Source organism: Onychomys torridus, chromosome 7 (genome assembly GCF_903995425.1).
Source record: "Onychomys torridus chromosome 7, mOncTor1.1, whole genome shotgun sequence".
Taxonomy (NCBI): Eukaryota; Metazoa; Chordata; class Mammalia; order Rodentia; family Cricetidae; genus Onychomys; species Onychomys torridus.
Window position 1 is genome coordinate 31,549,340 of NC_050449.1, and position 117,804 is coordinate 31,667,143.

The 117,804-nt window shown below is 44.6% G+C and overlaps 4 protein-coding genes across 13 annotated transcripts; 3 read left to right on the forward strand and 1 right to left on the reverse strand.

Annotated features, from left to right (window-relative positions):
* Positions 1–27,270: 27,270 nt before the first annotated feature.
* Msantd2 (Myb/SANT DNA binding domain containing 2) lies at positions 27,271–61,774 on the forward strand. Of its 10 annotated transcripts, XM_036192261.1 has the most exons (5): positions 27,439–27,995; positions 51,042–51,131; positions 54,676–54,931; positions 56,139–56,199; positions 60,282–61,774. In XM_036192261.1, exons 3-5 carry the CDS (start codon positions 54,856–54,858, stop codon positions 61,132–61,134), a joined length of 990 nt encoding a protein of 329 aa, XP_036048154.1. In that variant the 5' UTR covers positions 27,439–27,995; positions 51,042–51,131; positions 54,676–54,855; the 3' UTR covers positions 61,135–61,774. The 10 variants fall into 10 exon arrangements, 9 of the variants coding, with proteins under 9 accessions (XP_036048162.1, XP_036048160.1, XP_036048161.1 ...); XM_036192260.1 differs by lacking the exon at positions 51,042–51,131 and having other exon boundaries at positions 27,318–27,995; positions 54,832–54,931; XM_036192259.1 differs by lacking the exon at positions 51,042–51,131 and having other exon boundaries at positions 27,318–27,995; positions 60,282–61,744.
* A 4,448-nt stretch (positions 61,775–66,222) lies between these two features.
* Positions 66,223–76,362, forward strand: Esam (endothelial cell adhesion molecule). Its single transcript, XM_036193464.1, has 7 exons — positions 66,223–67,092; positions 70,430–70,617; positions 72,708–72,909; positions 73,093–73,248; positions 74,697–74,819; positions 75,107–75,233; positions 75,475–76,362. The coding sequence occupies exons 1-7, from the start codon at positions 67,023–67,025 to the stop codon at positions 75,791–75,793; spliced, it is 1,185 nt and encodes a 394-aa protein (XP_036049357.1). The 5' UTR covers positions 66,223–67,022; the 3' UTR covers positions 75,794–76,362.
* Positions 76,363–76,407: 45 nt separating this feature from the next.
* On the forward strand, positions 76,408–82,469 carry Vsig2 (V-set and immunoglobulin domain containing 2). The gene is made up of 7 exons (XM_036193465.1): positions 76,408–77,427; positions 77,871–78,034; positions 78,350–78,557; positions 79,498–79,656; positions 80,478–80,597; positions 80,712–80,856; positions 82,285–82,469. The coding sequence occupies exons 1-7, from the start codon at positions 77,364–77,366 to the stop codon at positions 82,412–82,414; spliced, it is 990 nt and encodes a 329-aa protein (XP_036049358.1). The 5' UTR covers positions 76,408–77,363; the 3' UTR covers positions 82,415–82,469.
* A 264-nt stretch (positions 82,470–82,733) lies between these two features.
* On the reverse strand, positions 82,734–90,842 carry Nrgn (neurogranin). The gene is made up of 4 exons (XM_036193998.1): positions 90,607–90,842; positions 84,243–84,469; positions 83,984–84,002; positions 82,734–83,584 (listed from the first exon to the last, which is right to left on the reverse strand). The coding sequence occupies exons 1-2, from the start codon at positions 90,619–90,621 to the stop codon at positions 84,248–84,250; spliced, it is 237 nt and encodes a 78-aa protein (XP_036049891.1). The 5' UTR covers positions 90,622–90,842; the 3' UTR covers positions 82,734–83,584; positions 83,984–84,002; positions 84,243–84,247.
* Between the last annotated feature and the right edge of the window lie 26,962 nt (positions 90,843–117,804).

Sequence of the window (117,804 nt, forward strand, 5' to 3'; positions counted from 1 at the left end):
GTACACATGTGCGGCCCACTCTTTAAAATGCCGGCGCCATTTTGCACAGGTCTCTCTCTCCTCTTTTCACTCACGTGTGTTTCACACAGGCCTGTCATGTCTGTCTCTTCCTATCCTATATTAATAAACAGCTCTTCTGTGGATTTATCATGTTCGGGACGTGTTCCTCGTGGGGTAAGAGTGCCGCTAAATAACTAACAGATGCAGCTGCTAGTTTTTGTACAAACTGATCAGGCACCAGTAAACACTTGCACTTGGACAAGAAGAAGGCTTTGCCAACGTCCAGCCTGGCATACATGGGAGAAAGGCTTTAAAGCCAATATCCCCTGGGCTGTGCCCATGTCAATAATACACACTTACTCAGGACTTTACTCACTCAGGGCTGCTTTTGCTCCTACAAATAGGCCAGTGGCTCAAGGGGGGAAACCCTCATCTTTGTGAGACATTACTTGTAACACTAATCTTAAAAGGTCTTTTAATAAAACATGCAGAGCCAGATATTGGAATGAAAGCTGAAAGATCAGAGAAGCAGAGCAGCCAGGTACTAGCTTACCTCTATGAAATCCTCAGCCTCAAGAGAGCAAGTTCCTGTTTCCTCACACCTTATACACCTTTCTGTTTCCTGTCATACACATCCTGGGATTAAAGACGTGTGTCACCACTGCCTGATTCTGTTTCTCTCATGTAGTCCAGTGTGGCCTTGAACTCATAGAGATCCAGACAGATCTCTGCCTCCTGAATAATAGGATTAAAGGTGTGTGCCACCACAGCTCATAGCTATGTCTAATTTAGTGGTTGCCTCTGTCTGCTGATCCCCAGGTAAACTTTATTAGGGTTCACAATATATCACCACATTAATAATGTAAGATGGTGTGTTTTCCAGGCCCAACAGTACAAGACATTGTCATAGACAGTGCTATTCTTCCCAGAATTCTGAGCTCCTGTCATTCAGAGAGGCTCTATTCACCATGGTTGTGCAATTGGAACATTGTAGAGACCATTACTGACCTTTCTTAGGAAGTGGACACTGTCTATGGGCTAAGGCAAACAGAAATTATTTTAAAACTGTTGATTCTGTCTGTTCAACTCAGCCCTGTGTGAGAGGACACTGCTGTCATGTTAAACAGGATACATCTAAGAACAATCGCTTTAGAGACCGTGACGTAGGCTTTCTATGAGACCATGTGAGGTCTGTGGCAAGAACTAACTTTCCTCAGCATTTGTGTCCCGTATCTTGTGTTCATTAAGTCACTCAGGAACAGCACAGATGTGTATACGTTTTCAATTAAGATCTGTATTCCCTGTGTGGATTCAAAGAGACACAATGATGAGTGAATGAAAACACCCAGTGCTGTTATGTGAAAGGGACAATGTGGGACTCCAATGTGTGGATCCAGATTCAGAGGCTCCTCACTGCTGTCATTAGCCAGATAAGAGGTTCTGTCATCTGTGTACATTTCTGGATTTCCAAAGGCTATGTGAATGCATATGATAAGGTAGAGTTTAAGGTAACATAGGCCAGGGTAGGCATTGCTGCTCCACAAAATACTTGCCCTCATTGCTGGTCGGTCTCCATGTTGGCTGGTAAGGGAGAACATGGGGAACACAAGTACTCAGTGGGTCCACACAGCCAGCACTGACAAGTCCTCATTTCTAAGATGCCTTTTTTCCTTGAGGCTTGTCTATGTGATTAGGCATTAGGTAAAGGAGGGCTGTGGTTAAGGAAATGTGGGACTATCTTGCTCATGGGTACAGTATGAACAGAAAAATTTGTAGAGTAGAAACTGGACTCTGAGAAAGGAGCAAGCACGGTTAAGGACATACTTTGAGCTAGAAAAGCCATTGCCTTGTCTTAGGCATGCTTAGTCCAGGCCGTACAGATAGTGCTGAGGGCAGTGGTTACAAAGTGGTGTGTATAGATGCAGTCCATTAACTCAGCAAAGCACCCAGATTCTTGGCCTGTCAGTTCAGATTGGCGGCTTGTGCAGGGTTTGTTGACTGAAGGGAAGAATCTTTTCTCTCAGTCATCACGTGACAAGAGCTTCAGGGTGACTCCTAGTGAGGGCCTTCTGCTAGTGTGGTTGTCTGATCATTAGAACTTGGCACTGAGAGGCCTAACATAGTAGTGAGAAATTACTAGTCATTTGAACTAACCTGGTTCCTCATGTTGCTTCTTCTAAAGGAAATGGTCTTTTTTTTTTTTTTCTTTGAGTCAGGATTGGAAAAGTAGAATAGCTATCCTTGTTTCAGTTTCTTTGTTCTGTCAGATAATTCGGTCTGTAATCTTAAGTTGACTATTACAGTGCCATCAGACAATAATAGGAGGTAGAGATGGTCCCTTACCAGTGCCTCCCCTTGTTGGTGATCTTATATATTTTACTGCAAAACATCATGTTATGTGAGGAATAAAAAGGAAATTTAATATTTCAAAAAAAGGAAGAAAGAGAGAAAGAAAAGGAAGAAAGAAAAGGAAGGAAGAAAGGAAGAAAGAGAAAGAAGCAACCATTTCCCCCTGACCTGGCAGTGTACATACACTATCTCTGAATCTGACCGTGGCCTTTTGCTGATTTTTCTGGCCTTTGGCAAATCCCGCAGAGCTCCCTTTTTAGAGTTAGTGCTTTTCTTTTGGGCTTGACATTCATTTACTTTTTTAGATTCGTTAGGCTTAATGGGAGTCCTTAGGAAGTTGTACTGTCATAGTTTGGAGAACAGAGAAGTGAGGAATTGCACAAATTTCACTGTGTTTACATAGCTCTTAAGATAATTTGGATGTTGGCTATCCTGCACACTCAGTCAAATGCTCTTCTGTCAATACTGTCTCATCCACCTGTATTGAGATCTTACATACACTGACCATGTTAGATGTGCTTTAAATGTTCACTGATGTCCTTGATCTTCCAGAAGTGACATTCTGAATCAAAATAATGTGCTTGCAAATCAGTAATGAGATCAAATGTTTATCACAGAACAAAGAGCAATTTTCCTTTTATTTTATGATTCAGCTAACCTGTTTTTGCTGTGATGCATTCTAGTTTCTGCTATACAGAAAAAAACGGGTTTCAGAAGTACCAAGGTTCCTGAGCAGAGTGACATACCTCAGAAAAAGACCTTGCAAACAGTCGAAAAATCCTGCAACACTTGTGACGGTACTGTGGAAATTCAATAGTGTGTGTTTTAAATTTAAGCAATTTGAATGTATTTGACCTGCCAGGTTTGTTGGTACACCACATGTTGCCTAGTACCAGTGGAGGCCAGAGAGGGCATTGGATCACCAAGAACTGGAGTTACACATAGTTGTGAACCACTGTGTTGGTACTGAGAATCAAACTCTAGTCCTCTGGAAGAGCAGTGGTCTTAACCACTGAGCCATCTCTCAAGTCCCTAGTTTGTTATTAACAGTAGCTGCAAATAAAATGGTATCTCCTCTGTAAAAAGAATGAAGATCTTTTGCAGTATTTTTAATATGTGAAGTGTTACTTTATCTCATGAGTAGAATGTGTATTGTGGTTCTCAGTGAATGACATGAACCAAGGAAAAGCTGAGTTTGTTCTTGTGTAAGGTAGTAAGGCTTCACCTACTTCAGTCACCGAGATATGAATCATTCACTCACGCTCTCCACTTTCTTCCTTCCAGACATTGATGATAAGGAGGAGGACAACAATGGAGATGACTTTGGTAAGGAGAACAACCTTCAAAGTGATGCTCTTGGTAGTAGTAGGTAATGGTATTCCTGGCCACATCCAACTCTCCACTGACTTCCATATATTGATGATAGTGATGAGGATGACACTGAGGATGACTTGGGTAAGGAGAACAGCCTTCAAAGCAATGATGTTGGTGGTGGTAGGTCAATCCTGGTCAGATCCATCTCTCTACCTGGCTTTCATCCAGATTTCAATGGAATGCATGAGGACAACATTGATAATGACTTGGGTAGAAAGACCAACCTGCAAAATGCTGAACTTGTTAGTGGTAGGTAAAGGCATTCCTGGTCAGATCCAATGAACAATCTAGCAGCAATGAAATTATTCCTTCTGCTTGTAAGGCAGGGGAAGAAAGTGCATTCAAGGGTCCTTCAATGGACAGAAGTGTCACCCAGGGTCTATTCCCGAATCACTGTGTTTCAGATCCCTTTCTCATTGCTATGATGGAATAAGCGACATGAAACAGTTTGATGGAGGAAGGGTTTATTGTGGCTTATTGTTAAAGTGGATCACTGAAGCGTGTTGGTGGAGACATGGAAGCTGGCAGGGAAGGGATGGTTGTAGGTACCAGGGACAATAGTAACATCTTGTAGAATATCATTTTAGGGTGTGTTACTTTTGTTTATGCTCTGGAACATTTGTTTAATGATGCAAAGCTGTTTTGCATTCTTTTATGTTGCATTTGTTTAAGTCTGTGAGGTTGTGTTACTTTGTCTAAAACACCTGATGGTCTAATAAAGAGCTGAAGAGGTAGGCAGGAGAGAGAAATGGATGGGGCTGGCAGACAGAGAGCATAAATAGAAGAAGAAATCTGGAAGAAAAAGAAGAAAGAGCAAGAGAACAAGGAGAGAAGGATGCAAGGGGCCAGCCACTCAACTGCACAACTTAACAGAGTAAGAAAGAAAGAAAGACATACAGAAATAGAAAAACATAAAAGCCCAGAGGCAAAAGATAGGCTGTGGTGGATATATTGTGCACCCCAATAAACTTAACTGGGGGTCAGAGAACAGAATAGCCACTATATTAAACATAGGTTTAGGCAGTGGTAGCACATGCTGTTAATCCTAGCATTCTGGAGGCAGAGATCCGTCTGGATCTCAGTGGGTTCAAAGCCACACTGGAAACAGCCAGGCATGGTGACACATGCCTTTAATCCTAGGAAGTGATGGCAGGAAGTAGAAAGGTATATAAGGCATGAGGATCAGGAACTAGAGCCTTTTTAAGCTTTTAGCTTTTAGTAGCAGTTCAGCTGAGATCCATTTGGATGAGGACTCAGAGGCTTTCAATCTGAGGAAATAAGGTCAGCTGAAGGAATTGGCAAGGTGAGGTTGGATGTGGCTTGTTCTGCTTCTCTGATCTTTTCAGCATTCACCCCAATATCTGGCTCCTGGGTTTCTTTTTATTAATAAGATTCACGCTACAATAGACAGGTTAATTTAAGTTAAGAAAAGCTGGTTATAAACAAGCCAAACTAAGGTCAGGCATTTATAATTAAGAATACGCCCCTGTGTGTGATTTATTTGGGAACTGGGTGGTGGACCCCTCAAAAGAGCAAAAACAAACAACAACATTAACATTGCATTCACATCCATAATCAGAAGGCAGAGAGTTAACTGAGGTGGGAATGGGGTCTTCCCAGAGCCCCACTTCATCCAAAGGTGGACCCCTCAAAAGAGCAAAAACAAACAACAACATTAACATTGCATTCACATCCATAATCAGAAGGCAGAGAGTTAACTGAGGTGGGAATGGGGTCTTCCCAGAGCCCCACTTCATCCAAAGATGCTCCACTTGTAAAGGATCCAAACCCTTCCCAAATAGCACTACTAGCTCCATACTACATGTTTAAACACACAAAGCTATGGAGGATGTTTTACATTCAAACTAGAACACATACTCATCAGTCTGTGGTCTTGTATGAATTATCCACATCATGTCATGAATGTGAATTATAAAAAAGAAGACTTACTTCCTCATTTATTCCTCCTATTTCATCTTCCTCGAAAGCATCTGAGTACAAAGACATTGTTGTGTTTCTGTTTATCCTTATTTAGTTCCTCAGACTGAATCCCATTTTCTCCTGTGTTCTTGATGTGACAGTTTTCAGTATTATATATTTTAGTTATTTTCATGTGCCACTTCTTACTGAAACTGAAGGAACATGTATCACCTATGGTATAGGGGATGCAGAGGGGAGGAACATATATTACATTAACAAACTCTGGAGATTTAGTTGTGCATGTCTAATGACTTAGAAACTGAATGTAAAAACTTCGTTTGGTAAAACTGTCAGACTATGTCCTTTATGCCCCTTTTGAGGGCTGTGTTGGTAGCTCAGGAGATGCAGTGCTTGCTTTGATAAACTGGCCTTTCCTATGAGTTGGCCAGTGGCTAAATATAGTAGCCCTCATATTTGTGAGGCATTAATAATGTATGAAGGTCAATTTTCTGGGTGTAGCCATAGTAGACCTTCAGTAGAAATTTAATCTACTCATTGTTTCTGAGTTCTCATTCAAACAGAATATAATAACCATAGTTAGGAATCTGCAACATTCTGGAGAATAATGGTGACCTATGTTAGAAGTAGATTCTGAGGATGCACTCAGGCCAAATTAGGAACTATTTTAAAATGTTTCTATAACTTTGTCCAACCCAAGTCCATGTGAAATTAAAAACAAACACTTTCATAAAAGCATGGTTATGTCCCAGAAGAACAATTACTTGAGAATGTGTTATCTGTGGGTTTATATGTCTATGAACCAACTAAGTTGTGAGGTCTGTGGCAGCACATTCTGGCAATAACTAACCTTCCTCAGCATTTACACCACATGCCTTGTGTTCACTGAGTCACTCAGGAACAATATGTCTTTAGTTATTCACATCCCCTGGGTGGAATCAAGGAGACACAATGATGAATGGACCCAAACCTGTGATGCTCTTAGGTGAGAGGGCCAAGATGGGAATCCCACACAGAGTTCCAAATTCTGTGGCTCTAAATCTTGCTATCTGGGCTCAGAATTAGGATCTGAGATCATTAACCATCATACAAGAGGTTCTGTAGTCTGTGTACATTTTTACATTTCCAAAGCCTATATGAATGTATACAATAAGGTAGAGATTGAGGTAACATAGGCCAGGGTAGTCATTGCTGAAAGAATCCTGATCTCATCACTGTGGTGATGTCCAAAGTACATAGAAAGAATCAATGGTGATACAGTGTTGAGGTTCACGATTTGGGAGAACCACACCCTGTGAGCTCACCCTTCACCCTGTCCTAGTGCATTTAGAAATGGGAAGATCCTTTAGTGATAGGTCAAGGCAGTGTAAGTGTCATCTATAAGTTATGAGGCTGTGTGAGCTACACACCCTGGGACAGAAATAGATAACTACTCAGAGTAACACTCAGTATTTACATAATACCTCACTCTTGTGAAAATTCTCATTTGGAACTTTGTTTCCAAGCCACAGTGTTGAACAGGGTCTAAATCACCATTATTGCTTACTTAATGTCAGTTTGCTGGTCTGAACCTGGACAAATACTTTATGCAATGAATATAAACAATTTCATTGTAAAGGAAAACCAGGAGAAATAAATGATATGTAGTGGTTGTTTTTTAAATGTAATAATGTAAGTATTACCCATTCTCCGATAAGCTATCACTGTATCACAAAGAGTGAATACTTCAGTATGATTACATCATATGCTTGGTGGTATGTTCCTTTTTCTTTTTAGAATGTATACTCTATCAAGATTTAAACTGTCTATACTAGGTCTGGTGAGATGGCTCCCTTAGTCAATGTGCTGCCTTTTATAACTGGTGACATGAGTTAGGTTCCTGGAACCTCCATAAAGGTGAAAAGAGAGAACCATCTGCTCCAAGTTGTCTTCCTGAACCCCACACATGTGCCATGGCATGCACACTAACACATACTTCATGTACCTACACAGGTATAATGATAATTGTATTAATAATAATAATATAAAAGCAATTTTAAAAATAAAGACATATTTGGTTAACAAATGCAATATATATGATTTGATCTGTAGTGGAGGAAAGCAGTTTGACTGATATTTAAAATAGTGTCAATATTCCTGGTTTGAAAATGGCCTGAAGAAGTGATAGAAATTTCTTTTAATTAAAAAACTTATTTCAGTATTTCCCTGATCTAAGGGAGATTGTTTCTTTAATTACTTTGAGTTATTTAGAGTAGTCATGTATTATTTTGCACTTTGTAAGTATATGATGTTTTTACAATATTTTTTACTCTGTTAAGTGTACATTATGTAGTCATCAGTACAACTACAACTACAGGATTTACAAATGTATTTTAACTCCCATTTTAATTCTATTGAATGATATGAATCAAAGGAAAGCTGAGGTTGTCCTTTAGTGAAGCAGTGTGGCTTCCCCTGCTAGAGGCAATAATGTATGTGTAAGTTATTTTCTGTACTTTCTTTATTCCTTACACTACAGACTCAAAGAATGACGTGGTAAGCTTGAGAAATACAGAATACAGGAGTGGTAAATAATGCATCCCTGATCAGATTCAATGGGAAAGGACCCAGGAGTGGAGAGGTTACACCTCTGTTAGGGGTGGCAAGGGGCTGGAAGAGTCAGGTCAATGGGCTTGGAGGTGTGCAGAAGCAATGCTGCGCCTGCATCATCACTGAAGCTTTTAAATTCTCTCTCTCTCTCTCTCTCTCTCTCTCTCTCTCTCTCTCTCTCTCTCTCTCTCTCTCTCTGTGTGTGTGTGTGTGTGTGTGCGCGCGCATTCCTGTGAGTGCATGCCACATGTGTGTGGTGCCTGTGGAGGTCAGAACTGTGTGTTGGATCCCATCCCTGGAGCTGAAATTACAGGTGGTCATGAAACGCCTGAAATGGGTGCTGAGACCTCAGCTCAGGTCTAAACTGCTGAGCCATCTCTCTAGCCTCATAAATGGTTTTCTGAATTGTTGTATGTTGGTATTTAGAAAACTCCATTGATAGTCTACGAACCAGAGGAAACCTGAAGTGGATCTTGTGAGAGGCAGTATGGCTTCACCTGGCACAGGCAGGAATGTAGGAGCCAGCATCTATTCTTCTTGACAAATACAGCAGTTATGAGACATTGGGATCTAAGGACCCTGAAGAGGGAGGAGGAAAATGGGGTAAAGTCAACACATCCTTGTGGGATGTGGTGAGGGACCTGGAGCAGCCAGGTCACCTTGTGCTTCAGAGGCTGAGGGACAGAGAAGAGGTTGAGACGTGTGTGGGTCGGCATGCTTTTCCTTTCTATGCATCAGGATGAGCAGTGCTGGCTGCGGCCTTTGCCATGCGTGCTGGAGTCTCCGCCATTCAGATGGGATCTTTGCCAGCACATCGACTCCTTCCTGTCTCCTTTGTTGTGTTCACTCTAGTCAACTCTGTCCATCAGAGTTTGCTTTGGGATGCTGACCTGTGATAGAGGGATCTACTTGGTGGGCACAACTCTCTCATGGGCCCTTGGCACAAACCTGGAGAGACGAGTCTTAGAGATTGGGCCCATCAGTGCTAGAGAAGAACATTTCTTTCTGGTCTGTGCATACATGTGCAACTACGTGCAGGTTTCTATTCACATGGGGGCTGGGAGGTGACACAGAACTTACTTTCACCTCATTTGCAGCCTGTGTTCCTCACACGTGAGGGGCTCTCAGGGGTACCAGCATAGGAGGTTAGAGCACTGCCTGTCCATCTGGGAGCCCCAGACCTAGTGAGTGATGAAAGATATGGGCTTGTGATCCGGTTTTGGCCTGCATTTCAAATATTCTTCCATGAGTACTCACGATGCAGAGGGTGGGCCTTGCAGTCCTCCCTATGACTATGGGAGACATTTGTAGGGCTAAAAGGCCCGGAATGTTGGACATCACCTCTGCTTAGAACTCATACATGTGCAACCCTCACTTTCCTGTTCCCATCTTGTACTATCACATTGTCATTGCTTCCTGCCACCTCTGATTGCCCCCTGAGATCTGGGGGACTCCTGTGTGTTCCAGTCAATGAGTTCTGAGCTCTTCCTCGTCTTCTGTAGGCATTAGTTTGTAAACTAAATATTTTTTCCTCCAGTTGTCTTCCCAGGAACCTTTGCTCATCACCAGATGTGATGAACACATTCTCTCATTGTTCATGCATTGGGATTGTCCTGTGTGTCCTGCCTAGAGCATCAAGAGCCCACCTGCCTGGCTACTTTCTTCAATCACACTTTCTCTGATTACCTCTTCTTACCCAGAGCCCACTCCCCGCCCCCTCCTCCGGTTGCCCCAGGCCATTTTGGCACTGAGTTCTGTACCTGGCAGTCCATGGAGGCTTTGGGATCTTTTTCATCCTCTGCTTGCTCCTGACCTGTGTCCCTGGCCTCATTGCCCACATGACCTGACCTAAACCTCTTACATTTCCCCAGCCTCAGAACTGAGTGTTTTATTAATAGCTCTTCATTTATCTGCTATGTCTCTGTCCCAGTACCTTGTCCCTTTCTCATAAGTCCCTCACCAAGTTGCTCCCACAGACTTAAGCCCAGTGGTGAGAAGAAATAACTGAGCACATCTTAGGAATATTATTAGAAAGACAGTCATATGAGACTTAGTACATCATCTGCTTTGGTCCTTTTACTGGGGAGCAGATGGGAAGGTTGCTGGTGACCAGCTGTTCAAGCAGGAGAACTGCCCCAAGAGGGAAGAGCTCAGTGCCCTAAGAAGTGTTGTTCCCAGCTTGAGACAAGATACAGAAAAAGAATCAAAACCAGCAGAAACTTTCCCCCAAACACAGGGTAGCAGGGACGGGACCTAGGGTGGTCACCTGGGATCTGTCTGGGGGAATATCAAACATTGTTAAAAAACAAACAAAATAAAAAACCAAACAAACAAAAAACCCAAAACTTGGTCAAAACCTCATCCATGTCTCCTGATGAAACTTATTCTGTTTCCAGATCCAGTTGAGCTGGAAGCAGCCTCTGTTGGACCTCCAAGGGCTGCATGGGAGTAATGAGCCATGAAAAGTCATGCATACGCACATGCACAGCAAGATCTGGAGACTCTCTTCCCTAGGCTCTGAGGAGGAAGAGAAAACATGGTCCTGCCCAGCTTCACAACGAACTGATGGGGCAAAGACACAAACACACACACACACACACACACACACACACACACACACACACACACACACGACCAGGCAGCGTACCCCGGGCACTGAGGAGTCAGTATGGTCCAGCGCATCAGTAGACAGCTGGGTGAAGGTATACACACATATAAGCCCGGCGCAGAGTACCCCAGGCACTGAGGAGTCTGTATGGTGCTGCCCAGCTCATGGACAGACAGCTGGGTGAAGATATACATGCACACAGGCCCGGGGCAGAGTACCCCGGGCACTGAGGAGTCAGTATGGCTCTGGCCTGTGCTGAGAAATAAACCTGTATCTGTGGGAATATATGTGGCTATGATTGGTTTAAGAAACAAACTGACTGACCAATATCTGTACAGGAAAGCCAAACTGAGAATAAGGGGTGAAGGAGGGTGGAGTCACAGAGAGCCGCTGCTAGATACAGAGAAAGCAGGGCATGTAAAAAATAAGGTAACAAGACACTAGGCAAAGCATAGATAAGAAATATTGGTTCATTTAAGAGTAAGAGTTAGCTATTATCAAGCCTGAACTAGTGGCCGAGTATTTGTAATTGATAATTAAGTTTCTGTGTTGAACATAATGGGAAAATGTACAGAGACAGCCAGCCAAACTAGTGGAAACTCATGAACTGTGGACCAATAGCTGTGGAGCCCCCATGGGAGTGGACTAGGCCCTGTGGATATAGGCAAGACAGTTGTTTGGCTTGAACTGTTTGGGGGGCTCCCAGGCAGTGAGATCGGAACTGTCCCTGGTGCATGAGCCAGGTTTTGGGGGCCCAGTGCCTTTGGTGCAGGGGTCAGGGGGAGGGATGGTTGGACTTGCCACAACTGAATATACAAGGCTCTGCTGACTCCCCATGGGAGACCTTGCCTTGGAGGAGGTGGGGATGGGGGGGGGTTGGGGAGGAAGGCAAGGGCCAGGAGGAAGGAGGAGAGGGAGATCTGTGGTTGGTATGTAAAATGAATAGGACATTTCTTAATAATAAAAATAAAAAATTAAATTAAAAAAAGTTTCTGTGTTGATTATTTGGGAACGTGGCGGGGGGGGGGGGGGGATTTTCTGCCTACAAATGGTGCCCAATGTGGAGCCTGAATTTCCTTGAGAAAACTGAGAGAATTTGGAAAAGGATTCTAGGCATACATGAATGGAGTCAACTCGGCTTCTTGGTAACCAGTTTTTCTTGGGTAGGCTCTGCTTTCTAGCAGTGAGCAGAGGCACACCTCCTTTAAGAGGTGGCTTCCTGACTCAACATTAGCATCAAAAACTGGGCAGCTCACTACTTGGTGGCAGCGTGGACCCAAAAACTCCCCAGAGTTGGTGCAGTAAACATGGCTCCCACAGGTACCTCTACAGTGAGGCTAAGTTCTCAGGGGACCAAGTCGGGGAGTAGCCAGCCACCAGCATGCCTTGATCTAAGTTCCATAACAGTTTGGGTTTTGCTCATGCAGACAAAAAAGGTTACAGATGCACAGTAAGGACAGATTCAAACAAAAAGGGCCTCTAAAAGGGTCACACTGTCTTTTAAAATGTGCTCAGGAGTGAGAAGACAAAAATATATATACAGTCTTAGAATAAAAAAGTCCTTAAAAACAAGGTATATATATATACACATATATATATGTATATATATTAATAAGCCACATAAAGATGAAAAATACACAGAGTGTGGATACTGTATGTTGTGTTGTCTTTGAACTTTTTGGCTGCTGAGAAAGGAATGATATCTACTAAGACACAATGGATTGTGAGGGCTGCTGGATTTCACCATGCTATATGTTTTTAAAATTTTTTTATTTTACATGCCAGCCACAGTTGCCCTTTCCATCACTCCTCCTGCTCTCCCTGTTACCTCCCCATCCCCACTTCACCCCCATCCACTCCAAAAGTGTAAGTCTACAAAAGGTAGTCTACAAAGCCTCCCCACCCCCATCCACTCCTCCAAAAGGGTAAGTATACATGGGGAGTCTACAAAACCTGGTACATTCAGCTGAGGCAGGACCAAACCACTCCCTGTTTTATCAAGGATGAGCAAGGCATCCTGGCATAGGGAATGAGCTCCAAAAAGCCAGCTCATGCACCAAGGATAGGTCCTGATCCCACCGCCAGGGGCCCCACAAACACACCAAGCTACACAACTGTCTCCCATATGCAGTAGGCCCAGTTAGGTCCTATGCAGACTCCACAGCTCTCTGTCTAGAGTTCATGAGTTCCTACAAGCTTGATTCAGTTGTCTCTGCAGACCTCCCCATCATGATCTTGACCCTCCTTATTCGTACAATCCCTCCTCCCTTTCCGGCTGGATTCCAGGAGCTGGCCTGGTGCTTGGCTGTGAAATTCTGTGTCTGCTTGCATCAGTTATTGAATGAAGGCTCAATGATGACAGTTGGGGTATTCACCACTGTGATTACAGAAAGACCAGTCCACGTACCCTCTCCACTATTGCTAGTAGTCTTAGCTGGGATCATTTTTGTGGATTCCTGGAAATTTCCCTAGCACCAGATTTCTCCCCAGCCCCTAATGGCTCCCTTTATCTAGATATCTCTTTCATAGCTTTCCCCCTCCATTCTTCCTCAAGCTTAACCATCCATTCCCTCATGCTCTCATCCCCCATCATGGGTGTACCGCCCCCCACACCCAGCTTAACCTATTTACCCTCCCCAAGATGATCCATGTGTCCCTCTTAGCGTCCTCCTTGTTATCTAGTTTCTCTGGAGCTGTGGGTTGTAATCTGGTTATCCTTTGCTTTACACCTAGTTTTCCATTTATGAGTAAGTACATATCTTGTTTGTCTTTCTTATTCTGGGTTACCTCACTCAGGATGGTATTTTCTAGCTCCATTCATATCTTCAAGTTTCATGATGCCATTGTTTTTTACAGCTGAGTAATACCCCATTATGTATATGTACCACATTTTTAAAAAATGTATTCTTTGGTGAAGAGTCATCGAGGTTGTTTCCAGGTTCTGGCTATTATGAATAATGCTGCTATGAACATAGTTGAGCAAGTATCTTTGTGGTATGATTGAGCATCCCTTGGGTGTATGCCCAAGAGTGGTATTGCTGGGTCCTGAGGTAGATTGATTTCCAATTTTCTGAAAAGTCGCCATACTGATTTCCAAAATGGCTGTACAAATTTGCACTCATGCTGTAGTATGTCTTTCTATATGCTATGAATATGTGTTGCTCCCATTGGCTAATAAATAAAGCTGTTTTGGCCTATGACAAGAAAACTTACAGTCAGGCAGGAAATCAAGAGAGAGAGAAAGAGAAGAAAGATGAAGTGAGGAAAGATGATCCAGCCACACAAGAAGGAAGAAGTGAAAGTACTGGTAAGCCACAAAGCCACATGGCAAGACGTCGATTAATAGGAATGGGTTGAATTAAGTTGAATGAGCTAGCTAATATAAATTGGAGCCATAGTCTATACAATTTGTAAATAATATAAGCCTCTGTGTAATTACTTTTTAAGTGGTCCCAGGACTGTGGATGGGAGAGATTTGTCCAAACCACAGGGCCAGGTGGGACCATGACCACCTACAAATGGCACCCAACATGGAGCAAGAGTTTCCACCTAAAACCTGAGAGAACTTAAAAAGAGATCCTAAATGGAGCTAAGAACAGCTTCCTAGTTGGTGTATCTCATTACTGGCAGCGGTACAGAGACATGTCCTTTGGTCATGGCAGGCTTCAGCAACTACACGGTAGGCTCCAGTGGGCTCTCATGGGCCACAATACAAAGAAACTTCTCTTAACTGCTGCCTGTGAGCTTGGGAGCACAGCCTCAGGCTGAAAAACACAGGCATATTGCTTAATACTGATTCCTAGAATTGGGGGTATAAACGTGACCCCTTGGTACCCGCACCATGTTGAAAAGCCAAGCAGGGTGGAACCAGTTGCAAGGGCTGCTGCTTTCATCCTAGCCATGCAGCTTAGCAGTTTAAAATCTCTCCTGGTCATATCATAGATACACAAGAAGACAGATTCAGATAGACTAAATCTCTAAATGGTTTATAATGTATGTAAAAATGTGCATACGCTTGGAAGACAGAGGAAAATGAATATAGGCAGTTATATAAAGAAAATAAATCATTTTTAAAAATAAAGTCTTTAAAGAGACAATAAAAATAATATAAAAAATAGCCACGTAAAGATGGAAATTACACAGTCTGGATTGTGTATATTATGTTTTCTTTAAATTTTTGACTGTTAATGAGCTAACTGCAGAAAGACATTTGATTATAAAGACTGCTAAGTTTGGAAAGGAGGCTCTGCTTTTGTGTCCAAAGGAAGTAAGAGGCTGTGGATTTGTTCCCTATTAAGATGGATCAGATTTGATCAAGTGAGACCCCCTGAACCTTGACAGGTGGTATCTATCAACAAAGGTTATAGCCAGTCTTCCCAGGACTTGACCATCATCGAACTTTCTCAGGATCCTCACAAGATTGCCAGTGCTCCTAGTCAACAGGAAGTAGTATGAAAAGCTACATTCAAATTCTCAAAATATTATTTATAAATGTTTACTTTTATTTAAAGGGGGTTGATTATAAATGCAATCCTCTTATGAAGAAGAAAAGAGGATATAGATATGATAGGATAAAAGGGTAGTTTATTGAATTTACTTTTAAAAAACAACTTTGAAATATTTTACATTGCTATAGATTTTAGTTTATTGATACAAATTTAAAGCTAATTTTGTTATACTGTATGTATATTTGCACTCCTGTTTAAGGTATTATGTTTATGCAACTATTTTAAAGTTGTAATGTATAATTAAGAAATACATATTAATAGCCATCTATGATGATCAAAATTAAAGTCAGTCATGCTAGTAAGTTTTGTTTTGTTTTTTTTTTCCAGAGCTGAGGACCAAACCCAGGGCCTTGTGCTTGCTAGGCAAGTGCTCTACCACTGAGCTAAATTCCCAACCCTAGTTAAGTTTTTTATGTATAAAAATGTATATTTCAATTAGGTAGGTAATCTTCAAACACTTCAAAAGACTTTTCTGGACATTGAGACATGTCTGCTCCTGGCAGCACCAATGTACTCCACAAAAAATGATGGGCATTGAAGAAACTCCATTTGAAATTAGTTTTCTTTATGGAAAAAAATATCCATTTGGTCAATAAACTGCTTTTGCCTGTATTGCTTGACCGTATGTTGTATAACCTGGACATGCAGGACTCATGGGAAATGACCACTGGACTTTGCCAAAACAGGACGAGCTAGTCCTTCAGGCTCCCGCTTCACAGAGGAGACTGCCAGACAGTCTGCAGGACACAGGGAGAAGCCACTGATGAATTTTGTCATTAGATGAGACAATCCTTAAAATTTCCTGCTTCACTAAAAAGTCTGCCAGAGACTCTAGGACTGGAAGCTGAAGATGGCTGCCCCAGTGTTGCAGATGAACTTTGGGTGACTGTCCAGGCAGCCAGATGTCTCTGTCATTTCTAGAATTTTGAAAGTTGCTTACAATGCACTTCCTGTTTACTTAGGTAATATTATATCCTTCTGGGATCTTTCATGGAGTTATAATTATAGTTTTCCTTAGTCATGATAAAAGATAAATTAGATAGGAAACTTTAGACTCACAAAGATAGAATAGACAATAGAATAGTGTATAATTTTGCCAAATACAAATAGACTAGCTATTGTAACTATAATTCTAGCTTGATAGCTGTTTTTGTTATATGTAATATTACTGTGTTAAAGGTAAAACCTTCCTTTTTGATTAGACAGAAAGTGGGAAGTGCTGTGGGATATCTTTCTATATGCTATGAATATGTGTTGTGCCCATTGGCTAATAAATAGAGCTATTTTGACCTGTGGCAAGAAAACTTACTAGCCAGGCAGGAAGTGAGAGAGAGAGAGAGAGAGAGAGAGAGAGAGAGAGAGAGAGAGAGAGAGAGAAGAAAGGTGAAGTGAAGAGAGACAAGATCTAGCCACCCAAGAAGGAAGATGTGAAAGTACCGGTAAGCCATGAAGCTATGTGTCAAGACATCAGTTAATAGGAACGGGTTGAATTAAGTTGAAAGATCTAGCTGCTGGAGCCATAGGCCATACAGATTGTAATTAATATAAACCTCTGTGTAATTATTTTTTAAGTGGCTGTGGAATCATGGATGGGAGAGGTTTGTCCAGATTTCGGGGGCCGGCGGGACTGAGAAATTTCTGCCTACACACTGCCACCAGCAGTGGAGGAGTGTTCTCCTTACTACACATTCTCTCCAACATAAACTGCCTTCTGTGTTTTTTATCTTAGCCATTCTGACAGGTGTAAGATGGTATCTCAGAGTCATTTTGAATTGTATTTCCCTGATGAGTAAGGATGCTGAGCAATTTCTTAAATGCTTTTTGGCCATTTGAGATTCTTCTGTTAAGAATTCTCTGTTTAGATCTGTACCCTGTTTTTTAAATTGAATTATTTGGTATTTGGATGTCTAATTTTTGGAGTTCTTTATATAATTTAGAGATCAGGGCTCTATCAGATGTGCAGTTGGTAAAAATATTTTCCCATTTTGTAGGCTGTGGTTTTCTCTGATTGACTGTGTCTTTGCCTTAGAGAAGTTTTCCAGTTTCAGGAGGCCCCATTTGTTGGTTGTGGCTCTTAGTGTCTGTGCTACTGGTGTTATATTTAGGAAGTGGTCTTCTGTGTCATTGTGTTCAAGGCTACTTCCCACTTTCTCTTCTATCAGGTTTAGTGTAACTGGATTTATGTTGAGGTCTTTGATCCAGTGGGTCTGGTCACTGCCTCCCAAACCACATGATCCCCCAGGAACACTGCATAACTGGGCCACACCCACAGAACCCAACAGTCAATATTTTTTAAAAAAAGAAAGAAAGAAAAAATGGGGGGGGGGACATTGGTGAGAGGACTCAGTGGGTAAAGTTGCTTTGCTGCCGAACTGGGTGACTTGAATTCAGTCTCCAGAACCCACATGGTAGAAGGAGAGAATAGATTCCTTCAAGTTGTTCTCTGACAGCCACAGGTGTTTGGGTGAGCCTGCACAACACAATAAATAAATGTAATAAAATATTTAAAAATTCTTTCGTATTTTCATAGTATGTCTGTGGCTGCATTTTTAAAAGCCTTTGATCTTAGTGAGATATTTGATTGCTTATTTTTGAGGTACTATGTATTACACCCAGGATTTGCTTGTTAGGTACACATTCTATCACCAGGCTACCCAGTCCCAGCCCCAGCAGTCAGTATCTTAAAAGCAGCTCCTTCATTAATCCTAGCACATAGCCATGGTGGAGACTAACAACTGAGGTTGATTCTCAGCTTCATTTAATAATGAATTTTATGTCAATTTAAGTTTAAGAAGTATTGATTCAAGCCAGGTGTGGTGACACTGGCCTTTATTCCAGTACTTGGGAATCAAAGGCAGGCAGATCTCTGAGTTGGAGGTAAGCCTGGTCTACAGAGTGAGTTCCAAGACAGCCAGGGATACATAGTGAGACCTTTTCTCAATGGTGATAGATATGGATCTATTTGCATTCTTCTACATGCAGACATCCAGTTATGCCAGCACCATTTGTTGAAGATGCTTTCTTTTTTCCATTGTACAGTTTTGGCTTCTTTGTCAAAAATCAGGTATACGAAGGTGTATGGATTAATATCAGGGTCTTCAATTCAATCCCATTGATTCACATGTCAGTTTTTATGCCAATACCAAGCTATTTTTATTTATATAGCTCTATAGTAGAGCTTGAAGTCAGGGATGATGATGTCTCCAGAAGTTTTAGCTCTCCTGGGTTTTTTGTTTTTCCTTATGAAGTTGAGTATTGTTCTTTGGAGGTCTATGAAGAATTGTGTTGGTATTTTGATGGGGGTTGCATTGAATCTATAGATAGCTTTTGGTGGGATGGCCATTTTTATTATGTTGATCCTATCTATCCATGAGCATGGGAGATCTTTCCATCTTCTGACATCTTCAATTTCTTTCTTCAAAGACTTAAAGTGCTTGTCATACAGGCCCTTCACTTGCTTAGTTAGAGTTACCCCAAGGGATTTCATATTATTTGTGGATATTGTAAAATGTAATGTTTCTTTGATTTCTTTCTCAGCCCGGTTAACATTTGTATATAGGAGGGCTACTTTTTTTTTTTTTTTTTTTTTTTTTTAGTTAATCTTGTATTTTGCCACATTACTGAAGGTGTTTATCAGCTGTAGGATTTCTCTGGTAGAATTTTTGGGCACACTTCCATATACTGTCATATCATCTGCAAATAGTGAAAGTTTGACTTCTTCCTTTCCAATTTGTATCCCTTTGATCTCCTTTTGTTGTCGTATTGCCTAGCTAGAACTTCAAGTACTATATTGAATAGATATGAGGAGAGCAGACAGCCTTGTCTTGTTCCTGATTTTAGTGGAATCGCTTTGAATTTCTTTCCATTTAATTTGATGTTGGCTGTTGGCTTGGTGTAAATTGCCTTTATTATGTTTAGGTATGTTCCTTGTATTCCTGTTCTCTCCAAGACCTTTATCATGAAGGGGTGTTGGATTTTGTAAAAGGCTTTTTCAGCACCAAATGAAATGATTATGTGGGGTTTTTTTTCTTTCAGTTTGTTTATATGGTGGATTACATTGAGAGTTTTTCATATGTTGAACACCATCCCTTTATCTCTGGGATGAAGCCTACTTGATCATGGTGGATGATTTTTTTTTTTTTTTATGTGTTCTTGGATTCGGTTTGCCAGTTTTTTATTGAGTATTTTTGCATCAATGTTCATGAGGGAGATCGGTCTGTAGTTCTCTTTCTTTGTTGCATCTTTGTTTGGCTTGGGAATCAAGGTAATTGTAGCCTCATAGAAGGAGTTTGGTATGTTCCTTCTGTTTCTATTGTTGGAACAATTTCAGGAGTATTGGTATTAGCTCTTTAAAATTCTGGTAGAATTCTGTGCTGAAACCATCTGGCCCTGGGCTTTTTTTTGGTTGGGAGACTTTCCTTAGGGTTTATAGGTCTATTTCAGTTGTTTGTCTGGTACTGATTTAATTTTGGTATGTGGTATCTATCCAGAAATTTTCCATTTCTTTTATACTTTCCAGTTTTGTGGAGTACATGTTTTTGAAGTATGACCTGATGATTCTCTGGATTTCCTCAGTGTCTGTTATTATGTCCCCCTTTTATTTCTGATTTTGTAAATTTGGATATTTTTTCTCTACCATTTAGTTAGTTTGGATAAAGAATTGTCTATCTTGCTGATTTTCTCAAAGACCAACTCTTTGTTTCATTGATTCTTTGTATTGTTCTCTTTGTTTCTATTTTATTGATTTCAGCCCTCAATTTGATTATTTCCTGGCATCTTCTTCCTGGCCAAGTGTGGCAGGCCACAAGAATATATTATAGAGATTCACCTGTGCGTTAAAGCTATACTTTGACTGGTCAATGGTGTGTTAAAAGGCAAGCCATTTGTTATGAATATTTGGTGTCATCCAGCCTTTAATATTTCAGCTGTTTTCTGCTATGAAATTCTTGTGTGCCCAAACATTCCCAGACCATTTGGCAAAGAGGTAACTAACTCCTGCTGAGCCTAGGAGACAAAAAGACTGAAACTGCATAGCTTTGTTTCTTGTACAAATGATGCCTTGAGGCCTAGTGGCTCTCCAGAGTAACTAACTGACTAAGTACAAAAGAGGTTTTTACATATCAAGGTGGAAGGTAGAGCAACATTCCTAAGGAGGCAGAGAACCACATGGCCAGGGGAAGGAGAGACAGGCATTTTTCTGTAGAGTAGATAGAATGGCATGACCAAGAAGAAGAGAAGAACACAGAGGTAAGGCAGAACTCTTGAGCCAGGAGTATTGAGCAAGTAGAGATGGAGGATGAAGAAACAGAGGACAAAGATGAGGCTGGAAGCATAAGAGCTTAGTCGTTAACAGGGCTATGAGAGGGAACCTGAAGGAATTGAAGCTATGTAGATAGGATTTCATCCCAGAGAAATAAAGTAGACAGGTAAGGAGCTTGGTGCATCTAGAGTTATTCCTGCCCTGAATGCCTGACAGAGCTGTATAGGAATAGATGTAATTTTTTCTTAGAGGAATGAAGTTAACAGACATAAGATCACAGTGTACATACACATTTTCCCCCTCAGATATCCCACACCAGATGTAGCATTATCCCTGGACCCTAGGTAATCCATAGGCAAGCTTGCCTCTTTTTGTTCTAGAGCTTTCAGGTGTGCTGTTAAGTCACTAGTATGAGATTGCTTCATTTTCTTCATGTAGACACTTAGTGCTATGAACTTTCCTCTTAGTGTTGCTTTCTTTTTTTTGTTTTTGATTTTGTTTTTGTTTTTGTTTTTGTTTTGTTTTGTTGTTGTTTGAGACAAGGTTTCTCTGTGTAGTTTTGGTGCCTGGCCTGGATCTTGCTCTGTAGACCAGGCTGGCCTCGAACTCACAGAGATCCACCTGCCTCTGCCCACAAGTGCTGGGACTAAAGGTGTGCGCCTCCACCGCCCAGCTTAGTATTGCTTTCATAGTGTTCCATAAGTTTGGGTATGTTGTACTGTAGTGCCCTGGAACTCCCAAGTTGGATAACTGCTGCCCTGTTTGCCTGACCTTGACCTTGATGTCCTCCCTATGCTGATTCCCTGCTGGTCTCCACCCTCCTGAATGCTTAAGGGAAGTTTCTTGTTTGTGTATCCTGCATTTGGTGTAAACAGCTTAGATGCAAGAATGTAGAACATTCAGTAGGGAACTTCTGCCCTCCAGGGGTTCCTCCATTGTGCTTGTAAGGTTTCCTCCCTTCTTCAATAAATGACATTCGGCATCCCCTGGCACGAATGACTTGCTGGTCTCTTGTTTTTCCCATCCACAGACCTTCACTTGGACATGGTAAACGGGTGGTGGTAGTGGGGGTGTTACCGCAACATTGTACATTCATTTTCATTAAATTTTAGGAAGTTTTAATTTCTTTCTTTATTTCTGTCTTGACCCAGTGGCAATTCAGTTGAGCATTATTCAGTTTCCATGGGTTTGTAGGCTTTCTGAAATTTGTGTTGTTGTTGCATTTTAACTTTAAGCCATGGTGATCTGATAAGATACTCTGAGGTAGTGTCTGCCTTTGAAGTTGAGGTGTGTTTCTTATATGCAGCAGAAGGGTGGATTATTGTAGTTAGAGTTTTCCTGCCTGGCCCAGTCAGGACAAATCTCTCTCACCCGCCAGTCCCACAGTCGCTCAGACCCAACCAAGAAAGTACACAGAAACTTACATTGTTTACAAACTGTATGGCCGTAGCAGGCTTCTTGTTATCTACTTCTTCTATCTTAAATTAACCCATTTCTGTTAGTGTATACTTTGCCACATGGCTTGTGGCTTACCGGTGTCTTTACATGTTGCTTCTCATGGCGACGGCTGGCGGTGTCTCTCCTCAGCCTTCTACTTCCCAGAATTCTCTACTCTCTTGTCCCGCCTATACTTCCTGCCTGGCCACTGGCCAATCAGAACTTTATTTACACAGAGCGATATCCACAGCAGATTATGTTTCATATCTATCCTGTTAGCCTGTGTTTTTTATAGGCAAATTGAGTCCATTGATATTAATGAATATTAATGGCCATTGATTGTTAATTCCTGTTATTTTTTTGGTGGTGTGTGTGTTTCCCTTCTTTGGTATTTGCTAGTGTGGGATTATCTATTGCCTGTGTTTTTGTGAGTGCATCTAACTTCCTTGGCTTGGAATTTTATTTCTTTGGGCTGAATTTGTGGACAGGTATTGTTTAAATCTGGCTTTGTCATAGAATATCTTGTTTACTCAATCTATGGTGAATGAAAGTTTTGCTAGGTATAATATTCTGGGATGGCATTCATGGCCTTAGTGTCTGCATAACGTCTATGTAGGACCTTCTGGCTTTCAGTGTCTCCATTGAGAAGTCAGGTATTATTCTGATGGGTCTGCCTTTATATGTTACTTGGCCTTTTCCCCTTGCAGCTCTTAATATTCTTTCTTTATTCTGTATGTTTAGTGTTTTGATTATGTGGCAAGGGTACTTTTTTTTTTTTTTTTTTTGTCAAATCTATTTGGTGTCCTGTAAGCTTTTTGTACCTTCATAGACTTGTCCTTTATTAGGTTTAGGTTAAGAAAGTTTTCTTCTATGATTTTATTGAATATATTTTCTGTGCCTTTGAGCTGGAATTCTTCTCCTTCTTCTATCCTTATTATTCTTAGGTTTGGTCTTTTCAAGGTGTCCCAGATTTCCTTGATGTTTTGTGTTAAGAATTTGTTGGATTTAATATTTTCTTTGATTGATGAATCTATTTCATCTATTGTATCTTCAACACCTGAGATTCTCTCTTCTGTCTCCTGTATTCTGTTTGGTTATGATTGCATCTATAGTTCCTTTTTTTTAACCCAGATTTTCCATATCCAGAATTCCCCCAGTCTGTGTTTTCTTTACCGTCTCAATTTCCATCTTCAAGTCTTGAACTGTTTTCTTCACCTATTTGATTGTTTCTTCTTGGTTTTCTTGGCTTTCTTTGAGGGAGTTATTGACTTATTCCAATTTTTGTTTGTCTTTTCCTCCATTTCTTTAAGGGAATTTTTCATTTCCTCTTTAAGGGCCTTTATCATCTTCATAAAGTTATTTTTAAGGTAATTTTCATCTGCTTCATCTGTGTTGGGATGTTCAAGTTTTGCTGTTTTAGAACCACTAGGTTCTGGTGGTGCCTTATTGCTCTTTATGTTGTTGAATGTATTCTTGCACTGGTGTCTACTTATCTCTTCCTCCAATCAGTAGAGGTGGGGTCTGTGGCTCTGGGGGTTGCTCAGGCTTCTGTGGAGGTTGGTGGGGGCGGGGAGGATGCTGTTGCCAGGTTGCTTGGGTCTCTTCCTCCAATCAGTGTAGGTGGGGCCTGTGGCTCCAGTGGTTGCTCTTCCACCAATCTGGGACTGAGGTGGGTGGGGGAGAGGTGTGCCCCCACTAGGACCTAGGCAGTTGGGCTGTCCAGCTAATGCTAGGTCATTTACCTTTTCTGACAATCAGGTGCAGATGGGGACTGTGGCTCCAGTGGTCGCTGATATGATGGGGGAGAGTTGGGGGGATGCTGCTGCTTGGGTTGCTGAGACTCCACCCTTCTTCTCACTGTATCTCCATTTCCCTCCCGGCCTTATTCTGCCTGGCTATAGACCAAAACAACTTTATTATCAACCAATGACAGAAACACATATTCACGGTGTACAGATGGACATCCCACAGCAGACACATATATACATGCAAGCACTCATACATATACACAAAATCAAAGCAAATTTATATGTAAAAGCCAGGAAAACACTTGACATAGATTATGGAGGAAGGGATTGAAAGAATAAAGAGATGGTGTAAATTAACGAAAGTAGGTAGAGTATATTATTTTATACTCTCCCCTTCCATGCACTATCTTACAAATAGATGCTTATCTACTGACAACTATCATTTGCATTCAATCTTACTTTTAGGATGCTCCTGCAAATTTTAATCTTGATACAGTTTTTTCTTATTAGGTAAACCCAAAGGTATGGGAAGGAAGAGAAATAGTACATAAGTAATAAATAGTAACTGAAGTTCGTGGGAGGTGAGACCTCTCAGTCAGCTTTATCTAGAAAGGGTTCCTGAGTGAGTCAGAGTTGATTTGAGAATCATCCAGAATCAGGCAATAGGAGAAGGGAGGGTTGTTAGTGGGTCTACATTAAGAGGAAAATAAAGCAGGAATTTAAAAACTCTTTGGAATCTCTGGTTTTGTATATGATTTGAGAATGACTGTCCCTTTCATGTATGCCAAATAATTTATATTAAAAAACAACTGGGCCTAACAGGTTGGTGGTGGCCTTTAATCCTAGCACTTTGGAAGCAGAGGCAGGTGAGTTCCAGGCCAGCCTGGTCTACAGAGTGAGTTCCAGGACAGTGAAGGCTACACACAGAAACCTTGTCTCAAAAAACCAAAAAGAAAAAGAAGAGAAGAAGGAGGAGGAGGAGAAAGAGGAGGAGGAGGAGGAAGAAGAGGAAGAAGGAGAAGGAGAAGGAACAACTGAGCCCTCATCTAATGTTTATTCTAAACTGTCCACTCACTATTCTAGGATTCTTCCTGTATTAAACCATTTAATTCTTTCAATAATGCTGTGAGATTAGCCTCATTTCTTAGACGAAGAACTTGTTGAAGGTCATAGAAGTGGAATTTGAAGCCAGGCATTCAGACTTTAGAATCCATAGACTTATCCAAGATGACTGTATCTTACTCTTAGATAAAAGGGAACCACTAATATACAAGAGGTAGAGCCAGGAAGACAAGGAGTCCTTGGCTATAGTAGAACTTGTCCAAATAAATAAATTCTGCAACTTCCTTAGACTCCCTTATTCTGCAAACTTAATAAACTATAGTGGCAGTATGTGTGTATATGTGTGTATTTGAGACCAGGTCTCATTATGTAGTCCTGGCCTGGAACTCATGTAGAACAGGCTGGCCTTGAACTCACAGAACTCCATCTGCCTCTGCCTCTTGAGTGCTGGGAATAAAGCTGGCTATAGTGGCATTTTAATATGACAGATGAAGGTAGTTATCTCTGACTTTATTATCAACTGCATAATCCTTTGGCTTTCCAACAACTACCATAGCCATTCTGTAACTGTGGCTGACCTCAGCTTTTTTTTTCCTTTCAAAAACCTAACATAAATTTGTTAGTTAAAAACACATCAGACGCGCGCGCGTGCACACGCGCGCGTGCACACACACGCGCACACACACACACACACAAAGAAAAAAAAACCCACAGTTTACTCATAATATCATTGGTCAGTTGACTTCAGTTATAAGTCTACTTTAAAACAAAAGAAAACCTGGAGACTTAAACTTTTTTTTTTTTTTTTTTTTTTTTTTTTAATTACCTTGTGTGGGGGCTGGAGAGATGGCTCAGTAGTTCCTCTGACAGGAGACTCAGACCGCACATGATGACTCACAAAGCCCTGTTACTCCAGTTCCAGGGGATCTATCTGATGTCCTTCTCTGCCCTCACTAGGACCAAGCCTCACTGGGTACATACACATGCAGGCAAACATTTATATACATGAAATAAAAACAAACACATATTTGAAATGGATTTTGTGTGCGTATGTGTGGGAACATGTGTGGCATGTCACTTGTGGGAACATGTGTGGCATGTCACTTGTGTGAATGAAGGTCACAGGACAACAAATGGGAGTTGGTTATCTCCTTCCACCAGGTGGGTCCCCAGGGATGAAATTTAGGTCTTTGGGCTTAGCAGTAAACACCTTACCTTGCTGAGCTATCTCTCTAGCCACTACAGAGGTTTTAAAGTTAACGATCCAAGATAAACATTAATTTAGATAAACAAAAATAAAGTTTACAGGGTTTTTTGTTGTTGTTTTCTTGAGACAGAGTTTCTCTGTGTAGCCCTGGCTGTCCTGGAACTCACAGGGATCCTCTTGCCTCTGACTCCTGAGTGCTGGAATTACTGCCTGGCTAAGATTTCCAGTTTCAAGGAACATGGAATGTGGAAATTGGCCGCTCCAGAGGCAGCTGGATTTGAGTTCGAGGCCAGACTGGTCTACAGAGCTGAGTTCCAGGACAGCTAGAGCTACACAGAGAAACCCTGTGTTGAAAAACAAAACAAAAAACTCAAAAACATACAAACAAATAAAGAATACAGATATACCTTACAGCTATGTGCTACTTCAGTGTTCAAGATTTTACAGAAATATTCAGGAGAGGCAGATGTGTCCTAACTTATCACCAGGTCAGAAAAGCTGTCATAACTGGAGGTGCTATTGATTTCCTTGTACTTGACCGTATGGAAAACTGGTAGGTTGTATACGACTTCCAAATCACAGAGGACTGAGGTTTGGAGTAGCTATTCTGCTGGGCTCTCGAGCTCTTTTGTGCCCCCTTTATAAATACTGTACAAAAGCAAGAAAGACGTGTAGTGACACACTGGCTACACACACCTCCCTAGAGTAACGAAACAGACTAGGCGTGGAACCGAGGGCTTGTGGGTGTGGCTCAGTGGCAGGGTGTTTGCCCAGCAGAGCACGTGAGTGGAATCAGCTACTATAATAGATGAGTATTTTGAGAAGCTCAGCGTACACACTCTTAGCTCCTATCTGCTCTGAAAAGCCTCGTTCAGAACTGCTCTCTGCAGCCTTCCCGAAGCCTTCCCTTCCCGGACACACCCTTTGTAGGGTTCCCTAGTATTCCCCCTGGACATCAGCCTCTGTACCTAAAGGCGGGCTTGGAGGGAGGATAGGCACGGGGAGGAGACAGGAAACTAGAAATAGTCAATTCGTCCTTAACTCGAGCCCTTCACAGGCCTCACCCCTGCTGCAGGGGGCTGAGATTGGAGAGGAAGTGGGGAGGCTCCAATCAGTCCTTCACTCCCGCGCCCTCATGCCCCCGCCCTTCTCTGCTCGGGGCTACGGCGTGCCGGGTCCCCGCCCGTCGCCTCTGGAGGGGAGCGGCCGGCGCCGGCGCGCTCGCGGGGAACAGTGGAGATCTACGGGCCGCTCGAGCCCACCAGACAGGTCCTCGGTGCCCTGAGCTTGCAGCGAGCCGCCCAGCCCCAAGCCAGGCCCCAGGGCAACCCCGGAGACCGCGCTGGCCGGATGCGCGGGTGCGTCACTTCCGGGCGGTGCAGCGGCGGCGGCTTGGAAGATGGCTGCGCCCTGTGGCTCGGAGCTGCCCGCCAACTCGCCGCTAAAAATTCCTAAGATGGAGGTGCTCTCCCCAGCTTCTCCTGGCGACCTGAGCGACGGGAACCCATCACTGTCCGACCCTTCCACGCCGCGAGGAGCCTCCCCTCTCGGGCCGGGCAGCGCGGCGGGCTCGGGGACCGCGGCGTCCGGGGGTCTCGGGCTGGGGCTGGGGGGCCGCAGCGCTGCCTCGTCCTCGGTCTCCTTCTCGCCCGGCGGTGGCGGCGGCGGTGGCGGGGCCGCGGCGGCTGCTGCCGCCGCCTGCCGGGGCATGTCGTGGACGCCGGCAGAGACTAACGCGCTCATCGCTGTGTGGGGCAACGAGCGGCTGGTGGAGGCGCGGTACCAGCAGCTGGAGGGAGCTGGCACGGTATTCGGCAGCAAGGCCCCCGGGCCGGCCATGTACGAGCGCGTGTCCCGGGCCTTGGCCGAGCTGGGCTACGAACGGACCCCGTCCCAGTGCCGGGAGCGCATCAAGGTAACCGGCCGCCCTGCCCGCGGCAGCGAACCAGAGACATAGAAGGCGGGGAAGCGGGCCTGGGGGCGGGGGCCGGGCCGAGCACGGGGCTCCCCTCCCGGGCCCCGGGTGCCCTTCGCGTCTCCCCCGCCTCTTTTCTTCTCTCGCTGGGAAGGGGCGCTTCTTTCCAGATGGCCGCCAGCCCGTAGGTTTCCTGAGTTTGAAGTTGGGCGTGTCTGCCGCCGCCCCTCTTTCTTGCCAATTGAGGATGTTCTGCGCTCTGAAGTTTCTTATTGTGCGCGGGGCCGCACTGTCGCTGGTGCTGTCGCCCTTACTGCTTTGTTCCCAGGTAGAGGGGCTCTCAGGCTGAAGCTGTCCAGTTGGGATGGGGTTGAGGAAGGGCAGCAGGGGGCCGGATGAGCGTCCAGTGTAAGATTTTTTTCAGTAAGCGATGGAGTTTTAAGAAAGAACCTTGGGACGGCTGGCCTTTGGTACCAGTCGTATTGCTTGTCACTTGAGGTGGTAAGGACTAGCAAGATTTGAGATGCTTTTGGAGAGTTGGAAAGGCTTATTGAAAGACAGGTCGTGTATTGTTATCGTGGAGGTAGAGGACACCTTCAATGTTAGGCTGGATGAGGGCTGCATTGGAATTTGGATTGGCGATCTCTTTAAAGTTAGCTTGGCTGGAGGGCTTCTACTTCTGAGGATGCCCCTTCTTGACACCCAGTTTTTATACTGCTTTAGTTACGGTGCCCGATGCTGACAAGTAAAACAGCGTGCATCTGGCCATCCTTTTGCATCTGCATGTTTAAATGCGGAGGCTTAATGCGGGCTAAATTTTACCATCAGCCCTGGAGTATCGCTTTGCTGTTTCTTTCTAATGTCTTATCTAAGCGTTCGTTTCTGTCTTTGCAGACAAGGAGCTGTATTTTAGTTACGTTCTTTTCCTCGTTCTAGAGTCTGCTAAAAGTTTTTCCCCAGTTTTCATTGAAAACGTTTACAGTACTTAGTCATAGTATTCATTTCTGATAGTACAGGTACTTTTTCTGGGGAATGAAAAACCACCAAGAATAGTCACAGCTGAGAATAACCACATTAGCAAACAGCTGTAGAACCCAATAAGAACAGTTGTAAGAGTAGGCACGCTGAATCGAGGAGATTGTGCCAGAGTTCATGAAGTCTTGGCTTCTGTGTTGTTCACTTGTTACTTAGAAAACTTGGTCTAGATTCAGCTGTTTCATTATTGCCAACTGTTCTTGGAATTTGGCACCCATTAGCAAGTTAAGTCAGATTATTTGATAATGTACATTTGAGGATTGTTACTGAACTCGGTTGTTAAACAAGGAAGTCATTGAAATAATATGTAACGGTGAAAAACTGTTGTTCTTTGGATTTCTTTCTTTGCTCTCTGTTCAGGGTCATTCTTGTTAAGTTTGGGGCAGTTTCTTTGTGCTGCTGTCCACAAACTTTTCTGGAGTTCAGAGAGTGTCTTGGGCATTTGTAAACTATGCCTGTTTTCTTGATTTTTATTCATAGGACTTTCAAAGTATACTATCAAAACCTTGCTGAATATAAATCTCTCCATAAAATTGTTTCTCAAACAACCAGGGAATATCTAGTTGGAATGCTTCATTGTCCTGTTATGAGAAGGAAATCTAAAGCAAAGAAAGGAGATTGAGCCTCTGAAGAATTTAGAGGATCAGTTTACCTGTTTTCAGACAGGTAAGACCAAGTTGACCTCCAACTTTGAGTGTTTTGAGATTCTGAGATGATGGTTCTCTGATACACTGCAGCAATTCACAGACAAGGCGGGATGATAACTGTTTTGTTTTGTAAAGTGCTCCACTCTAAACAGTTTGGATCAAGGAACTCAGACTCCTGTTAATGTTGCTATTTCCTGCCAGAATTAAAAATTCCTTAAGGACAAGTTCTGATCTGCCTTGTCCATCAGTGTGCCATCACACAGTAGGCACTGAATACTTTGGTTACCAAATGAAGTTTAGAAGGAATTTCGGAAGGTGTTCTTTTTTTTTTTTTTTCCTTGTTGTTGCTGTGATAAAACACTGTCCAAAACCAATGTGGGGAGGAAAGGGTTTATTTTTGATTTGGCTTACAGGTTACAGTCTATTATTTAGGGAAACCACGTATCTTGGTTAATTTTTTAATTGCTGTGAAGAGACACCATGACCAAGGTAATTTATTAAAGGCAGCATTTAACTGGGGGCTTGATTACAGTTTCAGAGGGTGAGTTTAGGACCATCGTGGTGGGAAGCAGGGCATCAGGCAGGCATGGGGTTGGAGCAGTAGCTAAGAGCCTACATCTGATCCTCAAGCAGAAGGCAGAGAGAAAGAAACTGGGCCTGGCTGGGCCTTTGAAACCTCAAAGCTCACACATAGTGACATACCTTAATCCTTCCTAAAACAGTTCCACCAACTAGGGACCAAACATTTAAATATATGAGCCTGTGGGGGCCATTTTTGTTCAAACAACCACACCAGGGCAGAAGCTCAAGGAAGGAATCTGGAGGCAGGAACTGAAGCAGAGACCCCAGAGGAACCCTCTTGCTTCCCCTGGCTTGGTCAGGAACCCTTTTCTAATAGCCCAGGCACACCTTCCTGGGGGTGGCACCACACACAGTGGGCTGGGCCCTCCTATATCATTTAGCAATTGAGAAATGCCTTCCAGACATGGCTGCAACTACTTTGAGGCCGCCTTTTTCAACTGAGGTCCCTCCTTCTTGGGTATGTGTACAAGTTTTTAGCATTGTTAGTAAAGTTAAAAATACAGATTTTGGAACCACATTTGAAAAAATATTGTATTAAAGCTAAGCTTTGAAGGGCTGAGGCGTCATAACTGTGGTAGAGTGCTTGCCTATTTTTCTACAAGTCCTTGCAGTCAGTCCCCAGCACTGTGGACAAATAAAACAAACTCTTAATAAATCCCTAAGCTTTGTCCCTTTAGAAAACTTAGTAAATGTGATCTTAAGCACTGATGCAAATGTAGTTACCAAAATCATATAATTATGAGATAGCTGCCCAGGGAATGGAGATTATACTTAAGAAAAATACAACCTTAAGTTCTCAGAGTCTTTGACCTAAAAACAGATCTTTAAAAGGTTCAATTTTTCAGAACTTCCATCTTAGAACAGCCTCTTGTTGCTGTTGTGTTGATGAGACATGAAAGAGAAATGCAGGGGCTGGAGATAAGACTTGTCTCAAACATGCTTGCAGCACTGAGTTTGTTCCTTAGTACTCATACGGGGCAGCTTACAACCACTTGTAACCTCACCTCCAGGGGATCCAGTGCCCTCCTCTTCTGGCCTCTGTGAGCACCCACACATACATGGAATGTTAGTACACACATACACACACAGGCATGCATTCCTGCACATAAATAAATCTGAAAATAAGATCCAGTCAGGGTTTTTGTTTGTTTGTTTGTTTGTTTGTTTTTTAATAAAATTTATTTATCTCTTTTTGGGGTGGGTGGGGGTGGTTTTAAGACAGGGTTTCTTTGTGTAGCCGTGGCTTTCCTGGAACTTGCTCTGTAGACCAGGCTAGCTTTGAACTCAGAGATCTACTTGCCTCTGCCTCCAGAATTCTGGGATTAAAGGTTTGCACATCCACCACCCAGCTATTTATTTTATCTTCAGTGAGTGTTTTGCCTGCATGTGTGTGTGCTTGCCAAAGTTAGATAGAGGGCATTGGATACTTGGAACTGGAGTTATGGATGGTTGTGAACTATCAAGTGGGTGGGTGCTGGGAACTGAACCCTGGGTTCTTGGCAAGAGCCAAGTGCTCATTACTACTGAGCTGTCTCTCCAGCCATCAAGCCAGGAAGCCCTTATAATGTAGCATATTTAAATGTAAGGTGCTAGGGTGTTAGAGGTGTTAGAGCTTGTGCTAGTTTGTGGAATTGCCCTGGGTTCCATTCTCAACAACGCAGAGCAGACAAACAAACAAAAAAAACTTAACAGGATGTAGGCAATACTGTAGTTACTGCCCAATCCATTGCTCTCTTACAGTGTTCTCTATAAACTATTAGAAATACAAATTAACAAAAGTTTTAATAACAGGCTTGCGTGAAGAAAGATACCATGTGAGTCAGTTATATTTCTTTTGTAATGTATTTGAAATTCCTGTAAATACTCAGTTATGTAAAGTTAGAAAAGAGAGTTTAAAAGATGTCTCAATGGTTGAGAAGAGAACTGTTCTTCTTCCACAGCATCTGGGGGTTGGTTCTCAGCATCCACATGTAGGTTCACAAACATCTCATTCCAGGGGATCTGATGTCCTCTTCTGACCCCCAGGGACACCAGCCACACAGTGACGCACAGATATACATGCAGACAAAATACCCATACATATTAAATGGGGTATGGGAGTGTATTTAGATAAATATCAGTAAAATTTTTCAGTTTTTTGAGACAGGGTTTCATGTAGCCTAGGCTGGCTTTGAACTTGATATATAGTTGAGGCTGGTCTTGAACTTCTGATCCTCTTGCTTCTACCTTGTGAGTGTTGGGATTATAGGACTGTGCCACCATGCCCATCTCTAGTAAGTAGTTTCTTCTTGACTTGAAAAGAGATGAATAGTAATCAGTTTTCCATCTACATAATCTCTCTCTCTCTCTCTCTCTCTCTCTCTCTCTCTCTCTCACACACACACACACACACACACACACACACACACACACACATTCCCTCTCCCTCTCCTTTCCTTGAGACAGAGTCTCATTCTGTAGCCCTGGTTGTCCTGCAACTCACTCTAGACTAGGCTGGCCTTGAACTCACAGAGATCCACCTGCCTCTGCCTATAGAGTCTGAGATCAGAGGCGTGCACCACCACTGCCTGGCCCCATTTAGATACTTTCTAACATGGAACAGCCTTCCTCATAAGAAGCATAGGGGTGTCTTGGTAGCGCGCTTGCCTGGCAAGCACAAGGCCCTGGGTTCGATCCTCAGCTCAAAATATATATATATATGTGTGTGTGTGTGTGTGTGTGTGTATGTATATGTATATATATACATATATATGTGTGTGTGTGTATATATATGAAAAGCCATTAAGAAAGCATAGGAAAGCCCAATTACTTTCTTTAATTAAGTATATTACTTCTCTGGAGTGTGCTTGTTATTTATACAATGAAGGTGTTAATATTATAAATATTAATAACTGTTGGATTTTTGTTACTGAAGTTCAACTTTTTAATATTGTTCACGTGGCTATATTTTAATTGAAGGTCAGATATAAACACTGTTTAGAGTTGTAGAATTTCATTCGATGTCTGCCATGATGTTGGTATTTGTTCTGGGTTTTTTGTTTTTTTTGTTTTTTTTTTTTTTTTGGATAAAATAGATGTGTTTGAAACTGCTTTGCTACACAGATTGTTTATTCTGAAATTTTCTTGCATTTTGTTTGCCAGAAGAAAATGTGTTTGCTAACAATTCCAGCCTAATTTTGGAGTCAGATAAATAAATATAGAGGGCTGTTTTTTGTTTTTTTTCTTTTTCTTTTGGTATTGTTTTGTTTGCCTTGTGTGGTCTTTTTTTGTTTTTTTTCTGTAAACTTTTTCTGTGTATATTCGCTCACCAAATGGACCTTGTTATGTGTGGGGCTGTCTGCTAGTCGTTAGGATACAAAAAGAACTGCTAAATACAGTTTCTGTAGTCTGAAGTGCTTTTACTCCAGCTGAAGCTTGTGTCCACACACTGAAGAATTGAGATGATGTGTGAAACACAAATGATGATAGACAGAGTGTACTTGATTAAATGACATACGACTAAAGCAAATTGTAAGTGTGCTAACTTCAAAAGGGGAACCATCTTCTCCCTCCATCCTGAGTAGTTGAGAGGTCTGTCTTGACTTAGAATTCGCGAAAGCATTCACTTCTGAACCAGATGCCACATTCACTTCAGCCAGTCAGTCTAATGCATTGCAAACCTCATTCTTAAGTCCCATATTTTGGATGTTCACCAAAAATGTGCCTCTTGAGAGTTGGCTTTATGTCTCTGAACAGATGTATATGTCTAGCTTTTCCTGTAGTTGATAGGCAAGGTGACTGTGTGTGAGACCTAACAAACTTGCCTTTGCTGTGTGTGTGTTCCATACTGCTTCCCCATCAGAGTAGTCTTCTGTCTAGCAAACAAAACAGTTTCTTGGAACACTGCTTAGATTTGTACATTGAAAAACATTTTGTAGTGTAGCACCCAAATGACAATACAATGTATTATCTGTTTGTGAGAACCAGTAGAGTCGAGATAAACTTGGAGCCAAAAGATACTGCTCACTTTGTACAAACATTTAATGGACTACCTATCCCTGAGGACTTTCTGTGGTGTTTTTGACAAGACTTTTCTTCTTCTTTGTATTGAAAGATCTTCAAGAAATGTTGTAAGCCACATGAATAGATCCAGTTAGATCTTTCTCTTATCATTTGTTACATATTCTGTTGTTCCATCTTACTGTCACGTAAAGGCTTGTTTATCACTTAAAAGTTTACTTGTTTGGGGTTGGGAGTGTGGCTCAGTGGTAGTGGTCGAACATTTATTTGCCAAGCATTGTAAGGCCTTGGATAGCACTGTATGAAACTGTAACGGCCACCAAAACCTGTTTCCTTTGAGCAGAGTATGGTGGCTCATGCCTATAATTCCAGCACTTGGGAGGTTGAGCAGATTAAAGCCAGCCCGGTTATGTAGAGAGAGAGAGAGGTCAAGGTCTTCCTGAGCTAAGTTATCAAAGCCCTGTCTGTCTCTTGAATCTTATACTAGGGCTTTCAGCTTTGAAGAGGTAATACAAGCAAGCTCCCACTAGAACTGTGAGTGAGTGCGATTCCCAGTTATATCCTGGCCTTTTTTTTTTTTTTTTTAAAGATCTTTTATCTAATGAAGAGTAGAGTTAAATGTGTATCTGGGTTTGGTGGCTTACATTTGTAGTTCCAGCACTCAGGAGGAGGCGGAGGCAGGAGGATTGCAAAGTCAAGGCTGGCATGAGCTTCTTGCAACTAATCTGGGATACACAGAGAGACCCTGTATTAGTTACTTTTCCCATTGCTGTAACAAATATCTGAGAGAAGCAATTGTGGAAGGAAGGGCTTATTTTGGTTGCCAGTTTGCACACAGCCTCAGACCGTTGTGGCAGGGAAGTCATGGCAGCAGGAATTAAGGCAGCTGTGAATGTGTTGTGTTCACAGTGAGGAAGTAGAGAGAAGACTGCTGCTGTGTAGCTTGCTGTCTGTTTTATTCAGCCTGAGACCCCATCACATGGGGACGATGCCACCAGCATTCAGTTGGTTTCCTTCCTCAGACCTTTCTGGAAACATCTTCATAGATATATTCATACTTGTGTTTCCATAAGTGAGTCCAAACTCTATCTTAACCATCACAAAAACAAACAAACAAAAACCAAGAAAAGTAAAGGGAAACATTTAAAGTGTGTAGGTGTAACTGGGTAGAAACACTTGCCCAGCATGGTTAAAAGCCTTGGGTTCCTTCCCCAGGACAGCAAAGGGGATATGGGGGAACAGCAGACTCCCAACACTTGGAAGGTGGAGGCAGAAAGATCAGGACCTCAAGGTCATTCTTGGCTATATAGAGAGGCTGACCTGGGTTACACGAGATCCTATCTGAAAACCCAAAAAAGGAAAAATATGAAACAAGCCCTGTAGTATAAACAATGTCATCCAATAAAATTTTCAGTGATGATGGAAATGTTTATGTCTGCTAGTTCAGCTTGATTGCTATCAGTTACATGTGACTACGGCCCCCTTGGAATGTGACTAGTGTGCCCAAGTAACTGGATTTTAAATGATTTTTTGTTTCTATTAAGTTACTCAACCACCACGGCCCAGCTTTAAAACACTCTTTAAAAGGATTCTCTTGGCCACATACTTAGAGCTCTAGGGAAGGTCACAATGCCTTTGACCTGTCATACCGTTCTGTTTCTGGGTAGGAGGCCTTGAAATGGTACACTGTTCTAGGTGGTAATTTTAGTTGAAGATCTAACAGTATTCTAACCTACATTGACTAGGGCAGGTATTAAGTTCCTGGTTCTCTAGCACTCAAAGGTCAGGAGGACTTTCTGTGATAGTAGAAAGAGCTCTTCACACCTGCATTACCTGCTACAGCAGACACTAACAGGTGCTGTTGAAATGTTACCAGAGTGACTACAGATGAGTTTGGAATTTAATATAAATGTGAATAGCCACATGTCTCAGTGCTGTTACATTGGCCAAGACAACTTTGGAATTACTGTGTGCAGGTTTTTGTGCTATGTAGTCCCCAAAGACTACACAAACCCTCTAAAACCTTTTAGGCAGATAGTAAAAATTTAGACCAGGGGCTGGAGAAGTGGCTCAGCAATTAGGAACATTTGCTTCTATTACAAAGGACCTTAGTTTGGTTCCCAGCAACCACATAGTGGCTCACAGCTATTCGTTCCTCCAGTTCTAGGGGGTCTGTTACTCTCCTCACCTCCATGGCACCAGGTAGGAAGGTGGTACACATACATACACAGAAGAAAATAAATCTAAGAATATTTTAAAATTTTATAGGAAATTACTGATACTTGAAATACTAAACGTGGTTTGGGATGAGTAAGACAAAGATGGCTGTAAAATTTATAAATAATGTGCTCTGAAACTAAAGTATCCTTATAATATTCTTGTTTAAGTGTTAGCAGATTTATGGAGTAGGAAATAGTCATTACATTTGAAAGAGGCAATGTCTTGAACCCATTGTTTCCTTGGTCATTCTGAATCCAGAGGCCAAACTTTATTCCTCAAATTAAACATTGGGTTGACACTAATCTCCACGGTTTTTAGGTCTCTGATCAATTAGCAGAGGAAAGCCCTGTGTAGTTTTTAGATATCTTTCTTGCCTGAAAACAGTGGGACTCAATCCTTGAGATCCAGTGTTTCTTTAAGTAATAAGGTCTGAAGTAAAGACCTTCATTTTTCATTATTCACAGTAAGTATTTGAGAAGTACAGAAGTGTGTGTGGTTGTGTTGGCGTTGATGTAAAGCTCCTGTTGGCTCTGCAGTCGTGGTGCTTCAGGAGCACATGGCATCCTAGGCTCTCAGGCTTTCCCAGAACTAAAGCTGTGCTTACTTGGGCAGAAGGCTGGAGTGTAGATGAGTAGTTGTGTGCACTCAGGATAATGTAGTCTGGATCCTTCGAAATAGTGAAATTGTTCCAATGTTTTGTTTTTAAGACAGACTTTCTCTGTGTAGCCTTAGCTGTCATGGAACTTGGGTTTGTAGACCAGGCTGGCCTTGGATTCAGAGATTCCCTGAACTCTGCTTCCCAAGTGCTGGGATTAAAGGCATGTGCTGCCACTGCCTGGCTCTATTCAAAAATTTTAAGTGATTATTTAAAAAGCAGTGCCTTTTAATTAAAGAACAATTTGCTGTGTAGTACATGGCCTGTGGTGAAGGTGTGATTTAGGATCTGTGAATGATTGCTTCATAGTGTCTTCAGTATCTGAGCCGGGCAGTGGTGGCACACACCTTTAATCCCAGCACTCGGGAGGCAGAGCCAGGCAGATCTCTGTGAGTTCAAGGCCAGCCTGGTCTACAAAGTGAGATCCAGGAAAGGCACAAAGCTACACAGAGAAACCCTGTCTCAAAAAGCAAAAAAAAAAAAAAACCAAGAAGAAGAAATATCTGAAAGAGTAAACTGATAATTTCAGGGTGGCATTTGAGTGAATGTGCCAATTTTAGGTAATGTTTTTGATGAGTTGTGTATTTTCTGTAGTGTTGAACTGTACTTGTGTAAATATCTATAATTGTATTCCTTAAAATGGATTTTAAGAAAACCCAAAGTTGTACATCTTTATTTGACTACAACCCACAAGAAGAATATATTTTACTCTGAGGACTAGTACTCACATTAATATAACATGTACATATAATAGAAGTAAGTTTCAAAAATAAGTACGATAGCTTACAGTATATAGTGCTATGATAAATGTAGCATTAAGCATGTACCACAGACTGCTAAGTGCTTCACAAACGTTAACTCACTGATACTATGTGCACTTTATTCCAGTAGGTTCTGTCCTATTTGAACATAGAGCAGCTTCGGAGCTTCATTAATAACTATGGATATGGAAACACTAGAAGAGGTAGCCCTTGCTGTGCCCTCCTTGTTGCCCCCTGGCATCACACTGCTTCCCCTAGTGACCCCCCTGAGGTACTGCTCGTCCATCCTATCAGCAGCGCAGTCTAGTGGTTCCCAAACGTTTTGCACAGCAAATGATAGGAGGAGAATGAAAGGAAGGAGGGCACTGGCAGCCGGGGGCCTGCTGTCCCCACATGGAGTGTACTCTGGAGAGACGGGAAGGGAAGATCCACGGAGCCCTTCCTCCATGTTCACCCCACAAGCTTTACATTGGGGGGAGAGGCCTGCCTGACTTCCTGTCTGTGTGTGTGCTTCTCATGAACTAGCGTGTTACATTAGCAAGTCTGTGGGTATGGTTCTTTACTCTCTTGCACTGTGATAGAACAATGGTAGGTGTCAGCCTTTGCCTTGAGTCTGCAGCAGCAGGGACCCATTTGCAGGGTCATGGAGTAGCCCAGAGATACATGAGCCCCCCTCAATTGCTATAAGGTGGCACTGTAGGGGCCAGGATACCATCCGTTACTCTGTGTCCACAGACTAACCCACCCCTTCTCCCCAGGCTGGCCTTCTTTATATGTCCCTTGCCTGCATCCATCCTTTCGACTTAAGCCAGCCCCTGTTCAGCCATCTTACTAACCACCCTCTTGCAGCACTAGGGACCCCCTCCCCTTCCTGCTCCTCTTTTTTTCTCTCTCTCTCAGGCAGGGGAGCAAGATTTTGCTTTGTAGCTCAAACTGGCCTAGCACTCACTGTGTAGCTCAGTTTGGTATTGAACTCATGATCTTCCTCCTGCCTCAGCTTTCTATAATGCTAGGACTATAGCCTGGTCCCAGTGACATCTTGACAAGATGTTTCCAGTGTGCACTGTCTCTTTAGCTTTGATGTGGGCTATTGTCATAGGCACTGAAATTGGCTTCTCAACCCATCCTACAGTTTGATACAAGAGAACTGAGCTGAGTGAGCTCTAATCCCAGCACTGGGCTGTATGGCATGAGACCCTGTCTCACCATCTCCTTTACCCATTCCCTAACTGCCCCCCCAAAAAAAGACCTGGAGGATACAGAGGTGAAACCAACATTTTTCATTCTGCTCTTTTTGAAAATTTTATTACATTTATTTAGTATGTATATGGTGGGTTTGTTCTTGGGTGTTTCAAGTGCCATGACACGTGCAGGTCAGCACAACAGCTTTTGGGAGATGAGTTCCTCCTTTTACCAATGAGGATCCCAGAGATTGAACTCAGGTCAGTCAGGCTTGGTGGCAAGCACCCTTACACACTGAGCCATCTTGCCAGCCTTGTACTCTTGCTAAAATTTTTTTTTTTTTATATATTTTAAAATGTTTATTGTATATGTTTGGGCATTTTGCCTGCATATGTGTCTGTGCATCACATGTGTGCCTGAGGCCTACAGAGGCCAGACAAAGGTGTGTTTCAGGGATTGAACTTAGGTCAGCAGGCCAGGTGCTTTTACCTGTACTCTTCCAGAGTTACTACAACAAGGCAAGAAGTCCCGGATTCTCCAGTGGAACACTTGGTTAAGTGAAGGGCCAAGGGAAGTAGTAAGAAAGGAGACTGGTGAGGAACTGGAGGTCGGGTGATAGACCAGGGAAGTGGGGCTTTCTTATCATGTAACAAGGCCACCCCTCATTTTACAGCGGTCCCTGGCAGTGTGTGTGACTAGAAGGATGAGAGAGTGCAGGTGTGGGGTGCACTTGGAAGTCATCCTTGCAGTGAGGTAGGCGGAGGGGGAGCAGCAGCAGTGGCAGCTCAGAAGAAGAGAACAGCTTTCATACCTGGCACAGTTGTGGAGGGATTTGTTGGATCTTAACTTGGTCTAGAACTGCCTGTCACCCTCTGCCAGTTCTGTGCTGTGGTCACAGATGACCTTCATGGGACTTTATGGCTAAGTTTTAGGCTTCATTACACACAACCCAGGGAGATAGAAATAGAACACCCTGTTAGGACAGCCCTGCCCTGTGGCCTGGAAGATACATTCTTTTAGCCCCCAGTCTGTCTGGTTTGGACAGATGTGCACAGAAGGTAGATTATCTTGTCCCTTTTTTCTTTTTTTCACATTGCCAGAGGGTAAGAACTAAATTCAGATCTAAGATTTCAGTTTAACAAATTGAAAGTTTTTTGAGACATGATACTCTGGCAGGCCTAGTACCCCGTAGGTGGATTGGTTAGTCTCCTGTCTCCACCTCTGCAATGCTCAGATTTAAGTGTGTGCCACCAGATGGGGCTAGATTTCATATGTTAACTGTCCTACAAGTATTCTTTTATCCCTAGGCTGAGATACATTAGCACACCAGCTCTCAGCCTGTGGGTCTCCACCCCTTGAGTCGAATGACCCTTTCACAGAGGTCGCATTTGAAATATCCTGCAAGTCAGGATATTTACAATTCATAATAGTAGCAAATTACAGTTATGAAGTACCAGTGAAAATAATTTTGTGGTTGGGGGTCACCACAGCATGAGGAACTGTGTTAAAGGGTCATAGCATTAGAAAGGTTGAGAACCACTGCATTAGCTATATTTTTTACCCTGTGGGAAAGACACAACCTACCTCCCACCCCACCCACCCCCACTACTATGGAAAGTCATGTTTAGAAAATGAGATAAAATGGGAAAGAACTCTGAGTTTCAAAAATAACTAACAAATACTATTAGTGCTTTGGATATTTATTTATTTGTTTGTAGAGTTTTTAGGGTTATGGGAATAATTTTATCACTGTAGGGGGACCTTATGCACCATGTTCTAGTCTGCAAACTTTTGCCTTTGCAGAAACTTCCATATGTATTTAAAATGGATGCCTAATGAACCAATGCCTCTTATGCATATGCCACAATTATTTGGAGTTTGTAATCTGTGCTGAGACTTTCCACTGTTTTGATACTAGGTGAAAGGTAATCTGCACTTGGAAAAAGACATATTTAAATCTTTGTAATTATCACCTACTTATAGCTTAGAATCCTTGAGAGCCTGTGGAAATACTTTGTTTTTCTTGGCACTAACCGAGTGTTACCTTTTCACTTAGGATGTGCTGTGTAAGCCTTAGGGAAATAATAAATCTGTATCTATTCTCGGGTTTTCTAGGAATAGCAGTCATCATTTCAGTTTTCTGTGTGGTCTCAGCTCTGTTATTGAATAACATAGTTTGCGCTAGCAAATAGTATTGACTTGGTATAATTGATAGAGTAGACAGGAAGTTGTTTACCTCTGTGTTTTCTAGTTGTTGTTCCTCAGTCTGTGAGACTCCTTTATTGAAATACTCAAACTTCTGAAATTTACAGTGCTTTTTCTCCTTAGGTGACTTCATTTATTCAAATAAGCCAAATATGTTTGTAAGTGATGTTAATCAAACCAAAATAAAAGTTCATATCAATCAAAAACTGCTTTTTATTATCTATTTAATTTATAAGTATTTTTCTTCCATGGAAAGATTAGGTTATAATTTATAAAGAAGACTGTGTTAGGACAAAAGGTCAACCTTGTATGTGGTATCTGAACTACTTAACGCACAATCTTAAGGAATTTTTATTCACTCATCCATCAAAGATTTATGAAGCTATTTTCATATGACAGTTAATTGAAGAAACCATGAGATATCAGTATATCAATGAAAATAATAAACTTTTTTTTTTTTTTTTAAGACAGTAGTTCTAGCTCAGGCTGTCTTTACTGTATAACTGGTGGCTGTGAACTTCTGGTTGGGCCACCTTCATCTCTTAAATTCTGGGGTTACAGGTCTGTTACCATACCTGGTTACAAAACTGATTTTAAAAATCAAAGCACAGATTCTATATTCTAATAGGAAATGATGATATGTTCTTGCAGTGATGGGGATTGAGCTTAAAGCCTTGCATCTGCTAGGTAGGCACTCTATCATGATTCCACATACTCCAGTCCTGAGAAAATAGGATTATTTAAAATAGCCACTTGGTTTAAAATAGCCAAGTGGTTTATTTACTCCTGTAATTCCAGCACCTGACAGTAGGAAGCAGAAGAGTTTGAGCCCAGCTTGGCTACATAGTGGAAACCTTGTTTCAAAAATAAGTAGGAACAGTTAGCATAGGACAGAAGCACCTCAGATATGATATTTCTGTTAGTGTGTGGTTGGCCTCAGTTTGAACACCATACTTTTGAACTTTTGCCAGAGGAATAGGTCCATTGGCTTTTGTTTTGTTGAGAATGGTTTTCATGCTTTTTAATTCTTTTTTTTAATACATATTTATTTTATGTATATGAGTGACCTGCCTTCACACCGGAAGAGGGAATTATATCCCATAACAGATGGATGTGAGCCACCATGTGGTTGCTGGGAATTGAACTCAGGACCTCTGGAAGAGCAGCCAGTGCTCTTAACCTCTGAGCCATCTCTCCAGTCCCATGTTTTTCAATTCTTTCACATTGTATGCATCTAGGTGACCCTGAGATTTGCCTCACTGAGCAGCCAAGTCCTGTGTTACTGTTCTGCCTGTGACTGGTGCCGAGTACCCACATCCTCCTGAGGCAGGTTCCATGCAGTGTCCAGTCTGGAGCCAAACCAGGCAATTTTCTTCTCTTCCTCAAATTAGGAAACAGCAGGTGGGCTTTGAGAGGTCAAGGTTGTGCCCATTTTAGAACAAAATGAAATATTGTTTTCCCTTTATATAATAGTGTATCCATACTACAAAACTAAGGAAAAAAATAGTTTTAGTTTCTTCACCATAGTATAGCCACACATTCCTAGAATGTTTATTTTTCAAAAAATTGGTAAACCTTTTAATTTCAGTATATTTTCATGTGTCAAAAACAAGAATTTTGGGCTGGAGAGATGGCTCAGTGTCAAGAGCACTGGCTGTTCTTCCAGAGGACCTGGGTTCAAATCCTAGTACCCACATGGCAGCTCACAACTGTCTTCCAGTTACAGGGGCTCAGACACCATCACACATACATACATGCAAGGCAAAACAACAAGGCACACAAAATGAAAATAAATAAATCATTAAAAATTTAAAAATAAAACCAAAACAGGAATGCGATGGCTTTATTCTATCAAACTCCAAGAAACTATATGGATGATTCATATACATTTAAATTTTTTTTCATCTTTTGTTTTTCAAGACACAGGGTTTTCCTGTGCAGCTCTGGCTGTCCTGGAACTCACTCTGTAGACCAGGCTGGCCACAGACTCAGTGATCCACTTGCCTTTGCCTCCCCAGTGCTGGGATTAAAGGTGTGCACCATCACCCAGCATCTCTTGATGTTGATTGCTGTAGTAAGGTTCTTTTTGTGGATTTGAAGGGATGTTGAAATAGAGTCTTTTTATGTAGTCCTGGCTGGCCTTGAACTTGGGACCATTCTTCCAAGTGCTGGGATCAGTCCTGGTAGTGAGGTTCATTTGAAGGTATCATTCACACTTTATTTTTACAGTATGCTTTGCTATAACACTTTCATTTCCTGCTTTGCTCTACTTGAGTTTACCTTTGTTCATAAGCTCCTCAGTCTGCACACATTGCGGCTGTATCTTTTGTAACAGTTATAATAGCTAATATATGTTGAATCAAAGCAATTAGCTACATTGCTTTAAATGCTCTACTTCTCATTTAATGCTCACAACAAATCTGTGATGAAGTCCTATCTTCAGCTCCGCTGTACAGATGGAGAAATTAAGGCACAGAGATAAATTGGGCTGATGTCACAAAGCTAGCAGCAGGTGGTGACAATGGAGTAAGCATTCTCACTCCAGACCCTGTGTTTATGACAACTTGGTTTATTTCCTCCTAGGAATCCTCAGCCCACTTTCTTTAAATTTGACAATTGCAGTAATGTTTTTGGAGCATAAGACATAAATGTAATACCCAAACCATATAGTAGCATCCAGATGGACACATCACTGTGCTTGCATATTTTTTTCTTTTCTATCTCCTCCCACCCCCCAACAAAGGGGGGTGGTCCTCATTTAGCCCAGGCTGGCCTCAAAGTCAGTATGTGGCTGAGGATGACCTTGAACTGCTGATTTTCTGTCTCTAGTGCTAGGATTATAGGCATTTGTCACCATTTCTCAATTGAGTAGTGCTAGGGATCAAACCCAGGACTACATGCATGCTAGGTAATCATTCTACCAACTGAGCTACATTTCCAGCCCTCTTAGTTCGTTCTCTCTCTCTCTCTCTCTCTCTCTCTCTCTCTCTCTCTCTCTCTCTGTGTGTGTGTGTGTGTGTGTGTGTTTCTGAGATTAAACCAGGTGTGTATTTCCTGAGATTAAACCCAGGTCCTTTTATATACTGGGCAAGTGCCTATATTTCTCATTGAATTGATTTTCATCATTCCAATTTATGGAATCTTATAGCTTGCTATGTTCTTTCTTATATTATGATGATAAATCTTCTATCTCACTTGAAATTATGTATTGATTCCAAATAATGTTGTGTGGTTGATCAGGGAAATACAGCTATAGTTGTTCTCCAGAGTCATTTGGGTTTGAACGCCTCAAAAATTCTTGTAAAATGAAAACTGGCACCCCATCACTAGGGAATGTTTGAATCTAAGGCTGCCTTTTGGAAGTCTGTGTCATGGTTGGGCAGTAAAGCCAACTCTTAAAGTGAAACCTATGAAGATTTAATGTGACAATATAATGTGCTTGCTGCATTGAACATCCATCTACAGGGAGACATACATCAACTGCAGATAAGTCCAAGACAGAGGCCTTAACCAAAGGGCCTATTTCATCTATCCCATGAGAAGTGGAAGGCTCAGTGAACCACTACATCTGAGTTTTCTCATCACTTATGCTTTTAAATTATCAACATAAAAAGAGACTTAGTATATGAATATTTTACCTGCATATAAGCCCATCATATTCATGCAGTGCTAGAGGAGGCCAGAAGAGGGCGTGAGATTCCCTGGAACTGGAGTTAGAGGCTGTTGTGAGCTGCCATGTGGATGCTGGGAATTGAACCTGGATCCTCTGGAAGAGTAGCCAGTGCTCTTAACTGATAAGCCATCTTCCTAGCCCTCCAAAGCTTTTTCTTCCTAGATCCATCCTTATTATCAATGCCATCATAACTTTGAACTGTATCATATTCCTTCTTCTATGTGTCAAAACTCATGGTGAACAAGTTTTGGGTTACAAAAGAGGACTTACTCAACAACAAATACAAATTCTGCTTTGGAAGTTTTAAGGAAGAATTTAAAATGTGAAAATAAAATTAAAGTCTTTATTATAGAAGATCCGTTGTCATTCATTCACATCTCAAGTCAATGGTGGTTCTTGGGCTGTCAACTCCTCTTAAATGAGGCACTTGAATTGAGGCGCTTGAATTATAGCAGAAGAAATATCCACAAGGTACCATTACTTTTTGACTGTAAAAACAGGTAAGTATGATGCTTACTCACCAAAGGATGTAGATTATGGCCATTTCCTCATGCTATTTATTATTTGCTGTATGAGTAAATGGTTGGAGACTTATCTCCTTAGAGATGAGAATGGAGATGGGATGAACTGTGGGGTATACAAGTTGTGTTCCACACAATGGCATTTTTGTCAACAATGAAGATGTACACAGAGGCAGTCCCATTATAATGGAGCCAAAAATTTGTTGTCATTTAGTCAAGTCATTGTAGCTATCCTCATGCCCATGACAAAACATGACTCAACATGTCATGATGCTGGTAGAATGAATCTACTCTGTTGCCAGGCGGCAAAAATATGGGGGGGGGGGGCTCACGTCTGCAATCTGAGCACTTGGAAGGCTCTCCTAGCTTGCTTTCTCTGTTGCTTTGATAAACTTGGCCAAAGCAATTGAGGAGGAAAGGGTTCGCTTCATTGTTACAGTTTACAATCCATCAAGAAGAGAAGTCAGGGCCTTGACTCATTTAGGAATCTGAAGACAAGACCTGAAGCAGAGACCATGGAGGAACACTGCTTCCTAGCTTGTTCCCTCTGGCTGGTCAGCTTGCTTTATTATACCACCTGCCTGGGTGTGGCGTTGACCATAGTGGCCTGGACCCTCCCAATCAATCAAGAAAATGGGCATATGCCTGGTGGTGGTGGCACACGCCTTTATCCCAGCACTCGGGAGGCAGAGCCAGGCGGATCTCTGTGAGTTTGAGGCCAGCCTGGGCTACCAAGTGAGTTCCAGGAAAGGCACAAAGCTACACAGAGAAACCCTGTCTCGAAAAAAAAAAAAAAAAAAAAAGAAAAGAAAAGAAAAGAAAATGAGCATAGACATGCCCATAGGCCAATCTGAGAGAGACATTTTTTTCAATTTTGGTTCCCTCTTGCCAGATGCCATTAGCTTCTGTCAAGTTGACAAAAAAAATTATTTAGCAGGGGAGGTTGATGCAGGAGGATTTTTATGGATAGTACATAAGACTTGAAAATGATAATGTGCTACTGGTAGTTTAGTTGCGTACTTTACATTTTATAATTATTAACTTAAAGTCATTACTGTAAGACTTACTACACTGGCTGACCCCTCATATACTAGTTTAGAGGCCATGTACATTGATAGACCCATGCCTATTAGGTTTGAGTAAGTATACTATAATTTCTGCTCGTGACAAAATGATCTAACAATACATTCCCCTCCCCCCCAAAAACAGGGTCTTATGTAGCTCAGGCTGATTTAAAACTTACTGTGTAACTGAAGATGACCTTGAATGAGTGATGTTCCTGCCTCCACCTCCCAGTGCTAGAATTACAGGAGTGTACCCACCATATGCTGATCACCTAAATTTCTTACAACTTTCTAAATAAGGTTAGATTACCCCAAGGCAGAAACTTATAGTATACTTAGAACTTGCTTTTCTGTTAAAATTTTCATAGAAATGGTAAGAGATCTCGTGCAGTTTATAGTTTATACCATGTAAATGCAAAAAAAAAAAACTTTACATTTTTAGAACTGGTTAAATCTTGATTTAATGTTTATGTTTAGGCCTAGAAATCTTTCTTTTTTTTTTTTTTCCCTTCTTCAAATTGTGTATGAGTGTGTTGCCTGCCTATGTGTCTGAATCATATATGTGCTGGTTGCCCTCAGAGGCCAGAAGAGGACATCAGATCTTCTGGGACTGGAATTACAGTCAGTGGAGAACCACTATGTGGTGCTAGGAATTGAACCTGGGTCCTCTCCAAGATCATTCAGTGCTTTTAACTGCTGAGCCATCTCTCCAGCCATGGGGTAGATGTCTTGATGGAAGATTTTAGTAGCTTAAGTTTTTAGGTGATATGGATGTCAGGATTGATTTCATAAATACATAAACTTACTAGTGGAAACACTTATTATAGGTTGTCTTTGCATGTTAGATGGTAGTTTTCATTAAGACAGCACTCAGGGGACAGAGGTAGGCGGATCTCTGAGTTTGAGGCCAGCCTGGTCTACACAGGGTGTTCCAGGACAACCAGGACTACACAGGGAAACCCTGTCTCGAAAGAAAGGAAGAAAGAAAATAAGTACAAAGTGAGATAATCACGTGGCCAGCATATGAAAGGGATTAAGTGGCCTACTATTCATGTTCATTTTTTAAAATTTACTGGGTGTGCCCCCACAGTGTGCTTGTGGATGTCAGAAGACAACTCTGTGCAATTGGGTCTCTCTGTCCCTCTTTGTGTGGTTCTGGACATGGACGTCAGGTGGCAAGGCCTGTTGAGCAAGCATCTTTACTTGATGAGCCTTCTCATTGACTTGGTGGTTTCACTTTTAAACTTTGAATGAGTAGAGCCCACTTTTGTGTTTCAGCAGCAAGGTAATGTTACTACAATAAAAACTGGTCAGGATTTTTATTGTTATTTGGTTTTTTGTTTTGTTTTGTTTTGTTTTTTTTTTGGGGGGGGGAGCTGAGGATCGAACCCAGGGCCTTGCGCTTGCTAGGCAAGCGCTGTACCACTGAGCCAAATCTCCAACCCCAGTTATTTGGGTTTTTGTTGTTAGGGGAGTGACATGATTGTGGAATAATATAATACTTTCATAACATAAAGTGTATGGGGACTTATGTTTTAAATATTGTGTTATTTACTTATGTGTATGTGTCTGAGGAGGTCAGATGGGTGTCTGATCCCTTGGAGCTGGAGTTACAGGTTATTATGAGCTTCCTGATGTGGATGCTGAAAATCGAACTCATGTCCTCCTCAAGAACCATACATGTTCTTAACCCCTGAGCCATTTCTTCCGTCCCATATGGAGACTTTAAAAAGGGGAGGAAGGTTTCCCTGTGCTGTGCCAGAAGTGCTTTTGTGAATGGGCTTCCAGCCTCGTTATCTATCACTTATTAGTAAATTAGTGACAATTTTAATGTTATTGGAATACCACTTGGAGTCAGAGCCTCAAGTGTAAAGTGTTAAGAAAACAAAAACTTGGAAAAAGATTCTGATGTAACAACTTTAGAGGATGCTTTTCCTGGAGTACCATCCTATATGGATATCACACCCTGTTTCACGTTCCCTTCCAAGTTAGGCTCCATTATAAGTAATTCCCTCGCATGCCCAAGAGTTCATTCCCAGTCTAGCATATATAGCATCTGCCAAGCTTTTCCATAGTACCTGCCAGTTTTGTTGGACTTCTTTAGTTTTGTTTTGAGATGGGGTCTTAGGTAGCCTAGACTGACCTTGTATTTCCAGAATGAATGAATTTTAAAATAGTGCTTTTTTTGCCACTTCAGAGAAATGAAGTGTTGCTTATCACAGAAAAAAGGGGCCTTAAAAAAAAAAAAAAAAAAAAAAAAAGTAAAATGAGATCCTTTTTGTTTTATTTAGTAGGGTCTGGCTATTTAGCCCAGGATAGCCCAGAATTTTCTACCCTCCCGCCTCTGTTCTCTAGTGCTGAGATTACAAGTGTGCACCACCACATGTAGGATACTTTTTTTTTAACTTAAATAATTGATTAAAATGAATTGAGAAACCAAGCAATAAGATTTTTTTTCTGAATCAGATACTGTTCTCCTTTGTTTTTATTTACTTATTTGTTTATTGTGAGCTTTACTAAAATTTTCTTGGAAAACAAAACAGGAGATTTAGGTACTGTGTAGCATGTTTTTGGCTCCAGCTTATGAGGAGTTGAGGTGAGGAAATTTCTTGACATTGGGTTCAGCCTTGGCAGCACAGTGAGACTGGCCCTGAGAGGATTACACTCAGCTTACCAGGTGTGGTGGTGATGCCTTCACCTGCTGAGCCCTGCTGTGCCAGTCTTTAAAATCTCTTCTGAAGCCTGTCACACAAATGAAGTCTATTTATTAGACTTCCCAATACATACTACGTGCTTTATAGAAGAAAGCCTGTGTGCTCTAGCACAGCGGCTCCTCAGAGATCGAGTGATGTTGGTAATGTGAACATTTCCTCAGGAGGGGATCCACGCCCCCATAGGCTAAGACTCTCCTGGATAGAAAAAGGGAAAGCAAAGGATTTAGAATTAGAAGGTTTTTACTTGACAAAGCTTTCTCTTAACGATAGAATTGGGGTGGAGTGGGGAAGGACACAAATTTCCTGTGTTTTCTCTTAGTTTTATTTTTGTTTGTTTTTAAAGGGTTTAGTCAATTGGAAAGTCAGTTTGCCAGATATTAATGTACAGAAAACTCAGACTGATAAATACTAAGATTTTTGCCCAAATGGTTTTGTTTTAGGTACTTTCTACCCCCAAATTTGCATTTGTATGTCAAAAGATGTAATTGCAAATTTATGCTTTTGTATTGGTTTGCTTTTTTTATTTTTCTTTTTTTAAGTTAGACCTATCTCTGCCTGTCTTGGAGTTCTATGTAGATCAGGCTGGCCTAGAACTCACGAGAGATTCTCCAACCTCTGTCTCCTAATGTTGGGATTACAGGCATGTGCCAGCTACTGTTAGCATGTTAGCCAAGCACTCTTTCAACTGAGCTACATCCTCAGCCCCCAGGTGTGTGTGTGTGTGTGTGTGTGTGTGTGTGTGTGTGTGTGTGTGTGTGTGTGTGTGTCTTAAGATTGAACCCAAGGCCTTATATATGCTAGGGAAGTATTCCACTGAATGTGTCCTCAGGCCTTTTGAGTTTTTATTAAATTTGTTTTTTGTTGCTTTAGTTAAGAGCCACTAGTAGTTATTGTAGTAGTTTAAAGGAAAAAAATCTATTTTACAGAGACTGCTCATTTATCTTAGTATTTGTTTGGTGAGGTTGTTTTCCAGAAACAAGGTCTCCCTGTATACCAGGCTGGCCTTGAATTTGCAGCAGTCTCTCTGCCTTGCATGCTGGGATTATAGATGTGAACTGCCATGCCCTGTTTGAAGTGTTATTTTGACACTTTTTATAAGAGTTATTGGAGATTCATTTCCTGTGTAATTCCCCATCTCTTGGGGTATATGACTTTTGAGGACTTATTTTAAGCATTTGAGTGAGAGGAATTTGGGGTTTGTCATGTTCAGATGGCTGCTGGGTATGTTCAGTGTGGCCAGTTGGACAACTGCATCTGAAAAGCTGTGTACTGTTCTTTCTTTAACACCGTTTCCTGCTGTCCTAACTGAGCTGTCCTCCCACAGGTGCACTTGATTTTTCACCTGACATCTTAGACCAGTGAAGCCAGTGTTTTCTAAACAGCATGTTTACACTGCCATTATGACTGATTTCTGCGCCTCCCCTATAAACTCTGTTCCACTTGCTCACAGCTCTGTTAGAACAGTGGTCTTTTGTCATGGTAACTGTTTTATTAAATGAAGTGGGTAAAGTATGGAGCCAGTAGCAGAATCCTTGGCCTATGCCTGAATGAGCTATTTAGTTTGCCTCCTGTATTTCCAAACCAGGGAAGAACTAGCTCTTCCCACTTCCTGAATGCAAGAGCAGGATTAGAGGACACTGAAGTGAAAAACCTCGGTTTCACCCTTAGTAACTTAATAATGCCAGGAAGGGCTTTGAAACCACTGGCCCTGCTTGTAGATCTTATTTTCCAAACCTTTCAGTATTTGATTTGCCCTTTTCTGAACTCTACAATTTCCCTCTCTTGTAGCTGGTTCGATGCCCAGAACTGAATGCTGTGCTCCAGCTGTGGCCTCACCGGTGCTGAATAGAGAGGAAGAGCCACCTTCATAGCTTACATGTGATTCCTCTGCTTATACAACCCAATACTGGATTTACTTACTTTGGCAAGATAGCTGCATTGTGCACTGTATTTAATGTTACGTGTACTGTAACCCTGGGTCTTTCTCCGCATTGCTGCCGTCACCCCCTCAATCCTGCCAATCTAAAACTCCTGCCTTTGTTTACCTGCCCTCCTCCCCATAGACTCCCATGCATTCATCCACAGTGAATGTCATCTTTTTATTCTCTGATTTCCTTTTACTTTATCTTAAGCTCTGGCAAGACTTTCACTCTGTCCTATAAATTGTCAGCTCTCAGCCAGCTTTTCACCCTGCTTCGGTGGTGGAGCACCCCTTCAAGCCTTTTCTCTGGTCCTTTTCCATTTGTAGTCCTGAAACCAGCATTTGCTAAGGTGGAATGATAAGCATTCCCCTGGAGTTTCTGAATCAGGTACTGGGAACAACTCTGGTTTGGCCCCCTGAAGTTGTTACCCTGCTTAGTTCTGTCTAGATCTCCTCACCTCCTCAGGACCTCTGTCTGGGTGGATAGTAGTCTTACTGTCCCTCCTCCGGGGAGGAGATGCAAACATGCAGTCAGCTTACCAGAGATGTCTCACAGTAAGGAAGTTAACTATTGTCTTTTAGTAGAATAGCCTTTAGTAGTTTTAAGTTTTTCTAATTAGAGATTAAATTGAGGTCAATGAAGAAAGTAAAGGAAGATTTTTTTTTTTTAATGTTGAAGTAGGCTGTGGTTCACCAAGAAAGCCAAATGGTGTATCTTGTTGGATTTGGTAGCTGACTCAAATGGGAGCTTCAGCCTCATTTTCCTGGACCTAGAGCATCATGATGCCTGATTTAGAGAAGGTTTTTAGTTGGTTTATTTAGGATTGTTGATACAGCCGCCCAGTCTTTTAATTATATGCTTTGATTAAGCATTTAGAGGATAATGTATTGTGTAATCTTTTCTGTGGGTGGTAAGAGTTGGAAGATCTCCAAATGTCCTTTTATCTGTGTCGAAGCTCTCAAGCGAGTCCTAGTGGGTCTTAGGGCAGCAGTTAAGCCAGTGTTTGAGTCATCCACCTCAGCCCCCTCCCCCACCGTCTTAGTGGATGTGCTCTGTTTAAGCAGACTCTTCTTGAGTTTGGGGCATGTATTACACCCACAAGGAAGGTACTGCTTACATGTGTTTGTATTTTGAAGGAGAGAAAGTTGATTTGGAAATCTTTTTAATGTCATTTCAGTACATGAGATTATTATGGTTTTAGACATTGCCAAACACCTGGTAGATGTCAGCACACAGTAAACATGTGTTACAGGTGTATGCTGCAACTAAGAGGTGTGTGTATAGCTGTCAGAGGTGACTGATTTCAGTATTCACAATTACATAACCAAAGGAAATTTTCATTATTCAATTTAGTGGCTTTGAAGAATGTCGTTTCTCTGGTTCCTCCCCATATATATTATCACAATTTGCTAAATTTATTTTTGATTAAGAGACTAAATGGTTGCAAATATAGGAAGGAATGGGTAGACTTGCTTGTGCCCATGTCACCTCCTCACAAGTGTGGCACCTTTCTTGAAAGGAAACATTAGTTTTGTTCTTGGCTTCTGGAGTAAGCCAGTGACAGAGCCAGTCAACTGGACTTGGTGTTCTGAATGCTGTTCTGTAGGCAGCCAGTAAGCAGTGAGAAGGGTCCGTTTTCTATCTCCATTTATGGTCTCAGAAGGGGAAAGGGACAGGACTGGGACTCTATTTACAGTCCTTAGGAATTGAGTGGAGTGGTTGGGGTGTTCTTGGAGGCAGAAACTAGACATTGTAAGATAAAAATAAATTGTCAGGGGTTGTTTGCAATTCAAATTCCGATCTCTGAGGAGGGTAGAGGGTGCTGGGAAAGGGGAGTATATGCAGGGTCAAGTGAGATTTGCAGCGCTTCTCTCTGTTGGGAGATTTGACCATGACACACAGTTTCCAAGTTAATGTTTCTGGATTGTTCTAGAAAGTTTTGTCCTATGGGGTCATGGTTCTCTGTTGCAAAAAGAAAGCTGAGATGATTTTTAAAGGGTTTATGGGAAGCCTCAGTTCTGTAAGGTATTATCATTTGAGGCGGTGGGAGAGATGCTGTGAAAGTGAGATGCTTGTTTGGGGGTTCAAGGCTCCAGGGCGGGTGACTGTGTCTGAGGGAGATGATCATGTCTCATGCTTTTATTCTTCTTTTTGCTTGTTTGGATTTCTGGCCTCAAGGAACAGAGTTAAAGAGTCTTTGAGGGAGTGTCTATAGACTCTCACCTGTGGTTTAAAGGTACTGCACTGAGGGAGAGCCCTAAAGAAAGACTCAGACTTGTTTTCGTTTGGTGAGATAGATTGAGTATTAGCTTATGGAAGGTAACTTCTCCTTTAGGAGAATCTTACAGTCTTGATAATATCTAGTTAGAGATAAACTGGTTTTAACAGTTAAGTTAGAAAATATTTAGGAGCCACCATGGAAAGGGGATTTGATCTCTCAGAATTCTGAGTGGAATCCCATAAAGCAGAAGAGTGATTAGAAGGAAGAAAGGAAGGCAGAATCAGTAGAGCCTGGATGTGACTGGATTTTCAAGCTGAGACCATGAAGTCCTTGGTTTATCTTTTGATGGGTCAAGTTAAGAGCATAAGGTGTGTATCATTAAATATGGGAAACTGGGCTAGTCTGAAATATGTAATAGAAAAAAGACCATAAAAAAAAAACCAAAAACAAAAAAAACCGAGAGTTGAACAAGGCGGCAATGTTCCCCAGGTTTGTCTGAGTTTGCAGGATGGTATTAATTTGTGGTGTGTCAAGCGACAGAAAGAGTGAGGTGACTCCCTCACTCCTAAGAAAGACTGTTGGCCTTGTGTGTTGGTTTATTTAGCTGGCAGTTTCAGTTGGTAGACTAGTAAAATGTAGGAATTAATGTACTACTTCTTGGTCATTTGTTTGAGACTGGGGACTTAGGACATTATTGATTTGATTTCTGCTTAAATTGTAGAAGTTTTTACCATGACCGAGTGAGTTAGTGAGGACTACAGACTCTGTAGGGACCTGTTTTGTTAGCTACGTTGTCTAGGCAACTCTTTTCCCCTGTGCTCCTTAACCAAGGGTAAGGAAGGTGTTCTTTACTTGGGAATTCTTCTTTCTGTCCTCTTTCCCTCACGTCTTCCAAATTCTGGGCACCACAGCAGCTCTCTCCTGTGGCAGGTGTGCATCCTATTGGCTGGCTGGTATTTCTTTTTTTTTTTCTCCCCCTTACCCTTTTTAAATGGGGGAGGGGGCATAAAATATGTGTATGGGTACATGCAATAATGTTGTAATGTTTCTTGTTGTTTTAATTGATAATTGCAAAATAATTGTTTGAATTATAACATGTTTGAGTAAATGCTAAATTAGTATTTTTCTAATATAATAATGAATTTGAAATCTAGCATTCCTGTAACAATGTGTCTTTGTTTGTCTGTCTGTGTCTGTCCGATAGTAATTAATATCTGTGGTCCGTATCTGGAGGAGGAAGTACAGCTTTAAAGGAATAACAAAAGACTTTGTGTCTTAGACCCTTCGCAGGTGTTACAGTCGGGTGAAAGAACATGGTGTTGGGAAAAGAAAGAGCAGTTACACATTTGAACAGTTGGAACAGGTGTTTGGTCAGGGAGGATGGGATGCTCAGCCCTGCCAGCCTGTACTTATTAACAGTAGTGGCTTGTACCAGGAGCTGGAGTCAGATGGCAGCACTATGGAGGACTATTCACAGGAGGACTGGGGAAACCACAGTCAGGATCTCCATGGCTACCCAACAGATCAGGAATTGGGTAAGAAAACCAATACATGTGCTGTGTGTGTATGTATCCCTGGGATGTGCACTGGTATCTGATAGCTTCTAGTGTCGTCAGCACAAGGCATGTTGCTAAACTGGTTGAGCCAATGTGGGCATCCTTGGCTTAGCATCGAACTACCAAGTAGTGCTTGGTATTGGTTACTTGGTGATTTGGGTACCACTATGTTCCCTGAAGATAGGAGAATTCCTAATCTGAGTCATACAAGGAGGTTCACTCAAAATACCCTGCTCTTTGTAGCTCTAAGATTTCTGCCAAGAGCACTAACTCTTGGTCCAGCGCCTTTAAATCTACATTTGAGTGGCTGCATTAAGAGGATACATGTACATTTTGTTTGCTTGCATCTCTTTATGTCAAGTATTCCAGTTTTGACTCTACTTGGGAAGTACTGGTCAGGGTTAGCTGTAGTCCGTGTACATCAGCAGCAAGTTGTGTGATGAATAAGTTAGAAGAAAATAGCCTTCCCCTTGTGTTGTGCTCAGATGACTTCTGAGAAAGTGCAGGCGGGATTGCCTGTATACATTTGTTACCCTTCCTTAAGGAAACAAATTACAGAAATCTTGCCCAGTGACAGAGAAATAAAGAAAAAGGGCAGACTGTTAGCTTATTTTCTATTAATACTATTATAACTTCTCCTAAATATGGGAAGGGAAAAAGAAAGAGGCTTTCCAATTGTTAAGATTATCAGCAATATGTAAGAAAATGAAGATTGGAAGACTAAGAATAGATGCTAAATGGTCTTGCCTTTCCATCTCACAAGGAAAGTAAGGTCTAGACCGTAGTGCTCATAGCCCTGTTTGCTGTCAAGAGTTAAATCACCCAGACCTTGAGAAAAAAATAGCATGCAGAATATGCTGATCCTCGTATTTGAGAGAATAATTACTTACACTGTAAAGTCTACGTAGAAAAGCCTAAATAGAGCAGAATCATTTTCATTCTTGTTCTTTTAAAATCATGTTTGCAGTGAAATTAAGCTTTAAGCTCCTCGCCTGAAATCCACTGGTGACCTTGAAGAATTTTATACTTGGGGAGCCTAGTTTCTGATCTTGCATATAAATGTTTGCATCTCATTATATAAAGTTATATTTTTAAGTCTGGTAGAGGCCAGTAAATAGAGCTATTTATCCACATAAATGTATGCCACCACTTACAAAAATATGTTTCAAAATTCTTTGTTTTTCAGATGAAATGCCAGTTTCAAAGAGAACATTAAAAATAAAACAAGAGTCTTCTGAAGAAGCACAGTAAGTAGATGCTTCGTTTTTGTACCAATGTGTCTTAAGTTTAGTGACCCGGGAGGATCATGGGTACCTATGCATGCTGTAGAAACTCCAGCCTTACCACCATAGAAGCATGTCTACTTATTCTTTATTCTACCACTCGGGACCTGAAGTGCCAAATTTTATGTACAGGAAGAAGAAAAAAATGTTAGATGTAAATATGTGTTTTCCTGTATGGATGTGCTTATTACTAAGAGCTAAGGCAAGCCACAAGGACTTGAGTTTAAATGGAACAGTAGAAAGCCAAAGGGGCATTTAAATTCTTCATAATTTGCACTTCGAGAATCAAAAATTAAGTTCTTAGGTGACCTACATATGCGTGTAGAAAACAGCTCCTGGAGGAAGGACTGAGAAGGTCCAGGATGGAGCCTCTCACTGGCCCAGCTGTTATTCTTACCCCTGAGAGTTTAATACCATCTGTTACATTCACAGTTCTTTTTAATGGCTTTCAGTGAGTTCCTTACCGCAGCCATTAAAAAGAAAAACTAAAGTTTGGGGCTAAGTGAAGAGCACTGCTCATTTGTCTTATGGTAACCGTGAACTCACAGTACCCATGCCTTGTGTATTGCATTCCACATGTGTGATCTTGACGTTTGAGAGACAGGAAGAGACAAGCTGCCACTTGTCACTAGTCTTAAGCCCTGGCACTTTTTTGGCGTTGCATCTTCAGAAACTAGGAAGTAGGCACTTCTCAGGGACTACTCAAATAACTGTGGTGCCAGATTGCTCCAAGCTTCTGAAATACCCCCGTGCTGAGGCCAGAAGGACTCTTTGGGGTGCTGTGTCCTCTGCTGCTCTTTCTCTGGGTGCCAGCTCAAGTAAGGAGTGCGAGGTTCTGAAAGAGCTTCTAGTGGGCCGTTTGCTTTTCAGTTTAGTACTTTGAAATTCCCTGCAGTGTCTGACTAGTGCTCATAATGTGAAGTGTTGGATAAAATAAAAACACCTGGATCTGGGCCCTGGGATGGGTTTTGTTCTCTCCCTCTCAGCATCTGTGGGTTAGGTGACCACCTGACCCATGCTTCACCAAATATTCACCTAGTCAGTCCATTAACTTTGCTTTCTAAATATCTGCTGTATGCAAAGTGAGCAAAATGAACAAAAGTCTCTGCCCTCAACTCCGTCTCCTAAATGTAGTCCTGCCTGAGGTCAATAAAACATTTTAAGGGCTGGAGAGATGGCTTAGTGGTTAGGAGCACTCCTGTAAAAGCATGAGGAAGGGAGTTCAGATCCCAGCACCAGTGTAAGAAAGCTGGGCATGCTCCTGCTCTCGCCTGTAAAGCTAGCACCGAAGGAGAGAGAGAGCCAGGGCGACCTCTGGGGTTGGCAGCTGCCTCTTTACTCAAGAAACTAACGCTCTGGCTTCAGTGAGAGACACTGCCTCAAAGAAACACAGCTGAGAATGGCGGAGGAGACTTATGTCCTCTTCTGTCTGGCTTCTGTACATGCATACACACACAGGTGTGCACACAACAAACACACATTCACACATACAAAACTTTAAGAGAAGAAAATTTTGCTGGGTGGTGGTGGCGCGTGCCTTTAATCCCAGCACTCGGGAGGCAGAGCTGGGGGGATCTCTGTGAGTTCAAGGCCAGCCTGGTCTACAGAGCGAGATCCACGACAGGCGCAAAGCTACAGAGAAACCCTGTCTCGAAAAACAACAACAGCAACAAAAACAAAACAAAACAAAACAAAACAAAACAAACAAAAAAGAGAGAGAAGGAAATTTCAAAACAATTTGATGGCTGTGAAAGATAATTTTCTTTTAAAGTGTTGTCCCAAGTACATATCTACCTCAAAGAGCATCACAATCAAATAGTGTAAGTGATCGAGGGAGTACCTTCATGTTTCCTGAGGAGAGAAATAGTTCCCAGGAATCCAGTGCTTTCATGTAGGTGCCTGCTTGGTCACTGTGGAAGATTCTAAGCCAGACTCATGGGTGAAGGATAAACTTAGGGCACTCTTAGGTCCCAAGAAGCAGCTGAAAACAGTGTTAGCTTTTTGCATTTTGCAAAGATAGGCCAGGGAGATAAGAGAACACACAGAATGTTTCTGTGAGGCCTCTCCAGACTGTTCAGAGCTCTCTAGAAGATCCAAGATTTTAAAAGGAAAGTCTGAAGGACCAGTGCTCTCTTTTGAAGATGCTGTTAGCAGAGGGCTGGAGAGAAAGCTCGGTGATTGAGTGCTTGGTGCTCTTGTAGATTCCTCAAGCTGAGGTGTCAGCATTACTGTCCAGAGGCTCACAGCTGCCTCTAACTGCCAGGCCTCCACCAGCACTTGCCTACACTTGCTGCCTCCCCCACCTCAGATAGTAATTAAAAAATACCCTTAGCAAATCCCCTTTTCTTGATTGTGAGTGTGGAATAAGCACTTTTGTAAATTAAACTTATAATTGATTTTTGGAAATGTAGTAACTTGATTGCCAAGTTAATATATAATAAGCCAGTCTTACCATATCAAAGTTTGGCCATACTTAAACTTTTTTAAGATATTTTTTTATGTGCACATTTGCCTGTGTGAGGGTGTCAGATCCCCTAGAACTGGTGTTACAGACAGTTGTGAGCTGCCATGTGAGTGCTGGGAATTGAACCCAGGTCCTCTAGAAGAGCAGCAGCTAGTATTCTTAATCACTGAGCTATCTCTCCAGACCCCCCCCCCACCCCTCCTTTTTTTTGAGGCAGGGTTTCTACATAGCTCTGAGTAGTCTGGAACTCACCATGTGACCAGGCTGGCTTTGAACTCAAAGAGATCCACCTGTCTCAGTCTCCCAAGTTCTGGGATTAAAGGTGTGTGCCACTATTCCCATTGAGAAATAACTTATAATTGCATTTATGTAAATTACATGAAGTATCAGTCAGTACATTAGTTAAGCAGCCTGTGGAACAAGAATTTCAAAGCATGTTCTATCTTGATCTGCTAATTATGCAAGTCATAACTGAAACATTTCTGTAATTTCACTTTAATGTTCTAACTTAAATTTGAGAGTAGTAATGAATGAATTCATACTAATTCATTTAATTGGAAATGGCATATTGCTCTTGTAATAGGTCTTTAGTCATAACCACTGAATTATTTTCCTCCAGCACCTGTGTAAAAATTACCGGACTGTCATAAATCCCATGTTAGAAATTAAGGTGTTATTTGAGGCAGTACTGGGGCTCTGTTAAAGTAGCCTTTGCTTTTTGGCACTTTGGTCTGAAGGCTATTATTAGGGTTATCATAGTCACTTAAAAAAATCCGTAATCTGCTAGGCAGTAATAGCATACGCCTTTAATCCCAGCACTCAGGAGGCCAGGTAGATCTCTGAGTTCAAGGTCTACAGAGTGAGTTCCAGGACACCCAGAACTACGAAGAGAAACCCTGATCTTGAAAATCAAAAACCAAAACAAGCCGGGCGGTGGTGGTGCACGCCTTTAATCCCAGCACTCGGGAGGCAGAACCAGGTGGATCTCTGTGAGTTCAAGGCCAGCCTGGTCTCCAAAGCAAGTTCCAGGAAAGGCGCAAAGCTACACAGAGAAACCCTGTCTCGATAAACAAAAAACAAAAACAAAACAAAACACCTTCATGATCCTGAGTGGGGTCAGTGGCAGCACGTAATCAAGCCTGAAAGCCTGACTCCAGTCCCCAGAAGGCATGGAAAAGTAGGAGAGGAACTGCTGCAAAGATCCTCCTGACCTCCACACAAGTGACAGGGCACACACACACACAGTATCACTTTTCTGAAAGCTCATGGTTCCTGAAGTCCTGGAAGCTTAAGTCTTTATATTTATTAAATTTGATACAGTGAGACCATGAAAAGCAGTTTGTTTTTAATTCTAGGGACTTGATGGAATATTTCTGACATTTAATGCAGTGATCTTCCAGTGTGGAAGGAAGCCTTTCTGAAGTGTGGGTGTTTAAATGTAACATTTTACTCTTGTTGGCTGTGTTTTAAGTTATAGTGGTTCCCATAGTGAACAGTCTAGGCACTGAACATTTCTCTCATAGAAAATTTTGTTAGATGTCGCTGCTGATTAATTAATTTGACGGTTAATTTCTCTTTCTAGGAAACGAGACACCATGCAGAATATTGTACAGATTTTGGAGTCAGTGCAATTGAAATGGGAACTGTTTCAGAGTTGGACAGACTTTTCAAGACTCCATCTTTCCAACAAACTGGCTATTTTTGGAATTGGCTATAACACCCGCTGGAAAGAGGATATCCGCTACCATTATGCTGAGATCAGCTCACAGGTGCCCCTTGGCAAGCGTCTTCGGGAGTATTTCAACTCCGAGAAGCCTGAGGGACGGGTAATTATGACCCGTGTCCAAAAAATGAACTGGAAGAATGTTTACTACAAATTTTTAGAGATCACCATTAGTGAAGCTAGATGCCTAGAGCTGCACATGGAAATTGACTGGATACCCATTGCCCACTCCAAGCCAACTGGTGGGAATGTTGTTCAGTATTTACTGCCAGGAGGGATTCCTAAAAGTCCAGGTCTTTATGCCATTGGCTATGAAGAATGTATTGAGAGGTCTCTTTCACCAGATGTGGAGCGCCAGGCCCTGGACCCAGGAAAGGAGGGCCAGGTTGGCCTGGAAACTCTCTCTGCACAAGCCTCATTACAGGTGGAAATAGAACCCACCCGGATCGTTTACTGCTACCTCGGTATCGCTGAGGTCAGGACTCTGCAGCAGTGTTTGTTTTTACATTTCCAAGCAAATACCAAAACCTTCAGTAAAGATTGGGTTGGTATTAATGGGTTTTTGTCTCAGAACTGTATTGTGGACCCTGGAATTTCCCCCAAATCCATCTATATCAAATTTGTAGAAGTTGAGAGGGATTTTCTTTCCGCGGGCTCATTAGTTGAGTGCCTGGAAAAGGCCATCGGATACCCCTTAAAATTTAACAACTGAGTGTCATCCTTCATAAGGATTTGGGCGTGTGCATTCTTCTCCCTTCTTCCCATTACCCAGACTACCCCACATCCAGATGCTGCCATCAGACTCTTCATGGGAACGCTTTCCACGATGAGACCAATGCAACCTCTAAGGAATCATAGCAGACTCTGGGCAGAAAAAGCAGACCTCACCTGAAATGCTCACTTTGAGTAAGCAGGTCTTGCATGGTGGGTCAGTTCTTTTTTAAAAAAAGAAAACATCAGTTTTTAAATGGATTTTAGAGCCCTGATATAAATAAATATAGGTACATTCCATATTGGACAAAACTTATACTTTGAGTTTCATATGAAATGAAAATTGTATTTTTTTCACAATGTTTCATTTTTACACATCTCTATAAGTATTATTTACGACCTTGAATAAATAAGCAATAGATAATGGCAAGTAAATCTTGAGCCACAGCAAATAAGGCTGTTTTTCAATATTAACTTTAGCTACTATTGTATATAATTTAGAGTTTCATTTTTTTTCACCAACCAAGTGTTTTGCTATTTCCAATCAGTGTTGCCTGCAAAGACTTTTGTTTATGTGATGTACAACTTTTATGGTTGTGTTACCATTTAAATTAAAAAAAAAAAAAAAGGAATTCCTGACCTTTTGGGTGTGCTAATTGAGCTTTTTTGTACAAGAGTGTGGCTGCATTGATTGTGGGGAATATGTCCAGCTTTGCTGGAAGAGTGAACAAACCCAGGCTGGGATGTGGCCCAGAGCTAGTGCTCATCTAGAATGCACAAGACCCTGTCTTCAGACCCCAGTACTGGAGAGAAAAGAGTGACCAGCCCAATCAAAAAACGCTCTGTTTTCTCTCTATATTATCAATGATCATAGAGTTCTCAGAGTTCCAGAGGTCATTAGGAACAACATTTTCTAGAAAATGACTGCAGTGATATTTTTTCTGACTTAGGAGTATAAATTTATAAGACACTTTGACTCCTCATCTTTTTCACTTAGTAATTGATTAAGTCTCCTAAATACTGAAAGGAAAGACTTGCTGCCATCTTGCTGTGTCTAAAAAAAGAAGTGAGGAGCCAGTAGAAACACAATCCTAATGCTTTTGAGAATCAATCCATGAGAGAAGAAATTGGAAGGTGTCAGTCCGTTAGGCAATGATGCATGCACAAGCCTTTTCCAAGATTTCAGTGGGTCAGGCAGCACTCCACCTGGAGGCTAGCACACTTGGCATAGAAGGGTCTCTAGTAGTCAAGGGGCACTTGTTCTCCTGGCAGGAACTTGCTAGTTTGGTATTTGTCTTTAATGGTTCCTCAACACCTCTCAGGTGTTCTGCTTTAAATGGGCAGCAGATCCAGATGAGAACTCTTTTAGGTCCCTGACTTACTTTCTTTTATTTTTTCTTTATCAAAAAATTTTTTATTCATTTTACATACAAACCACAGATCCCCCTCTTGTACCTCCTCCCACTCCTCCCTCAACCTTCTCCCCCAACCCTCCCTCCGATCCCCTCCTCCAAAAAGGTAAAACCTCCCATGGGGAGTCAGCAAAGCCTGGTACATTCAGTTGAGGCAAGGCCAAGCCCCTCCCCCCTACATCTAGGCTGAGCAAGGCATCCCACCATAGGTAATGGGCTCCAAAAAGCCAGCTCATTCACCAGGAATAGATTCTGATCCCACTGCCAGGGTCCCCTTAAACAGACCACACTGCACAACTGTCTTGCTTATGCAGAAGGCCTAATCCAGTCCCATGCAGCCTCCACAGCAGTTGGTCTAGAGTTCATGAGTTCCCACAGGCTTGATTCAGTTGTCTCTAGATTTCCCCATCATGATCTTGATGCCCCTTGCTCATAGAACACCTCTTCCCTCTCTCATCGACTGGACTCCTTGAGCTCCGCCCAGTGCTTGACTGTCAATTTCTGCATCTACTTCCATCAGTTACTGGATGAAGGAAGGCTCTATGATGACAGAATACCAATCTGATTACAAAGGTAGGCCAGTTCAGGCACCTATCGCTAGTAGTCTAAGCTGGGGTCATCCTTGTGGATTCCTGGGAACTCCCCTAGCACCAGGTTTCTCTCTATCCCCATGATGTCTCCCTAAGTCTCTGATTTTCTATACAGTTAAATAAAATCACAAGCCAGGAGGTGGTGGTGCACACCTTTAGTCCCAGCACCCAGGAGGCAGAGGTAGGAGGATCTCTGAGTTCCAGGATAGCCTGGTCCACAGAGTGAGTTCCAGGACACCCAGGGTTAAAGAGAAATCTTGTCTCAAAAAACCAGAAGTAAAATAAAATTGCATATTTAAATTATTTCCCACAACTCACAAAGTGAAGTCAAATCAGTGACTTTCCCCCCTTTTTATTTTGACACCATTTGGCTAATTGATACATGTTTTTCTAGTGATCTAGGGCACTTTTAACCACTGGGATGGTTTATTTGAGTCTGGGCTTATGGAGTTACCTTTTTTTCTGATGTAAGCTGCTAAAAATAGGTGCTACTCAGGGAGAGTAAAAATATTCTGAGACTGTCAGCGCAGCACCTGCTCAGTGTGCAGTGTGTGTGTGTGTGTGTGTGTGTGTGTGTGTGTGTGTGTGTGTGTGTGTGTAGAGGCCTTGGGAGATTCTTGTGAGTTTAGCCTTTGGTCTAAGGCTAAGGTGTGTGGATGATGAGACAGCAGTGATCTCATAATTACCAGTGCTGAACCAGAGGAACAAGCATCGCCAGGAATACTACATGGCCCCTCCAATACAGCCACTGACCAATCTGGAACTAACAATACTGAATTTATCTATCCCCATCCCTTTCCTTGGCTAGTAGTTACTAGCAGAATATTTTAGGAACATTTGGTGAGGACTTTGTCTACTTGCATATTACTGGGAGTGTGGCATTGTTAGACTCCTGTGGTCAAGATGGAGGGCAAAGATGAGATCAAGCCTGAGTTTCCATTTGGCTTGAAATGGTTTGAACACCAAGAAAGTGAACAAATTTGAGCATTGGGAATTGGAGGCTTGTCAGGACAGTGACTTACTGATAGGAGTAGCCTATCTGTTTGACCAGAGCAGTTTAGACAAGATAACAGGCGGGCTGGAGAGATGGCTCAGTGGTTAAGAGCACTGACTGCCCTTCCAGAGGACCTGGGTTCAGTGATGTCCCACATGGCAGCTCACAACTGTCCATAACTCCAGTTCCAGGGGACCCGCCACCCATATCAAAACACCAATGTACATAAAATAAAAATAAATTCTAGGGGGAAAGAAAGATAACAGGTTGTCTGGTAACTGAGCATTGCTAAAAACAAGTGGACTAATTGAGGTCTTAAGTATGCCTTTTATCTGATCCAGGAGGGATGTCGGCCTTATAGTTAAATGTTTCTGAAAGACTTTCAGAATTCTTTTTTTGTTGTTGTTTATTTAATTTTTTTACATGTATGAGTGTTTTGCTTACATGTATGTATATGTCCCACACATGTGCTTGGAGGTCAGAAGACAGCATCAGATCCCCTAATATTGGAGTTCTGGATGGTTGTAAACCATGTGGAAGCTGGAAATCAAACCTTTGTTCTCTGCCCAATCTATCTCTCCAGCCCAGATTATAAATTCTTCAGATCTGAGAAGTGTGGTTGAGAGAAACGTATGAAGTTGTGAACTAGGCTTGCACACATCAAATATTTATGTAAGCAGTTCTTAGCACAGGTGTGTTTTAACATCGACTTTTACACAGCAGAGAACTGTCTACCCTAAAAAGTGAGCCAGAGCTTGTGGGATGTAATAGAGCTTCCATGTTCACATCTTGACTTCATTGAGGTCAGAAGTGGTTGGAATAGGGGGCAGTGAGGGAAATTCCTTTTGGTAAAAGCCTGAGGAGGCTGCATCTGTGTCACATGGATACAGTCACTCCCGTTAGATCCCTTACTGGAGGTAAGCTGTTTGGCAAGCAGCTTTTGGACTGGGATGGGCACACCTGAGTCATCAGATGCGTCAGTGTCACTGGGCTGGATCGGCGGCTTTGTACTCCCTTTTCCTGGGAGGAGTTATTTAGCGTGACAACCCTGGTCCAGAAACAAATGAGGACTTTCTGCAAGAGGAGTTTTATGGAGCAGGAGAGATGGCTCAGAGGCTAAGAGCACTTGCTGCTCTTCCAGAGCACAGGGGTTTGATACACTCAAATAGCAGCTAAAAACAGACTACAACTCCAGTTCCAGGGCGTCCAACACCCTCTTCTGGCCTCTACAGCACTGGATACGCTGTGCACAATCTGTGCAAGCAAAATGCTCATACATGTTTTTAGAAAAATACTTATAGTGTTCTGAAATCTAGAGAAATTTGAATTTGATAGACGAGGAAAACTAAGCCAGCCCCTCTTTGATAGTCCCAAAGTTTGAAGGTCTCTGCACTTGGCTGAGCTGCCAAGAGGTAGATTCCAGAGATGTCAGGAGCAGTCTAGTGTTTGTGCAGGCATTTCGTAGAGCCACTGCATGACGGGTATTTGAAGAGGCGCCAGGCTGGCTGCACTGGGGGAAAGTTATAGGGGTTCTACAGGTCGGAAAAGCCATTGCCCAATGCTGGAGCGGTGGAGTGTGTGCTGCTGAGGAGGCCCGGCTCGCGTCTTCTACCAGACAGTCTGTTCCTCAGAACAGGCCACGCCAGGCATCCGTGGTTATGCCTCTGCTCTCCGTAACTTTGTTCAGTGGTGAAGCTCTGCTCAAATAATTTGGAGCATCTTTTCCAGTTATTTCTTGGCTGTCGGGCAAAGGCAAGAACCGGTGCGTCAGAGGTGCCTCTTCGACCGTCAGAGGGCGCAGAGGTGCCTCCACCGAATGGCGTGGGAGGGGTGTGGGGTTGAAATTAAATTCATAGAGGAAAGATCTAGTCCCGGGAATTAAAGGATCAGAGCCAGCCTAAGCCGTTCACTGCAAGGATGAGCAGGAGCGAAGACACCAGCAGCTGTACAGAAGGGAAGGAAATTTATACACGCGCCCCCACCCCGCCCCGCGCAGCTGCCCCAACCCCCCAGTCAGCATTAAGCCTATGAGCAGCCCATGGATGAGGAGCTGGGGACAGTCGCCTCAGTTTCCCCGCTCAGTTTCCTTGTACCAGTCTTCCCTGTTTGCAGCAATGAGGCAAGGGGCCGGCACTCCCTCGGGGCTCAGTTTCTGGAGCCCTGGAGAACCCGCCCCTCTCTCGCCCTGGGAGAAGGAAGGCCTGTGGTTGTCGGGCTATCTTGGACTTCCTCGCCCGAAGCATCAAGCCTGAGCAGGGCTGAGAGGAAGCTGGGCGGAAGTTCGAATCCCCACCTCGGCAGCTGCGCCTGGCCCACCTGACCTCGCACTCCGTACACCGCAAGGCTCCCTTCTTCCTCCGAGAAGGTCGCCCTGCTTAGGCTGAGGACGCGGCACCCCAGGCTTGGAGCGGGCCGTTCGGGCGGCAGCCGCTGGGCTTTTAGTGTCGGGTGAGGGTGGCTCCGAGACGTAGGTTAGTCCCCCATGCCTCCTTTGACACCTCAATGCCCGACACCGGCGCCGAAGGTGTGTATGCCTCCCAGGGCTGGCTCCCGGGGTCCCACGACCTCGCCAACCTCAGTCTGTAGAGTAAACGGGTAGAGGCAGCGGGATCCGGCCCTCGGAGCCCGGAGAGAGCTCTCCTCCCCCGCTGCGGGTCACTAGCGCGCCGCGCCCGTCAGGACGGTGACCTCTCCACCCCTTTGAATGCCCCGCCCCATGTCCAGTTGGTCCCCACCCCACCTCTCCATCCGCACACCCGCAGACTTGGGCTGGAGCCACCCTTGTCTGTAGCCTGGTTCCTGTGCACATCTGAGTTGCCGCCGCCGCTCACCATAGCACCTGTAGGCAGTGTGGGCCCCCAACTGTCTTGAGGACTCTGGGCCACGGAGGGCCATGATTATTCCGGCTGGAACCCCCGAGACCAGCTTGCTGCGGGTTTTGTTCCTGGGACTGAGTACCCTCGGTGAGTCAAACCTCGGGCGTGGAGGGTCTTTGATCAGATAGATCCGAGCCTAGGGAGGACTATGGGGGAGTGGTTGTGACCGGACTTATGCTTGACATTCTTGTCTTTCTTCATCACCGTCCACTTCAGGGTGTCCAGGGTTGGTGCTGTGTGTTCTCCTTTCTATGGCCAGAACAGCTCCCAACTTTGGTGTAGGGTGTGGTGTTGGGGAAGGGGAGAAGGGCCTCTCCAGACAAGACCCCTGGGATGAGTTATGGGAGTTATTCCGGTCTCCCCCACTCATCACAGCTGGATAAGCTGAGGCGCTGGATGAAACAGTGACTAAAGAGCTTAAAGACTTAATTCCAGCACACACACACACACACACACACACACACACACACACACACACACATTCAAGCTGATATGGAAGATCCCTGGGGGAATATCTGGTCGGCAGCCTTGACGCAAGTACTTCAAGTCAGTACTTCACGTCACAGCATTTCCCCCACCAAGTCCCTTCTTTCCCTCCTGCTTCCTGCCCTGGAAATCAAAGGAGATGCCCCCAAAGCCTGACCATGAGGTTATTTGGACACAGGAAATTCGGAAAGAGGTCAAATTCTGAGACTAGTCGCACAGCACATTCTCAGGTCTACCATCATCCTTATCTTTTCTCAGATCCCAAGGAACAGGGAAAACAGAGAGGGTGCTGAAGTGTCCACGAGGAAGGAATCTCCTGAATCAAGTGCTTGGGAGAGCTTCCTAGGACATCTAGCCCGAGTTGACGGTGACCCAGTGCTCTATCTGGAGAGAAGAGACTCAGTAGAAACCAAGTCCATTGTTAGCTATCCCCTGGGCCGTTTTGCTATCTGGGTTTGGTATCATCTTCTGCTTTAACCCATTTCTCAGGCTACAGGATGCCGGAGCAAGCAAACCCTAAAGAAGGTAGAGTAAAATTCAGTGGCATTGATGGGGACCTCTTTGTCCCTGACCACGGTCTCTTTCAGTCTGTGTGCTAGTAGTGTGGAAGGCATGAAATCTTAAGGTCCCCAGATAGGAGTCTCATGAGCTTCTGGCCTCCCTCGCCAGTCCAAAGCTTCGAGAGCTTCCTGCTCCTTCAGCTTCTCCGCTCTACTTCTGCATCTTCAACTTCAGCTGCTGTTTCTTTTCTGATTTCTTCCTCAACTTGGCCCTTCTTGTGTTGGAAGGGGCAGTGTCAGTTCCGAAGCAAGGGAGGAAAAACCTATATTGGGTGCCTGGGCATCACAGGCATCCTCTGCAGGTCACCCGTGGTCCCCCCCCACACACACACACGCACGCATTTCTTTCTTTCAGCCTTGCGTCTTAGTTTGTCATATCAAAGAGCCAGAGCCTAAGTTGTTGCTGTTGGCATGAAGTTTGCCCTTGTTGGCCTCTGGAGGGTTAAATGTGCTAGCTGCTCCTGGGGAAGGCACAAGGCAACCAGGCCATCCTGCTCCAAGTGCTCTTTCGTGGCTCAGAGCTGCCCCTGGAGCGTGAGAAGCCCACAAGGGGAGTTTCTCAGAGAAAGAGGAAGACTAAAAATAGTAGCCCTGGGGAGCAGGGCCCATTCGCTCTTCTTAGGCCCTTCGCCTGTTCTCTCGGGTCTCAGATCGGGCCAAATGATGCTATTCTTGAGCTGCTCCAGAGTTCTTCATTGGAACCCAGCAACTCCTCATTTTTCTCCTGTGGCACCCAGTTACCAAATGGTCTGACCAATTAGGGGTCTTCCGCTCCAAGAGACGCCAGAGGAGAAGGCTGGGAAGTTTTAGGACCTCTTACATTCCTAGTTTCTCACTGAAGGAATAAGTGTGTCTATCGCTGCATCTCACTCCCGTCCCCCACCCCCCTGCCCCTCACTTTGCAAACTACAAATGCAAAACCTGGAGGAGGTGGATAAAGCACCCTTGGCGAGCGACGCTCGAGTCCATCTGGGTGAAGACAATTCCCGGTCTTAACTAGCCTTACAGCAAATGTTTCTGCGAAGGCTAGCAGGAGCCGCGCCGCCTGGAGTCTCCAGGTGCGACAGTAGGCGGAGTCCCTGGGGGAAGTGGAGCTTCTCAAGGCGGGGTTGTTTTCTCCTGCAGAGCCTCCGGTCTAGCGGCCCCGGCTTCATTGTCTTCTGCCTTATCGGCAGGCGCAAGTTTCCTGCTCCTACCACCGGGACCCGCCAGGAAATGTTAAGGGTGGGGGATGCCACGAAGGACAAGGAATAGGGGTGAGGTCCCGAGTTAAGACGAGGCCCGGAAGCGATGGGGGAGGCGCGCATCCTGGCTAGGTGGTGGGCTCCGGGTCTCCCGGGCCTTCCACCTGATTCTGCCAACACAGACCATCTGCGGCCTCTAAGCTCTTGCTACCTGCTCACCTTCCCCAAGGTGGCAGCTAGTCCTGAGTGCGGAGTGCTGTGATTCGGGAAGAGCAGGGCCCAGGACCAGAGCTGCCAGCGTCCCCAGGCTCGGTTCTGTACTCATCCAAAGTTATTTCCCAAAAGGCTTTAGCACTCCACGCCCGCTCCATTCTCCAAAGGGCGAAAAGCAAGTGCTCTGGGCATTGTAGTGCCAACAGTGTTCCCTTAACTGAAGTTGACACCCCTGGCCACCCGAATGCAGGACGCAGGATGCACGTCCGGGAAGCTTTGTACTTGTGAGAAGATTGTCCTCACTCTCCTCCCTGAAACTCCCTGCAACCCAGCGGCACTCGCTTTGAGAGCCAGGAACCCAAAAGTGTTCTTGAGGATTTGGCTGGGTCTCAGTCGTGCGGTTTCTTAGGGGAGCAGACTCAATGGGACAGAGCGGAGGCCTGGGATTCCCCTAGTCGCCGGCCGGCGCGGGAGCTGGGAAGCAGAGTACTCGCAATCCGCAATCCGGTGTTCCGAGGCAGCTGTGTGGTTAATGAGTAACTGATCAGCCTACCCCCTCGGATCTGTCATCCATCCGGGCGTGAGGAGTCCGGGTGACCTGGACCGGCACCCCCATTCTCCCTTGCCTTTCACCAAAGAGATTGGAAGAGCAAGTGTATAACGTGGGGGTGTAGATCAAAAGCAGGTCTACCTTCCCTTCTGAAATCGCCCTTCCTCGACGTGGAATCTGCTCAGATTCTGTACCTCTGGATTAGAATGAATACATATAATTGTGGTCCCATCCCCACTGTAGACGCAAGACTTCAGAGTGAGGAGGAGCAGGACCTTTGGAAAGAGGTCTCCTGTCCCTCCTCCAGGCTTTGCCCTTCCTGGAGGGACATTAATTCCCCCCACCCCACCCCACCCAGCGACAGCGGTTGTACAGGGCTCTTGGGCTGACAACTAGCCCTGGGAGATCACATCTCCTTGCTCTGTTTTCAGCTTCCTTCTCACTGGCTCAGCTGGAGCTGCATGTGCCCGCCGGCCTCAACAAATTGGAGGCAGTAGAGGGCGAGGAAGTGGTGCTCCCCGCCTGGTACACGATGACAAGGGAGGAGTCTTCATCCCAGCCCTGGGAGGTGCCCGTCCTGATTTGGTTCTTGGAACAAGAAGGGAAGGAACTAAACCAGGTGAGGGGGAAATCTTAGCCAATGACAACCTAGGGATGTAGGGCTGAGCTCACAGAGAACGAGGGTGCAGGACAAGGCATAAGAAAGAGCAAGTGGCCTCACAGTATCAGGGTTGGCGCTTATGGTAAAATCCAGTGCGTAAAACCTGGTAAAAGCACAGGCAGGTGTGTGTGTGTTGGGGGTGGGGTGGGGTGTAGGGCTGAGAATTGAAGAAACACAAGCTTTTTCTTTTTGGAGACCCGGTCTCACCCTATATACCCATCTGGCCTCCAAACTCACAGAGGCCTGCCTGCCTCTGCCTCCTGAACACTGAGATTAAAGACAGGGGCAGCATGCATCATCAATTTTAAAAGCTCCACATGTGCTGTGTGTAGGCATTTTCTGGACTTGAGATGTTGTCGATACAGGCCACATCTCTTCCTGGATCCACTTGCCTTCCAGCCCCCTCTTCCCCCATCATCATCATAATGTTTGTGTATGTGTGGGCTTGTGTGCCATGGTGCTAGTACAGAGGTCAGAGAACAACTTTCAGGAATCAGCATTTTTCTCCTGTCTCTATATGTGTTCCAGGGATTGAACTCAGATCATCAGACTTGGTGGCAAATGCATTTATCCAGTGAGCCATCTTGCCAACCCCACATTGCCCCTAAACTCTTTATATCTGTGAAGGCAGTATGGCCTCCTTCCACCACTGGGCATCTCTGTTCCTCCACTACAGAGGACTGGCACTCAGTGGTTCTTTTATCCGGAAGCTGATGTCAGATTCTTGTTACTTGCATAGATTTCTTGCACAGTCTTGGAAAATGTATTCAAGGAAATTGTTTGATCTTTTCTTTTGTTGGTTTGTTTGTTTTCTGGATTTTTGGCACAAGGTCTCTGTGTAAAGTTCTGGCTGTCCCGAAGCTTACTACATAGACCAGGCTGGGCTTGAACTCCTAGAGATCTCCCTACTTCTGCCTTCCTGTGTGCTGGGAGTAAAGGTGTGTGCCACCATGCCTGGTCTTGTTTTGTTTGAGACAGTCTCATAGTTTATTCTGGCCTTAACCTTCCGATTCTCTTGCTTGCACCTCCCAAGGGCTGGAATTATGCAGTGCTGGGTATGGACCTAGGGATTCCTGCACACACGGGTGAGGCAGGCACTTTACCAATTTACCTTTTTGTTCAATCCCCTATTGACATTTTTTTGTACATGTTCGTGCGCGCGCGCGTGTGTGTGTGTGTGTGTGTGTGTGTGTGTGTGTGTGTGTGTGTGTTGATGTTTGTACATGTGTGTACATGCTCATGTGCACACACATGTAAAAGCCAGAAGTCAAGCTTGGGTGTTATTCTTCAGGCACTATCTATGTTATTTTTGAGAGAGGGCCTCACACTAGGCTTGGGGTGCACCCAGTGGGCTAGTCTGAGAGACTCCTTGTTTGTGGCTTTCCAGATTTGGGGTTATAAGTGCTCTACCTTGCTAGGGTTTTTTTGGTTGTTTTGATTTTTTAAAGATCTTCCTGCTTGCAGGACAAGCACATTCAGAGACTGAGTCATCTCTCCCAGGCATACCCTACCCCCACCCCCCAGCACACACACACACAGGCTTCATCTGTGTCGCCCTGGCTGTCCTGGAATTCACTATGTAGACCAGGCTGGCCTTGAACTCAGAGATCTGCCTCTGTCTTTTGAGTGCTGGAATTAAAGGCAAACGTCACCACCACCCGGCCAGCCATACCTTTTTACATTAAGAAATAAAAATCTTTTCTCTTTTTTGAAAGATGTGCCCTTTAACAGTAGAGCATTTACATCTTACAGTCTACAATCTGTTTCTTCCATATACACTTCCTCTTGCATTTCCCCTTCTTCTCCCACTACATTTCACCTAAAAAGCCACCATAAAAGCTGTGAGATAGTCCACATGGGAAAGGAGAGCGGCCAGGCATTGTGAGCGGATAGGTAGGAAGATGGGTAAATGAAAAGTGGTTCAGGTCAGAAGGCTGGATTCAAGTGAGGAGGTTGAGAAGAAGTCCATTTTGGAGGAGGGGGACAGGCTGAGCCTGTGTGTGAACAGATGTATCACAGACTGGTAACAGATATCCTGTCCCCACTAGGTGCTGTCCTATATCAATGGGGTTTTGTCAAAAAACCCTCGACTATCCCTTGTCCACTCTATCTCCACACGGAACGTGTCTCTGAGGCTGGAGGCTGTTCAGGAGGAAGACTCTGGAACCTACCGCTGCTCTGTCAATGTACAGGACAGTGAAAGCACAGGCCTGGTGCACAGCAGCAAAAGCATAGAACTCAAAGTGCTGGGTGAGTAGAAAGGGTACCTCTCCGGATCCCTTCCCACCCCGGCACAGGGAGGTCAGGTGGGTTTCCCTCTCCAGTGGCCAAGTATAAGACCTGGGGATGAAATGTGGAATGACGAAAGAGATTGGGGGAGAGGAACCTGTGGGTCCTTAGGGTCTGGATTTTAACCTGTCTTTCCTTCTCCAGTCCCTCCAGCTCCTCCATCCTGCAGTTTCCAGGGTGTACCCTATGTGGGAACCAATGTGACCCTGAACTGCAAGTCCCCAAGGAGTAAACCTACTGCGCAATACCAATGGGAGAAGCTGGCCCCATCCCCCCAGGTCTTCTTTGGACCAGCCTTAGGTAAGGGAATTTCTAGAGGTCACTGAATTTCTGGTGACTGAAGATGGGGAAGGATGAGAGGTATTTCACAGACTGGGGTAACAAGGGTAGGCATGACAGGAGGAAGATGTGGAAAGAGGGTGAGAAGGATGTCCTATTAGGTGTAGTGCTTTATGCTCGATGCTTCCACGAACTTCCAAGTATCCTGTTAACTGCAGTCTGGAGCTAAACTGCCTGCTTCACATTCCAGTCCTGCCACTCAATAACTGTGAGTGTGCTCCCATCCCCCATTTCTAAACTGAGATTTATACACACCAACTATGGAAAATGTGTGTGTGTGTGTGTGTGTGTGTGTGTGTGATGGGTGTGTGAACATGTGTACCATGGCATGTGCTTGAGGACAATTTCATGGAGTTGATTTCCTCTTTCCACTTTTGTGTGGGTTTCAAGGGTTGAACTTAGGTGGCCAGGCTTGTGTGGCATCTGAACCATCTCACTGGCCCCAAAGCATTACTTGAAAATGTCAGTGGGGGAATAGGAAGAAATGCGTAAATATAGCAAAATGTTAACAAGTGCTGGGTGTATGTGTGGGTATAAGTATTTTTTCTCCCCTTTTTTTACTTTTCACTGGACCTATTTATTTTATTTTATTGGTTCTATGGATGGAACCTAGGGTCTTTCACACACTAAACATCGATTTTACTACCGAACTAAACCCCCGGGGCTTCCTCAAATATAAGTTGAGTGCACATGCTTGACCACAAGTGTAGAGGCTGGCTCACAACCTTGGATGTCATCCTCAGGAGCTATCTGCTCTAGTGTTTGAGACAGTGTCTCTCACTGGGATCTAGATTTACTGATTTGGCTAGGATGGCTGGCCATCACTTTACTGAACTATTTCCTCAGCCCCTCATTTGAGAATTTTAAGAATTATATAAGAATAGGTTTTTTGTGACTATTTGATAAGCTAGTACAGGTAAAGAGCTCAGGCTGGGCTTCAGCACAGAGTCAACAGCCAAAGGATGAGAATGATGAGTATTTACAATCTTCTCAGACCCACCAGGGAAGGAGCATTGTCCCCACTTTACAGATGGAGAAGTGGGGACCCACAAGGGTCACGTGAGGTGTTTGAGACCCCAGCTTTTCTAGTTCCTAGTCAAATGTTCTTTCTGTCCCCTCCTCTCCTCACACTGCCTTCCAGAAACACATGTCAAAATGATGCTTTGATTTTCTGTGTGGCACTTCCTTCCAGACATCAGTTGGAACGACTGAGGAATAGACATGGAGCAGGCATTGAGCGAGCCTCTCTGCAGAACCCAGAGTGCTGCCAAATGCTTCCTGCTCATGAGGCCACGGATAAGCCGTGACTTTCAGAGACTCTAAGAGGGCATTCCAAAGTAGGGCATGGTAGAAATGTTTTCTTAATGGAGAAGTTGGCTCCTCGACTGATAGCTAAATTGCATCCATAGATGCTGTCCGTGGATCCTTAAAGCTCACCAACCTTTCCACTTCCATGTCTGGAGTCTATGTCTGCAAGGCTCAAAACAGAGTGGGCTTTAGCCGGTGCAACGTGACCCTGGAAGTGATGACAGGTCAGTGAGGGGTAAGTGTGGTGAGGAAGTATGATCAGTGGATGGCTTTACAGGAGAGGAAGACACCTGTCTGATGAGGTTTCTCATTGAATCATGACTGGGAATTGGACATGGTCAAAGGCAGGGACAAATGTTTGGTCACTGTCCAGCCATTTTCTACTTGACAGTCCTCTACCCCCATCCTAACAGAGAAAAGAGGGGAATGGAATGGTGATAGCTGAGTAGTGGGACTTGAGGGGATAAGGAACAGATAAGTGTCTTCTCCTCTGACACCAAGAATTTTTCAGGGTCTAAGGCTGCTGTGGTTACTGGAGCAGTTGTGGGTACTCTGCTTGGGTTGGTGCTGCTGGCTGGACTGGTCTTGTTATACCAACGCCGGAGCAAGACCCTGGAGGAGCTGGCCAATGATATCAAGTAGGTGTCCCTGATCTTTGAGGAGGTGGGAACTCTTGTGACTTTTCTCTGGAGTCTGGGGATTCAGGCCTCTCCCATTTTTAATGGGAAGATGGATGGTAGCTGTCACATTCCTAAGAGAAGATTTAAAGGAAGAGAGCAAGGGCTTTGATGTGTGTGAAGGGGCAATAAGACAAACATGTAGGACTTCTATTCCCTTTTCTCCTTTTGGTTTCTGATGTGTGACTTATTTGATGATCAGGGAAGATGCCGTTGCTCCCCGGACTTTGCCTTGGACCAAAGGCTCAGACACAATCTCCAAAAATGGGACACTTTCCTCTGTCACCTCAGCACGGGCTCTCCGGCCACCCAAGGCTGCTCCTCCAAGACCTGGCACATTTACTCCCACACCCAGTGTCTCTAGCCAAGCCCTGTCCTCACCAAGACTGCCCAGGACAGATGGGCCCCCACCTCAGGCTGTATCTCTGAGCCCAGGTGGGGTTTCTTCTTCTGCTCTGAGCCGTATGGGCGCTGTGCCTGTGATGGTGCCTGCTCAGAGTCAGGCTGGGTCTCTTGTGTGATGGCCCAGGCACTCATGGACTAAATCTGGTATCTCACCTTCCTGTAAAGGTCACCTGTGGTACAGAGGAATGAATCTTGGGGGGATAGCCACACTGTAGACCTCCAGTCCTCTGCCCCTACCTCCTTTTATTGTTGGAAAACTGGGCCTCAGTAGATTAAAGTCTGGGTCGAAGGAGAAACAAAGGAAATGGACCCGAGAACCAGGGGTAGGGTGGGGGGGTGAGAGATGGGGGGTGTTGTCCACAGGGGAGGGGTGCTCCACCTCTTCCCTGCTTCTCTCTATGAAGCCAGATGAATACTGCTGAGATTGGCTACCCTCCAAGGCCTTTGGAGGAGACTGCCAGTTAGTGAAGCCCCTGGCTCTGTGATCTGTACAAACACCCTATCTAATGCTGTCCTTTGCTACCCACTCTAGCTCCCTGTATTAATATAACCTGTCCTGCTGGCTTGGCTGGGTTTTGTTGGAGCGGGGGATAAGGAAGACCTTTTTTAAAAAAACTAAATTGAGATGGGTGTTTTTGTTTTTATTTTGCAAATTTCAATAAAGATACTTTGCATTTTCATGAACTTGTAATCCAATCACTTTTGCTAACTAGGACTTCACAGAAACTGAGTTGCAGGAGGCTATGAAGTCGATCCTACCTACTCAGGTTGTGCATCCAGGAGACTTAATACAACTTTAGGGAATACTGCCTTATAGTTCTTTTAGATTCTGTAGAGGGACCATTCAAGGTCACATGGAAAGGGAAGGTGCCAAGAGCCAGAGGCTGCGGAGCCCCTCACCTCATCTGAACAAGGAGGTGACAGTGAACTGGGGCACTTGCTGCTGGTGCCCTGGGCTTGGGTCTCCATACCACACACTCCATTCATTGCTTTTCCTCTTCAGGCCTGAGGAGGGGAACCTCACCTGTCTTCTCTTTCCCATGCCTCTGCACCCTCCTATTCTCTGGGTAGCAGCCCCCTTTGACAGGTTGAGGAAGACTCAGGTTGTGGTGCAGGTCGATGTCCTAATAGCACCCTGCTCTTTCCTACCCTGAGTGGGGTCTTGGGACCTCAGTTTCTCTGTCCCCAGTGGTTCTCCAACGGAGAAGTGGGTGTAGTTTTCCTGGAGAGACTCTTATTTCCCCCCAGCAAGTGGTGGGAAGAGACTGTCAGAAGAGTCCAGGACAGCTTACCTCCCAGGGATGGAGGCTCACTGTCTTTGGCCCCCAAGGTGACATCATCGGCCAGTGGGTATCAGAATGCCTTCTCTCCTGCCAAAGACACTTCCTTGCAGAGTTCCAATTCTGAATCCTTGTCTTTAGGCTGCCCTCCCCAAGCTCAGCTCCTTCTCCAGGGCCTGAAAGCTTCAGAAATTAGGGGGAAATTAGGGAGGAAGAAGTTTCCCATAATCAGGCCTGGAGGAGGGAGGAGCATTTCCCTTACCTGAGGGTGCCCGCCTCTGCCCTTGTTTGCTCTGAGATAGGCAGTCTCTCTCCTGCCCAGCACAAGGCGGCTGCTCTTCGGGTTTTCTTAGACCCTCCCGTCCTCCAGACTAACAGACTACAGGACCAGGAGACAGTCGTGGTCATGGCTTGGGCCCTGGTGGAGGCTTTCCTCTGCGGACCCTTGCTGGGCTTCCTGTGCCTGAGCGGTGAGGAGAGGCTGGGAGGGTCGAACCAAGGCGAGAGGCAGCTGGGGGAAGGGTTGGGCTTCCCTGGCCTGTTCAGTCCATTAGGCCAGGAGCCATTGTGCCAGCCTGGGAAGGGGGAACCAAAGGCGGGAAGGAAGGAGCAGAGAGGCAAGCTGGCAAGCTTGTGAGTTCAGCCTCTCTCACCATCTAAGGATTTTCCACGGCAGGGCCTTTTCTTGTTTCCTTTCCTGTCACTACATCCTCATACCTGGCCTAGTCTTGAACCTTTTACCCACAAAAACCGGGCTGGGCCGTGGGCTCCTCCCTCCTGGAAACCTCAAGTTTCTGGAGAGAAGGGGTTGCATTGAAGGAACGGGTTGCGCCGTGGCAAGGGAAGCCCCAGCCTCTAAAAAACACGGTAGTGTAGGATAGACCCTCCAGATCAGTGGGATTGGGGTCCTCAGTCCCAGGGCTAGCCGTGGAGGTGACTGTGCCCGCTGAGCCACTGAGCATGCCGATGGGCAAGACAGCCGAGCTGAGCTGCAGTTACAGGACATCGGTGGGAGACAGCTTCGCCTTGGAGTGGAGCTTTGTCCAGCCTGGGAAGCCCATCTCTACATCTCTTCCTGTGAGTTGAGGGCAGCTGTTCCTGCTGGGGTTGGCCCGGGACAGAGGACTTACCCAGGATGAAGGGTGGGCAGGGCGTTTGCTTCCTGGGGCTTCAGCTGGTTTGGCCCTGCATTCTCCCTTCCTTTCCCACAGCTCCCGTGTCCAACTCCCCTAAGCAAGTGTAACCCGTTTCAGTTATTATGTTCACTGAACCCGAGGTGTTGTGATTGATAGTATAGTGCTATCAATATATATATTATATTATATTATATCTAGTATATTATTCTGCTGCTAGGCAGAAAAGGGGACACGAATGCCTTGGGCCTCTTCTCAGATTCTGTACTTCACCAATGACCACCTGTATCCCACCGGCTCCAAAGCAGATCGGGCCAGCCTTCTCCACAACCCCCCCACAGGAGGAGTGGCTACCCTGAAACTGACTGACCTCCGCCCCTCAGACACTGGAACCTACCTCTGCAACGTTAACAACCCACCAGACTTCTACACCAATGGGTTGGGGTTAATCAACCTTACTGTGCTGGGTAAGGCATGCTGGGGATACACTAGCCGCTCTCCCACCCTGTAAGTGTGCACTGACCCTGCCCAAACCCCTCCTCCATCCCGATTTGCAGTCCAGGTCCACAGCAGCATTTGGGAGCCTCAAGAAAAAACTACCCCCTCCCAAGACTTTTAATCTAGATGGTCATACTAAAACTCCACCCCACAGTATCTCCCTTAGGGCTTAGTATCAATGTGTCAGAGAGAGAGAGAGAGAGACAGAGAGACAGAGACAGAGAGAGACAGAGAGAGAGAGAAAGAGAGACAGAGAGAGAGACAGAGAGACAGAGAGAGAGAGACAGAGAGAGAGACAGAGACAGAGAGAGAGAGATAGAAAGAGAAAAAGAGAGAGAGAGAACGAACCATAGAGGTGGCAGGGGGCTGAGTCATATTCCACTAGCTCCATCACTCGTCCAGGAACCTCCTATTGGTGACTCAGATTTGCATTCTGTCCCCTCCCAATGTCAGTGACAAAGAAGGGAAGGGCCAAGAGGAACAAAGCCTCTATAACTGAGTACCACATTGTGTTCAGAGCTTCCACCTCACCATAAATCAGAGCCTGTTCAAAGCAGAACAGTAAGAAGTTTTGAAAGCAGACAGTGATGTTTATGAAAAAGAGAAGGCCTGAGATATGGTGCGTGTCTTGTATATTCAAATATCTGAAGGGCCTTCATGTGGAGGAGAAATTGTAATTTCTCTCTATGGGCCCCGGTGGCGAGACCTGAAACCAGTCCGTGTTTATTATATTAACAACGTGTTTTGGGCTCAGCATGAGGAAGCCTTTTCTAAGACTCAGAATTCCCAGTAGTGGAAATCACTTCTGAGGCATGGACCATGATTTGACAGAGGTGTTCAAACAGGAAATGCTGGACTCAACAGGTCTGGGGTCAGAGGATCACTGAGGTTCTTCTGTGTTTTTTGCAGTGCCCCCCAGTCACCCGTTATGCAGCCATAGTGGGCAAACCTCTGTGGGAGGTTCCGCTGCACTGAGATGCAGCTCCTCTGAGGGAGCCCCCAAGCCAGTGTACAACTGGGTACGTCTTGGATCTTTTCCTACACCTCCTCCTGGTAGCATGGTTCAAGGTAAGAGTGCAGACCATTGGGAAGATGGGATTGGAGACCTAGGATCTGATCTCTAAAGCCCATGCCCTACATCAGTTCTTGACTAAGGCCCTTTCCCTCCTCCTGCCTTCTATTGATGCCTTCCTATCTGTCTTCCTGCTGGTGCTTGGGAAATAATTCTAAATGTCCTGATAGCCTGGAAGAGAGCAGAGGGCGGGGAACAGTCTTACAGTTCCTACTTGTCCACCCATTGGAGATTTCTTAAGGCTCACAAATCGCTTCCAACCCTCCTAGAGAGGAAACCAGAGAGTAGCATGGACTGGCTCAACCATTTGACAGATCTCTTTGGAGCCTTAGCTTCCTTTTGTTGGTTCACATGCCCTGTTTTGCTCTGTAGCTCCCATCCCAGTAAAGCCCTTTATCCAGCAAGTCTTTCCCCTAGATCTTTTCCTGATGTGTTCTCGGCCTTGTGAGGCAGTAGAGTTCAGAAAAGCAGTCGGGTCAGCTTAGAGCTGTTCTAGAGGATGGATGTTTAGTTATTAAGGCTTCCGTTGCCATCCAGGATCTGAGCTTATCCAGTAAGCACCCCACCTTCCGTTATCACCTTCCTGTACACGTCAATCCTCCTCCCCTGAGAAGGCAGCTGTGGGGGTGGCTTTGGAGTTCCTCCCCGGGTCCTCTCAAATTATTCCCCTTTTGAGCCAGGATTCCCACCAATCAAATGGGGTTAGATCTTTCTGGATAGATTGTTTTAAGGGCTAAATGCATTGAGCTTTTGTGGTAGTAGCATGGGCTCCCTGTGAGTTGAATGCATGGCTGCACACTTCCTTCTCATTCTCTAGATGAAGTGTCTGGCCAGCTCATTCTCACCAACCTCTCCTTGACCTCCTCTGGCACATATCGTTGTGTGGCCAGCAACCAGATGGGCAGTGCCTCCTGCGAGCTGAACCTCTCAGTGACTGGTAGGGGATGCTGGGTAGAGGCCTGTGCCACAGGCTTGCCTTGGGGGAGACTACGTGACATTGTCTGAGGGTGGGCCAAAAACTTCTGTGACTCTGCGGATCCTGTCTCCCTAGACCCATCGGAAGGCCGAGTAGCCGGAACTCTGATTGGGGTGCTCTTGGGTGTGCTGCTGCTGTCAGTGGCTGCATTCTGCCTAATCAGGTTCCAGAAAGAGAGGAAAAAGGAGCCCAAGGAGACATATGGGGGAAGTGACCTTCGGTGAGCAGGGGAGCTGGGGGCAGTGCAGAGGGGAATGAAAGATCTTGGGCTCAAAGTGGATGTGTTCAGCCTTCAAGCTGATGTCATTAAAAGTGTTGAGGGGTGAAAGTTACTGCTTAGCTCTGGCAGAGGATGGAGGGAATGGATCGCAAGCTAGGCTAGGAATGGCTCAGTTTGCAGGACTGCCCTGATTCTTCTATTCACAGCGAACACGTGTTTTCTTTCTGTTCTGTTCTTTGTGTTTTGTTTGTTTACAAGGCAGAATTTCTCTGTGTAGTTTTGGTTGTCCTGGAACTCACTCTGCAGACCAGGCTGGCCTCGAACTCACAGAGATCTGCCTGCTTCTGCCTCTCAAGTGCTAGGATCAAAGGCTGGTGCCACCATCGCTAGCTTCTTTCTGTTCCTAATATGTATATATACATACACACATATATGAATATATATGTACACACACTTATATCATATGGAGGTACTGGGGGAAGGTGGATGGTGGAAGCCAAGAGTTGCATTTGTCTTGAGATTAGTTATTCTGGGTAGGGCAAACACAAAAGGCCAAAGCTCTCTTTGTTAAATACACTTGACTTTTTAGCTGCAAGACACGGGGTCAGAACAGGGATTGGTGTAGCTTTTCTCTTTCTGTAAACAGGGCCTCACTAGGTATTCTTGGCTGGCCTAGACCTCTCTATGTAGATTAGGCTGGCCTCAAACTCACAGAGATCCTCATGTTTCTGCTCCCAAGTACTAGGATTAAAGGTGTGCACCACCATACCTGATCATTTCTTTTTCTTTTTGTGTATGCACGTGCACAATTGTACATGTGTGTGCGTGTGTTTGTGCAGGTAAGTGCGTGAGTGCATGGCCGGAAGATAGCCTGGCCTTTCTAGGAAGGCTGTTCACTTTATTTCTGTTTATTTTAACTTATTGTGTGTTCATGTTTTACCTGTGTGGAGGGGTGTATGTGCTCTGTCACCCATGTAGAATTCAGAGGACAACTTTTTGAAGTCATTTTTCATTGGTCTGGAGCTGACTAAGTAAGCTAGATGGCAAGTGAGCCCCAGAAATCCACCTGCCTCCACCTTGGCAGTTGTGGGATTACAAGCTTGTGTCTGACTTATTTTACAAGGATTCTGGGGTTCGGTAACGTCTTCCTGCTTAACAATGAAACACTTAACTCACTGAGCCATCACCTCAACTCTCAGGACAGGTCTTAAAATGTGGCCCTCGGATGACCTAGAGAAACCCACCAGGAACTTGTTTATATACCCAGATTTAGGCCATTTTCTGTGTCTCCTAAGGCAAAGTGTATGTGTGTGTCAGGGGAGACTGGGCCTGGACTCTTGATTTTAAACCAAGCTGTATAGCTGATTCTCAGGACAGTTGCCCAAAGGACGTTTCTAGCCTCTGCATGACTTTGCTTGTATCCTTCAGGGAGGATGCCACGGCTCCTGGGGTTTCTGACCAAGCCTCTGGGAGGGCCGACTCCAGCAAAGGGCTCCTGGAGAAGTCCCCATCCACCAGTACGGTGACGACCAAGTCCAAACTCTCTATGGTTGTCTGACTTCTGATCCCTGAGAGGGTGGTGAGGGGGAATGTTAATAATTAAAGCCATTGGGTACCGTGTTACCTCCGTTTTCTTTTCTCCTGGCGTGGTGAATTCCTCTCGGTGACCCAAAGAACACTACCAGTGAAGGGAAGAAATGGATTTGAAATCCAGAGATGATGCTGCAAGCAGGGAGTTCGGCTGAGTCAAAAGGATAGGTTTCAACTCAGGTGTCTCCCACCCTTCAGTTCCATTTGTTTTGACTCCCATTAGTGGCTTTTTGCAAACCCCGCCCCTCTCACTTCCCATCCCCTCCCGCCTCCCACCCTGCACCCTCTGAACACTTGGACATTCCTCTTTATTGTTCACATTCCAACCCAGTATGGTAACATGCACACGCAGAGATTAAAAACCTTCCAGCCACAACCCCAGGAGCCCAGCGGGGGAGGGGCTATCTGGAGGCAGGGCCGCGGAAGACTCCTCCTACCGAGCCTCCAGGCGCTCAGGAGGCTTTTGCATAAACAAAGGAGAGCGGGAGGGGCTGCTCTCAGGGTGCGCTCGGAAGGAAAAGGGGGTGACAGGCAGGTGTGGGATAGGACTTCTCTTCCCATCAGAGCAAGGGGCATCATCAGACACCATGAAAATCCTCTTCCTCTTTTTCCTAGCCCCAGGTTTAAGGAGTTGAGGCTAGGCTGGGGTGGAAACGGCACAAAGACGCGGGGCGCCCCCTTTCGTTGCCCACAGAACGAAAGGACTTGTGTTTCTTCTTCTTTTTTTTTTTTTTTTTTTTTTGAGAGTACTTGGGCGACGCATCGGGCGCCCTCTGCAGTATGCGCAGCGAAGCGCATCGAGGCTGCGGAGGCAGAGCTGCATGCTGGGCGCAGGGACAGGTGGGCGTGAAGCAAAAGGACAATTTTGCGAATATGGGGTTTGGGACGAGGGTGGGGAGAAAAGGCGAAAGGGGGCCACGTTAGACTGGAGAGCTAACTAAAAGGGTACGGACTTGGCGACGCCGCTACGAAGCCAGCCTGGGAGAGGGAGTCTCTAGGACGCGGCGGGGCGGGGGTTGGGGGTGTGGTGGGGGAGGGCTCCTGAAGCTGGCTGGTTGGTGGGAAGGAGGGGATCACAAACACGGTAGGTAAGTCTTGTCACTGCGAAGGGGACGCGGCATCCATCTGTCCTCTGGAACTGAGGAGAGAGAAGGTCTGAGGATCTGCCCTCTGCTAGCGCCATCTCCCCCGCCCCCTCAACACACACCTTTCAGGGAGTGTCACCCAGACCCCCACCCCTGCTCACTGAGCTGAAATAAGCCCCAGGGCAGGTATGTGAGCGAGCTTCTCCCTATGCTTATGGCCCTCGGCTGCACTTGTGCAGCCAAATGAGGGTGACTGACTGCGTGTCTGTGTTAATTCAAATGTGTCCGTGCTGCAGCCTCAGGCGTCTCGACATACCAGGGGTTCCAAAAAGTTATATTCCTTGGCAGAGAGGGGTTGGGGCAAGCGGAGAGAAGGACTGGGCAACTGGGTCATTTCTCCCACCCAGCATCCTCTCCTACACACTCTGCAGCTTTGGAGTCGTATTAGTTACCTTCTAAAAACGTTCAGTTCTTCGGTCCAAGGTGAGGCAGAAAAGAGGTGGGGGGGGGGGGGGAGAAACAGGTGAACTCTTGGCACGTCAGCATCCTTAGCCTTCTTCCATCCACCAGTCTCAGCATGCTAGGTTCCCGCCCTTAACTCCCTCCGCATTCTTCTCCACTCCCAGCCCAACTTTAAACGTCCCCAGCTTTTCCCTAGCAGGCCCGGAAAATGAGAGCCTCCCGCCTGCCATGCTCTCCAGCCAGCCTCACCTGGCCTAGTCTCCGCTGGGGCCGCCGCCCGCGCCTCCCCGGGCGCCCCCAGCTCCGCCCGGTCCCCCGGGGCCCGGTCCCTTCCGGCCACATTCTCCGCTCTTTATCTTCTTCCTCGCCATGTGGCCCCGGAAACTCGCCTGGATTTTGGCTGCGGCGGCGTTGGCTCCCGGATCATCCAGCGGGATGTCTAGAATATCGTCGTCTGGCTTGGAGCAGGCGCTCTCCTGAGGATGGGGCAGGGGTTCTTATGGCTGATAAGGCCCCGACTACGAGGGGATGGGGTCAGACTAGTGCCCTGGAGGGTTGAGGGGAAATCGAGGGCGGTGGGAGAAGCAGAGTGGGAAGCCTCGAGGGGCGAGGGGGCGGGCGAGCTCAGCAGTCACCAAGAAGGCTCTGGGCCAGGCGGACACAGAAAGAAGTCATGGGAAGATGGAGAAAGCCAGCTAGCCCTGCCGACAGCAGCCTTTAGTTTCAGGGAGCTGCGGAGCTGAGTGAAAGGTCTGGAAAAGCGGACAGCCGGCACTCCTGAAATTGACCACCCTTTGCTCTGAGCTGCCCCCAGCTCAGAAGGGCCCTTCCGTGTACAGGATCCCCAGGAAGTGGACACAATATCTGCTACAGAGCCGTTTCTCCCTGGAGTAGTACTGCACCAGAGCTCAAGACTGGAATTTCGAGAGAAGATGGGGCCACCGCTCCTTGATTCATCCAGGGGCGCGGATTCTGTGTTCACACTGGGCTCGCCATTTCCGACAGTGCCCCAAGTTGGACTCAAAACACCAAAAAAAGAGGTTTAACAACAATGACAGGAAAAGAAACAGAAGGCAGGAATGTCCCTTCCTCGGGGTCCTCATGAGAAGAAAGGAGTTAGGCCAATGGCTACCTTTAAGCCCTTACCTTGTCCCAGGTGCAATAGCTCAGTTTTCTGGGCTTTTAAACTCTTCCTCAACAGTAAAGCTGCAGCACTTTCCCATGCTTACTTGAGTTTACCATGATAAAATGGATGAGTAGAACGTCAAAAGCAAAACAAAACAAAAACCTACCTAGGGTCCCAGACAATTATCAGTAACTGGTAGATTTGAACCTTGTACGTCAAGTTCTAGAGTTTATGCCTAAGAAAGGAAATGCAACCAGCTGACCAGCTTAGCTTACTCTTTGCTGTAACTGTGTGGTTAGTTATCTGAGCTTTCCAGGTCTTAACTCTTCTGTTTGAGAAAATCAGGATGATAACATTTACCTCTATGGGTTCTGGAGAAAGAGTAAATCGCATGGTATCCAGAAAGTTTCTGGCATAATCTAGTTGATCAGCAAACAGTAGCTATGCTGTGATTGTCTTGTAAAACAATAAGGTGATGTAAAATGATTGCTTATGTAAGCCCAAAGTGGTCCTATAACAATAACCTTGCACAGTTTTTCCTAATAATATGTCAGGTGCCATGTGATAGCTTGGCCAGTGATATGATGGCAGTCCCACACGATCATATCAACTAGTGATGCCAAAGCCATCTTAGTTTTATAAATATACCCTGTAATGTTTGCACCATTATGAAGTTGTCTAATGACACATTTCTTAGAACATATTCCATCATTAAGGAATGTGTGATATAATTAAAGCCATCTCTGTGCCCCAATGTCCCTTCCCCTCCCTTTCTTTCCCTTTCTCTCACTCCCACTGTTTCTCAGAGAGCTGCGGATCAAATCTAAAACCTTGTGCATGATAGGCAAATGATTACCATTTAGCTACATTCCTACAGAAGGTGACTTGTGTCCTAGACAAACTTTGAACCCATAATCTTACTGTTTTTACCTACAGAGTGCTGTGGGCATGTTTTCATGTCCAATTTCTGTTCCTCTGTCACCCTGATCTAGGTGAGAATGGAAAGGATTAAAACCAGACATGGTGGCAGATGCCTGTACTCTCATTACTACGGAGCTATGAAGCCCAAGGAAGGAAGATCAAGAGTTTGAGGCCATCCTGGGCTACAGGAGATCCTTTCTCAAACACACCACCACCACCACCACCACCACCACCACCACCACCACCATCACCTCCATCACCACCATCACCTCCATCACCACCACCACCACCACCACCCCACTCAGGACAAAACAAGAATAAAGGAAGGATGAGGAAGTTGATGATATCAATTTCAAGGCTTAACACTTCAGCATCAGTTAATGACTGGGAGAGGATGTTGCTATGATGTCAGAAGGGCATTTTCTCTTCATCTGCCTCCTATGGCTTCTGAGATTTTTGTCTTTATTTCTTGGTCAAGAGTGCTCATTGTTTTCACTGTCTCTCTCTTCTCATATCGGGTGGCTATGACCCCATACTGTCAGTTAGTTTTCCTTCTGCCTCATCCTGGCCACAAGCTAGCTAACTGTCAGAAATGAGCAGGGTATGAGTGAGGATTCAGTGTCCTCTGCCCTTGACAGGTGTGCCTCAGGGAGACATTATCTATCTATCTATCTATCTATCTATCTATCTATCTATCTATCTATCTATCTATCTATCTATCTATCTATCTATCTATCTATTGGGACAAGGACTCCTCATGTAGCCTTGGGTAACATGCAACTTGCTGTGTTGGTCAGGCTAGTCTTGAACTTCCCACAATTCTCCTGCCTCTGCCTCTTGAGTGTTGGGAATACAGGTGTGAACTACCATACCCAGCCTGTAAGCATGGCTTTCTACTCCAGAAGCCCAAGCCTAAGTTTACAAATGACTCCCCCTCATCATGTTTCCCCAGCTGTCCTCATTTCCTGGGCCTCAGAGTTCCTTAATTTGTGCTCAAGATGTTTCTCAATCGATTTAAACACAGTTTCAAGGAGTTGCCAAGAGGCTGGTATGAGTGCGGATGGCATGGGCCTAAAACATCCTTTGTCTTTTTGTCTTTCTTAGCTCTAGGGCTCGCCTGACATCTTCTTCTTCACGTCAAATCCAAATCAATCTCCTTTGGGTTTTCTGCTTCCCTGAATGCAAGTCTTTCTTGGAATAGTCTCAGGAAATAGAAAGGCATCTTGAAAGAGGACAGCGAGCAGAAAAGACCTATTCCATATCCCCTCTCCTTGGTCTTGGCAGCCTGTAGAGGCTGCGGACATTTGGGGTTCAGTGCCCAAGGAGTATTTTTTTCCAACTGTATCATCACCAACCGCAGATGCTCCAGAATCAAAACCTGGGAAAACAAGCAAAGCCACCCCCACAGGGCCTAGCATAAGGCTATGCTTCCCCTCCCTGAGTCTGTTCCCTGTCCCTCTGACTGATTCCTTAGGGCTGGAGGCTCATGGCTGCCCACTGGTAGAACTGGAGGTAAAAGGGAAAGGAACCCGGGATCCGCTCACTGGTCTTGGTGCTTGGTGCTTGGGCAACTGCCTTCTAAAGCCAAGATTGATGTCGGTCTGTGCTGAGGGGGCTCTGAATGAACTGGGGACATCTGGAGGTGGAGGAATGCACTTGCCAAAAGAGGAGGAGCCATGGGTGGGCACATCACTTTGCGTTTGAGACTCTCGTTTTTTCTTCAGTGCCAAATAGAGCTGAGCTCAGGTGAATAGTATCCTTCAGCTCCCCAAATCTGAACAGCTTTAAGAACCATGCCTGTCTGCTGACTGTTGTTCATCAGGCCATGTGCTAGGCAGTTGGCACATTTTATCCTATGTAATCCCCATTTTAGAAGTGAAGAAACAACCTCAGAGACATTTTATAACTCCCCCAGGTTGCACAACAAACAAATAGTGAGTTGATGTGGTTCAGAAGCTTGTGCTGTTATCCCCTACATCGGGGCAGGCAGCTACTTCTATGCTGTTAACTGGTATAGAGTCAACTAGACTACACAAAAAAGAAGAGGGAGAGATAGCAAAACAGATTTCTTTCCCCTTTCCTATTGAATGAAGGCAGGAAAGCAACGTATGTTGGCTGTGTCAATCAGCCACTGGAACATTGAATAATAGCTCTTTAAAAAACATTCCCTGAAAAAAAAAGAACACAGATCTGTTTTCTTCTTCCTAATTTCCATCAAAGCTTGCTTACCAAAGGGGGAAAAAAACCAAGTAAGAAAAGACTAGATTCTTCCCAAACATCAGATGGGTTGGCCATGGAGGAGAGCCCCAGAGTAAAAGCTAAAGAGGCATGCTGCTCTCTCTACAGCACAGGGGAAGAAGATGCCTGGTAGCAGCCCTGTCTTTCCCTGGCCCTCCACCCTTCTTGCGCCCTTTCCTTCTTCCTGCCTCCCTCCACTACCACAGGCTGAGACTGACACTGACCACCGTCTGGCACTTTGGTTCAGTGGACTCGGGATATGAAAACAGAGAACTCTGTGTCAGGGTCCATTGGAGGAGGTGCCCTAGGGCATTCACTACCTCTGGTAGCCATACTAGGTGGACAGTCCCTCTTCTTTGGTGATACCGATTTCAGTCATGTCAACCACTCCCTCAGTTATTAACGGTCAGCATCAGTTATTTGTTCTGTGGCTATCTACTTGCCTTGTGCCAATGGCTTCCTGGGTACTCACTGTTATGCAGCCCTGCACCAATGGCTTCCTGGATAGTCACAAGCAATAGCCAAGACAGACAGGGCTTGCAGGCCGGAGCCCTACATCTCACCCTCATCACCCTGCAGATGATTCCTTCCCAGAGTCTTCACGCACTCGTGTCTTCCCACTGACCCTGTCTCCTGATCCCTTTCCCCATCCTCCTTGCCTTCTCATCCCATTCTTCCTTGCTCAGCAGTAACCCCCTCCCCATTGACTCATATCTCATAACCTGCCATCTATTTATTTTCTTTATTTAGTGATACACTGCTGGGAATGAGGGGCTCTTCCTCAATCGAGACTGAAGACCTGCATTTTTCCTTTCACAGCCCAAAGGTGGTTCCTGGGCTGGGTGTGCAGCTCAGAGGCAGAAGGTAGATTTAGCACGCACAAGATCTAGAGTTCAATTCCCAGCACCAAAAATAAGTGAAGAGGTAAAATAAATAAATAAATAAATAAATAAATAAATAAACAAATAAATAAATAGACAAGAAAACAAACTGTTCTCTGGAGAATAACAAACTACTTCCCTGGAACTGTCTGTCAGTTTGCTCCAGGGGGCGGGACTATATGTGATTGGCATGCTTCTTTTTCACAGTTTTTCTGGTCTTTACATTAACGGCCATGAGCATTTACAATAATGGAAAAAACAGTGTACTTCAAAGAGGGATTAGAGGGCAGCCTTTTGAGAGGACAGGACTCCACATTTGTCAAAGTTGCCTACCTGGGAAAAACCACATCTCCACTAAACCTCCGTTTGTACAACTGTAAAAGAACGGGCACCCTGGCAGCTGGTATTGGTTCTAACAAGAGTCAAAATTTCCAACCGTGGCTTGCCCCTAAGTTCTCGCTGCCTTTTGGCATTCAGACATTAGAAAGTCTCACCCCTTTAAAGAAATGGGCTACTCCTTCCTTCCAAACTCATTTATTTATTCATTTATTTGCACACTGTGAGTGAAAAGTGGGGTACCCTAGTTAAGTACCCTCTGGAGTCTTTAGCCAGGCGGACAGAAGGAGAATGCCAGGAGTTTGGAGTCGACTTTCTCTGCAGATAGGGGCTAAGAATAAGCAAACACGTTTTATATAGGTCTGGCCACTCTACTCTTCTAGGCAGCTAAGGAGCCAGGTCCTGTGCCGGGCGCCTTCATACAAGTCTTTTTAGCAGGATCTGCTTTGGCGTTAGGCACTTGCAGCATCCAGCTTCCGTGTGGGCGCTGACACAGACACTTCCTCCCCTCGCCAGCAGGGCTCTGTCACGGTCACTCACCCAGCACCTTCTAAAAGAGAAGGCGTTGGGGGCCGGGCCAGCTCCTCCCCAGAACCACACTGACTAGGCTCTTGGCTGCCCATCACCACCAAGACCAGGTGGATTCTCCCCGCCTTAGCCCTATAAGGGCTAGATGATCAAGAGAGGGTCGTGAAGATCTTGCCACGGTCCACGACGGCAGCAATGGGATAGGAAACGGTATGGGGCCAAAAAATACCAAGGGAAAGGACTTGCACACAAGCAACAGTTTCCAGTGTCTCTCCGGGGGAAGTTCCACCTGTCGTCTAACCTGAAGCTTCCCTGAAGGAAAGCTCTGCTCAGCTGCGAGCCAACCTAGACTGCCTGGCCCCTGGGTGCTCAGACGCCCCCGCGAGCTGGGGAGTATTTTTCCCAGGGGCTTGGCTCAGATCAGGCAGGCGCCTTCCACTACCCAATACAATATCTCAGCACCCCCCCCCTTCCCCACCTGGCTCCTAAGTCTTCCGCACCCACTTCCATCCCTCACTCATCCTCCAGGGGTTCTCAGGCGCCCCTTGCCCCAGACCAAGCTGAGTTCAAGCTTAAGACTTACCGTGCAGCAGTCCATGCCGGTGTTGAGGGTCCTTGGCTGGGGTGGAGCCTGGCGCAGAGCGGGGGGGGTGGGTCTGTACGATACTGGGTGGCAGCTCACGGGCTGTCTGGCACTCCCGGACCAGAACAGAACCCCTGCAGAACCAACCTCTCTCCTCTTGGGTCCGGTCTCCCGCGCTCTGCAACTCTTGCGAATGTAACCTGAGCCCTGCGGCCTCGAAGCCAATCAGGAGGCACTTTTAGTAGGGTGGGCGGGGAGATCTGGAGCGAGGACCCCTCCCTCTCTCGGCTCTCTCCGCCCTGCTCGCTTTGGTGCCCCAACCCCTCCGCCTACACACTTCCATCCATTCCTCCTACACACCCCATCTCCCAAATTCAATCCCTCTGCTCTAAACCACAGACTGCCAGGCAGATGTATGTCGGAATAGGCACAAGGCCTCCAACATCCAGGGCACAAACACACATCTGGGCGCAGCACGCCTTACCGCCCATAGATAGAAAACCACGCACCCCACCCACCTTCCTACACTTTCACAACCCAGAGTTCCAAACATTGCTCCCTCTATCTCCCCACTCTGCAAAGAAAAGCTCCAGAAACTGTAAGGAAACTGCCCTCACCACTCTAGCTACGGAGAAAGCTGTTGATACACAGCCTGCAAGATGGGTACAGAGCGATGCAGACGCTTCAAGTCTCACGCATCCATATATACTCCCAGGTTCAGTGAAGTGTGCCTGTCTTCCCACATACAGACACAGCAGACACAATAGGCAAAAACAACCACACAGGCCTTGTACACACACCCTATGAGGCACAGGTAAATTGCAAACTTCCTGTTTTGGGATTGGGCGCTAGCACACAGACAAAAATGCTTGCATTCTCGCTACTGGCAATATCTGCATTCAACCCTTAATAAAATACTTAAAAGAAAATTCATTTTTAAAATAAAAAATGTTTTATTTAAAACATTGTATTAGCATGTATTGATTCTACATAATAAATGGTTTCATTATCACCTTTTTATACATGTACATAATGTATTTAAATAATTTTCACCTGGTTACCCTCTCTTACCCCCTCTCTAAAATCCCCATCCTTTCCACAAGTATCCCTTTTACTACCATGTCGTTTTTTTGAGGGGAGGAACCCATTGAATTTTATTAGGGTTGTTTGCAGGACATGGGTAAGGGTTTGTTTACAGGAGCGTAGGTAGGCATCTTACTAGTGACTCATCATTGAAGAAAATGTCCCTCCCTAGCTCACCAACCATTAACTGCATATAAATCTTCAGGGGGGAGATGGGACCTCATGAGCCCTTCCCCTTTCCATGACAGAGTGTTGACGGCCCAATCTTGTCCAGATGTTGTCCAGATGTTTTCCAGATGTTGTCCAGGTAACCAAGCTGCTGTGAGCTCAAGAGCGCAACAGCCAAGTCATTCCTGCGAGTCAGAATTCCATACCTCACCTCCTTTCTTCTGGTTCTTACATTCTTTCCACCTCTCTTCCTATGATGTTTTCTGGGCCTTGGAAGGGTTGATATATATATCCACTCTATGGCTGGGCATTCAATAGCCATTTATTCTCAGTACTTTGGCTAGTTATAAGTGTCTGCAGTTGTCACTGACCAAGTATCTATTTTGTACCTATCTGTCTACCCATCTATCTATCCTTCCACCCATCTGCACCAAATGAAATCACTTGTGCCCAGCACCTATTTTGAATGTACTTATGTGCTGGTAGACTTAGCACAGCACCCCCATCCCACTCCGCACACTAGACTTCCTAACCTTTTGATTCACTGCCTCAAAATAAGACAAAAGTTAGCCACCCTCACACTTGCTCCTTGGAAGAAGAAGGATGCTGTCAACTCCTTGAGCAGCGTGGGGGTTATTACTAGTATTGGCCCCTTGAGTCCACGCTGGAGAAGGATGTGCGTTGCGGGGAGGCTGGGAAGCATGGATGTGGAAGGGACATCTAGGGCAGGCAACTTGCTTTTTTTGTGGTCACTTAACTTCCCAGACTGTCAAGGTAGTATAGCTGACTATGTCATGTTATGCAGGTGGTTGGGACAGCTCTGAGAAAACTCAAGTCCTGCTCAGCTGAGGTCTCTGAAGCTACAGGGAAGGAAGCCTACTGCTTAAAGCAGAGAGGAAGAAATGCCCTGTGGCTCTGAGCAGGACAGGGCACCCCAAACAGCAGAGCTGTAATGGATCCACTGTCACAGGCCAGTCCCAGCAATGGGACTGTTGAATGTACATTTCACTGAGTACTTGGCCATGGTTTTCCTTGCTAAAGGGAGAATGAGTAGGAGGGATATGCCAGTGTCCACTCAGGTTGGGGACAGGATTAGCCAGCTTGGGGCTGAAGCTGAGCTGGAGGCTGGCTGGGATTCCAGAGTTGGGGTGTAGGGGTGTCTCTCCCAGCATGTTTGGGACCCACCCACCCCTGTAACAGCAAATCTGTTCCCCAATCTGTCTCTGGCACATCTTTAGTCCCCCCACCTCCACCAAATGGCAGGATGTCCTAGGAACTCAGGTCCTTGCCTAAATGACAAACACATCTGGAGCCCCTAGCTGTGCCAACTTCCTCTGTGCTTTTGCTCTAGAATCGAGAGTGGGAGAGGGAAGGGGGAAACTGAGGGGCAGAGAGGATATCAGGTCTGGACTCTGCTTTTCCCAAATTAGAGCTGAGGAATCTGGGATTTGGTGAGTTTGCAGTAAAGTCTCCCGAGTTGCTAGGCAACATCGCTCTGCAGGCTGTGCTGCCTCTGGGCCCTTCTTCCTGCTGGTCAGAACTGAAAGGAGGGGTATCTTTATCCCCCTCTTCCAACTCCCACACAGCACCTCCCTCCCTTCCTCCTGTAAGACACCTTTGTGTAGGGTGAGGGTGTCTGAACACTGGCAGACCCATGGGATACCAGATACGGCAACTGTCAGCTCCATCCACGAAACAACCATTTCAGTAACAGCCCACTTGAAGTGCCCACACAGAACTGGCCTCAGTGCTTGGCCTGGGGGATGGGCAGACTTCAAGGTGAGGAAAAGACAGACAGAGAGGGAGGCAGAGCCCAGAATGAGAAGACAGATATACTCACAATTCAAATACCCAGAGGCAAGTGACACATACATGCAGCCTCGAAGGCATGCAACACTGGCTTCTCACACATCTTCAGAAACACCCTGAGCAGCACCCTGTGACATCCACCATTTCATCCTGTTGGACTCCCTCACTGCCTTGGAGCACACACTGAGCCTGGTAGGAAGCCCCTCTTCTGGACCAGGAGCCTGAACTTGGTCAGCAAGGTGAGCTGATGGGACAGTTGCCTGTGAATTTCTAGGTGAGCTTGGAGAAGGGACAGGTGCAGTCTGGGGCCCTTGAGTGTGACTGCACGATTCTGGTCTTGGGCAAACTGGTGTCAGGTCATGCTTCCCACCATATCCTGCTTCACCGTAGGGCCTGGTGCCAGAGGTCGAGTTTTAGAGAACTACTTTTGAGCTAATTGGCTTAGGCCATACACTTTCTTAACTCTTCCAGTTTCAACTCCCCTGCCCATTGGCCAGCTCCCACAGCTGCTGAGGGAAAGGACTGCAGACTGACCTGGAAAGAAGAAGAGTTCCAGATAAGGCCAGGGTAGGCAGGGAGCCAGGGCATGTTATTGCCCTGGGCTGGAGCCAGCAGGGATTGTAGAGGTCAAGACTAGAAGATAAGGCAGGCAGAAGATATGGTTGGCCCAGTGAGAGGATAAAACATAAATTAGTGTAGAGCTTCTGTGGTCCAATACATATCCTTCTTGGGACAGGTGGAGAGGGGTTTGGAGAGCATTGGTCCTACCTAGTAAGCAGGGGGGGGGGGGGAAGGGGAGCTGAGGTATCACGTGACAATCTATTTGCCGATACTTGTGGCTTCCCCTCCTGGGAGTGGGCCCTCTCTGAACATAACATCCCCACTCAAGCCCACAGAGAGACTCCATAATAAGAAGGGGTGGGAAAACTGGAGGCTTGTGCCTTCGGCAGAGCTGCGCTGGGTCTTCTGAGGTCAGGGTTTTACCCATTGGAGTGGAGGGAGTGGGGTAGCAGCAGGAAATTCAGTTTTCTCTGCAAATATTTCAGCTTTTGCTGTAGCTGTATTTTTAGCAACCTGGTTGGCAGAGGAGGAGCCTGGGTACAGTTTTTAAAGGGGCCTGTGCCAGACTGGAGGGCTCTTTCCACCCTTAACCCCCATGTCAGAAAAGAGGGGGAGAGAGAGGGCACATGGTGGGAGGGATGTACTCAAACTTAAAATCCGGGGTTGCTGGACACGGGTGACCATGACGTTAGCATCGTGACCATGACGTTAGCATCTTTGTTAGCAGTCTTTGTTTGTCACCAGCAGCCTTACTGTCTACAACATCATCAGGAAGAGTGAATGATGCTATAGGGACACAGTCTAGACTGTATAATATGTAGTTCACCCTCCATGTCTATGGGGTTGAAGGTATGGACTCAGCAAACTACAGACTGAAAATATTCAGGAAAAATAAACTCATCTATACCGTTCAGACTTCCTTTCTTGTCATCATTCCATAATACAGTATAAGAATCATTTGCATAGCATTTACATTGAATTAAGTCTTATGCATAAGCTAGAGAAAGTTTAAAATATACGGAAGGATCTGCATAGGTTACATGCATCATGTCACTTTAAATGAATTTTAAATTATTTTAAAAATTCTTTAGGCGTGTATGTATATGTCTCTGTGGGGTATGTGCAAATGAATGCAGGTGCCCACAGAGACCAGAAGAGGGCGTTAGATCCCCCTGCAGCTGGAGTTACAGGCAATTGTCAGTCAGTCACCTGATAGGAGTGCTGGGAGCCAAACTTAGGTTCTCTGTAAAAGCAGTCCATGCTCTTGACACGGCTGAGTCATCTTTCCAGCCCCAAATATGTCATTTTGTATTTGAGACTTGAGCCTCTAGGAGTCCCCCAATGGATATTCAGGACAGACTCATACAGAGAAAGAACCAACAATGATGACTGAATACTAAGCTAAATCCAGAGAGTGTGTTCAAAGGACTTCCGTGGTGTCAATGTGGCACTTTTAAGAACAGACTAGCATTTTAACCACCTTTTCTGGGGTCAAGATAATGTGAAATGCCCTGTTATTTGTGTGGTATCAGGTCTCCAGTGTGATACAGAACTGGGGCTGCAGCACATTGATTTTCTTCCCAAAAGCACCTTATAAGATTGGAGAAATGTTTCTGGGCATGCAAACATGAGGACCTGTTTGGATACCAGCCTTCCTGTAAAAGCTGGGTGTTGGGGAGGGGAAAGGTGGATATGTGTCTAGAGCTCATTGTCCAATTGGCCTACCTAATCAGTGAGCTCCAAGTTTAGTGACAGACTCTGTCTCAAACATGAGTTAGAGAGTTATTGAGGAAGATACATAATGTTAAGTCTCTACAAGCACACAACTCTCTCACGGGCATGCATACCTTCCCCCACCCCCAACCTCTCACATCATATTGGGCTTGGTCTGGTGAGTTGTATTTGATTAAAAAATTAGTCCTACCCACGTCTCTCTTACTTCTTATGCATAAAGAGGTAATAAATGGTGGACACTGAGTGAAGGACACAGACAGTAACTAGTATGGGAGTTGAGAACTTGGATGATCACAGACTTTCTGAAGGAGGTTGGCCTGAAGCAAGCTTTGGACCCACAAAAGTGAAGAGAGAGGGCTGAGAGAGGGCAGAGGACAATGAAGGTAGGGGCAAATGTTGTGAGCTACAATGTCCATTTTATGTCACTGAACTCATGGCATCTCTGCCTCTGGTTGGAGGAACCCAGATGATGGAAGTCTTGTCTCCTTCCCTACACTCAGGGTTTTGATGTTTGACGTTCAGTGTCTCAGTGCCATTTATGGTGACATGCTGAGCATGTCTGGGTCCCGAGGAGCCTCATTGTTCTTTAGAGATTTCCTCTTCCCTCTCTTCCGTTTGCTTCCTGCTTAGTGCATGAATAAAAGCTTCTGCTGGCTGACCAGTGTGTGTACCTGCTGGGCTAACACATCTTCCTGGAGCATTTGTCCAACACAAGCATTTTAATAGCTAATATTATTTGAATAGTAAACTCCAGAACAAGCCTAAAAATAACCTTGTCAGTCAGAGTTCTAGACACATGTCTGTTGTAACTGATTTTATTTTTTTTAAAGACAGAGTCTCATGTATGTAGATTTGGCTGGCCTCAAACTTGCTATATATAGCCAAGGATCTCAAACTGCTGGGCTCCTGCCTTCACCTTTGGAGTGCTGGGTTTACAGGCATGTGCTACCACACCTGGTTTATGTGGTACTGCAGATGGAACCCACGGATTTGTGCTTGCTAGGAAAGCACGTTGTCTACTGAGCTGCATTCATACCAACATTTTAATTGAAATTCAAACTTCTACAGAGAGATTTAATGAGTTATAATTTTTATATAATCCCATAGTCCATTTAAGGCCCCTGGCTCCTTTGGTCACTTAGGTAAAAAAACAAACAAACAAAAAAACAAACAAACAAACAAACAAAAAAACCATTATTGGTTTGAGCAGCAGTGAGTTTACTTGTCCAAATGAGGGTTCTGACCACTCTGCTGTTGCCATCTACCTTAGGGCCACCTGGGGACAACTCATCCAGGATGAGGATCCTCCGAAAATCACCCAGAATGACCATCTCCTGACCTGTGTGTCAGTGTTGCAGGCCTGTACTTCACCATGGTGATGCCCCCGCAAGCTTGGAGTGGTTGTTCTGATCATATGCTTTGGTCTATGGATATGTGGTTCACTGGTCAGCTAGAACTTATTGCCTTGTACTTTAAAAATGCCTTTTGATTTTACTTATAGTCATACAATATATAATGAACTCCACTGTGCCCATCATTCATAACCAGTATTTTTCAACTCATCACCAAACTTTCAATTTATGTCACATAATTTTTCATTATTATTTTATCCATAAATACTCAACCATGTATGTCTGAAATATAAGGCCTCTTTAGTACTTATTTTTAAAACATGATCATTATACTGATTTCTACAAGGAAACAGGTGAAATTCTTGGGACCCAATGTAACGTGGTAACACTTCCTAAGAGAGTGACATGTTAGTATACACCACACAGACACCAATAACTATGTGAGGGTTGAGTTAATTTGATTGTGGTAATCATTTTATAATGTATATGTCTTAGTTAGGGTTATTATTACTATGATGAAACACCATGACCAAAAGCAAGTTCGGGAAGAAAGTGTTTATTTGGCTTACACTTCCACATCACAGGCCATAATTGAGTGAAGTCAGGGCAGGAACTCACAGGGCATGAACCTGGAGGCAGGAGCTGATGCAGAGGCCATGAAGAATGCTGCTTACTGATTTGCTTTTTATGGCTTGCTCAGCCTGCTTCCTTATAGAAACCAGTGCCTTCATCCCGGGGGTGGCCCCACCTACAGTGAGCTGAGCCCTCCCACATCAATCACTAATGAAGAAAATGCCCTATAGGCTTGTCTACAGCCTGATCTTACAGCGACATTTTCTCAATTGAGGTTCCCTCCTCTCAGATGACTATAACTAGTGTTAAGTTGATGTAAAACTAGCCAACACAGCACACATATTCCAAATCATCACATTGTATACTTGAATATATATAATTTTCATTTGTCAATTATATCATTAGGGAAGTCATAAAATGTAAAATGACAAGGAAAAATTAGAACTGTTTGATCATTGTAGCACACTATGGTATATAGTAGACACTCAATAAATACTTTTCTAATAATTCAATTAATAAAGGGTGAAATTTATGAATGTATGTCAAGAGGAAGAATGGTTTAGATTACTGACCATTGCAGTAATCAGACATGACATTCCTGGAAACGGGACATGGTTCTGTTAGAGGCTCAGTACCTCTTCAACAAGAACACTTGCTGCTCTTGCAGAGGACCCAAATTCAGTTCCTGGTACTCACATAGCAGCTTTCCACCATCTATAACTCCAGTTCTAAGGAATCTGATGTCCTCTTCTGGCATCTGGTGGCAGTACACACATAATGTACATATGTGCAGGTAAACCACTCATACACATAAAACAAACAAACAAACAAGCAAACAAATATTTTTATAAGATGAAATAAGAGCCAGGTGGTGGTCGTGCATGCCTTTAACCCTGGCATTCAGGAGTCAGAGGCAGGTGATCTGAGTTTCAGGCCAGCCTGGTCTACAGAGCAAGTTCCAGGACAGCCAAAGCTACACAGAGAAAGCCTGTCTCAAAAAACAAAACAAACAAAAAAAGTAATAAGAAGGCAAGCCTTTCTGAAGGAGACAGATTTTCGTGGCTCTGCAATCTGGTCTCAGGTTTCCATTCTGATGAGCTGAGACACGGAGATGCATTTCTCAGATGTCCTCATTGAGGTGGCTGCTTCATGGGAACATGGCAGATAAAGAATGTCAGGGCCTGAAAGCCAGGAAGAAGCCATGTTTGTACCTTTGACTTGGCTTAATGTTATTATTTATTTCAGTTTTAATATTCCCCCCCCTTTTTTTTTTTTTTTTTTGGCTTGGTTAAGCATTCCAACATCATCTCACCTATGCCCAGGGATGTTCAAGATAAACCTGTGTCCTTGGTATTGAATAAGAGAGGCCAAGGTGAGGCAGCCACTTTGGTAGTAGTGATCTTAAGCAGATCCCACAAGAGAAACTTGCCTCAGAGTTTGAAGTCTTAGAGATCTCTCATTCAGAGAGTCTCTTTCTAGGGATAATCTCTGAAAGTCTGATTTTTATTTTTAAAAAGTCAGGATATTTCCCTCATGGCCTGTGAAATGTTATCGATCCCACATTCCTTGAATAAGTTCATATGTTTATGAGTGTCTAGTTTGCTCTCTGTTGCTATGATAAACACCACCACCAAAAGGTAATTTGGGAAGAAAGGAGCTTATTTCATCTCATGGTTGGGGAAGGAGCTCAAGGCAGGAACCTGGAGGCAGGAACTGAAGCAGAACCTGGAGGGGGTGCTGCTTACTGGCTTGCTCCCCATGGCTTGCTCAGGCTGCTTCCTTATAGAACCCAGGACTGCCTGCATGAGGGTGGCACCACCCACAGTGGACGTGGCCCTCCTACATCAATACTTAATCAAGAAAATTCCCCAGAGACATGCCCACAGGCCAATCTGATGGAGGTAATTCCTCATTTAGTTGAGGTTTCCTCTTCCTAGGTGACTCCAGTTTGTGTCAAGTGGATAAAATCCAAGCATTGCCGTGGCTTCTGCCGACTGGGACAAGCGAGTATCCTGTTTGGGTGAATAAAGACTAAGGTGTGGCTGCTGATTATAAGGGTCTAATACATACCAACTACATCTTTAAACCTACAAAAATCATCTTCTGCTGAAATTTCACAGGTGTGTCTCACAGTAAACCTGTTAGTATAGAGACATCTCTTACCTTGAACTTCAGGAGGAAGGACAACATTAACAGAATTGTTTGCCATCAGCTACAGTGCAACACAGCCATGAGAGAGGTGAGCAATTAGCACTCGGTGGTTGCACTTCCTTATGGGTGCTACCCGGAATGAAAGGCAATTCACACTACCTTAGGATGGGGTCATGTTAGGAATTTGGTTATTTGGGCCAATGTATTTCCATATGTGAAAATAAGAATACTTTTATCTAGCTAACATGCCCTTCCTGCAGAACCTTGTGAAGTGAATTTGTTTTCTTGATTTCTATTTTGTGTAAATTTTGGTCAGACTAGAGCCCTGGGGAAAAAAAAAAAAAAGAGATTATTAAACTTAAGCTTTTGTTATTCAGCAGTTCATGTGGAACAGTGAAGTGTATGCATTCATATTGTTTGGGTTGATGTATTTGTGTTATTTTTGCTTTGCCTTCACTGGGTTGTGTGTTGGAGTGGGGTGAGTGGGAGGAGAGCCGAACATGACTTGTTTCTGGATTGGATTGTTAGTGGGAATGTTCCTGCTGCTTAGAAAGAAGACACACTAGGCAAAACCATGTTTCCTTCTGACCCTGAGGCATCAAGAAATTTCACAGTCCTTTAGTTTCTGTACAGACTGGGTTTACACAGTCTTATATAGTTATATGCTCTTATATGCTCTTCAAAAGAGAAAGAGTGCCAAGTTTGATCCTTAAAAAAAGACACAGCAGCATTATTTGTAATAGCCAGAACCTGGAAAAAAAAAATGACACAACACATCTTAGTCCCCTGGGTAGAAGGCACGGGTGTAGCCCTGATATATTACAATATGCTAAGAGTGTGTCAGGTCATGACAATGCAGCTATTGTTTTGACAGGATCGTGTCCACATGTGCAGGTTACTTCTAGGGATATTTTGATGACAGTCTCTGAAAATTCCAGGGACAACTAGCAATTCAGACAGAGTTCATGCAGTCTCATGCAGCTTTGCTCTCCTAATTGGTTGTTCTAGTTTAGTTTTGCTTGGCTGAAGGAACCGTTATAGAACTTGAGGTGACCACGTATCGTTTCTACAGTCACACTCAAAGCCTGATCCACCAGGGTCTCATTATTCCTTTAGCATCTACAACCTTGCCCAGTTGTTTCGTGTCTGGGGCACAAGCTTGCTACAATTAGAATTACCAGCAATTAAGGAGGTGTCCCTCAAGAGGAAGATGAGAACTAGATGGCTTTGAGCATTTTATCTCTAGCCAGATAACAGGTCTGTCTGCTACTTCTTTAAATAAAAGCAAAGCCTTTTAAGGTTAGCTCTGGAAGGGAGCAGATTATAGGCACAGGGATGTTCGTGCAGAGCTACTTGTTCATCTAACCTTTACAGTTCCTCAGGCAATGAGAGTACTTGATAATCCACATACAGCTACCAATCTAGCTATCCCAATATTCGGAAGGGGCAATTAAACTCTCCAATGATAAAGACTCGCTACCCATTTTCCAGAAAATGTGGGCTTGTTTCCTTTGAAATGGATACTACCTTTAACTACTAGTAGGTCTGGCTTGTACTGGTGAGCTGAGACCTCTGGGACACTGGGAAAGGGAGTGGTGGTTCTTATTGTTTCTCTCTTGTTCATCATTATTATTAACCCCATCATTATTGTTATTATAAGCCAGCATTCACCATGCATACATGCATGTGCACGTGTGCTCTGAGTTTATCTTAAGTTAAAGCATAGATTCTGTAAGTGCTGAAGGCCTCAAACCATTTTTGGGGACCACTTCCTGTGTCAAATATTTATTATGAACATTTACTTTATTATCTTTTTAGTGTTTTGTTTGTTATATTAATAACTAGTTAATTAATTTTTTTGTGACAAGGTTTCTCTGTGTAACAGCCCTATTCTGGAACTCACTTTGTAGACCAGGCTGGTTTTGAACTCACAGAGTCTGCCTGCGTTATTATGAGCACGTATTTGATTCCATCTGTTTTATACTGAGTATACCTATGCTGTGTCCATCAAGACCCTTTTGGGTAGAAGGACTAGAAATCCAACTTACCTTAGCATAAGCATCCATTTACTGGAAGGGCCCAGGTTGAGTTTCATGACCAAACCAACCACCATGAGGTAAACTTACCCCTTTTACCATATGCTTCTACCATGAAGTATGGGGTCACCAGCAAACTAAAGTAACAAGACCAAGCAAGCACGAGCTGGAGCCTCTGAAGCTGTGAGCCAGAAACCTTTCTTCCTTGTAATCGACTCTTTCGGCTGATTGTCATAATAATGTACATCAGGTCATGCCATGCTCAAGATAATCCAATGAATCAAATATATTCATAGGTAAGGACCCCAAGGGGAAAGAATGGCTAAGTAGATTGAGCAAGGGCCTACAGGTGATGAGCAGAAAACCTAGGGTCATCCCCTTTAATTCTAGCCACTACACTATTTGGTCATCTCTACTGCCTTGACCCTTTCTCCTCAATCTGTACATCATAGTGTCAGAAACCCATTTGCACATCAGGAAACCATTTCAATCCCTTGCTCTCTTGTAGGAGAGGCCACCTTGGCATCAAAGGTACTTTGATCAAAGGCACTTCTAGAACAGTGGTTCTCAACCTGTGGGTCTCAATCCCTCGGGAGTGCAGCTCAGATATCCCGCATATCATATATTTACATTATGATTCATGATGGTAGCAAAATTATAGTTATGAAGAAGCAACAAAAATAATTTTATAGTTGGGGGTCACCATAACATGAGGAACTGTATTAAAGGGTCACGGCATTAGGAAAGTTGAGAACCACTACCTAAATCAAACCAGGCATTTATTAGGATGCTTAGCTGGGATGGGATGGCTGGACCCAGGGCTCAGAATGATATTGGGTCTTTTATTTTTCTTCCTATTTTTCAGCAAGCGTTCCCTCAGAGGCGTTCTGCTGACTATGCCCTTAGATAGGGCTTGTATAAGAAATATAGTTGCTGACATTCTAAACCTTTAAAAGAAGACATCATCTTTCTATGTTTTTGGAAATTTTGTGGAAGTGTTCTAAACACTCCCTGGGCATTTGCCTACCGTGTCAGTCGGCTCTCCTTTGCCGACAAAGTCCCTGAGACAATCAGCCATAAGGAGGAACGGTTTTTAGCAACTCATAGCTTCAGAGGTTTCGGCCATCTCTGCTCAGCCCTGTTGCTTTGGGTATGTGGTGGAGCAGTACACTGTGGTGGCAGTTGTGTGATAGAAGAGCCTGTTCACCTCATGAGGGCAGGAAAACAGAGAGAGGAAGGAGTCAGGCTCCTAATAACCCCTTCAAGAGGGTGCTTCCAGGGACCTGACTTCCTCCCATGAGGAAGAAACTATTGAACTCTCAAAAAATGTCCCTGGCTGGAGAGGGAACCTTGAACACACACGGGCCTTTGGAGAGCATTCAGGATACAAACTACAGCACCCACCATACTGACAAATACTCCAGGACTGTGTGGAGCCAGGGAGATGGTGGACCAACCCTGGGAAAGGGTGGGCTGTTAAAACCATTTCCATCAATTTCTAGCAAGGTGAAATCATTAGGACACAGAACCATAGGGCCGTAGGGCCATATCTTTGCTTCTTAGTGTCCTCTGGCACTTCGTTTGTAACAGTGCTTGCTCATTGTACCTCTTTTCTTCTCCACGGGGGCTGTCAGTTCCTGCAGAACCAGAATTTGGCCTTTCATTTCGACACCCCAGCATTTAGCATAGTGCCTGACATATGGTAGGAGTTCAAGAAATATTTACTGAATGAATGTTATATATCGCTATGGTTTATATAGTTTACAATGCTGTAGTTAAAATTATAAGCATTCTCCAAAGGTCTGTCTAGTGTGTGCCACAATAATAAAAACTGGAACTCAAAAGCGTCTGTATAATTTATCGGTAAATTGTAAGTACTTTGCCCAAAATTTTATGTGTGCACCTCATTTCAGATCAGACATCATGAAAATTTATGTGCCACATGTTGTAAGCCTTGCACTCAGCTGGGTGCAGAGGAGGTGAGGGAGGCTCCAGGAACGGAGAGGAGGTGCAGCCTGTGTGGAGCCTCTGATCTTGTGGAGAGACGGGATAACCATGGCAATTAGTGAACCTCTCCAGGACGACATGTAATAAGTTTCTCCATTTAAGCTCTGGTGCTGGCTGGGGAAAAGTCTAGGGTCTCTTCAGGTTTCCAGGAGGAACCTGGGGACATATTCAAGGCAGGCTTAGAGGAGCAACAAGAAGAGCTGAAAAAAAAAAGTGGCATGTGGAAAGGTTAAAGACTTTGGATGACTCAGGTTGGAGAAGAGAAGGCTGAGAGGAAACTGAATCATTTTCTTCAAGACAAAGAAGGGCTCTGGCTGGGGGATGATGGCCAGCTGTCCTCCGTTGCCTCTGCATGCGGAGCAAAGGGAACTGGGCTTAGACCGGAGGCAGGGCTAAGATTAGAGAGCAGGAAGAACTTGGCAGTGAAGGATGTTGTATAACCTACTTTTTGAGACAACTTGAGGACTGAAGAGACTCCCACACTCCTGGTCTGGGCCCAGTGGACAAGTACGCAGGGCTGATCTGGCTGGCTGGCTGCAAACGGAGGAGGAGGTGGTCTTGTGGCTGCCTCTCTGTGTCCTCGATTTCCCGTTGGAAGTTAAGTTCCCAAATTTTGGAGCTGGCAAGGCAGCACCTCCCCCACCCACCACGCATTCACTGCACCAGTGTTCCTGGGCTGGGTAATAATGCCTGTCATTTCCTCTCCCGGGGGAGTGGGGCTGCAACCGCCCTGACAGCCCCGAGGGATTGAAGGCAACTAAAAATAGTGCATTAAATATAATCTGTTGAGGGGCACATTTGCATTGCTTTTCTTTCCCCCTGCCTATCTCTCCATCCTTATTGGTGCGCCAGGCCTGGGTCTAGCTCTGGGCATCGCGAGACAGGTTCTGGGTACCAGCTGTTCTCACTTAGTGGTAGAAGGATTGGCACTCACCGAGATCTGGGGGAGTAATCCGCCAAAAGTACAGTTGAGGGTCCTCAGGGTGCTCCTGGCACGCCTCTCCATTTCCCCCTGGGCCTCTGGGTCCTTCAGAACCCTTCCATGAGAGAAGAGGAGTTGAAAGTGGGGGAGGCAGTGTTGACAAGGAGAGCCAGCCAGGGCTTTGTTCTCCCATCAGCCACTTCCGTCTGCTACACAATCTCTGTGAGGTTAAATATTAATTAAGAGCAGAATGACAGTGAGAACTGAGCAGTGTCACTTTCTGTCCCAACATAAGTGCTAATTTCCTTACAGGTATAAAGTAACTCGGGTGGGATTGGCAGCCTAGAGATCCTAGCCGCAGAAGGAAAGGAAGCAGGAGACGGATGGTGAGGGTGGGGGTCCTAGTGACTACTAACAGGGTCGGGAGGCAGGGGAGATATGGGTACTGGCATTTGAGAGGAAGGCCTGGGGTTGGCTGATTACAGAGGACATGGTTCCACTGAAGTTCTAGGCTCTCTCCTTCTAACTACAGTGATCTGAGGAGTCAGGATAGTAGTGGTTCCTTTCACTTCTGTTAGACAGGGCTCTTCATTTGTGTTCTTTACACAGATCTCTTATGATTCAAAAAATAATTGATGCCTCAGGCCTACAATCCAACCACTTGAGAGGCTGAAGCAAGGGGATTCCATAGGTTCAAGGCTGCCTTGGTTAGCTTTGTGAGATTGGTATCAAAATAAAAAGTTGAAAAGGGGCAGTGGATATATTGCAGTGGTAAAGTACTTGCTTAGCATGCAAGAGGCCGTAGGTTAATACCCAGATAGCAAAACCCACCACCAACAGAATAATGAACAAAGCAACAGGAATGTAACAAACTATATAAAACGCTCAGTATTTGAAACTGAGTCTCCCCTTGATCAGGAATGCCAGTGTACCCAGTAGAGTCCTGAGACTAAGAGACTATCTTGGCAAAGTCCGGAGCACATTCCTGTAACCTGTGTGTTCTGGAGTAAAGTGAGGCTCTGAGCCTGGACTTTATGTATCGCTTTGATGGTTTATCAGACTCTGGGAACTGCTTTGGAAACTGCTCGTGTGCACATAGGCAGGTGTTTGGAGACAGGCTAGTGGGTTTCTAGCGGGGCTACTAGCTCTCCAGTGTCATTCTCATTGTGTGACATTGATCAGTCGAGGCACCCCATGCTTAAGATGGCTGCTACAGCCCTAGTGGAATGCCCACATTCTAGGCGGGAAGAGGAAAAAGGATGAGTCAGAGAAACAGGTAAACGGGTTAGTGAGTTTCCCTAGAAATTCCCTTCTAGCTTACCGGTGGAAGTAACAGAAACCTGCCAGGGGGACTGGAAAATACAATCTTCTAGCTGACTTCATGTAGCTCCACATGAAACCAGTGTTTTTGTTACTGAAGAGCAAAGAGGAGCAAAGGGAAGATGACCAGAAGTTTCTGCTATTCTCTGCCTCACAAAAGGTAAGAACATTTGATGCTGGGAAGAGAGATGTTAGGAAGATTCCAAGTCCAAATCCTCAGACAACATGGATGGAAGGGAGGCACTTGGCCTTGAAATGGCTGCTTTGGTTTGAGTCTCCTCAGCCTCTCCGAAGCTCACGTTGGGCTTCTGAAGCTGGTTGTTCTAAACTGAGGCTGGCAGGGCTAGTCTTTGACCAGGGCTCAGTCATTTGAAAGAAGGCTTACAAAGGAGATGCTTATCTTACTCAGCTATGAACTCTGGAAACTACAGCACCAATCTGCCAGGCCAGATGTGCTCCCTGATGAATAGTGGCATGATTGTTATGGGGGCATAAAAAACAAACAAACAACAACAACAACAACAAAAAACAACAACTGCTTTTTTTTTTTTTTTTAGATCTGAAGCCTCCTCCACAAAAGGGAACTTATACCTATTACTTTAAATCTGTTCAAAAGTCCAGGGTGGAGGAGGTCCTAGGTCCTAGCAGGCAACCTATGATTGTTGTTTTGCTCAATGGACATGATATCAAATCACTTTCCAAAATATTTTCATTCGTACCTATAGATTAGTGCAGCTGTCTACCTTGGCCAGAGTAGCTTCCAACTGAAGTAAACAATGGTTAACTGATTGTTTACTCATAACCAATAGGAGTCTTAAGAATAAAGTGACTGTTGAGAGTCCTAAACAGGACATCTATATAACCCCAAATCCTGAGCCTCAGGGGTCATCATAAAGGGGATGGGAAGCATGTCAGTGCTGGGGGATGTGGAAGAGTGCTGTGAAGACCGTCCTCTGGACATGACATGGCCACAGGACTCAGGAACTCACAACAACTGTGATTAATTACCTGTGCAAGATCTGTACAAGATGGAAGCCGCGAACATTCCATCATGGATTTGAGAGGAGTTCACGGGGCTACCTTCAGCTGAGGGGCCCTTCTTGGATGCTGAGGGAGGGCAAGTCATTTTCTGTGCAGGTGCAGTTACTAGTAAATTACCCGTGCTTTAGTAAATAAACCCTCATTCACGCTCACGAAAGCAACTCTAATCAATCTCAGTGGGTCACACACGAAAAAGAGCAACAATAAAGGGCCACGCAGATAGGAGAAGGACGTGTTGGGAAGAGGAAGGGGTTCAAACGTGGGAGTGGGAGAAGGATGGAAGAATATAATGGGGAGCTTGAAAGTGAACAGAATACATTAGACATGTACAAAACTGTCAGATAATAATGGTGATAATAACGATAAGAATAAAAGAGACGCTTGTTTCACGGAGGAGTGTAGTTTGGCAAGGGAGCTTTGTCGTGTGTATCTAGGAATGGCTCTGTTTGGTCCCTGACAATTATCATCATCCTAGCAGCACTTTGCTCCCCACATCTGGAACAGATGGACAAAAGAAGAGAAGGCATTTCTTTCTCCTTGAAAAAGCTTCAATCGGGAAAGACATAGGAGGGCAAATTGAAAGTCTGTCTGCTTAGGACTACAGGGAGGGGGTATACTCAGTTCAGGTTATTTCTCTTAGTTCTTTGCACCTAGGCACAAGCTGGTCTGATGTCAGTGGACATCTGTAGTGGACTCTCAACTCTTCCCCAAGGGTCTGCTCTAAGAAGTCATCCTTCATCACTCTCCCCTACCCTCTCTACCCCGACCCTATCCTAGGAGCCCTCTTGCAACTCTCTGACTTGTATCCTCATGACCATATTTACCATGTTGTTTAAAGTCTCTCCCTTCATAGGGATAGAGCTCTCTAGTGGTAGAGAAGGTTTCATGGCATATACTTCTTAGTGGGGCTCAGTGTGTGCCTGGTGGGGTATAGATAAAGTTTTTTATTTATTTGTTTTTCATTAAATTTGTTTCTTTGTTTGGTTTTTTGAGACAGGGTTTCTCTGTGTAGCCCTGGCTGTCCTGGAAGTCACTCTGTAGACCAGGATGACCTCGAACTTGGAGATCTTCTGGCCTCTGCCTCCTAAGTGTTGGGATTAAAGGTGTGAGCCACCACCGCCCGTCTTATTTATTTTTATTGAAAATAGATTCTTTTCTCACATAATATCCTGATTGCAGTTTCCCCTGCTTCTTCTACCCCTCCCAGTTCCTCCCCACCTCTCTTCCCATCCAGATCCACTCCATTTCCGTTTCTCATTAGAAACAAACAAGCTTTAAGAGATAATATCAAAATCTAACACAATAAAATATAGTGAGATGGCTGAGCAGTGGTGGTACCTGTAATCCTGGCACCCGGGAGGCAGAGGCAGGTGGATCTCTGTGAGTTTGAGGCCAGCTTGGTCTACAAAGAGAGTCTCAGGACAGCCAGGGCTGTTACACAGAGAAACCCTGATTGAAAAACCAAATATAGATAAGATAAAACAAAAACTATCACATTGAAGTTTAAAGGGTATCAAGGAGCACCTACTATGAGCAAGACATTACAAAAGCAAGAAAGGAGCTAGCATTAAGATTGGCATAGACATCAGCTTCTAGAAGCACAGAGACAGAAGACTCAACTATTGGTCTCGTGAAAAGGCGGTGGTATAAGGGTCTGGGATTTTAGAAGAGAAGGTAGCCTAGGAAGGTAACAGGTTTCTCATGACTGGCAGGAAAAGTCACACATGTATCTGGGAGAGAACGAAACAGTGTAAAAGAGAAAAGCGCAGTGCGTCTAGACGTCAGGTGTTTGGGGTCTCAAAGTGTTTCTATTTGGTTGATTTTTTTTTTTTTAAAGAAAAAGAAACTGGTGCTGTATGTGTTAGGTTGATTTCGAGGTTTGGCCTTTGCCTTTCCTGGAAGAATACTGTGCTGTCATGTTCCTGTTTGGCTGGAAGGTGCTGGTAGTGAAGGTCTCAGAACCGGTCTGTGGTGCTGTTAGGGGAAAAAAAGAGGAGGCAAGAAGCTGGCTGGGCTGGGATCTGGCGCAGTTATCGCTTCCATCGGCGTGTTTGGGAAGACCTGGGGAAGGAGGGCTCTCATTAGGCTCTCCCTCACCCTTTCTTTTTCTGTCTCTCTTAAAATACCCCGTGTTCTTGCAGCAGTGTGGCTGCTAATCTAAAATAAAAACAGCAGGAAATGTAAATGGTCAGGTTCTCCTAGCAACAGGAGCCAGCCCACGCAGGGCGTGTAGAGCAGAGCGAAACTGTCCTGTGGCTGAGATGCGGGTGGCTGGGGTGAGGAGGAGGTCTGCTCTTCCAGGTGCCCTTCTCTAACTTCTGGGTGGGGGGGAGCGGGGGGAGGGGTACTGATTAGTAGGCAGCCACCTGCTGGGAAGAGGAAACCTATGAGCTGGATTGTCAGAGGACCAAACGTGGAGGGAAGGTGCAGGATGAAGGGCCAGGGTCAGAGAGCAATGCCCTAGTGTGACACCCTTCCCTAGTGGGGTGGCTGGAGCCAAATCTCTCAGAGAACTTGCTGCAAGAGGGATAACTCAGGGAGTGGCTAGACGGCTGCTGGGAAGGAAGGGCCTTGGGTGTGTGAGCACGCTTATGTGGTTCATAACCATGTGGTTGCGACCAACCCATGGAGCCTTGTCATTTTCAAAGTTAGGAAATGAAAGACGATGTCAGGTAGTTTGGGTTCCTAAGTACAGAGATCAACACCACCGGGAAGCATCTGGTTTAATCCCTTGCTGTGAAGGAAGAAACTGAGGTCAAGGGAGGTAAGTGAATTTCCCAGGACACAGAAGTAATTAGCAGCGGAGGAGGAATTGGAAAACAGGGTTCCAGGCTGAGACATTTCATCTGAAGTAGAAGCTGCTGACATCCCTCCTCTGCTCACAGCTTGACAATTAGAAGCCATGATAACCTTGCTGGGCCCCTGGGGCAGGGGGAACCAGTCACCTTAGGCACTTCCAAAAAGGCAGAAGACATTTGAGTGACAAAGTAGGGGTGACCATGAGCCCAGAGAGGTGCCATGTAAAAGTGAGAATGTAAACGTGAAAGAGGCATGAGCTGGGGCTGACAACAAGAACACCAGGGCTTGTTCTTGGCACACCTTGGTGGGGTAGGGTGAGGGTGAGGTCTTTCCCCCAGCAAAGGGAGGAAGAACACTTCTTTGACTGGGAAACTGGAGAAGGTGACTACAACCTGTTCAAGAGAACTAACCCACATAGACTGGAGACAGAACCTTGGAGAAGATTCTGGCTCCTGGATTCCCAGAGAGGTCTGCGTACCTTAGGTGGTGTGGATCCCTATTACATAAGCAATTCCCTCATTACTCACACCCTGGCTTGCTTCTGCAATACTCCTACAGTATCTCACCTAGAAAACACCAGGGGGAAAAGGGTTTAGTTCCAGCTGGATACTGGAGACTTGGGTACACAGTTGCTCCTACGGGTCCCAGGGGTAGAGAAAACACAGGCATCAGGAAAACCAGAGCTTGATTTCAGAGCCACTGGCCTATGTGTGATCTCTCTATGCGTATCCGCATGCTTCACTTCCCCACGGACATCCCCACAGCACCTGAGGGTGTCTGTCTTCAGTTCTTGTTTTCCGATGCTGCCTCACCTATCCTGGCCAAAGTCCCAAATGGAGGTGAGCAGCTGAGGACTGGAAGGATCATGGAGTTTTCGTGTCTGTAGCCTGACTCCAATTTTAGCTTATCAACAATGTGATCTTTGACAACTTCCCTAGCTCCTGAGTATTGACTTCTTCAACTGTAAAATGAGGGCAATGAGTCTATTTCAAAGAACTATGTGGAAAAACTAGTATAGCCAGACATACAATAAGGCACTCGATAAGTATTGCTTTCTACACTTCTTACTTGTGGTTGCAGTTGCTCAGAGACCAGGTGGGAGATTCAGCTGCTATTGCCAAGACAGGGAATGCTATTTTCCAGGTAGCCCAAGATGGAACTGTGATTACAATTCTTTTTCACACAAAAATGGCTTTGCTCTTATAATTGGCGGAATCAGCTTTCATGGGTTGATCTGGGCATGTCATTTCTCTGTCTTGGTTTTCATCATTGTATCCCCCAGTACAGCAAGCATACAGTAGACATTTGCTGAAGTTGTTTACATATAAAAAGATACACCAAACTATGGATAGCCAATTGACAAAAGAATATCTAAAGCAGTGAGTGGATGTTTGGTCTGTTTTAGGGTTTTCTTTGAGGCTAGGTCTAGGAAGACAGCCTATCAAGTGGTAACCCTACTGTGGACAGCTCCTTCACTCAATGAAGACAGCAGGGTTGCAAGGACTCTTTTAAGTAGATTTTGAAGAGGGGGGGGGAGAGGAAGAGAGAGAGAGAGAGAGAGAGAGAGAGAGAGAGAGAGAGAGAGAGAGAGGGAATCTGTTTATGCCTCTCTGTGTGTATGTCTGTGTGTTCCAGCAGCACAGATGAAGATACATTTCACTAAAGTCTCTTCCAAGGAATTTGTTCTTTTCTCTTAGTTATGACTCCAGACCTCCAGACTCCCTCCACCTCAGTCTGCCTGACTGTGTCTCCCTCTCATACACAGAGCTGTGAATTTGGATTTTGATCCTGTCATTTTGACGCTAGTTCTTATTACTGTGTGTAGTGCTGGCTTGTTCGTTGTTTCCTTGATGCTGGAGTTGTAAAAAATCAGTGTCCCATTGCTGAGATGGTGGCTCCTGCATCTAAAGGGGCTCTGCACTGGACCTCAGGGGAATCCCAGAGACAACCTACCATTGTGCTCAGCATGTGAGGTTCCTAGAGAAGCACAGCCCACCCCTCCTGGGAAGTGTGCACCTGCTGAGCTCACCACATCTCCTTTCCCTCCTGCACAAACACATTCCACTCATTCATCAGAGATTATAATCACGGACTTCCACAGTGAGAAACACGGTGTTTGACTTTTCCTTTCTGAAATGAAGGTCCTGGCTCCCAGGAATGAAGCTGCCTGATATCATTATCTGTGAAACTGGTGGAAAGTAAGAGAGTCGTATTTCTCTTCATGGGTGAGAAATCAGGTCAGGCTCTGCCAAGGTATAACAAACTCCCTCAGGCTGTAGAGAACATGTTCTGGTTTCTGCCCAGAAGAACTATAGAGGAAAACTGTGGCTGCCTACTACTGAGTATCAGGGGAAAAGCAGAGATATTTTTAACATACGGAATATCAGTGAACAGAATGCTAAGGAACTAGAAAACTTATTCCAATAAATACGAAGCATATGCTCTGCTCAAAGCAAACCCAGCTTTTGCTATATACAAATTTCACAAAGGAGAAGTATGTCGGAAATTGCATTATCTGATGGAAAGTGGGCTACTATACCAGTGACTGCAGGAGTCCTGGAAGATGGAGTAGGGAAAGTGGCTAAGTGGGCCAGGGTGCTGGAGTCCTCCGCCATCTTGTCTTGGAGGTCTGGGATAGTTGTGGGCCCTCTGGCACAGAAGACACCCACTCCAACACCGTCATTTGTGATGACAGGGGAATCCAGCAGCCATCAGAGCGTCATCTCTAGCTTCTCTACTCTGAATTGTCAGGCATGCAAAATGCCTGTCTTGGTGGCAGAGATTCCCAGGTTTAGAAAACAGAACAAAACATAACATAACACTTTGGATTTTATGTGACAGGTTCTTCTTCTTGCAACTAAGGAAGGCAATTTGTATTCATCTCATTAGCAAGGCTCTAGTAATTGGGGGATATTAATTTTATTGCTAACCCTGACAAATATTTTACTCTCTCCTGTAGTGGGTAATTGCATCCCCAACAGCTTCTTCTTTGTGCTGCCAGATGGAAAGGATGTGTGTTTGCCATTTTCATTAATACAATTAGTACCTCAGCATCTCATCTGCCCCCACTCAAGTTGCACACTGCCTGGGCCCTGGAGGAGGGAGAGTAGGAGGAGAAAGAGGAGGAGGAGGCCAGCTTGCCTTGGACTTAGGTGCTGGGGAGGCTGTGCCCAGGGGTTGGCAGAGAGCTGCTGAGAACTGCTGTTGAGAGCCAGCAAGCCCAGCGCCTGGAGGCTGCCAAGTGCTAAACCACAACAATAACACCAGCACCACCACCACTGACAACTGTGCAGTTAGGGAGCAACAATTCATTATGCTGCCTAGAACTCCCTGGGGCATCATCACAGTCCCAGAAGGGTGTGCACTCACTTGTGGGTGCCTCTGACACCTTGGCTCGGGGACTGCCTGACAGTTGATGCCCCTGTTGCAGCTGGCCTCTGCTTGCGCTCTACACTCTTTTCTGTCCATGCAGCAGCTCTGCAAGGAGGGCCTGGGAACATGGTTGCCTGCTCCTCCTCCTTTGGGAAATGGTGCAAACACATGCTCTTGCTGCCTGGGCCTGCACATTGCAACCAGATCACACTCCTTCCTGCTTTTCCACTCCAAAGGCTGCTAACTGTTCCGAAGTTTTCCTGTGCTCTTTGCTTCTCAGCCACTGCACACTCAGCTGTCAATGCATTTCTTGAAGGGATAGAGATGATGGTTGAAGCCATAGGGTACATGGACTTCAACCTGTGTGTCAAGCCACAGGATGCCAAAGAAAAAGACCAGTGCCATGTGTGGATCAGCCTACCTCCAGTTGTTGGCCAGGGGTATCCTGGAGACCCCACCTACCCAATAATACATTGTTATTGCTTTTTGTTGTCCACATGAGCCTGATGGTAAGCTCTTGCTGCTGAAGACACCACAAAATATAGTAAGCTTTGGTGTTGACTGCCAGCTTACAAATAACCACACGGAGACTTCTTAATTACAAAAGCTTGGCCTTTGCTTAGGCTTGTCCCACCAGCTCTTATAACTTAAATTAACCCATTTATATTAACCTACATTTTGCCCCATGGCTTTTTACCTTTCTTTCATTCTGTATGTCCAACTCCCCCCATGTCTTGTTGGCTCTCCTCTGTGCCTCAGTTATCTTCTCCTACCTCCTCTCTCTGCCTGGAAGTCCCGCCTATACCTCCTGCCTAGCTACTGGCCATTCAGCTCTTTACCACAACAATAGATTGTCACACAGTGTACAAATATTCCACAACACAGGACAGCAAGAAATCAAGTTGCTACTGACCAGGAAACTTCCTCTCTGAAGAAGCTTTACAGGCTGTGGGAGTTCAAAAGTTATATAACATCTTACCCAGCTGTGAATTATAATGGCAAACACGGCAAGATATGCTCCTGGGTGCAGCCGTGGCTTGCCTCTTATGGGGCTAACCAGCTGATCTGTGATTGGATTTAAGGCCTACCCTTCAGGAGGAAATGTGTGCCTGGTACAATAAATCCGCCTAGGAATCCATGGCTGGTACCCAGGTGCAAAACTGTTACTATTATTTGGATGAATGGGCATAGTATCAAACTACCATCTACACTTGCATCTCTGTATCAATGGGTTGATGACTTCAGTTTCTTTGTGCAATGAATGGGCCATTGGTGCAAAAACTCACAATTGTTCAAAATGTAGAGAATAAACACCTGTGGAGTGCTCAGGCCCAAATGAGACCTCTAACTCACTCCGTCTCTTCCCACCACCCAGATACCACTGTGAAAGAGGAGGCTGGAAGACTGTAGGGAGTAATAGCATGAAATGATGCCCTTTGGACATGATAGGCCTGCTCCACTCCTGAACTCATAGCAGCTGTAGATGCCTATACCAGACCTACTCAAAATCAAGCCAGTCAATATTCCAGCATGGACAGGGAAGAACTGACAAGCCTACCCTCATTTGAGACACTACTAACAGTTGATGGCTTCTGGGGGACAGATAGTAAATTTGATTTAATGGTGTGGTCTCTGATAGGTCAGCCATGTTCCAGTGTGGCCCTACATTCATGGGTATATGAGTAACACAAATTGGAATCAGCGGCTACTTAAGAAGAAGAAGAAGAAGAAGAAGAAGAAGAAGAAGAAGAAGAAGAAGAAGAAGAAGAAGAAGAAGAAGAAGAAGAAGAAGGAGAAATAATGTAGGGGCAGGAGGTGGGGGAATGTGTTTGAGTGGAGGTGTATCCAGGAGAGGATGAATATGATCAAATGCAATGTATGCATGTATGAAATTCTCAAAAACATTTAAAAAGGTTAATAAATATGTATTTACTTTAAAAACCAGAAAAATAAGAACAAAAAGACTTCCAAGAAAGCACGCTCATAATCCACTGGCTATTAGCTAGTGCTGCCCATGGCCATCAGTGATACACTGGAGAACAATGGCTTAAATGAAAACTGTTTATGTCTCCCATTTCTGGAGGTTGAGAGGCCAAGATCTAGGTGCTGGCTAATCCAGTGTCCCTGGAGAGGGCTGTCTTCCCGATCTACAGACAAGTCTTCTCTGTGTGCCCTCCCATGGTGTTGAGGGAAGATATCCGGGAAACCAGTTCTATTTGCTTTTGTTTTTGTTTTGAGACAAAGTCTCACTATGAAGCCCACATGGGCCTAAAGCTCACTACATATCTCAGGTTGGGCATAAACTTGTGAGTGATCCTCCTGCTTCTGCTTCCCAGTGTTGAGACCATAGGCATGGGCCACCAGACCTCTCTTCTGATAAGGTCACTAATCTCACCAGGAGGGAATCACCCTCAAGGCTGAACTGCCTCTAAAGACTCCATGTTAAAATACCATCTCATGGGGAATAGGCTTCAGTACATGAGGAGGACACGACAAACCTAGGTGTTCCTATCTGTTCACAAATGTCAGGAAGATGTGTGCGTGGTACCACTTATCTTCAACCTGGCCATAGCCAGAGGTAGGGCATCTGTCCCTCCCTTCTCTCTGGCCTCTCAGTGCTGACTGGGGCCTGGCGAGATGGCTCGGCAGTTAAGAGAAATGGCTGCTCTTCCAGAGGACCCAGGTTTGAGTCCCAGCACCTACAAGCTGGCTCACAACCATCTGTAGCTCCAGTTCCAGAGGATCCACCTAAACTCATATACACACATACATAAAATAAATAAACAAACATCAAATAAATAAATATTAAAAGAGAAAGATTCTCAGATATCCAAGTCCTGCTCCTACAAGGAAGTCTGTCTTTCAGGGGACTGTAGTTGTTTTGGAGTAGGATATGTTTTTTAAAAGTATTAGTTTTAAACTGGTGGTAGTGGCGCACGCCTTTAATCCCAGTGCCTGGGAGGCAGAAACAGGCTGATCTCTGAGTTAGACACCAGCCTGGTCTATAGAGTTTTCAGATCAAAGAGTGAAAGCAAATTTTCACATGTGACTCAGGTTATATTGCTTCTAAAGTCTGCATAGAGTGAGTTCCAGGACAGCCAGGGCTACACAGTGAAACCCTGTCTCAAAAACCCAAAAGCAAAGCCAAACCAAATTACAAAAAAAAAAAAAAAAAAAAAGAAAACAAAAAAGAAAACAAAAACAAAATACTAGTGTTAAATGCTGTCATCATAAATGTTGAATGTTTGAGATCAATGTCTATCCTGATTTAAACCTTATACTAGGATTACATATATTGAAAAATTACATGGTAGACCATAAATATGTACAATTCTATGCCTCTAGGGATAATTAAAAACAAATTAAATAGTTGGGCATTATGGCTCACACCTAAAATCCTTGCAGTAGGAGGCTGAGGCATGAGAATTAGATCCCTTGAAAATGGAGTTACAGACAGTTGTGAGCTGCAATCTCTCCAGCCCCCTGGAAACCTGGTTTTAAGAAGGATACTTTCATTAGTTAACCAAGATGGCATTTCAGGTTTTATAATTAGAATCAGTTCAATTTCTTTTCTTCTTTCTTTTCTCCCTTCCTTTTCTTTTCTTTCCTTTCTTTCTTTTCTTCCTTTTTTCTTTTCCTTCCTTCCTTCCTTCTTTCTTTCTTCCTTCCTTCCTTCCTTTCTTCCTTCCTTCCTTCCTTCCTTTCTTTCTTTCTTCCTTCCTTCCTTTCTTTCTTTTTTTCTTATTTTCAAGCATGTTCTTTTCTCCTAAAAAAAGATTGTTTTCCTTGCATAATATAACCTGATTATGGTTTGCACTCCCTGTACTTCTCTCCACTCTCCTCCTATCCAGACCAACTTCCTTCCTGTCTCTAACTAGAAAACAAACAAGCATCTAAGGGATAATAATAAAATAAAATACAGTAAGAGAAACCAAAAACTAATACATCAGAATTGAACAAAACAAACCAACCAACCAAACAGAAAAAAAAGAGCCCAAGAGAAGGCACAAGAAGCAGAGACCCACTTGTGTGGTGATATGTATTCCCCAATATATTGTGTACCCTAATAAACTTAACTGGGGGTCAGAGAACAGAACAGCCACAATGTTAAACATAGAGGTTAGGCAATGATAGCACACATGCCTTTAATCCTCGAATTCCGGAGGCAGAGATCCATCTGGATCTCTGTGAGTTCAAAGCCACACTGGAAACAGCCAGGCATGGTGACTCATGCTTTAATTCCAGGAAGTGATGGCAGGAAGCAGAGAGG

Bases quoted from the DNA above. Each gene is read 5' to 3' on its own strand.
- Msantd2 (XM_036192259.1), top strand. From the start codon at position 27,480: ATGGCTGCGCCCTGTGGCTCGGAGCTGCCCGCCAACTCGCCGCTAAAA. The intron at 27,996-54,675 runs GTAACCGGCCGC...TTTGTGTCTTAG, and splicing joins AGTGCCGGGAGCGCATCAAG to ACCCTTCGCAGGTGTTACAG. The intron at 54,932-56,138 runs GTAAGAAAACCA...TTTGTTTTTCAG, and splicing joins CCCAACAGATCAGGAATTGG to ATGAAATGCCAGTTTCAAAG.
- Esam (XM_036193464.1), top strand. From the start codon at position 67,023: ATGATTATTCCGGCTGGAACCCCCGAGACCAGCTTGCTGCGGGTTTTG. The intron at 72,910-73,092 runs GTGAGTAGAAAG...TTCCTTCTCCAG, and splicing joins CATAGAACTCAAAGTGCTGG to TCCCTCCAGCTCCTCCATCC. The intron at 75,234-75,474 runs GTAGGTGTCCCT...TTTGATGATCAG, and splicing joins GAGCTGGCCAATGATATCAA to GGAAGATGCCGTTGCTCCCC.
- Vsig2 (XM_036193465.1), top strand. From the start codon at position 77,364: ATGGCTTGGGCCCTGGTGGAGGCTTTCCTCTGCGGACCCTTGCTGGGC. The intron at 80,598-80,711 runs GTAGGGGATGCT...CTGTCTCCCTAG, and splicing joins GCTGAACCTCTCAGTGACTG to ACCCATCGGAAGGCCGAGTA. The intron at 80,857-82,284 runs GTGAGCAGGGGA...TGTATCCTTCAG, and splicing joins TATGGGGGAAGTGACCTTCG to GGAGGATGCCACGGCTCCTG.